Source organism: Zootoca vivipara, chromosome 12, assembly GCF_965207765.1.
Source record: "Zootoca vivipara chromosome 12, rZooViv2.hap1.1, whole genome shotgun sequence".
Taxonomy (NCBI): Eukaryota; Metazoa; Chordata; class Lepidosauria; order Squamata; family Lacertidae; genus Zootoca; species Zootoca vivipara.
The window spans coordinates 17,470,457-17,589,586 of NC_142595.1; the positions used below are offsets into that span (position 1 = coordinate 17,470,457).

The 119,130-nt window shown below is 46.9% G+C and overlaps 2 protein-coding genes across 2 annotated transcripts; one reads left to right on the top strand and one right to left on the bottom strand.

Moving 5' to 3' along the window:
* The first annotated feature begins 6,565 nt into the window (after nt 1-6,565).
* MPP3 (MAGUK p55 scaffold protein 3) lies at nt 6,566-85,987 on the top strand. Its single transcript, XM_088655079.1, has 18 exons — nt 6,566-6,680; nt 8,393-8,511; nt 10,556-10,633; nt 15,117-15,197; nt 26,833-26,970; nt 29,698-29,779; nt 31,557-31,642; nt 40,482-40,556; nt 41,754-41,950; nt 48,741-48,805; nt 53,868-53,888; nt 55,966-56,010; nt 57,547-57,711; nt 59,515-59,595; nt 80,095-80,188; nt 81,599-81,707; nt 82,970-83,092; nt 84,463-85,987. The coding sequence occupies exons 1-18, from the start codon at nt 6,656-6,658 to the stop codon at nt 84,640-84,642; spliced, it is 1,764 nt and encodes a 587-aa protein (XP_088511205.1). The 5' UTR covers nt 6,566-6,655; the 3' UTR covers nt 84,643-85,987.
* Nucleotides 85,988-90,317: 4,330 nt separating this feature from the next.
* Nucleotides 90,318-116,337, bottom strand: CFAP97D1 (CFAP97 domain containing 1). The gene is made up of 7 exons (XM_088654582.1): nt 116,102-116,337; nt 111,985-112,055; nt 109,000-109,074; nt 101,152-101,270; nt 97,483-97,606; nt 91,906-91,958; nt 90,318-90,502 (listed from the first exon to the last, which is right to left on the bottom strand). The coding sequence occupies exons 1-7, from the start codon at nt 116,223-116,225 to the stop codon at nt 90,439-90,441; spliced, it is 630 nt and encodes a 209-aa protein (XP_088510708.1). The 5' UTR covers nt 116,226-116,337; the 3' UTR covers nt 90,318-90,438.
* Between the last annotated feature and the right edge of the window lie 2,793 nt (nt 116,338-119,130).

Sequence of the window (119,130 nt, forward strand, 5' to 3'; positions counted from 1 at the left end):
GGTTATTAATGTATGTCCTTATGAGTCCCACAATTTCCCTCTTCCCCCAGCTTAGGAAAAGACCACACGTTTGGTAGGCTAAAATAAAAATAAAAATCCTTACAACCTCTTCAAAGGTCAGATTCATGTGCTTTCCCATACATCAGTCAGAAAAGTTGCATAGGCAGTAAAACTTGGCTTAGTTGCAAAGTGGTGAAGTTCCTAAACTGTTGGTAAAGAAACTCAAGAATGGCTTGTGAGAACCATGTGGTCTGAGCTTGGGGCAACCAACTTAGACCTCTTCACACATTGAGCTTCTCTGGTAGAGCAGGGAGGGAGAACAATAGAATTGATTACCTGTAGTCCCTGCTTAGGTGAGTTAAGCCTGGCAGGACAGCTTTACTGCATGGTCTTAACCCTTTCATGCATAGAATCATAGACTGCAGTGCAGTCTCTCAACCAATTTGAAACCATGCCACTTTCCGCTGCTCAAATAATTCTGGGTTTAGCAGTTTGCTAAGAGCTGTTGGGAATTGTGATTGTGAGGGGGAAACTACAGTGCCCAGAATTCATTGAGGGGAAGAAAGGTTGTAATGTGTACCCAGCCTGTATGCCAGTGGAGGTCCAAAGTGGGGAAATGTCTGTCTGGCTTTTGATTGTGTCAAGCCTGGAAACAAAGGAAGGTCCCCTAGGGTGAAAAGTGCCTGATGCAAGGATGGCCCCACAGTGGAGAATCCAAGCCCCAAATCTCAAAGGGCTTCCCTGTGTATTGTGCTTTGCTTGTCAACAGCCTTGCAAAGTTCAGCAAGAGACGTCTTGTACAGAGTGCCTGTATGCCGCTGCAGTGTGCATGGCAGAACATTTAGTACTTGTGTGTGGGAAGATATTAGGACCAGAGCAGATGGGCAAAAGGTCTAGGCAGTCTTTCCCAACTTGGTCCTAGAATCATAGAATTGTAGAGTTGGAAGGGAACCCAAGGGTCATCTAGTCCAGCCCCGTGCAATGCAGGAATCTCAGCTAAAGAATCCCTGCTGGTCGCTTCCAGCATTTTTGGATTCCAAAGTCACATGGCCCTAGTCACATGGCCAATGACAGGGGATTATGAGGTTTGTGGTCCAAAACACTTAGCGGGTACCAGGTTAGGGAAGTCTGGGCTAGTGGTTAGTGGGCTTGGGGTATAGCCGTACTGGCCTTAATGTGATGGATCACATCACTTCCTACCTTCTGCTGCCTGAAGGTAGGAAGATGAAAAAGTGCTGAACTGCCTGAAAGGTGTGGCTCTATATACAACAGGTATCCCCAAACTGCGGCCCTCCAGATGTTTTGGTCTACAACTCCCAAGATCCCTAGCTAACAGGACTAGTGGGCAGGGGTGATGGGAATTGTAGTCCAAAACATCTGGAGGGCCGAAGTTTGGGGATGCCGGATATACAATGTCTACTTAGAAGAAAGTCCCACTGAGTTCAATGGAGCTTCCTCTCAGGCAAGCAGGTTTAAGACTGAACTCGAAAGCTCCCATTGGAAGATCACCTGCTAGATAATAAGCCCCGTTGAATCCAGCTGGACTTGGGTAAACAATATTTAGGATTGTGGGGACCTGTTTCTGAGTGAAGGTGTGTAGTACAGCCTACCTTGGAAGCTGAACGGCTCCAGAACAAATCGGATCCTGAACGATCGAAACCCGGAAGTGAGCGTTCTGGTTTTCGAACGATTTTCGGGAGCCGAAGGTCCAACACGGCTTTCACAGCTTCCGATTGGCTGCAGGATGCTGCGCTTTGGTTTTTGAACGGTTCCGGGAGTTGGACAGACTGCTGGAATGCATTCTGTTTGAAAACCAAGGTACCACTGTAGTAGTAACAACAACAACAACAACAACAACAACAACAACAACAACAACAACAACAACAACAATTTATTATTTATACCCCGCTCATCTGGCTGGGTTTCCTCAGCCACTCTGGGTGGCTCCCAACAGAATATGAAAAACATGATAAAACATTCAACATTAAAATCTTCCCTAAACAGGGTTGCCTTCTGATGTCTTCTAAAAGTCAAATAGTTGGATAGAGTGTAGAATTTGGTTTCTGGCTTACGGTATATACCTGAGTTTCTAACACCGCTGTCCCCTTATGTGGTTGTGTGGCAATGCCCTCCCTCCCCAGAAATAATGCACAAGACACAGAGAAATAAGTTTAAGTGGGTGAAAAGGCCACAACTTTATTGGTTAAGGATGTTGAGCGGTATTGGCTTAGGCATTGGACCCTAACCGACTATATCCGACTGTAACCCGTGTGTTACAGTCTGGGAGAAATTAACCACCAGAAAGGAGCCCAGTGATATGTATCTACTGAGACACCTTCTGTGGCCACCGTTGGGGGGTGCTCTAAGGCCCTGACCTCCGTAGGCCCAGGACAAAGCTACCGCCCCCGGAACCCCTTTAACGGGATTAAATCTCCAATTTGGGCAGAGGATGACGTAATCTGCCCCCCCATTCTTTATCTATGCAAATTTCCAATGCCTAACCACCAAACCAAGTTGTGACGAAATGCTATGAGGTAGGCGAAAAAACCAGATTGGCTAATCCAAGTGGAAAAAATCCTACCCGGCCCCACGGCCAACCGAGGCGACCGACTAATTCCATAGCAGCGTCGGCCTACCTGCCTAACTGCCTAACCAAGAGGGCGGGTGGGTGGGTGATCCGATCGCTTGCGGTGCCAGGTGAAGAGAGGCAGCGTTCCCGCCTCCGTCCAGATTTAAAGCCGGGGGAGGCCCCGGCTCCCGGCCGGCCCTATTGGTTGGCCGGGGCATGACGAAGGCGGGAACACCACTCTCGCGAGAGGGCTGAGCTACAGCCCCCTCGCGAGGGTCGAGATGGGCCACGCCCACAACACCACCTCCGAGAAATGCGGAAGTGGTTTTTCCAGCAACTGGTAGTCAGAGACATACTGCCTCCAACCATTGCTTATTTATCAATCTGTCCCAGTACAGTCGTACCTTGGAAATCAAACAGCTTAGTTCCCGAATGTTTTGGCTCCCGAATGCCGCAAACCTGGAAGTGACTGTTCCAGTTTGCGAACTATTTTTGGAAGCTGAACGTCCGATGGGACTTCTGTGGCTTCCGATTGGCTTCCTGCAGCCAATCAGAAGCCGTGCTTTGGTTTCCGAATGTTTTGGAAGTCGAACGGACTTCTGGAACGGATTCCGTTCGACCTCCAAGGTACAACTGTATTGTCTGCTATGACCGGCAGTGGCTCTCAGAGGCTTCAGGAAGAGAAGCCTCTTTGGCTGTCACCCTGCTGTCTGTTCTCTTAAGCGGCCAGGCACCCGCGCTGGAAGTGGTGGTGCTCTGCATGCGCGTCACGTGCGCAGCCGTTGAGCGGAGGTCTCTCTCTCCCTGGTAGTCCTTGCTGCTTGTGAACATATGTAAGCAACATCTGACATGGGCCTGATGCCACGGGGCTGCCTGACATCCGTAACAAAGTGAGGAAATGGAAGTGGACAGGATTATGTAACAGCGGCAGGCTCAAGGCCTTTTAAAATTAGGACTTTCCATCATGGCAGGGGAGGATGAGGCGAGGAAATTCCTGGGTGACTGGCTATGTTTGCCACAAGATGCAGAGCTTAGGGAGCTGGCTTATGCTAGCAGGTCCCACCACTAGCTCAGGTAAATGGTAGTGGTTCTTCCAAGGTTTCAGGTAGGGGAGTTTTGCGGTCTTATCCAGGGAATGAACCTGGAAGCTCCAGTTTGCTAAGCAGGTGCTCTCCCTCAAACCTGTGGTCTGCCATTACCTTGGTGCTTAACAATTTGCTCTTCCTGAGCCTGGTGTGTTAGAAATCTTACATATTACAGCAGACTTGGTTGATCTGTCATCTCTCGAGTTTTCCTTAGCGGTTGGTGAAGCTGCCCATGATAACTCAGGCTTCTGATGTGGGGTGGCAATGCTGTTAGGAAGACATTCCCAGGTGATGAACCATTTCCAGGTTTGGTTAAAACAAAGTTTTGGCTGGTAGTGGGGGGTAAGGACAACTGGAAATAATGCCAATACAGTGGTACCTTGGTTTGCAACCATAATCTGTTCCGGAGGTCCATTTGTAAACCAAAACAGGTTGTAACCCAAGGAGCACTTTCGCCAATGGGGCCTCCCAAAAATAATTGTTCGTAATTTAAAAAAAAGAAAAAAAAGGGGGGGGGTTGTAATCCAAAGAAAGGTTGCAAACCGGGACATGCACTTCTGGGTTGGGCGTGTTGGTAATCCAAAACGTATGCAAACCAAGACGTATGCAAACCAAAGTACCACTGTATATTCATTTCTGTGTACACGCTGACCAAACTAAGCCTTCTAGAGCAAAATATACACCAGGAGACTTAGTTTGGTCAGAATTGAGCATACACTTCCAGAGTTGATGCCAAATATGTTACTTCCGGTAAATGAGCCACTGTTGCTGTGAAAAATTTGTGTCCCGGGCCTGCTGTGTACAGGAGAGACATGTTATGTTGCAGGTGGGGCTGATGATGGCGTCCAGTTGTGCTGCTGCAAATGCACAGTGGCGTTTCTTCTCTCTGCGATCCTCCCAGCCGTCATTCCTTCTCTGGTCACTGCAGCGGATATGTGACCTGTCTGTCTGTCTACAGGCGTAAGGGATACCCACAATGTTAATGTTGCCAGCCTTCATATTATGAGTGCAGACATCTTTGTAGCACAGAACTGGTCTGCCAATGGGCCTGGTGCCTGGTGCCAGCTCCTTGGGGATCCTGCCATCTTCCATTCTGTGGACATGACCAAGGCCAGCGTAGATGTCGCTGAGGCAGGAGTGCAGACATGCTGGGAACGACGGCTTGGGGAGAGTACATCTTTGCTTGAGACTCTGTCCTGCCATGTGATGCCCAAAATTTTCCTGGCACATCGCGTGAGGAAGGCATTGAGGCATCGCTCCTAGCAGGTGTAAATTGCCCACGACTCACGTCCATAAAGCAGTGTGCTCAACACGCAAGCTTGGTAGACCTAGTACAAAGTTTTACTGAAGAAAAAGGGGCGCGGGTGGCGCTGCGGTCTAAACCACTGAGCCTCTTGGGATTGCTGTTCGGAAGGTCGGCAGTTTGAATCCCTGCAGTGAAGTGAGCTCCCATTGCTCTGTCCCAGCTCCTGCCAAGCTAGCTGTTCGAAAGCACGCCACTGCAAGTAGATAAATAGATACCGCTGGGACAGGAAGGTAAACGGCGTTTCCGTGCGCTCTGGTTTCCGTTATGGTGTCCCATTGCGCCAGAAGTGGTTTAGTCATGCTGGCCACATGACCTGGAAAGCTGTCTGTGGACAAACGCCGGCTCCCTTGGCCTGAAAGCAAGATGAGTGCCGAAACCTCATAGTCATCTTTGACTGGGCTTAACCGTCCAGGGGTCCTTTACTTTTTTTTAACCTTTTACTGAAGCTTTTTTTTGCTGAAAGCCAGTGCTCTAGAAAATGGTTCCTGGATGAACCTTGCTGCAGGATGAATTTTTTGGGCTATAAGTGGGATCTCCTGTTTGCAGCTATTTTACCTTTTTTTAAAAAAGAAGAGGAGGAGGAAGAAGAGGAAGAAGAGGAGGAAGAAGAAGAAGAAGAAGAAGAGAAGAATTGTGCAACCCAATGCCAGAGAAAGGGAGTGCACAGCCTAGAAACGATTATTTGAAACGAGAGAGAAAGGTTCAGTAAGCAGGAAAGTGGAGGGTTGAGCTTTGTTGGAATTTATTAGGTTTTCCCTCCAGTAAAAATGAAAAGACTGCAGAAATGTTTTTGCTGGTGTGCTGCAGACTAGAGAGCCAAGGCACAAAGTCAAGTGGGAAATGACTAAATGTGAAGTCATATGCATATTTACTTGGCACGCAGTAGGCATGCACAGGTTTGCATTATGAGGCTGCAACCCCAAGCACCAGTTCCTTCTCCTTTGTGGCTGTATCCTCCTTGAGTCCACGTCTTTAGGTTTTTGGTCTCTTGGAATGTGTTGGTTGGGCTGTGAGGCCAGCCTGACTGACTGCTCCCTGAGCAATTGTCTCTTTCCAAATACAGTTAGACCTCGGCTCCCGAACAACTCCATTACCGTACGTTTCGGCTCCTGAACGCTGAAAACTCAGAAGTAAGTGTTCTGGTTTTCGAACGTTTTTCGGAAGCCGAACTTCCGACGTGGCTTCCGCTTGAGTGCAGGAAGCTCCTGTAGCCAATTGGAAGCTGTGCCTCGGTTGTCGAACATTCCAGAAGCCGAATGGGCTTCTGGAACGGATTAAGTTTGACAACTGAGGTTTGACTGTAGCACGGTTGGAATTCTGAGGAAACAAAGATGGCCAGCAATATCTGAATAAGGCAGGGATGGGGAAAACCTGTGACCCTCTAGAGGCTGATGAACTACAACTCCCATGGGCCATGCTGGCTGGTGCTGAATGGAGTCTAACAACATTGGGAGGGTCAAAGTCTCACCAGCCCTGGAATAAGGCACAACTCCACCTCTTGTTGAATACTACTACTACTACTAATAATAATAATAACAACCTTTCCAGCCTTTCCTGGTCAAATATGCAAAAACAATTCATATCTGTTTGTTTCTGTGACTCTAGACATTCTGCGCCCATAACCCCTGGAGGTGAGTCCATCGATCAGGCTGAAAAGTCATCATCCACTCTAGGTAGCTGAGTGAGGAATAAGCCATGCCTGTCCTGTCAGAAGATTCAGGTAAGGAACCTTCTGCTGTTTTAGTACATTCTCAAACTGTTTTAATAGGGTGCTATATTAGAGCCATGTTTGATTGAAAACCTGGCTCAGAGCACTGTAAAGGCTTAACAAACTAACAGTAACATGTTGTTGTTTAGTCGTTTAGTCGTGTCCGACTCTTCGTGACCCCATGGACCAGAGCACGCCAGGCACTCCTGTCTTGCACTGTCTCCCGCAGTTTGGTCAAACTCATGTTCGTAGCTTCGAGAACACTGTCCAACCATCTCGTCCTCTGCCGTCCCCTTCTCCTAGTGCCCTCCATCTTTCCCAACATCAGGGTCTTTTCCAGGGAGTCTTCTCTTCTCATGAGGTGGCCAAAGTATTGGAGCCTCAGCTTCACGATCTGTCCTTCCAGTGAGCACTCAGGGCTGATTTCCCTCAGAATGGATAGGTTTGATCTTCTAGCAGTCCATTGGACTCTCAAGAGTCTCATCCAGCACCAGTAACATACCATTAATATATTTGAAATATTTTTATATATTTATTGCATTTGTGCCTCTCCATTCCTCAAGGAGCTCAAGGTGGCACACATAGTTCTTCCCCTGCATTTTATCCTCACAACAACCCTGTGAGGTAGGTTAGGCTGAGAGGCAGGGACTGGCCCAAGGCCACCCTGCTAGCTTTATGGTTGAGTGGGGATTTGAACCCTTAACCTCCCAGGTCCTAACCATCACACAACACTGGTTCTCTTTTGCTGTGCTCCAGTAGAAATCCCTAGGGTGGTTTACAGGTAGTTATGGGTGAATCTGTCAATTTCTTTTATTTTCTATTTTTTATCATACAGTACAACCTCCACAGAGAAAAGAACATAGCATTGAGTTTATGTCATCATTTTACATGGTCTTAAAACATTGTTTTAACATATAGTTTCTCCACAGACAGGTTTGTGAGGCTGGTGGAAGAGCTGTCCATTTCAATTTCCGTCTGTCAATTTCAATTTCAATCTGTCAATTTCAGTTTTTCACAGTTTCTCATTTTTTCCCAATCCGTTTCCCACATTTTTACCTCAGGTTTTACATCAGGAGGGGGGTTCAGGTATTGCCGTTGTTGTTGTTGTTGTTGTTGTTGTTGTTGTTGTTGTTGTTGTTGTTGTTGTTGTTATGACAATTCATATGCTGCTTAATTGCAGTCCTCTCAGAAATACAATAATGATGAAAATAAGACCGAGCTAAAACTATAAAATCAGGATTCAGTTAAAATGGCTGGTGGAATAAAAAAACACACACACACCAAAGTCTTCCATGCTGAGTTCTGTAAGGGGAACACTGAGATTCACATCATAAATTTCCAGCACATCCAGTGCACATTTAAAGCATTTGCCTTTCCCCAAAGAATCCTGGGAACTGTAGTAAGTTAAGGGTGCTAGCCGTTGTAGCCCTATGAGGAGGGAACTGCAGTTCCCAGGAGTCTTTGGGAGTCTTGTGCTTTAGGTGTACGGCATCAATCTGCCCTTAGGAGGATGATAGACAGATCCTTCCTCTGGACCTTGTTGTGAGGGCTGGTTGTGTTTGGTGGGGCAGAGCTCCATTTACCCTAATAGACCGGGGTCCCCTGCTCTCCACCACAGCCCTGGTTGCTCATTTTCTGCCTTACCTGTGTGTAGGAGTTGGCCTACAGCTCTGGATAACCGGTAACCCCCCCCCCAGTGATTTCCTTCCGCGTTTCTCTGGCAGGTTTGCACGAGACCCTCGCCCTCCTGACGTCCCAGCTGAGACCGGACTCCAACCACAAGGAGGAAATGGTGTTCCTGAGAGACATATTCAGCGAGAGGAGTCTCGGCTATTTAATGAAGGTAAGTACTACGAACTGCCCGGTTCCCAGTTGGCCTTTCATTCAGCCAAGGGAGCTGCTTTCCAGACCCCTGAACTCAAAAAGCTGGACATTGCTATGTAACCAAGAGAGTGTTTGTGGAATGCCCTCCCAGCAATGCCAAGGAAAGAAATAACTACTTGACTTTTACAAGACATCTGAAGGCAGCCCTGTATAGGGAAGTTTTTAATGTTTGATACTGTGTTGTGTTTTAATTTGTTGGATGCCGCCCAGTCTGATGGACAGATTATTATTATTACTATCTGAGCATTTCCAAGAGCTTTCCATGCTCCCTGCCAGGCATTGGTGGACTTCCCAGCCTGGCCAGGCCTGCTTAGCTGCCAAGGCAAGACTACATCAGCCGTTACCCGGCCATTCTTGCGGCTCCTCTGCCCTGACATACTTCCCCACATAGCAGGGAGACATTCCACTAAACATTCAGAGAGAAAACTCCCTCAGAACTTCACAGCCAATCAGAGCACATGCTGCCTCACTAGCGATCATGCTGCTCTGCCTGGTTGCTAAGCAACCCCGCCAGCTGTCCCCACCCTCTTTTCCAGAAACTACAACTAATCCAGAATGTGGCAGCTATACTGGTGACCGGGAGTGGCCGCCAAGACCACATAACAGTGGTCTTGAAAGATCTACATTGGCTCTCAGTAACATTTCTGAGCACAATTCAAACTGTTGGTGCTGACCTTTAAAGCCCTAAAAGGCCTCGGCCCAGTATACCTGAAGGAGCATCTCCACCTCCATTGTTCAGCCCGGACACTGAGGTACAGCTCCGAGGGCCTTCTGGCGGTTCCCTCACTGCGAGAAGCCAAGTTGCAGGGAACTAGGCAGAGGGCCTTTTCGGTGGTGGCGCCTGCCTTGTGGAACGCCCTCCCAACAGATGTCAAAGAGGAAAACAACTACCAGACTTTTAGACGACATCTGAAGGCAGCCCTGTTCAGGGAAGCTTTTAATGTTTGATGGACTACTGTGTTTTAATATTTTGTTGGAAGCAGCCCAGAGTGGCTGGGGATACCCAGCCAGATGGGCGGGGCATAAATAATAAATTATTATTATTATTATTATTATTATTATTATTATTATTATTAGCCAGCCTACTAACAGAATTAACCCTGAAGTTACAAACCGAATCATCCCTGCTGTTGCTCTTCCAACACCCCTCCAGGTTTTTCTGCCATCTGAGATGTGGCAGGTGGCTACAGGGAAGTAGGCCTTTTCGCTTTGATTCTCCCAGTTCCACCAGGTTTCTTCTATGGCCACTATATCTATGTTTCCCCTAAGACCAAGTGTTTCTGCTTGCCTGTTTTGGCTCAGAGGCTTGTGGCTTTAGCATATCAACAGGTGTCAATATGGTACCTCAGTCGGTAGAGCACGAGAATCAGGGTTGTGGGTTCGAGCCCCGCATTGGGCAAAAGATTCCTTCGTTGCAGGGGGTCAGACAAGATTACCCTAATAATAATAATAATAATAATAATAATAATAATAATAATAATAATAATTTATTTATACCCCGCCCATCTGGCTGGGTTTCCCCAGCCACTCTGGGCGGCTTACAACAGAAAAATGAAATAAAACAATTAAACATTAAAAGCCTCCCTAAACAGGGCTGCCTTCAGATGTCTTCTAAAAATCTGCTAGCTGTTTTTCTCTTTGACATCTGATGGGAGGGCGTTCCACAGGACAGGCGCCACCACCGAGAAGGCCCTCTGCCTGGTTCCCTGCAACTTGGTTTCTCGCAACGAGGGAACCGCCAGAAGGCCCTCGGTACTGGACCTCAGTGTCCGGGCAGAGCAATGGGGGTGGGGACGCTCCTTCAGGTATACTGGACCCTTGTGGTCCCTTCTACCTTTATGATTCTATGAGATAAGTGCCTGTCTCCAAATGTCTCTGGCACTGGTGTTTCGGCCTACAGTGCTTTGCACACCTCGGTGCCTGGTTCTGCCCCTGCCCCCATTTAAATGACCGCCGCTTGAACATTATATTTTGTATGTGTTTGTGTCTGCCTTCTGTTTCAGATTCACGAAAAGCTGTGCCATTATGAAAGGCAGAGCCCGGTCCCAGTTCTGCACAGCGCCTCGGCTCTAGCTGAAGACGTAAGTGTCTAGCTGAAGATGCAAGCGTTGCCTCCTTCTGAGCATGTGTGTTCAGGGCTGGCGTTGGAGTTTGGCGCCACTGCACATCTGCCAAGGCTCCCACCCCACTCCTGAACCCTGAAGACTTTTGCATTAGCCAGAAACTCTGTCAGGGCAGAGGAGCCACAAGAAAGGCCAGGTAGTGGCTGATAAAGTCTCGCTTCAAACACAAATAGCATAAGTTCTCCCCCACACCCCACCACATGAAAAGTCTATAAGGGGTTTCTAGTCTTAAGTAAATATTGCCAGTGCCTTATTCTCTGATTAAACCCTTAGTGTTCTGTCACAGTTTTTAAGCTGAAATCCTATACACAGTTAACTTTGGAGTTGGCTCCATTGAAAACAATGACACTTACTTCCATCCAACTCAGTGGGTACAGAATACTAATGGGTGTTTGGTAGGGTGGCAACTGAGTGTTGGGGGAAGGAGAATCCAATGGAGCATCTTGGAAAGGGGCTTCGTGGTTGGCTGGCTGGCTGGTAGCCTGAATAGGCAAAGTGAGGTAACTGTGCAACATTTTGTTGCAGGACCTATACTTAGCATACATATGTGCTTCTAACCATATACTTGGACCCCCACTCCCATCAACGTCAGCAGCATGGGCAATATTGGGGTGGGGTGGGGGTGCGCGAATGGGAGTTGTAGTTGTAAATAACTCACCAGCTGAATATTGCAATAACTCACCAGCTAAACATTGCAATGTTATCAGCAGCTAAATTTCACAATATCACCAGCTAATCCTCCCAATATCACCAGCTAAGCACTGCAGTGTTATCAGCAGCTAAACCTCACAATATCACCAACTAAACGTTGCAGTGTTATCACCAGCTAAGCATTGCAATCTACCACAATGTCTGAATAAGGATGGAAGTATACAGAGGCGAACAGGACAATGTCCTGGCAACTGCTACTACTTAGGGGTCTAAAACGGATAAACGGCAATATTGTCAATCATCACACACTCAGTTTCATCAGCAGGCAAGCCAAAATGCATTCCAACAGGACTTTTGGTTTGGGGCTTGGTGATATATCGCAATATTGAAAACCAGTTCTCTCCCAGCCTTACTTGTGATGATAAAACACATCCACCTCCCTCCTGACTCGACTGGAATCTGTTGCTATGCACAAGCTGCAACTTTTATTTGGTATTGTGGTGTTAACTCAGCGGTCGGCAAACCATGGCCCGCAAGCCAGATTTGGCCTGAGGGGATCGTTATACCGGCCCCTGGCCCTTGCCACCCGCTCAGTCAGTCCCCGCGTGGAGCTAAACCGGCGCGGCATGCTGGTTTAGCTCCGCGTGGGGACTGACTTCCCGGCACAGTTGAGAGCCAGTGTGGTGTAGTGGTTAAGAGTGGTAGACTCCTAATCTGGGGAACCGGGTTCGCGTCTCCGCTCCTCCACATGCAGCTGCTGGGTGACCTTGGGCTAGTCACACTTCTCTGAAGTCTCTCAGCCCCACTCACCTCACAGAGTGTTTGTTGTGGGGGAGGAAGGGAAAGGAGAATGTTAGCCGCTTTGAGACTCCTTTCGGTAGTGATAAAGCGGGATATCAAATCCAAACTCTTTTATTGGCTGCAGGAAGCTCTTGCAGCCAATAGGAAGCTGCAGACGCCGCCTCCTCCCCCGCCATGGCTCCGAAAGCCAGCGAGAAAAAAGTGGCAGTCAGGTGCGCATGTGCACGGGTGTGCGCGCTCCTGCGAGCAGGCGATTCAGCCCACTGGCGGAAAAGCTTGCTGACCCCTGTGTTAACTGATCCCTGCCACTTTTTTCCCCCTAGTGATTTGATGGTGGTGCAGAGAGTAACTTTGCATTGTTTCCATCTGAGATCTCTCTCTTTCTCTCTGCAGAACATTGTGCAATTTATAATTTATTAGACTCTCTGGTGCCTTTGCCATAACCGAGCAACACCGCCTCCTGACAGGCCTACGCATTTTTCTTTCTATAGTCTTATATCCAGGAGTAAATGAACCTCATGTATTATAGTTGTTCTACTCAGCTTCTAATATGCCCTCTTGTGCTGCATATGTTGGGATGGATTTGGAAGGTAGGATAGGATATATTACTTATTTGTTATCTTTCCTCTTAGCATCTAGTTTAGCAGAGTAAAAAATATACAGTGGTACCTCTACTTATGAATAACTCTACTTACGAATGTTTCTACTTACGAATGAGGCTCCGTCCGCCATCTTGGATGTGGTTTAGATAGGATTTTTTCTACTTACGAATTTTTAGATAGGGTTGCTTCTACTTACAATTTTTTTCTCCCAATGCATTCCTATGGCATTCGGAACGCATTAAATTCGTAAGTAGAGGTACCACTGTAGTTGTACCGGTTGACGAACGCCTTACGACTCTTTGGCTCCTGAACGCCGCGAACCCGAAAGTGAGTGTTTTCAAATGTTCTTTGGAATCCGAGAGTCCGACATGGCTTCCGCGGCTTCCAATTGGCTGCAGGAGCTTCCTGCAGCCAATCAGAAGCCGTTTCTTGGTTTCTGAACGTTTTGGAAGTCAAACGGACTTCCGGAACGGATTCTGTTCGACCTCCGAGGTACGGCTGTACCATGCTTTGCAGCATCAATATGGAAAGCCGGGACGAAGCTGTGTAGCTTTCTGTAATTATCCAGGGTGCCTTTTGGCAGACAGGCTCTTCCCCTTTATTTGTCCCTCCAAACGAAATAACAACACAGAAGTCTGCAATGTAAAAATATAAAAATATTGTTTACTTACATAAAGTTGCAGACAGAAAATATCAGTGAATTAAGTCAGGTAGAAGAATATCTTTTCAGATTACAAAATAAATGGTTTAGACCAGGGTTTCCTAGACTTGAATCTCCAACTGTTTTTGGACTACAATTCCCATCACCCCTGACCCATGGTCCTGCTAGCTATGGATGGTGGGAATTGTAGTCCAAAAGCACCTGGAGACCCAGGTTTAGGAAACCCTGGTTTAGACCAAAGATGGTGCCTGTGCTTGGGAGAGCACAGACCCTGCATTCTCTCCGTACATCTGAATGATGAGAAAGGAGAGTGTTCCTCAGGTGGGAGGAAGTGATAAGGATTAGCTTCCTCCCACCTGTTACCCTTCCCGCCTGGGCAAGCAGAGGATATGACCTCACAGAGTGCCCTTTCTAGGAATTCTCAGACAACTCCACATGTCTTAACCCAGGCATCCCCAAACTTTGGCCCTCCAGATGTTTTGGACTACAATTCCCATCTTCCCTGACCACTGGTCCTGTTAGGTAGGGATCATGGGAGTTGTAGGCCAAAAAATCTGTAGGGCCGCAGTTTGGGGGTGCCTGTCTTAACCCTTTGCTCACTTAGCAAAAATGGGATTTTATATTTTGACTGGAGCATCATTTCCCCACAACACACACACAGTCTCCACCCCTCATCTTTCATCCCAGACACTGAGGTCCAGCTACAGGAGAGGTAGCAAAACATCGTCCTCTAGCGCAGTGTTTCCCAACCTTGGGGCTCCAGCTGTTTTTGGACTACAACTCCCATAATCCCTAGCTAGCAGGACCTGTGGTCAGGGATGATGGGAATTGTAGTCCGAGAACAGCTGGAGACTCAAGGTTGGGAAACACTGCTCTAGCGGCATCTATACTGTTACTGCAGCTTAAAAAAGCTGCCTTGTGTGTTTGATGACCCTAATGTTGTATATATGTGACTCTAAAGCTTGGGTTCAATTTTACATCTGCTTACAGTGACTTCAAAAATGGTCAAAAAACTGATAAATAAATTTTTTAAAATCATTTTGTGCGTGAGGTTTTTTTTAAATCAAATCTCTTTGAAAGTAAGATTTTATCTAATCTTTAATGAAAGCTCATCAAATTATGATACAGGGAAATGAGGTTGTAAAAAAGTCACCACCCTAGTATGTACATAACCTTAGTCTCTGTTCTCATCTCAACACATGGGCCCGGGTAGGCACATCACGCTAAACCAAACAATTGCTTAGCGGGGCTATGCAAGCGTGCAAATTCCCAGAGGGGCGTTTGCAGCTACTTTGCTCCTCTTGGTCTGATTCAGCAGGGTGCATATGTTCTTACCTCCAGGCAGGGCTAGGAAAAGACTCCTGCCTAAAACTCTGGAAAGCCACGGACAGTCAGGGGATATGAGGGATGGCTAATCCTTTGCCCTCCAGAGGCTCCTGAAGTCCCTGACCATTGGCTGGTAGGTCTGATGGGAGTTGGACTCCCACAAAATCTGGAGAACCGCAGGTCTAGTGTATATGAGCTATTGGAACATCGGAGCTTTCTGTGCTCCTGGATCACTTCCCAGCCCTGTGTACCTTTGCAGGGAGTTTTATATGTGCCGCAGAGGTAGACGTCGACATGGGCTTGCACTGAGATTAGCAAAACATTGACCTGAAAAGGCAAGGAAAAAAAAAAGACGCTGCCTTGTCCGTGGATGATCTCTCTCTCTCTCTCTCTCTTTAAGGTTATAGAGGAATTGCAGACTACACCAATGAATAATGACGAAAAAGAACTGCTGCAATTGCTGTCCACTCCTCATCTCAGGGTAAAAAAGGTTCTGTAGCTTGAGAAAGGGGTGGTGTTGCAGGGGGAGAGCAACTGTGCTTTGGGCCATTTCCTTGTCCATTCTAGTCATTTGCCGCTGCTTAATTTACGTGTAAGAGACTTAAAACGTTATAAGGAGATCATTTCCTGGTAGGTGTTTGCTGAGTTATTGCTATGGGCTCAAGAGTGAATGTCTAAAATCACATCCGTACATTGAAAGCATCCTTGTTCTCTCTCTCTCCTCCCCCCCCCCCAGTATTGGGAACTGTAGTCTGTTAAGGATGCTGAGAGTCATTAGACACAGAGCTACAGTCGTCGCCATAATGGTCAAAGAGAGTGTTTTGAATGTAGGGTGTGGATGTGAACTCAGCAGTAGAAAGGTGACCAAAGAGAGCCTCTCTGAGATCACTTTCATACCATCCATTTGCAACACTATGATACCACTCTAAACTGTCATGGCTTCCCTCAAAGTATTCTGGGTACTGTAGTTTGTTAATGGTACTGAGAGTTGTTAGGGGACTCCCTCTCAGCCCTATTTAAAGGTAAAGGTAAAGGGGCCCCTGACCATCAGGTCCAGTCGTGTCCGACTCTGGGGTTGCGGCGCTCATCTCGCTCTATAGGCCGAGGGAGCCAGCGTTTGTCAGCAGACAGCTTCCGGGTCATGTGGCCAGCATGACAAAGCTGCTTCTGGCGAACCAGAGCAGCGCACGGAAACGCCGTTTACCTTCCCGCCGGAGCGGTCCCTATTTATCTACTTGCACTTTGATGTGCTTTCGAACTGCTAAGTGGGCAGGAGCTGGGACCGAGCAACGGGAGCTCACCCCGTTGCAGGGATTCGAACCGCCAACCTTCTGATCAGCAAGCCCTAGACTCTGTGGTTTAACCCACAGCACCACCTGGGTCCCTCCTCAGCCCTATTTAGGGAAGTTTTTAATGTTTGATATTTTACCGTGTTTTTAATATTCTGTTGGGAGCTGCCCAGAGTGGTTTGAGAAACCCACAGCCAGATGGGCAGGGTAATAATAATAATAATAATAATAATAATAATAATAATAATAATAATAATTTATATAAGTTGTTGTTGTTTTGTTGTTGTTGTTGTTGTTATTTCAAAGCCACACTTCCCATAGCTCCCTGTGAAGGATGACTGTCAGACCATTCTTGAGAATTGTAGCTCTGTGAGACGAGTGGTTTGTTTGTTTTTTGGCAACATGTCACGGTGTGTGAGTCCGCACATCATTCTGCTTAATCAGTTGTTCTGCAGTGCTTCCCCAATTTTACCACGTGGTTGTTATCTAGAGGAGCGCTCTTGTGCTATAGCACAACGCAAGTAGTGCACTCACACACACCCCGACTCCCCGGAGCAGTTGTGGTGTGAAAGGTTGCAGGATTTTAGCAGGGAAGCTACAGGACAGATTGCAGAGAAAGCCGTCTCCCTGCTCGGAGGCTGCTGCAGGTGCAAACAGTATGGACCCGCACATAACCTCCCCATACCATCATGAGCACAAATCATTGCGAATGCACGACAAAAAGGACATCTGAAGGGAGCCCTCTTACTAGTCCCCAAAAGCATTTGGGAAGGTGGTCATTTTGTTGCCTGCTTCTTGCTTCCCGCTGCTGCATATACAGTCGATTTACTCATAGTTTTAATACCATTTTGCTTGTTCCTGTTTGTTTCTGTTTTCGGTTTGCTTTTAAAGCTTGGTTGTTTATTGCCAATGCTACAATGTATGCAGCGACATGTTTTACTGTTTGCTTGGTCTGTTACCTATCCTGGGTGTTCTCTGTGATAGAAACGTGTTGGAAAATGTATCCTTAATTCTGGATGTGCCTCTGTGCGGCGGAGAGAGAGGAGAGAGTAGCTGTGGGTGCTTGGAGAACATGGAAGGGTGCTCTGCGCATGTTCAGAGGATGTGCCCTGTGCATAATTACTATGTGGCGTTTGTGGCACCGAGAAACTGCCAGGCCTCAGTTTAGTCCTGTGCTGCTGAACCGCACTTTCTCATCCCACCCCGATGTTTAACCAAACCTGCCCATGCCCTGGAACCTGCTGCTCCTTGCCCCGCAGCACCGAATGCATAATATCAATGGCCGCTTCCTGCTTGTCAGCACGAGATCTTTATTCTCCCACCGCAGGAGGAAGGTCTTTTGCTCTCCTTGCCCTTTAGGTATAAAAAACAGCTATGTAACGAGCAGGGTTTTTAGAGCAGGGTTTTAATCACGTTCGCCGGGGTGCCATAAGTTATGAAGAAAAATCGTTTTCAAATGATTTCCAGGTGCAGCAGTCTGTAATGGATTTAGCAATGAGAGAGGAATCCAGGCAGTGCAGAGAAATAAGATTGTTTTTATGCACTGGTTTTCCCCTCCACATCACACTCCCCCCCACATAAAATCACCTGTAAAATAAATATAATTCTGGATAGATTATACCCAATAAAATCAACAAGGTCTTTCCCAGTTGGTGAGGAGTGGGAGGGATGGTGTGTGTGTGTGTGTAAATTGTAGGGAACCTTTGGCCCTTCTGATGATGTTGGACTACAATTCCCATCAGCCCCAGCAAGTCTTGCATTTGGATGGTGAGAGCTGTGGCTTACTTATGTCACTAAAATGGTGCCAACGCCATACAAGAGGGTGGTCATTTAGCGGGCTTGGGGGGAACCTTGACTTCAGGGAACTACAGGTTGCTTTGGCTGCTAGGATTTATGAGGAACGGGTGGCGGTTTGAATCCCCGTGACGGAGTGAGCTCCCGTTGCTCTGTCCCAGCTCCTGCCAACCCAGCAGTTTGAAAACATGCCAGTGCAAGTAGATAAATAGGTACCACTGTGATGGGAAGGAAAACAGTGGTAGGTACCGTTGTGGTGGGAAGGTAAATGGCATTTCTGTGCGCTCTGGTTTTCGTCACAGTGTCCCGTTGCACCAGAAGTGGTTTAGTCCTGCTGGCCACATGACCTGGAAAGCTGCCTGTGGACAAATGCTGGCTCGCTCGGCCTGAAAGCGAGAAGAGCACCGCAACACCATAGTCACCTTTGACTGGACCTAACTGTCCAGGGGTCCTTTACCTTTACCTTTTACCTTTATTAGGACACCTATTCCTCTCACAGAGCTACAATTCCAATAGTTCCTTAAGAAGGGCTGCTGGGTAAACCACCTTGAAAAATGGTAGCTCCAGGAGAGGAATAGGGGTCTCCTAACAACCCTCAGCAGGGATGCGGGTGGCGCTGTGGGTTAAACCACAGAGCCTAGGGCTTGCCGATCAGAAGGTCGGTGGTTCTAATCCCCGCGACGGGGTGAGCTCCCGTTGCTTGGTCCCAGCTCCTGCCAACCTAGCAGTTCGAAAGCACGTCAAAGTGCAAGTAGATAAATAGGTACCGCTCCAGCGGGAAGGTAAACGGCGTTTCCGTGCGCTGTTCCAGTTCGCCAGAAGCGGCTTTGTCATGCTGGCCACATGACCCGGAAGCTGTTCGCTGGCTCCCTCGGCCAATAAAGCAAGATGAGCACCGCAACCCCAGAGTCGGTCACGACTGGACCTAATGGTCAGGGGTCCCTTTACCCTTTAACAACCCTCAGCACCCATGACAAGCTATCCTTCCCAGAATTCTTTTTTTGGGGGAAGCCATGATTGCTTTAAAGTGGTGAGAGACTACTTGAAATTTATAGTGCAGATGGGGTCTGAGATTCAGTTTCTTAGGCCGTGTACGCATCATATATTTAATGAACATTGCTTGCCCTTGCAAAGAATCCTGGGAACTGTAGTTTAAGGGTGCTGGGAACTGTAACTCTATGAGGGGTAAACTGCAGTTCTTTGGGGATGTGTGTGGGTGTGTGGGTGCTTTAAATGTACTTTAAATATATGGTGTATACGCAGCCTTATTGACTTCTAACACCACCGTTCAGGGTTCCTAATAACTCTGTGTGTATTGCTGCCGCCTAGTTGGTTGTGTTCCCTCCTTCCCCACCATCAGTATGCATTTAGTTTTTCGGAAGCCAGCTTATCCCTTGAAGTGTGGAAAAATACTTCTTCCATAAGTCTCTGCTGCATCTTTATGGCTGGCTGCCAGTTCAGATCCATTGTATGAAATATTTAATGATACCAGGCAAGCGCAGAAATTATGTTCTCTTTAGATTTATCGCCGATCTAATAAAACATGCGGGAAAAGCTGGGGGAAGATAATTTAAAGGGGAAATGAAGAGAGAAAGCCAAGGAAGCAGGGTGTTCTTTTTCACACTCGCTCGCACGCATGGATCTTATGCGCCAGGAAGATTATCTCTCCAAGGGTGCTGTGCAAAAGCAATTGTTCATATACCACCGACAGTATCTGTTGTGGATGCTTATGTGGGCGGCGGTAGTGAGACTGAACTAAAGATGGCCTGGGGTTCAGCAATCCCATTGTAGAAACAGGTGTCCATGTGGGGGTGCGCTGCACTAACAGACCCTCCAAGTGTCTCTATTTTCAAGGGACGGTCCCAGATTTACAGAAGCCATCCCAGTTTCTGAGTTGACCCTGGAATGTCCCGCTTTTCCTTAGTACGTCCCTATTTTCATTGGAGAATTGATGGAGGGTATGGAGTTGTGCGACCCCCTGAGCCAAGGAGCCTTGGAAGCTGAATGGAATCTGTTCTGGAAGTCTGTTCGACTTCCAAAACGTTCAACTTCCAAGGAGCTTCTTGCAGCCAATCGGAAGCCGCAGAAGCCTCGCTGGATGTTCGGCTTCCAAAAGAAAGTTCGCCAACTGGAACACTCACTTCCGGGGTTGCGGCATTCGGGAACTGAAACATTCGACTGCTAAGGTGTTTGTCAGCCTTTAGAAGACACCTGAAGGCAGCACTGTATAGGGAAGTTTTAAACGTTTCGTGTTTTATTATGTTTTTATATATGTTGGCGCTGTGGGTTAAACCACAGAGTCTAGGGCTTGCTGATCAGAAGGTCGGCGGTTCGAATCCCTGCAATGGGGTGAGCTCCCATTGCTCGGTCCCAGCTCCTGCCCACCTAGCAGTTCGAAAGCACATAAAAAGTGCAAGTAGATAAATAGGGACCGCTCCGGCGGGAAGGTAAACGGCGTTTCGGTGCGTTGCTCTGGTTCGCCAGAAAGCAGCTTTGTCATGCTGGCCACATGACCCGGAAGCTGTCTGCGGACAAACGCCAACTCCCTCGGCCTATAGAGCGAGATGAGCGCCGCAACCCCAGAGTCGGACACGACTGGATCTGATGGTCAGGGGCCCCTTTACCTTTACCTATATATGTTGGAAGCTGCTCAGAGTGGCTGGGGCAACCTAGTCTGATGGGCAGAGTACACATAAGAAAATTATTATTGAATAGGACATCCACATTTTCATCGGAGAAATGTCGGAGGGTGCGCACCAAGTGTGCCATATCTTAGTCAGAAAGGGACATGGTGTGTGTGTGTGTGTGTGTGTGTGTTTGTATGCAGACATATTTCCTTGGATCGCCTCTGCGGACAACTGTAATGGTGTGAGTCATCATTTATCGCTAGGCAGAGTCAAGTTTTGTTGGTTTCAGACATAATGCGAAGCGATGGCTGCCCTAGGAACATGACACATCTAATCCAGAGTCCCGTTCTCACAGTGGCCAACCAGATGCATGTAGGAAACCAGCAAGCAGGACCTCAGCACAGGAGCCCTCTCCCTGCTTGCAGTTTCCAGCAAGTGCTATTCAGAAGCACTTCTGCCTCCAACCGTGGAGGCAGAGCATAGCCATTGCGGCTGGTAGCCACTGTCACAGCCCTTATCCTCCATGAATTGGTCGAATCCTCTTTTAAAGCCATCTAAATTGGCAGCCTGGCGCTGCCTCCTGGAGGAGTCAGCTCCATAGTTTAAATCTGGTGCTGAGTGAGAAGGTCCTTTCAGAGATAGCTCAGTTGGTTGGAGCGTGGTGCTGATAATGCCAAGGTTGTGGGTTTGATTCCCATATGGGATAGCGGAAAATTCCTGCATTGCAGGGATCATTGGACTTGATCAGTGTTACCAAAAGTTGGATCTCCAGTTCCCATCATCCCTGACCACTGGTCCTGTTAGCTACGGTAGGGATCATGGGAGTTGTAGGCCAAAACATCTGGAGGGCCGCAGTTTGGGGATGCCTGGACTAGACGATCCTCAAGGTCCCTTCCAACTCTATGATTCGATGATGATTCTTCTATCCTGAATTTTTCAACATTCAGCTTTTATCAAATGCCCAGTAGTTCTAGTGCAGGGGTCAGCAAACTTTTTCAGCAGGGGGCCAGTCCACTGTCCCTCAAACCTTGTGGGGGACAGGACTATATTTTTTTGGGGGGGGGAATTATGAACGAATTCCTATGCCCCACAAATAACCCAGAGAAGCATTTTAAATAAAAGGACACATTCTACACATGTAAAAACACCCCTTCTATGACCTACACTACTGAGGATGGCCCACTAGGGCGGCGCTCTTGCTCATAGTTATTAAAAAAAGAAAGCTGGCAACACAATATTTGTTTCCCTTTGATTTTATCTGACCTGCGAGGGAGCTTTTTCAAAGTCATGTACCAATGGTATCGAATTCCACATAGGTATTTTTGTATCTGTTACAAAAAGATACGCAGATTGATGTTTGCAGAAGATGATCTGATGTAAAAGCTGTTTGTCGACATGTATTCTGAACGTGAACAGTAAAACAAAGATATTAGACTAACATCCTGACCTTAAATGTGCGAAAACAGAATCGAAAAAGGTACCGGGTGATTGACAGTGTTAGTCAAACTCAATAGTAGATCCATTAAAATCAATGGACTTAAGTAACTTGTGTGTTGATTTCAGTGGATCTACTCTGAGTAGGACTTCATTTGCTGTCACTGTTACGCTCCTTAAATGAATGTATTGAAGCAGTTTGCTTAGAGCTAATTGTTAATATCCTTACAGCAGAAAAAAATGTTCTGCAGCTGCATTTTGGAGGTTTAGTTTTAAACTTCTGAAGATTTTTAAATAACAGTTTGTCAAAAATTGGATTCCCTTTCTGGAATGATAAGTTACACAATAAGGCCCGGCCTCATGTCCCCCCCCCCAATGTCTTTTTAATATTGCTCCCTGTTTCTTTCTTACATAGAAACGATTTCTCTTTTAGGCTTTGCAAATAAAGAAGAATAAAAAGGAATCCAGGCTGGGTTGATTGGCTCACAAGCTCGTTTGAATTGTTTTGACTTTGGTGTTGCTGCTTGAGTGTTTGAGATAGTTTGGGAATGTGGTGCTGGTATTTTTGAGGCCGAGTGATGTGGCTGACCTGTTCTAAATTGTGTCACTGGTTTATTTTTTGGTTGTGAAAGCAGCGCTGGAAGCTAACTATTTTAATTGCGGCAATAGAAATGTTCAAGAACAACGGACCCTCCATTTTTTGTTGCTGGAACTGGCCTTGGTGACGGGAGAAGCTTTTAAAGCAGGGGGCGGGTTGTGTGCTCAGTGCCACGGTTAATATTCCAAGCGGAATGCCCTCCTCCAAAAACCATAGCTAGTACTACCAGACCAATATTTATACAAATGCAGAGTATTCAATGGAAAAGAAGGACCAGGCTGTGCCCCTTTCCCCTTGGCAGCAATCAGTCAAATACTTATTTGACGTCTTGTTTATTATTACGTTTATTTTCCAGTAGGGTGGTGTAGTGTTTAAGAGCAGTAGACTCGTAATCTGGGGAACCGGGTTTGCGTCTCCGCTCCTCCACATGCAGCTGCTGGGTGACCTTGGGCTAGTCACACTTCTCTGAAGTCTCTCAGCCCCACTCACCTCACAGAGTGTTTGTTGTGGGAGAGGAAGGGAAAGGAGAATGTTAGCCGCTTTGAGACTCCTTCGGGTAGTGATAAAGCGGGATATCAAATCCAAACTACTCCTCCTCCTCCTCCTCCTCCTCCTCCTCCTTCTTCTTCTTCTTCTTCTTCTTCTTCTTCTTCTTCTTCTTCATGGAGCCCAAGGTGACATATGGGGTTCTTCCTTTCCCCATTTTCTTCTGCATTTCAGGGTAGATAAAAATCAATTAAAAATAAATAAATAAATTGGACTTTTTAATTTAAATCAGATTTTTAATAAAAAAAATTAATCGGATTTTTAAAATAAAATGCTTTTGGAGGAAAAATCTTTCTAAAGATAGTTTTCTATTTAAGAAACATAATGGCTGCTGAGCGATACTGATGACTTTGTAACTTATAAAGTAGCATTATATACGTCGGCACCTAAGAAGTTCAAGAGAAAAGAGCTAGATAAAATAGCGGTCAACTGCAAAGGGGATTCGGACATTTAAACTGGCATATTTTACCTGAGATTTCCCTGCTATTCTAGCTTCTGCAACAAATAATCTCTATGAGACTTGCACCGGTAGTGCTAAATGTTTTTTAAAAAATTGTTTTATGGTTATTGCTGTTTTTCCTTTTGTTCCCCGTGTGAACGATGACATGACCTTTGGCTAGCGCAATAAAGTTTATGAAATGAAATTTAAGTAACATTATAGTCCAAAGCCTATTCATCAGGAAATAAGGATTTGTTTTAAGTTTTTCATGTGTGTTGAAACTCAGTCTAAGTGTTTGTTTGTTTTTTAAAAAAATGTTTAACCACATCAGTTAACAAACATGGATACATATGGTTATAATGTTATTGTTTTAGTTAAATAAATTGTTTAAATTGTTGTTAATGAAATGATTATTTTTCTCCTTCCAATGAAGTACAGCAGAAAAGTTGTCCCAAATATAAACAGTTAATTTACTAAGCCTCACAATAATTTCATAATGATCTGTCTATGTGTTTCTAATAGTATAACCAAATCAGTAATTTCTGATATAATTGTAAAAACACCTCTGAAAATTTATGACTGCATTCCAAAAATGAAACCTTCACCTGGTTGTAAATATTAAGATTATACCAGCAAAAACGAGTCTTTCGGGGGGGGGGATGATTTAAATCAAGTCCTGCTGATTTTATTTAAATCAAACCCACCCTGCTGCATTTTATTCCTGCATTGCAGGGGGTTGGACTAGATGACTCTTGGGGGTCCCTTCCAACTCTGCAATTCTATGATTGTGTGATCCTCACAACGATCCTGCAAGGTTAGCTCAAAAGTCACACAATGTGGATGGCTGAGTGGGGATTAGAACCCAGGTCTCTCTGGTCCTTGTTCAGTGCTCTAGCTGCTATGCTTGCACAAACACTCCCAGAAGGGGGCTGTCCCGTGATTCCATGTGGGTCATGGGGCAAGGAATGCTCAAAGAACTGGACCCTTTTTGAATTCCTCACGCATCCCTGATGAGAATGTCGTTATCCTTCGGATCTCACATTTCCCAGAGTTTTGCAAGACTGTTTTGAGCGGAAATACATTTGGAAACACATTCTTTGTGAGAGAATACATTGTGCAATACTGTTTAAATCATGCAGATTTGCGTGCAAATTTTCTTTATTTTCACTTTTTTGAAATTTTTTTTTAATCGATTTTACAAATATAAAGTTGTAACAGTCCAAATCCATATACATAAATAGAGATTATGTACTCTGAATCTCACGACTCCTCCCCCCCCACATCCCCTCGATGTGTCTTGATATCAACATTCAAATCTGTGTATTATTGCCTAATCTATATTTTGTATCAATCCAAATTATCCAGAATATTTGTTACATTACAAGTGAGATTAAAATCCTGCTAATGTTTCCATCTGCTCACAGTGGTCTCCTAAATAAACTATACATTTTCCCCATTCTTTTTTAAAGTGTGCAAATTTTCTTTAAAATTGCAGATTAAATGTGGAAGTGGGATGGAATGGACTTGTGAATGAGTACGTGTGAATAATAATAATAATATTTGTATCCCACCCATCTGACTGGGTTGTCCCAGCCACTCTGGAAGGCTCCCAACATATATAAAAACATAAAACAATACACATTAAAAGGCTTCCCTATACAGGGCTGCCTTCAGATGTCTTCTAAAGGTTCTATAGTTACTCTTGAAAGATCTACTGGTACATTGGCTCCCAGTACGTTTCCGAGCACAATTCAAAGTGTTGGTGCTGACCTTTAAAGCCCTAAATGGCCTCGGTCCAGTATACCTGAAGGAGTGTCTCCACCTCCATCGTTCTGCCCGGACACTGAGGTCCAGCACCGAGGGCCTTCTGGCGGATCCTTCATTGCGAGAAGCCAAGTTGCAGGGAACTAGACATAGAGGGCCTTCTCGGTAGTGGCGCCCGCCCTGTTGAACGCCCTCCCATCAGATGTCAAAGAGAAAAACAACTGCCAGACTTTTAGAAGACATCTGAAGGCAGCCCTGTTTAGGGAGGCTTTTAATTTTTAATAGATCACCGTGTTTTATTTTTCTGTTGGAAGCCGCCCAGAGTGGCTGGGGAAACCCAGCCAGATGGGCGGGGTATAAATAAGAAATTATTATTATTATTATTATTATTATTATTATTATTACTCATCTCCTTGACATTTGATGGGAGGGCATTCCACAGGGCGGGTGCCACTACCGAGAAGGCCCTCTGCCTGGTTCCCTGAAGCTTCACTTGTGTAGCAATGCCCTCCGATCAGTGTAATAATGACACGCGACACAGAATTTAAGGGTTAAATTGGGTGGTTCAGGCCACAACTTTATTAAATATGCATGTTGAGTGGAATTGGCTTAGGCGTTGGAACCTATCAGACTAAATCCGACTCCAACCCGTGTGTTGAAGTCCGTGAGAAGTTAACCACCAGTAAGGAACCCGGCGATGCAGATCAACCGGAACTCCTTCTGTGGCCACCGTACGGGGCGTGCCTTACGGCCCTGGCGACTCCCGGCTCTGGACCAAGCCTCGCCCCCGGAATCCTTTAACGGAATTACTTCTCCAAATTTGGGCAGGTGATGACGCAATCTGCCCCTCCTCCATCTTATTGTTATGCAAATTTCCAACGCCTAACCGCCTAACCTAAGTTGTGACGACATGCTACGAGGTAGGCGAAAAACCCATCATGGCTAGCCCAGTATGGGAAAAGTCCTACCCGGTCCACTGACTAACCAGGCAACCGACCAGGTCCGCAGCAGCGCCCCCTATTCTCTTTTTAAGGGGCGGGTGGGCGGGTGCTTCTGTTTGCTCCGGCGAACTGGGATAAAGAGAGCGAGCTCCGGCAGCGCGGTGGGATTTAAACGCTGCGGCCCCGCCCCCTCATCCCTATTGGACGGGGGCGTGGGTGACGCAGGCGGGAGCTTCCATTGCGTAGGGGCTGACACTGCAGCCCCCACGCAATGGGCTCGTCGGGCTGCCCACAACTCCACCTCCGGCAAAGGCACGGAAGTGGTTTTCTCGCAGGGAGGGAACCATCAGAAGACCCTTGGAGCTGAATCCCAGAGCCTGGGCTGAATGATGGGGGTGGAGATGCTGAAATTGAGAGAGGCTGGAAACGGGGTGATACAGTCAACTCTCAACATGGCTTACGGGCCTCAGTTTAGCTACGTCCCTGTGTGTAAACGGAAAGTGCTCTGGTTACTTGTCCTTCTGGTCTCTCATCACATTCAAGTGCTCTTATCCCATCCCATCCCAGCCTCAAGCCTTAGTTGATTGACGTGTCCTGCTTGGAAACCTGCAAGAATCCGTTCCTGTTTCCTTACGCCCTTCTGCCTCTTTCCTCTCTCTCTCCCCATTCCCTTGCAACCCCAAGGCCATGCTTGCTGTACACGACACGGTTGCCCAGAAGAATTTTGACCCTGTCCTCCCTCCTCTGCCGGACAACATTGATGAAGATTTCGACGAGGAGTCTGTGAAAATAGTTCGCCTGGTGAAGAATAAAGAGCCTCTGGTGCGTATGTATTCTTGTGGCCTGTGCCACAGGCAGCGAAAGGGCTTGCAAGAACAATTGTCCACCCAGGCCAGCATCTAGCTTCCCACAGTGGCCAACCAGCTGTCTCTAGGAAAGCCCCACAAGCAGGGCATAGAGCAGGCATCCCCAAACTGCGGCCCTCCAGATGTTTTGGCCTACAACTCCCATGATCCCTAGGTAACAGGACCAGTGGTCGGGGAAGATGGGAACTGGAGGGCCGAAGTTTGGGGATGCCTGGCATAGAGGCATGGGTATTGCTTCTGGACTGGAAGGTTCCATTTCACTCTCTCTTTTTTTAAAAAATATTTTAAGAGCTTTATTTCTCATTGAAACATTCCAAATCATAACAAACAAACACATAACAAATCATATGAAATCATATAAAATCATATCAAAACATATCAAATCATATCCAACTCCAGATACAAAGGAACAAAAAGAAGTAACAAAAATCAAGAAATCAAGAGAAACAAAAAGAAAAAGAAAAAAACAAGGGGGGAAAAAGATGTTCATACCTTTTAGCAAAATATCATCCAATCACAATTGCTGGTACAAAAAAGGAAATAAATGGAGAAAAAGGAAAGAAAAATTAAAAAATCCCCACCCACCTATTCACCCTACACCCTTTGTGACTTCCAGCCTGTTCTCTATTTCGGTTTCGGTTTCCAAATTCTTTTGTATACCCTTTTCTATCTTTTATTCCTTAATTTTTTATCTTTTTGAGTCCTTCACCTGTCTGCTAAGAGGTCGGCGTTTCCCACAATTTATTTCTTATATTCATTAAATTTTCCCCAATCCTTATCAATTTTCTGCACTGGAATCCCCTTGGTTTCTCCTATTTTGTTCGCCCAATTTTGATAATTTAATAATTTGATTTGCCAATCCTCTCATTTTGGAATTTCATCACTTTTCCATCTTTTTGCGATAAGAAGCCTAGTGGATGTAGTCGCATACATTATTAAGCATTTATCTTTTTCCTTGATTTCCTTATCTAACATACTCAGCAGAAACAACTGGGTTTTTTTGAAAGAGTATTTCAACATGTTTTTCAATTCTATATAGATCTTCTCCCAATACGTTTTAATCTTTTTACATTGCCACCAAATATGGATATATGAGCCTGCCTCTTCATGACACCTCCAATAAGTATTGTCACTCCCTTTATATATTTTCGCCAATTTCGCTGGGGTCAGATGCCATCTGTATTGCATTTTCAAGATGTTTTCTATTAGATCATAATTTCAATTTCACTCTCATGGCTATGCACAATCTCATTTCAAAGCCTTTGCCATTGGCTGGCATTGCCACATTGACTGCATTTAGCTAGGACAGGTAGTCGTACCTTGGAAGTTGAATGGAATCCGTTCCAGAAGTTCGTTCCACTTCCAAAACCTTTGGAAACCAAAGTGCTGCTTCTGATTGGCTGCAGGAAGCTCCTGCAGCCAATCGGAAGCCCCGTCGTATGCTCGACTTCCAAAAATAGTTCGCAAACCGGAACAGTCACTTCCAGGTTTGCGGTATTTGGGAGCCAAAACGTTTGAGAACTAAGCTGTTCGAAAACCAAGGTATGACTGTATATAAATTTATTCATGTATGCAACTACAGCAGCAAGAATGTTACTTGCCCAAAAATGGATAGAAGCAGAAGTCCCAGCAAATGGATACAAAAAATGATGGAATATGCAGAAATGGCGAAACTTACCAGAAGAATAAGAAATCAAGATAACTTTTTATAAAGGAATGGAAATGGTTTATTTACTGATAAATTCTAAACAGATAAAAACACTGGCAGGATTATTGTAATAACCTGCAGCTACATAAGAGTATATGTTTAAAGAAGATAAATTAATAAGTTAAGTTAATTTGGATATGCAGAAGATATTAAAAATAAATGTAAGGAACCACAGAAAGAGGGGGAAGGAAGTCAAGTTCTAACATGTCAAAATGATTGTAAAATCAGTGAAATGTATATACAGTGGTGCCTGGCTAGACGAAATTAATTCGTTCCACGGGTCTTTTCTTATAGCGAAAAATTCGTCTAGCGAATCCCATAGGAATGCATTGAATTTTTTTTTGAATTTTTTTTTGCCCATAGGAACGCATTAATTGAATTTCAATGCATTCCTATGGGAAACTGCGATTCGCTAGACGAATTTTTCGTAAAACGCATTCGTCTGGCGAGGCAACCTCCGCTCGAAAAATCCTTTCGTTAAGCGGAAATTTCGTTAAGCAGGGCATTCGTTAAGCGAGGCACCACTGTATTTGAAAAGTATAAATATATATATATATTTAAAGGACAGGTAAATGAAAAATTCACAGGCCAGTAGTATAGTGGTCTGGAGTCAAAGGCCCGTTCTGATTTTTGCAGCAGAGTCTCTGCAAGGCCGCCTGCACCCAGCATCCTAGAGCCATCTAACCAGCATAAAATGGGGAGCTTTTTTGGCCAGTGTACGCTCCAAAGACAAGCATTAAGGAACACTGAGAGTATCCAGCAGCGCTGCTCTTATGGGCCAGCCAAGAGCTGCACGTCAATGGTTGACAACTGGGATAGCTCAGTTGTCCGAGCATGAGACTCTGAATCTCAGGGTCGTGGGTTCGAGCCCCACATCGGGCAAAATATTCCTGCATTGCGGGGGTTGGGCTAGATGACCCCCGTGGTCCCTTCCAGCTCTGTGGTTCTATTGGTCTGTCTCTCTTTGCATTCTAGGGTGCGACGATCAGGCGGGATGAGCACACCGGAGCTGTGATTGTGGCGCGGATCATGAGGGGAGGGGCCGCTGACCGTAGCGGTAGGTCTCTTCAGCAGCTAGATTTCCGTTTCCCTGTGTTGAAGTTAGAGAGTGCAAGCCGTGCTCTGATTGGCTCAGGGTTCCACCCCACCCCCACCCATTCAGCCAATCTGGAAGCTTCGAACAGCCTTTCTCAACCTTGGGGCGCCTGATGTTCTTGAACTACAACTCCCATCATCCCGCACCACTGGCCATGCTGGCTAGAAAAGATGAGAGTTGTAGTGCAACAATATCTAGAGACCCAAGGTTAAGAAAGGCAAGTTTGGAAAGATACCCTCTCCCCACAGCCCCCAAATATGCTCTTCCCTGGAGCTTGCTAACGGTGTGAATTGAATTTGAATGACAACTTTATTTGTGTCAGCCATTGGGCATAGCAACAAAAGAGCATTGTGATATACACAGAACAAAATAAAAAAAATATTTATGTAAAACACATTTTAGGGTCCTGACTCAGCAGTCAAAGAGCGGACCTTATTCTGATTGCCCCAGCTAAAAACCTTGCAACCTTTGCTGTCATCTGCATCGTTGGCTAATGGTGTGATGAGGTTGCAGTGGATTATGTGAGATGTTATTCTCCAAAGGGCATCCCACATTCCTTTGCACGGTCTTCTCCTTGCCTGGTGGAAATTGCTGGGCTCACATACTTGTTCTGAAAGGTCACAATATGATGCCGTAATGCTAACATCTGCATTTGAGGAGGCTTTTTTTGCTTCGTTTCATTGGGGCTGCGGTTTATTTACATTTCCTACCCTGCAATCATCTGGGCTGGAAGACTGTATCAGCCCTATACAACAAGCCCTCCAGATCTGTAGCGCCTTTGAAAGGTCAACATGGCCAATGGGAGCAATGGGGGCTGTAGCCCAACATTGCGTCACAACGTGAAGGGCCTGGAAGGTATTAAGTCAGAGGTTCTCCATCATGTCTGAGCTGGGGAGGGTTAACAAAGCAGAAAAAGAAGCTAGGAGATGGGGCAGGGCAGAGAGGAGTACTCTGCCCCACTGCTCATTCTTGGCTTCAGGGCAGATTTGAGGGTAAACCATATAGAGCACGGGTCTGCCCTTGTGGCTCTATGGAAGTAGAAACTGCATCACATGTACTTTTATGTTGTCGTTTGTATGAAGATATACGTTTGACTTTTATTACACCTGTCTTGCAAAAGTCAATGAAAGAATCCGAACATCATAGTTTAAAACTACTGCTAGAGGACAAGAATCCCAAGACTACATTAAATGTAGCCAAATTTTGTGTGTCTGCAATCAATCGCAGGAAGCAAGTGGTATCCCATAATGATCCAACCCCTAAATGTTAACTACAGGGGGTTCGTTAATAAGTAGTTTTAATTTTATATTTGAATCCTTGTTATGTTCACACTGCCCTTTGTATTTTTGTTGTGTTTTATGATTTGTGATGTGCGTGCTGATGCTGGTCTGCGACCATATTAATAAATTCATTCATTCCTTCATTCTTGGCTTCATAAACCACGGTTTATTTTCCAATCCGGTCTAGAGTTTGGCCTGAAGTCTCCGAATGAGTTTCACTATCTGAGCGGGAAACACATAAAGTTGTGCTTTGAATTGAATTTGATGGAAAATGGAAGATTTCATTGCTGTTTTCTGTTCTGCTCATTCTGCGCACAGGCTTTGGAAATAGGCAGGCATGTCCAGGGACCACTTTGTCCTCCATGTGAACTGTTGGATATTTTTGCAAAGAATGAATGGGATTTTTCCTATCCTAGAGAGGAAGCTCCTCTTAATATTTCTCCCCCTCTGCCTTTTAGGTCTTGTTCATGTTGGAGATGAGCTGCGGGAAGTCAACGGGGTTGCTGTGCTTCACAAACGACCGGAAGAAATTAGTCAGATTTTGGTTTGTTTTCCATGCTTAATTTTCTATTTTATCAGGGCTCCAATGTTTACAGCTCAATCTTATGCATGCAAGTCCCACATACAGTGGAACCTCTACTTAAGAATTTAATCCGTTCCGAATGCACATTTGAAAGTCGAAACGATGTTTCCCATAGGAATACATTGGGAATGGATTAATTCATTCCGGGGCCTAAAAAAAATGCACTTTAAAGGCCGGCGGGAGGCCGGCGGCTGCGGCCGCAAGGGCCCGATCCGGCCCTATGGCCGGATCGGCAGCTGGGGGGGGCAGCGGGAGGCCGGGGCCGGGGGCGGCGAGAAGGGCCCTATGGCCAGATTGGCAGCTGGGGGGGGGGGGAGGCAGGAGCCCGGTGGCTGCGGCGGCGAGGGCCCGATCCAGCCTTCGCATGTCAAAAAAATCTGTAGGCGCGTGCCATTTTTTTTATTTGTAAGTTGAATTTTTCGTAAGTAGAGTTATTTGTAAGTTGAGGTACCACTGTAGTTCAATGCAACTTATACAGGGCTTATACAGTAGTTCAATGCAACTTATACGGGACAAGTGTGTATCCTGTACACATGCAGGATAGCAGCCTAAGGGAGGAAGGCTGCAATCCTCACCCCACATTTACCTGGGAGTAAGCCCTGTTCAATTCAGTAGGGTGATCTTCTCTGTAGATACGGTCCAGCCTGTACTGTAGGCCCTCAGTGGGACATGATTCTGAATAGACACAAATTGGACTGTGCAATTAGTCACTGAATTGGTTTAACTGACTTTGAAAGGTACTGATATTTGGGGCTGTGGAATTTTTAAAAAGATAACAATAGTTGCTAATCAAACAGAATGATTTAATTTGGGGGGAGTGTATGTTTGTGTGTGTGCGATGATTCAATTATTAAAAATACATGATCATCTAATTATTAGCAATACAAGAACTTGTAAAAACTGCAGGGGGCAAGACCCATATTAAGAGTCGTTTTCTCCCAGCCGCCGTCTCTCTTTCTCTTTCTCATAGACAGGGGTGGGGGACTTCTGGGCCAAATATGGCTTTCAAGACTTTTTGGGGGAAAGCCACACCCCCTTGCCCTACACCTGACATTGTACCTTGCATTAAGTGTGGGGCAGGTAAGGGCACAGCTTCAAACTTAGTTGTAAACTTAAAGAGGGCTCCCAGTGTTTCATTTGCTAGAGCTCGGCACGCTTTGCTCTCCTCTCCAGAAGAGGAGTCTGTTCGTCGGGAACGTGACTCTCCTGTCATTCTGGCGGTGCACAGAGCCACTTAATTTGCCAGCGTTGGCACAGCATTAATTATGCCGTCACAAGGCACACTTCTTCTGTGCCAAGGGGGAAGATGACGTGCCCGGCGACTCCTACGCAGGGGAACCGAAAAAGCAACCCGGCACCCCAAATGCGATCCTTGATGCCGCTGCTGTAATTACCACTGAAATCATAAACGCCTCTTTTCGAAACCAAGCAAGAACTACAAAAGTTGGCCTTGGGAGACGGCAGAGTAGCCAAGGACACCTGAATCATCAGTGTTGTCTTCTTCTCCCTCATCTTAAATTGGAGAACTAGGGGAAAAAAGCAGGAAGTACTCTGTAAAGGGGAGAAAAAAGTGGCAGGGATTTGATTTCTTCTGTGAGTCTCTCCCCCCCCCCCCCCGCGCTTCAAATTGGGGCCAGGGAAGCATTGTGGTGCAATCTGCGAAAAATAAGGGGGGCTCTTCAGATGGGTCATGATTTGCAGGCAGAAGTGTTCGAGGTTCAGCCTGTAGCATCTCTGGCTAAGAGGACTTGAAACCTTCTATAACAGGACTGGAAAGGAGTGCTATGTATGAGAGATCTTCTGCTATTCAGAGCAGAATAGGGAAGAGAAACCTTGGGCTCTTCCCGTGTCAGATTCTAACTGCCATCAGCCACCACAGTTGGCAGTCAGGGATGATGGGAGCTGTAGTTCAGCTACATCAGAAGTGGCAAAGTTTCCCCATTCTTGGAAAACAATTGTGGAAATGTTGAGTTGGAAGGGACCCTGAGGATCATCTAGTCCAGCCCCTTACAATGCAGGAATACGCAGCTGTCCTATACAGGGATCGAACTTGTAGCCTTGGCATTATCAGCACCACGTTCTCACCAGCTGAACTATCCAGGATGCGATCAAAGTTATTCCACGACAGGCTTGGAAAATCCCACCTGAAAGCTTTTAGAGCAGGCATAGGCAAACTCGGCCCTCCAGATGTTTTGGGACTACAACTCCCACCATCTCTAGCTAACAGGACCAGTGGTCCGGGATGATGGGAATTGTAGTCTCAAAACCTCTGGAGGGCCGAGTTTGCTTATGCCTGTTTTAGGGCCACCCAATTAATTCTTCTCCACCTCAGTTTAGAATTCTTCTCTGTCTCAGACAGGCTTGGAAAATAAGCAGAATTATTTCCACATCCCTCCCTGCCCCTCCAGGAATTCTTTGATTCACTTCTAAATCAGACTAGGTAGATTGGGGGGGGGAATTGCCCATCTGTAGTTTGGAATGAGAGGCTCCCTGTGAGTTTAGGGAGGGGCCCTACCCAGCCCTACCCATTCGCTGTATCACATAGAGCCGTTGTCCTTCGTTCCCCTTAATCGTTCCTTCACCCAGGCGATCACTTCACCAGGAACTTAGCCTGGCTTATATTGTAACACGTGCTGGATCCAGGGGTTAGAAGGGTCTTGATGTACAACCTGCTCTGTTCCCCCAGCAAACTCCTAACAGCACTTTCTGTTGGGAGCAAAGGACCTAAACCATTTGCTATGGCGCACGTAAAAATCACGTTCTACCTCTACTTTTATTACAATCTATTTATGTACCTCTTCTTGGCTCAAAGATGCCGCCTCAGTGCTGAAGAGCGTATTAAAACAACAAAGCTATCCAGTAGCGTATGAGAACATCAGGGAAAAAAACTTTCTGGCAGTAAGAGCTGTTAGACAGTGGAACGGTCTCCTTTTGGAGGTGGCGGGCTCTCCTTCCTTGGAGGTTTTTAAGCAGAGGTTGGATGGCCATCTGTCATGGATGCTTTAGCTGAGATTCCTGCATTGCAGGGGGTTGGACTAGATGACCCTCGGAGTCCCTTCCAATTCTGCAATTCTACGATTCTATGATATTGTAGAACAATCAGCAAGCAAGATATATTTTAAGTCAATCGGCAGTGGTAAAATCACAGCAGGTAGAGCAGAAAAAGCCTTCCTTCCCCCAAGAAAGGGCTTGCCATCTCCAGGGTTTTGTAAAAATACAGTGGTACCTTGGTCGAACATTTTGGTTTTCGAATGCTGAAATCCCGGAAGTAAATGCTTCCGTTTTCGAATGCGTCTCGGAAGTCGAACGTTTTGGAAGTTGCACGGTCTTCCGGAACGGATTATGTTTGACAACCGAGGTACCACTGTATTATGGTTACTGTGTTTGTCATATTTTAAGACACCGTCTTATATTTATTTTACTCAAGAAAATAAGCATATGGCTTATTTTCAAGGGGTGTCTTATTTTTTTAAATTACCTTAAGTACCACATGGTTCTGGGCGCCTGCCTCATCCTGCTGCACAGACGGCAGCAGAAGAAAGAAAGAAAAAGTTTCAGGAAGATCCAGCCTTTTCCTGTCCCTATAAAGTTGTCTCATCATCTGCCCAATAAAGACCTAAGTGCCATAACAGGATCAGGGGCCAACCTGGCAGGACCATAGCTGCCAAGTTTTCCCTTTTCTCGCGAGGAAGCCTATTCAGCATAAGGGAAAATCCCTTAAAATAAGGGATAACTTGGCAGCTATGGGCAGGACACTGGGGGAAGAAGGCGAAAGGCTGTAGCAAGTAAACAGGGCTGGTGAAGAAATCTCAGCCTTTTACCAGGGGACACTGTGGCTTTAAACCACTCCAAGAAGTGATCGGTGGGTTTCCTCCCCGCCCCGCTTCAACAAATGTCCCCTCCCTGCTCCGTTGCCTCGCTCACCCGTGCTCCGGTGTCTGATTAAATGAGAAGGAAGTGTGGGAGAGAAGCTCTCCCTTTAAGAGGCAGCCTGCAATGGCAATTTCAACAATTTGTCATTGCAGGCTGCCTCTTAAAGGGAGAGCTTTGCAGCCTCCACTCCCAAACTTCCTTCTCGTTTAATCAGACACTGGAGTGCAGGTGGGGGGGCAGAGAGGAAAAGAGGATCACTGAAAAGGGGAGGGGGAGGAAGAAAGAAGGACGGTGCGGGGGAGGTTCACGGAGGTGAGAAAGTGAGCGTGGCAACGGAGAAGGGAGTGGAAATTACAATGGCAATTTCAACATTGCAGGATGGCATTTCACAGCTCTCGCTCTTCCCCTCTTGTTCACATCGGCAGACTAGGGATGCCGCCGCCGCAGCCAAACACCCATTAAACTCGGAGAGGGAGGAGGGGGAACCTTGAGAATCTGGGACCTTTCTCCCACCCGGGACCTTTCTCCCACCCCCTGACCAGCAAGGGAGGGCTTGTTTTCTCCTCTCTCTCTCTCTCTCTCTCTCTCTCTCTCTCTCTCTCTCTCTCTCTCACACACACACACACACACACATTCACTCACTCACTCTGCCGTCCGCCTCTCCAAACCAACTCATCAATGCAGAAATCAAGGGGACGGAGGAAGCCAGCAAGATCCTTGGACTCGCTGCTGCTTCTGGCTCCCGGAGGCAGCCTGCCGGATTGGCGCCCAGCAGCGCCACGCAGACCTCCCCAAGCCTCCAGGAGCCAGCAGCAGCAACAGGGCAGGAGGCTTGGGGCGCTCTGTGCGGCGCTGCTGGGCACCGACTTGGCAGGCCGCCTCCTCCTCCTGCCGCAGTCGTCGTGCTTGGTCCCGCTGGCTGGCTGGCTGGGGCGCTTGGCGGTCTCGTTCCGCGCAGCTCATGGGGATGGCTTATTTTTTGGGGTATGTCGTATATTTCGCAAATGCTTTTAAATCCTGCTACGGCTTATTTTATGAATACGTCTTAAAATATGAGAAACACAGTATCATTATTTTTAAAGAAAACTATGCTGCGAAATTAATTTTAATTTGTTAACTTTAATCATTCAGTTGATTCCCCCCCCCCAAATTGATTAGTCCAAGCGATTGATGGCCAATCAAAGCTGCAATCCTATGCTCAATAGAATTTACTTCTGCATTCACAATGATGTGGTTAGTTTCCCAGCTCACATTTATTATCATTCTGTGATGCGGCGTGGCCTAAAAAAATTGTGCTGTTAATAATCTAGGCGATGCTTTGCAGTGTGACATAAAGAGGTTGTCTGAACACTTGCTACTTGAAGGAGCTTGGGAATGAGCTAAGTGCCACAACGGGAAGCAGAGCATCCTTTCATCTTTTGCCACCTAGCTTGGAAACGAGACAGCAAAGTGGAATGATCCCTTTGAATGGGTCAATTAATGTTCTCAGACTGTTGCGAGGAAAGGGAGACAAACTGTTCAGAACTCTCTTTCAGTCCAAGAGGGGAGAGTGCCTTTTCCTCTCCCTTCCCTAGGTTCCGCAACAAAGGGAACCTGTAACTTTCAGGAACTTTATTCAAGCACTTAAGAATCGTTTAAGCTCTGCTGAAGAGCTTCGGGTTACAAAGAGGCCTTTCCTGTGGTTTTCTCTCTTTTCAAGGCCTCGCGGCAGTTGTCTGCTTTTAGCAGGCTCTGGGAATATGGTGCATGCAAGATGCGATTTTAATACTTCAAGATTAAACAGGCAAACACACACACAACCAAAACCCCACAGATAAAAACGAAAAAACCTGTCCATCTCTTCCACCCCACCCCGGGACAAAAAGAACCCAGGAAAAATACCTGTCGCCGTTCAGAATGTAACAGCCGAACCCGAAAACGCCAACACCGTTTGACAAGGGGATGTGTTATCTGTTCTAAAAAAACGCCACGTTCTCTGTCGAGATGAGCTGGTTTTTGTAACCTGTGGAAATGGTGCAGTTGAGCATACGCTGGGTTGTTCGGTGCAGTGGTTTCCCCCGCTGCGTCTGCTAGTTGCGAAAGGTCATAAGAAAAGCCTTGCTGGATCAGGCCAAACCCCCTTTTAGCCCCACATCTTATTCCCACAAGATGCCTAAGGGAAGCCTGCAAGCTGGACCTTAGTGTATCAGCAGACTCCCCTCTTGTGATTCCTGGCAACTGACCATATGCCTCCGACAGTGGAAGGAGAACATAGTTATTGTGGGTAGTAGATAGGGCCGGCCCACCCGTTCGGCAAGGTGAGGCGACTGCCTCAGGTGGCAGGATCAACAGGGGCAGCAAATCCCAATCTTTGTCGATCTTTCTTCTTCCCTTGTTCCTGATGCAGATTTTTCCCTGGCAGGGAGATGGGCACCATTTTGAGGTCTGCTTCGGGTTCCTAAACGTCTTGGTCTGACTCTGGTAGTAGCCACGGATAGCTCTATCCTCCATAATGAGCTGACCACGATCATACAAAAACAACAACAACGTTTGGTCTCTGTCCCCCTCTTCTCGGTCTTCATTGCAATTTAGTCATCTTGAAAATAGCTTGAAGTACCATACAAAAACCAGAAAGAAAGAAAGAAAAAGAATTGAGATCGTGCCATGGCTTATACAAAAACCAGAAAGAAAGAAAGAAAAAGAATTGAGATTGTCAAGTTGCTTTTTCCTGCAGCCGGTACTAAATTCTGAGCTTGTGGAGAATTAAGAAGCTGTTAATACCGTGTTTCTCCTAAAACTGCTGCTGCCGGCTCCTGCTGGCTGTTGCGGCTTCGCGCGCCGCCCGCTGAGCCCACTGCTGGGTCCCTGGGCTTGATGCGGTGCGGCGCGGCGCAGCTGGGGCTGCTGCCAGCTCCTGCCGGCTGCTGTGGCTTCGCGCGCTGCCCGCTGAGCCCACTGCTGGGTCCCTGGGCTTGACGCGGTGCGGCGCGGCGCGGCGCGGCGCGGCTGGGGCTGCTGCCAGCTCCTGCCGGCTGCTGTGGCTTCGCGCGCCGCCCGCTGAGCCCACTGCTGGGTCCCTGGGCTTGACGTGGTGCGGCGCGGCGCGGCTGGGTCTGCTGCCGGCTCCTGCCGGCTGCTGCGGCTTCGCGCACCGCCCACTGCCGGGTCCTGAGGCCCGTTCAGCCGGAGCTCGGTGCGTCGCTGTGCTGGGGCTCCCGCTGGGCTGGGGCGCGGTGCGGCGCGCGCTGCTGCATTTGCCGGCTCCCGCTGGGTCTGGTAGGTACCCCCAAGACGTCTTATTTTTGGGGGATGTCTTATATTTTTTTGCTTGTAAAAGATCGTGCCATGGCTTATTTTAGAAGCACGTCTTATTTTAGGAGAAACACGGTATCATCGGTCTATCTAGTTCAGTATTGTCCACACGTAACTGGCAGTACCTCTTCCAAGGTTTCAGGTGGGAGTTTTTTCTTGCCTTACCGAGAGATGCTGAGGACTGAACCATGGAACCTTTTGCAAGCAAAAGCATATCTTTTGCCCAGTTTACCTGAAGGAGCGTCTCCACCCCGTTAATTCAGTCCGGACACTGAGGTCCAGCTCCAAGGGCCTTCTGGCGGTTCCCTCCCTGCGAGAAGTGAAGCTACAGGGAACCAGGCAGAGGGCCTTCTCCGTAGTGGCACCCGCCCTGTAGAACAGCCCTCCCATCAGATGTTAAGGAAATAAACAACTATCTGACTTTTAGAAGACATCTGAAGGCAGCCCTGTTTCGGAAAGTTTTTACTGTTTGATGTTTTATTGTGTTTTTAATATTCTGTTGGGAGCCGCCCAGAGTGGCTGGGGGAACCCAGCCAGATGAGCGGGGTATGATTGAATGAATGAATGAATGAATGAATGAATAAAGTTGGGGTGCAAATCACAGAACCAAATTGCAGGTTGCACGCAGGCCACCATTTGAGTCTCACGGTAGGCAGAGGGCAGCTTAAGCAACCCCAACCAAATGTAATAATAAGCACCATTTTGGCAAAGGCGGAGATTGAAAGCAGGCCAGGCAGAGAATTCATTGAAATAAAATCAGATAGTGGTCAAAGACTTGCTGGCGTGGTTTTTAATCCAAAGCATCCTCACTCCAAGCTGTGGAATGACAGAGAAAATGCCTTCTAACCTGTTTTATCAGATTACTTTTCCTCCAAGGAATTCAGGATGTCATCCAAGGGCACACCCCATTTTGTTTTCCAACCCCTAAGAGGTAGGCTAGCTGGATTAAGAGTCACTAGCCCAAGGCTTCCAGAGAAAACATCATGGCAAAGTAGGGAATTCGAACCCAAGACTCCCTGATACCGTTCACCACCTTACCCAGTATGCCTCACTGATTTGTAATTTCCCTCTTTCTCCCTCCGTTAAAAACGATGGCCATGGGTTGCGTCCAGTGGTCGACTTACTCAGAGTAGACCCAATGCAGTAAATTGGCCTGGGTGACTTGGATCCACTAATTGCAGTGGGTCTTCTCTGAATAGGGCCTGAGCTGGTGACAACACTATACTTTGACACCTCAGCATTCAGCTCTTGCACAAATCCTTTGCCTTTTGCTGATGAGTCATATATGCCCCGACTCATTTACCGAGATCTAGAAATCTAGGAATGCAGGAATGCTTTGCTTTCAGGGAAGGGCTGTCACAAAACGGCAGAATGCACACTTTGCAGGTTGAAGGTCTTGACGTCAGCCACTGATGTCTTCGGGAAGAATTGGGAATGGTTCGTGGCCGAAACCTTTGAGAGACAATGCTGGTCCATGTTGATAAGACTTCACAAGGTGGGCCAACAGCCCGCCTCTGTACTGTATATGCCAATTTCCGATGTCCCTGAGTATTGAGCGTCAAAGTGACCCAAGCAGTGTTTGCAGACGTCGTCTGGTTTTCCACAGAAATGACAACGCAGACTTATTTTCTCTTAGGCGCAGTCCCAGGGGTCGATAACGCTGAAAATAATCCCGGCTGTCAAAGAAGAAGATCGCCTGAAGGAAAGCAAGGTAAGGGAGTTTGCCAACATATGAGGGCACTCTGGGCCTGTTCAGACATTCTCCTAAACATAGGTGTTGGGGGACAGAGTTGTTGCTGTGGCTTGTGTGAACCTGCCCCCTAGCAGTAGCAGATACCTTTTTTTCCCTTTGGCTGTTTTAAAAATATTCCTTCAACTTATTCTTGACAGCTCCCTGTCCACCCAGTGTCCACCCCTAGAATATTCCTAGAATGGCACTAGCATTACATTATCTGGTTGTTCTAGATTGCAAGGTTTTTTTGGGGGGGGGCAGGGGGCGGGAAACAATGTAAGAAAAACTGTCGCCACCATAACAAACTTTTTTTTAAAAAAACTGCCAAACAGGAATAAGGAGCCTTCTGGTGTTGGTGGACTCCAGGTCCCATCAGCCCCCAGCCAGCATGGCCAAAGGTCAGGGGATGTTGGGAATTGTAGTTCAGCGTGGCGAGGCCTATACACCCACCATTCTTGATGGGAAAGAGAGGTAGGGAATGAAAGTGAAAGAGCGTCTCCACCCCCATCGTTCAGCCCGGACACTGAGGTCCAGCTCCGAGGGCCTTCTAGCGGTACCGTCACTGCGAGAAGTGAGGTTACAGGGAACCAGGCAGAGGACCTTCTCGGTGGTGGCGCCCATCCTGTGGAACACCCTCCCATCAAATGTCTTCTTTTAGAAGACATCTGAGGGCAGCCCTGTTTAGGGGATTTTTTGATGTTTGATGTTTGATTGTGCTAATAATAATAATAATAATAATAATAATAATAATAATAATAATAATAATAATAATAATACAAGTCACCATCCCTCCACCATGGTAAGTGCTTCCTTTTGTCTAAAACCACTTTAACTGCTTTAGGCCCACCCCAAAGGCAACATTATTCATGTAAAATATTTTTAATAACTGAAATGGCCCCACAAATTCACATGTTGTGAATGGGTGTTGTGAATTGGGGGGGGGGTAGCTAATATATGTTCTCCCTTTCTGGCCCTGCTCAGCCATTTTGAGAACCAATGATGTTTCTTTCATTTTATTTGTTTATAATTGGAGAGGGCTAAATCCTGTGGATGATATAAAAATTTTCAGCTTTTCTCATGTAGCACTGGATGTAATGTCCCTTCCTTCCTTCCTTCCTTCCTTCCTTCCTTCCTTCCTTCCTTCCTTCCTTCCTTCCTTCCTTCCTTCCTTCCCAGGTGTTCATGAGAGCCCTCTTCTCCTACAACCCGAAAGAGGATAAAGCGATCCCATGCCAGGAGGCCGGGTTGCCATTTCAGAAAAGGCATGTCTTGGAGGTGGTGAGCCAGGACGACCAAACGTGGTGGCAGGCCAAACGTGTGGGCGACACAAATCTCCGGGCAGGGCTGATCCCCTCAAAGCAGTTCCAAGAAAGGTTGGTCAGTTGTGTGTGGCTGTGGGCCTGGGTTAGTAACAGAAAGCACACGCAAAACCATGGGCTTGGTGCAGGCGTGGCAACAAACCATAGTGACCTGTTATGAGAACAAATCTGTGATGAATCTCAAGCTCCCATGTTTCTTCCTCCCCTTCCCTTGAGTGAGAGGGGAAGTGGTGGCGAGGAGCTTCTGCTTCTGGTCTGTGGCAAACTATAATTGGCCATTTCATCAAAATGGGACAAACTATGGTTTGTACAAACCATTGTTTCTCTTCCAGGCAGGATTAAACTGTGGTTGTGGCATCCTGGTTTGAGGACCAACCACGCTTTGCCACACTGGGGCAAAACCACAAACTGAAGGGGATCAGGTTGGTGAAGGCTGTTCCAAGATCTTTTAACCAAGGGATCTTTTTTAGGCGTCCCCATCTACTGATGGTTCGATCCTAGGTGAAAATGTTCTTAGCAGTGTCTCCCTAGGGAGATTTGCCTTTATGTAAAGAGCTTTTGAACTTCTTGGGCTTTAAAAGTCCCCCCTACTCTCCTGCTTGGCTTTTATGCTGCTTCATGCTTGTTTCAATTCCACTGATTGTTTTATGAATTACTCCTTTTAATATTGTGGTGGTTTAATATTCTTTTTAAATATTTGTTTAGCGTAATCTCAGCTGTTTGTAAGAGAGGTAACACACACATTGCTATATCCTATACAACAGCGACCAGGGACCCGTGGCTCTTACGATGTTGCTGAACTACAACTCCCATCATTCCTGACCATTGGCTATGCTGGCTGGGGCTGATGGGAGTTAGAGTCCAATGACATCAGGAGGGCCACAATTTCCCCAGCCGTTCTTTGCAAGGCAGCAAATTCTGCATCTGAGTCTCAGGGGCCCTGTATGAGCAAATTGGTTTATGAGCGACGTGTTCAGCCACTTCAGATGAGCTTGATCCTCTCAGCTACCCGTCCAAATCTTAACACTGTTACCGCCAGCACCAAATTCCTCTTCTCTCTTAAGCCTCTCTGCAGCTGCAGCAGCTCCGAGGGGCTTAGAACGAAAACAGGATCCATCTCCTCCCAAAGGCAAGATGCGGCTTGCCACTATGAATTTTTCTCTTCTTAAAAATTGATTTTTAGTGCAAAGGAGGGAACAGCAAATCAATGGTAATAGAAACAAACGCTGTGTGTGCGGCAGAGCAGCTGCCTTCTGCCTTAAATCACACCGTTTCCTTTGTGTGCTAAGCCCTTGCCCAGCTCTTCCTTCCCTCCGCCTGCAGCAGCGTAAACAGCCAGAACTAACTCACAAGCATCAGGAGCAAAGCATCAGGCTGCAGACAACTTTGGAAACCAAGGAAGAGGAACCAATGCAGCCCGCTCCCAGAGCTGTCCTGGCTGGGGATATGGTGGGGCAGAACTGGGGCATGCTAGTCCTGGCCCCCACAAAGCAAGCTCTCCACCCCACTATCACTGCCGTGCATTCTGCAGGTCCTTGCCATGGCCCTGCCACATGGCTCGCAGCATATACTCACGTGGTTCCTTGCATTGTGGCAGGGCTCCAACCTCACACCTGCCCCTGGCTCCACATACCCTCTGGGAGTCCCTGGACCTTCCCCTCTGCAAATAAGAAGCCAGCTGCTTGTGTTGTCTTATCTTGGACTCTTGTCCCTTGAACAAACCCGCTGATGCGCAGGCTGTGCACATGACTCAAGCCATGCCAGTTTTGGGTCTTGGGTCTGAATTCCTGCACCTGCCTACATATTAGGCACGAAAGCAGGACCACGGAGAGCTCCAACCTGTGCCTCTTTCTAGCTACATACAGCTGGTTAGGATGTTGCTTCAGCATGTATTAGGAGAGCCCCCCCCCCCCGCAGTTTTTAAAAATTAAGTTTTCCAAAATTTCACACAATACACAATAAAAACCTTTTTCTCTTTTTTTCCGACTTCCCACCCCCTTTTCCATGGTGTTTCTGTTTCTCTCGCTCTGCTGCACAGTCTTCTATCTCTTAAACCGTAACCAAACTTCTGTCACCTTTAAACCCTTCCGTTGCTCATATTTCAGATTTTGCTTGCGTGTTCATCATGCAATAGTCATTCTTTAAATAATCCGAAAAGGGCTTACATTCTTCCACAAAACCTTCGTCATTAAGTTCTCTTATTTTAGCTGTTAACTTTGCCAGTTCTGCATCAGCTTGCTTATCCATTCTTCTTGGGTGGGTATTTCTGTTTCTTTCCATTTTTGTGCACAGAGAATCCTACATACCGGTAGCTGCAGTTGTAACCCACAGGGCGGTTAAATTAATGAACTCTTGGCCCTGTGGTTCGTCTCTGGGCTGCAGTTCACATCAACTCTGAGCATTAGCCGTGCTGGTGTGGGCTGATGGGAGTTGGAGTCCAACAACCTCCAAGGGTTTCGCCCTCCCTGGTTGAAATGGACTGCATGCAGCTCGGGGTTTCGAGCTGTGTCCCACTGTGCTTTAATAATAATATAATATATATAATATATAATAATAATAATAATATAATAATAATATAATATATATAATATATAATAATAATAATAATATAATATATAATAATAATAATATAATAATAATAATAATAATAATAATAATAAATAATTTATACCTCGCCCATCTGGGTTTCCCCAGCCACTCTGGGCGGCTTCCAACAGAATATAAAAAATGCAATAAAACATCAAACATTAAAAACTTCCCTAAACAGGGCTGCCTTCAGGTGTCTTCTCTAAGTCAGAGAGTTGTTTATTTCCTTGACATCTGATGGGAGGGCGTTCCACTACCAAGAAGGCCCTCTGCTTGGTTCCCTGCAGTGAGGGAACCTCCAGAAGGCCCCCAGAGTCGGACCTCAGTGTCTGGGCTGAACGATGGGGGTGGAGACGCTACTTCAGGTATACAGTGGTACCTCGGGTTACAAACACTTCAGGTTACAAATGCTTCAGGTTACAGACTCTGCTAACCCAGAAATAGTATCTCGGGTTAAGAACTTTACCTCAGGATGAGAACAGAAATCGTGATCCGGCGGCGTGGCAGCAGCAGGAGGCCCCATTAGCTAAAGTGGTGCTTCAGGTTAAGAACAGGTTCAGGTTAAGAATGGACCTCTGGAATGAATTAAGTTCTTAACCAGAGGTGCCACTGTACTGGGCCGAGGCTTTAAAGGAGCTGCACTTGGCTCTTAGGCACTGACTCGGGCAGAGCTAGGGGGTTTCCTGCTCCACAGAGAGTGAAGAAATACGAGTCCAAAGAGAAGGGCAGAATGACTTTTTCAGGTGCTGTAGATGGCGTCCCCCTTTCATGGCAGAGCAGCATCTTCTGGGGATAATTCCTGCACCCTGTGCTCTTCTTCTTCCTTATCCTCAGACCCTTCTGATTGGGGGCAGGGTTTCCCAGCCCGTACATCATAACAACTTACAGAAGAGATCCAGGGATGGGATCTGCATCCAACTCCAGCTATTGGTAACCCATGTCCCTTTCATGCCTGTTCCTGAAGAGAGGCTGTTTTAATGTACAAGGGATGTGGGATGTGGAATCAATTGGGGGGCGGGCTTCAAGGAATGAGGGGTTTTGAGAAGCATGAAGGAGATGGGTGGAGGTGAGGCACAGTGGTGCAGGACTGGATTGTGTGCAGTAGTGGGAGTAGAGCTGTTGTAAGCTTGGACAGAGAATGGTGCGTGAAACAGTGAGTCACGCTTGCACCTGGAGCCCAAAACTCAAGAGACTCCATCCGGAATCAGCATCCTTCCTTGCTTTGCATCCCTGATGCACACCTCTTTTAGACAGCAAGGACCTTGGGGGCAGACGTGCCTTGTTAAAAACCCATGCACACTACTGATGCTAGGGTTTTGGCCCGGTTTTTGCACAGAAACAGCTTTGGTCGCCCTGTATGATGACCTCTGTCGAGAGAGAGACAAGGGAACCACATGTCCCTGTTAATTCTTCTCGACCTCTCAGCGGCTTTCGATACCATCCACTATGGTAGCTGTCAGAGGTTGTTACGGCTACTCTTGAGCAACGACTTTCCACATCCTTGTCTGTAAAAGAGTCTTTATTGGTGCACGTTATTTACAGTGTAGCGAGCTGTCGGTTTCATGTCCGCTCATTCCGTCTCAGAATCCGGCACTGCCCCTTTTCGCGACTTTGACCAACATAACAGCCTCGGGACAGTGAATCTCCTCCCCTTTCTCCTCCTCCTTAATTCCGGTGCCGGGGGAAAGGGTCTACGCTCCATCTTTTCCCTCTCCCCCCTTTCCGTCTCTCTCTCTCTCTCTTCCCGCCTGTGGAGCAGGGTCTCTCCCATGCTGTCGGAGACCTGGCTCTCTCTCTCCGCTTCCTGACTAGCCCCTTCAGACCCCGCGCTTTCATGGCTGCTTGGGGACGAACTGCTCCTGATGAGAGGGGGAGGTTCTCTGCAATCTCTCCCCCTTACAGTAGCCTTCTGGAGTGACTGTCCGAACTAGGGGTGGGTGGTGGCAGGATTAAGACATCGTCTCATCTTATCAAGATAATTTTATTGGAACAAGATATAAAGCTATTGATTACGTGGCCAGCGTATTCCCTTTCCTACGTGACCCATCTCTTGCGAAGGCACATCATGGAAAGGAACGACCAGAAGATTTTGCTTGTACCTGCTCTTTCTTTTTTCTTTTTAAGAGGAAAGTGAGAGATGCGTTGAAGGGTACATTACAATTGAGAAGGAGGAATGGTTCTGTGAACAGGCAGCAGAATTATTTATTATAGCACGGCGGGGAACCCTTTTTTCAGCTCAAGGGCCACATTTCCCACCTGGGTAACCTTCCGAGGGCCACCTGCAAGTGGTGGGCAGAGCCAGAGGCAAAAACAGGTGGAGCAACAAATGTAATTTTTTAAACCCTTGTTCCATAAGCTAGATCCGGCTGCCTACAAGCGCACATGCACACAAACACTATCCTCTGTTCAGGCAAGCAAGATACATTATCAGAGTTCAAGGTCACATTTGAGCCTGGAGAAAATACTTGGGGTTGCAATCGGTGCAGCGCTAATGTGAATCTTCTCTCAGTGCAAGGATTTCTCCTTGCACAACAGAACATTCTCCCCCTCTCCTTCTCCTGCATGCCCCCTAAATCTGCTCTGCGTTTCCCCCCAACCTTCCAGAACAGATCTGGGAATGGTGTGGGTCGCACACTATGGGGGGGGGAGGAAACCCCATTCCTCCCGTGCGAATCCTCACACTCATGCAAGGATTTAGTTCGGTGTTTCCCAAACTTGGCTTCCCAGCTGTTTTTGGACTACAACTCCCATTATCCCTAGCTAGCGGGACCAGTGGCCAGGGATGATGGGAACGGTAGTCCAAAAACAGTTGGGGACCCAAGTTTGGGAAACATGGATTTAGCTGAGTTCCTGGAGTGTTGGAGCAGGGCTAGAGAGGGTTGCGGCCTGGGAAAGGGGGAGCCAGGAGGCAGTTCTAAGGGCCAGACAGAGGTTCTAGGAGAGCTGCATTTGTCCCCCAGTTCCCGAGGTTTCTGTACATTGCACTGGAAGAAAAGTGAACAGGGGAAGTAACTGAGCCAGTGCAATGCTGACGTTAGAGAGCCAGACCAGGACTGTTAGATCTAAAAACTAGGATAGGCTGATGGCCACACCAGCACCCAGATGCCGCTTTGAATCTCTACTTTTCCCCACTGCAGCAGAAGCCATGAAATAGACGAGGGAGAACCTGGCAGTTTCTGGTTACTCAGAACTGCTTCTCAATAGAAAGCTCGGAGACCCGTTTTCGGGGAATGGGGCAAATGCACAATGTGTATCTTAATTCAGGAAACCGATATGGATCAGGAACCTGTTCTGGATCAGGACTCCCACAGCTGCTTCCCTCTCCTTTGGGAGTTTCGAATGGCGGTGGTGATTATGATTACAGTGATACCTCGCTAGACGAACGCCTCGCACAAAGAAAAGCTCGCAAGACGAAAGCGTTTTGCGAGTTTTTTGGAGACTCGTAAGACGAAGTTTCTTATGGCCGTGCTTCGCAAGATGAAGCAGGGCAGGCGTGCGCGGCTGCCTGGTTGGGAGTGCGAACGGAGTGTGAATGGCTGCTGGGGAAGGAGGGAGGGAGCGGGCAGAAGTTTCCATTGTCGTCCCGCCCGCGCCCCTCCCTTACTCACTTACTCGGCAGTGCCCGCGAACCACTGGCTGCCCGTCGCCACTGTCACTGAGTAGGAAGGCATGGCTGCTCGGAGGTGCGCGAACGGGAGAGCGGCCGTCATTGAGCAGAGCACGGGCTGCCGAAGAAGCGCTCCATCCGCCCCCATCCCATCCAGTCCCACTGGCTGCCTGGTTGGGTGCGAACGGCTGGGTGCGAATGGCCGTCTGGTTGGGTGCGAGCGGCTCTGGGGAAGGAGGGAGGGAGCCTCTCCCTGGCCCTCCTCCTGCTTCCCCCTCCCCAGAGCCTTAAAAACGTCTGGAGCGGCCATGGCGAATGAGTTGGCGCCCTTTTTTGCGCTTTCTTTTGCCCATAGGAACACATTAATTAAATTTCAATGCATTCCTATGGGAAACCGTGCTTCGCAAGACGAAATTATCGCAACACGAAACGACTCGTGGAACGAGTACCTCCTCTTGCGAGGTACCACTGTATTAAAGTCTGAACAAAGTATTGTGTGGTTTGGACCTTGATCTTGTTTGATTTCAGCAGGAACTGAGCGCAACAAGCACATTCCGGCTCTCTGGTTTGAGGCTTTCTCCCCGAGTTCTTATCCGCCCCCTTTCTGAATCTAAACGATAAACTATTGTGTCTTTACTTTTTTCCATGTAGGCGTCTGATGTACAGAAGGACCATTGGAGCGCTGCACAACGCCAGAAGCGTCACAAAACCGCTCTGTGAGTCACCGTGAAACCTTTCCCTCGTTTGTTTAGAGTGGCTTGTGTTTCCGCTACATCTGGCTTTTCCTTTCTCTTTCCCAAACCGGGCTTCTTTTGTGAGGCTTTGCAATGCCGTCCCTTGAAAGGTACAGAGCCACCGGGAGCCTGAAGCATGGCTGTGTCTTGCCATTCAGGTACAAGAGCCGCAGTGTGTCGCTGTGGGGGAGGTAAGAGGAATATGGGGAAGGTAGCTCTTTGCGAAAGAAAGCCTACTGTGCTTTGGCCTCCACACACTTCTGTGAGTTAATGACAACTGTTTATTCTTTGCGCACACAGTCAGGGCCCATGCAGGCCTGGTATGTTTTGCAGGGCAGCCCAATGATGCCATAAGTCCAAGGCACTACAGTCATACCTCTGCTTCAGGTTGCATCTTTTCAGCTTGCAAATGTGGCAAACCTGGAAGTGTTTACTTCTGGGTTTCGCCGCGTCCGCAGAAGCATCCTGCACACTTTGCGCATGCGCAGAAGTGCTCTATCGCGCTTCGCGCATGCGCAGAAGCGCCGCTCTGGTTGCGGACTTTTCAGGGCGCGAACGGCACCCCGGAACGGATTGTATCCACAACCAGAGGTACCACTGTATCTGTCTTGTGGAGATCTGGTGGGCTGTGAGGAAGGCCCTGTTGTGCACGATGCCTTGCTCAGTGTCAAGACCAGGGGTCAGCAAACTTTTTCAGCAGGGAGCCGGTCCCTTGTCCCTCAGACCTTGTGGGGGGGCGGACTATATTTTTGGGGGATGGGGGGGAAATGAACGATTTTCACCCGCCCGCAAAGAGGCCTGAAGATGCTTCGCTTTACCTGTCCCAGTTGTCGTCCCAATAGCCGCGCCTGAACGCCATGGGAGAAATGAAGGAGGGAGGCAGGCAGGCAGGCGGTGACGAAGGAATTGCACGAGGAAGCGGCGTGGAAAAGGGGCGTGGAGAAGGAAGGAAGGGTGGACTGAGGGAGAGGGAGGAGGAGCAGGAGGAAAGCGCAGCAGCCGGCGTCACACGCTCCCTTCACAGCGCTGCCCTGCTGAGGCGGGTAGGCGGGCAAGTCGACTCCTGCCGCCAACGGCGCCCGGCGTGGGGCAAGATTGCTCCATCCCTGAGGAGAAAAGCGCCGCCATGTGAGGGAGAGGGAGGGAGAGGGAAAGAATGCATGCGCTAGCGATCCACGTGGTGATTCCTGGACCATCCGCGGGGCGGATCTAAAAGGCAGTTGGGCCTGATTCGGCCTGCAGGCCTTAGTTTGCTGACCCATGGTCAAGACGCTGCATGTGAGGTGTTTCTCCTTTTCCAGGCAACCTTCCGCTTCCCTTGCAGGAGCTGCACCGATTGCCCACATTCTGCGGCTGGTCCTTCCCTTTCAGCAGTTAGAATGTTTACACTGACATGCTGTGATATCACAGCAGCTCAGCCAATGACTAAGGAGGCTCAGACACAGTTGCCCAGGGGCGCCAGCTCAAGGGGTTCAAGCTTTTAATGGACCCCCTATATCTTTGGGGAGGGGGGCTGGGCCCCCCAAATGTTGAGGGTGTGGAGGAGGCCAAGCGCAGAGCCAAACATGGCATGGCTTCAGTGACTGGCTCTTCCTCCTCCTGCCATGGAAGGAGGCCGATCGTGACAGAGGAAGGGGACCTGCTGGTATTGAAGCTCTACCTCACTTGGCCTCTCGGCGATGCAATGTTGTTGTGTGTGACATCACACACATGTGATGTGTGATGTCACACGTGTGACAGTGGGCCCCCTCAATCTTTGGCGAAGTTGCCACCTCTGCACATGCCAGTTGTGTGTGAGTGTGGGTGTGTATACAAGTTATATGTGTAAGATTCTGGACAATTAAAAATTATTTTGTAAGGGAGGCTACCCCTACACCTAGGGTCCTCAGAGGTTTAGAGTATCTGCTGTTTTAATCCCGCCTGATCCTTTGGATTAAGCTAGCCACACTGTATTGTTTTTTGTTTCAAATCTATTTACTGATTTTATAAAACTGAGAAAAAAACATATAAAACACAAAAATGCAAAAAAACAACAACACAAAATTACAAGATACAAAAAGAAAAACAACAACCATATTTATCATTCATGTATCCTAACATTATTGACTTCCTCAAGTCCCTCCTTTCTGCTTTTCATTGTATATCATCCTTAGTAATTTCTATATTATTATTATTTATTTATTTATTAAAGGTAAAGGGACCCCTGACCATAAGGTCCAGTCGTAACCGACTTTGGGGTTGCGCGCTCATCTCCCATTATTGGCCGAGGGAGCCGGCGTATAGCTTCCAGGTCATGTGGCCAGCATGACAAAGCCGCTTCTGGCAAACCAGAGCAGCACATGCAAACGCCGCTTACCTTCCCGCTGTAGCAGTTCCTATTTATCTACTTGCACTTTGAGGTGCTTTCGAACTGCTAGGTTGGCAGGAGCTGGGACCAAGCAACGGGAGCTCACCCCGTCGCAGGGATTCGAACCGCTGACCTTCTGATCAGCAAGTCCTAGGCTCAATGGTTTAACCCACAGCGCCACCTGGATCCACAGATTAAAAACTTCCCTAAACAGGGCTGCCTTTAGGTGCTTTCTAAATGTCAGGTAGTTGTTTATCTCCTTGACGTCCGATGGGAGGACGTTCCACAGGGCGGGCGCCACTACTTCATCTTCTTATTACCTTAATTGACTAATTTCTATATCCTATTTCAATCACCTTATTTTTACCTTAACTAACAAAAAATTCACCTCATATTAATTCTTTAACAACATTTAATTCTTATCTTAACCTTATATCTAACTCTTAATATACTACAATACCTCTACAAATCCTCCTCTACAGCCTCCCTGTACTTCCAAATCTTATCTTAAACATTTCCAGTATTGCAATTATTTCTTAAATAAACTTTACATTTCTTCCAATCTTCTTCCACCGACAGCCACGCTGTATTGTGTCTCAATAGTGATTTGGTGAAATGGCTCTGAATTAAGTTGGAGCAGTGTTTTTTGGTCCTGTGTGGTGTGATGACTGCTTTTGTGGATGCTTTGAGACCCATGAGGGACTCACAAGCTTCTGGAGAACTTTTGGAGTGTGGACTGAGACAAGGCATTCCTGAGCCCAGACTTTGCTTTATGCCCAGATGTAGCCCCATGTTCTCAGCCCTGCAGCCAGCCTGCAACAGACACAGGCAGCATCGCTGCAGATGTACAGCTGGTCTTTCCTTGATCATCTCCACGCACCCCCTGCACACCTGGATTTCAGGTAGCCCCCGAGTCCCAGCGCTTCCTCCCGTTTAAAAACAAAGCATTGCACAACCCAGGAAGTGGAATCTTTTTAGCACATTCTGAAATGCATTGTTTCATACAATTAATTTTTTACACGGTGAATATAATGCAGGGCAGACTGAGCGACTTGAATGGATATAACACCAGTTATAATTATAATTGACTTTTTTTCATGCGGCTATAATAAGTACATATATTTATGCACACAAAAGCTCGCCAGCCATGCCAATATAAGTATGTTAACAGCTTTCGGTACCTTTATGCCCTCCTCAGTTTAAAATCTCAATAATGGGAGGGAAGTGTTTGCTGTTGAATGTGTTTCGACAATCCTATTTTTGTATACAGTGGTACCTCTACTTACGAATAACTCTACTTATGAATGTTTCTACTTACGCACGGAGCTCCGTCCACCATCTTGGATGCGGTTTAGATAGGATTTTTTCGACTTACGAATTTTTAGATAGGGTTGCTTCGACTTACGAATTTTTTCTCCCAATGCATTCCTATGGGATTCGACTTACAATTTTTTTCGACTTACGAATGTGCGTTCGGAATGCATTAAATTCGTAAGTAGAGGTACCACTGTAATAAGCCAAGGAAAGCAAAGTTGGTTACCAACTTTGGAAGAAGCCGGGATCTTAAGTTGTGCTTTGAAGTTGGTTTAACATCCTAAGTTGTTTTGAATCAGAGTAACAATAGTTCCCCAGTTTTCTGGAAAACGGTGGTTAGTAAAGAGACTTCCTGACTCAGTTGTGGCTCATGTGAAAGGGTTGCATGCATGGAGAAAAGTCTTAATTCATATATTGCCTTCTTAAGCCATGATATGATCATCTGAACAAAAACATCTAGAATTCACTTGACTTATTTGAAAGACAATTGCATTAATGTAACATTGCTTGTAGGTTTACAAGAAGTTTTGTAAGGGGGACTATATAAATTATTGTAAAATGATTTAGGAAGGAAATAATTAGGAAATGGAGTTTAAAAGCATTAATTATAACAATAAAATGCAAGATTATATAGCAAATTTTAAAATCACTAGACAGGATTGATAGAAGTCTCAGGCTATAATAGCCAAAATGAGGATGATGTAATTTGTTTGGAAGTTTTCTTTGGAAAACAAATGCAAAAATTAATAAAAATGATTTATTAAAAAAAGAATTCATTTGAATTGCACTTGAACAGTGCAGTCCTAAGTGTGTCTACTTAGAGGTTATACAGTCGTACCTCAGAAGTCGAACGGAATCTGTTCCGGAAGTCCATTTGACTTATTTTATTTTATTTTATTTTATTTGTATGCCACCTTTCCACAGTCTTCCTTGTACACTAGGAGCATCGTAAGCTGCCTTATATCGAGTCAAAATTATTGGTCCATCTAGCGCAGCTTTGTCTACACCAGGCATCCCCAAACTGCGGCCCTCCAGATGTTTTGGCCTACAAATCCCATGATCCCTAGCTAAGAGGACCAGTGGTCAGGGATGATGGGAATTGTAGTCCAAAACATCTGGAGGGCCAAAGTTTGGGGATGCCTGGTCTACACTGACTGGGTTCCAGGCAGGGCGGGAGTCTCTCCTCGCCCGACCTCGGAGATGCTGGCGATTCAGCCTGGGACCTTTTTACATGCAGAGCAGTTTTGTCTTACTGCAAAACCATGGCTCTTCCCCACTGAGAGCCAGAATCTGAGCACGTGCCCCATATGCTTTGAAATACTTTCCCCCCCCCTTGGCCTCCTTTTAACTCTGCTGCCTCTTGTCTTTTCATGCTGACCTCAGACGATCAATCTTCTGAGAAAGGTAGGTTCACTGCCTGTTCCTGGAGTGAGCAAGCTGTGACTTTCCCTGCACATAAGGAGCTTGTAGAACAAAAACAGCCCTTTCCAACCAAGGCCAACCGTGAAGCAGGTCTAGATTCCAAGACAGGTAGCTCAGAATAGCTTGTGTGCCATATCTATATTTATTGGCACAGGGGTTTTTTTTTATAATGGGTTTTGCTTCCAATTCCTCCCCACCCCACCCCCAAATAAATCAACTGGACACATTGCAACAAAGGAGGTGATAGAATAGTTTTGAAAGGGTGGGCATGGGGAGGTTTTCAGAATTTCCTGTGCAAGCATAGGGACTAGGAACATGATTTTTTTTTAATGAAAAGAAAACTGGAGAAGACTGCTTCACACATGACTTCCTATGGTGCATTATAGCCTAATCCCACACAAGCTTGGTCAGCGATAAGCTCTGCCTTGTCCCCTGGGCTTAGGATTGTACCCTTCCATGTCAGAGAAAGAAAGTGTGCATGCGAACAACCTCGAGATTCTGCAAAATATTTAAACGCAAGAACATTAGCAGCCTGTTGGATCCGGCAAGTGTTCCAGCATTCTGTTCTCACAGCCGCCAACCAGATTGGCTGTAGGAAACCGGCTCTGTCGTAGCCCCAGTCGGAGTCCCGTTGCTGAGCTAGCAGGGGCTACGAGGAACACTTGCCTGGGATCAGAATCCACATACAGAGTCAGGCAGTCCAGAGGTAAGGGAATCCAGAAGATCACAGAGCCAAAGGTCCAGCTGGATAGCAGGAAGCAACAAGGAAGAACCCAGAACCACAGGCGTTGTTTCCAGCAACAACTGACTGCTGAGAGCTCTGTTTAAGAAGCTCGGAGCCAGCTGGTTATCAGCAGTGCATTCTCTGTGTCCTGATCAGCTGCAGGTGGAGTCATTCCACCTTCTCCCTCTTCAGGCTGCTGTTCAGCAGGCGAAGCTGACTCCTGGCCCATGACACGCTTTCAGGCTTTGTTTGGTCAGCCGCTGTGAGAACAGGACGCTGGACTAGATGGGCCATTGGCCTGATCCTGCTGGACTCTTCCTATGTTCTTTGGGAGGCTGGCAAAGAGGCAATTTCTGCACAACAGAGCAAACCTGCAAATGCTGGTCTCGCCCACAGCCCTGTCTAAGGCAGGTGGTGGGCTTGATTCAGAAAGGCTCTGGGGCGTAATGCCATTGCAGTGCCAAAAGGGCCGGTCGATTTGCTCCTGAATCTAATTTCCCCAGCTTCCCACGCCAGCCCAGGTCCAGGTCCGTTTGTATCCCTGTCCAGCTTGTTAATTAGTAGATTTGAACAGGGTTTGCTGCACAAAGAGACCTTTAGCGTGACAAAGCGGAGAGTTTCCTCTTAATATGCCCCTGGGGACTCTTAATGTCAATCTTGTTTAATTTTCCTTAGCTATTATTTGCTGAGCGTTTTTTTTTAACTGTGTAATTTTTGTACTAATCACATGGATTAAGCCCCTGCCGTTTCTGAAAAGTGATTGTGTTTCTCCTCGGTGCTTTTTGTTAACGCAGTAGGTAATTTCCTGCTGAACAAGGGAGTGCCCCTTTCTCCCTCTCCCTCTTTCTGACTTTTTTGGACTTTCTCCCTCCAAGAAAAGAGCAACTCCTTAAGGTTATAAGCCTGCCAGGCAGAGTGTTGGTTCTTTTCTGACTTAATGGCTGCGCAGCATCGAGTGTTCCAGGCGATTTATAAATAAATGTTGTTATTTTTAAAAGGCTCGGGGGCTAGCCGTTCATTCCAGCGTTTTAGCTCCTGGTGCCGTTTGCTTTCAGTTTCTCTGTGGACCCGGGCATGGTTGTTCCTTAAGTGACAAAAGTCAGAAATCCAGTTGGGAGAGGAGGAGGAGGAAATAGTTTTGATTGGGGCTGCAAATGATATGATGCAGGATAGCTCAGGCAAAGCATGAGACCCACATGCAATACAGCAGTTCAGTACCCCCCCCCCGGGTTTCATGCAAAAACAGCAAAGATACAGCATACAAAACGAATTGTCTTTTGGTATGTAGCACTGTTGTCTTCATTCATCTGCCTCTCTTGTCTCTTTCTTTCTAAGCAGAAGACTGTGATTGCGAAGGATACTTCAATGGGCAATATATAGGTGAGGAGCTGGTGGTCTGCAAACCTACTCTGGCCTTGGTTGTGGCTATCATATGTGCATTTGCTACTTATATAATAAAAATCATTTATTCCCATCTGACCGGGTTGCCCCAGCCACTCTTGGTAGCTTCCAGGATAATCTACAAACACAGCAAAACACCAGGCACTAAAAGCTTCCCGATATGTACAAGGCTGCCTACGGATGTCTTCAGAAAGTTGTGTAATTGTTTATCCCTTTGACATCAGACAGGAGGGTGTTCCACAGGGTGGGCGCCACTACCAAGAAGGCCCTCTGTCTGCTTCCTTGTAACTTCACTTCTCACAGTGAGGGAACCCCCCAGAAGACCCTCGGAGCTGCACCTCAGTGTCCAGGCTGAATGATGGGAGTGGAGATGCTCCTTCGGGTATATAGGACCGAGGCCATTTAGGGCTCTAAAGGTCAACACCAATACTTTGAAACAGGGTAGTGTGTGTGTGTGTGTGTGTGTGTGTGTGTGTGTGTGTGTGTTCTGCTCTGGGAATGCTGAATTCTGAATCCTGCTCTGAGCTGTCTGAAGCAAGAAGCAGAACTGACCCTCTTAGCTGTGCATCGAAGAATTCAATGGGACTCATGAATAACTGACCCAGCCTCTTTTTCTACAGTCTTGCTCCTAGCCCAGTTTCTTAGCCATGTTAGTCTGTGACTGAATATTGGAAAGCAGGTGCAGACTTCCTTCTTTAGGAAGGCTTTTCGGCAGCTAGACTGGTGACTGGGAGCAGCCGCAGAGACCATATAACACCTACATTGGCTCACAGTACGTTTCCAAGCACAATTCAAGGTGTTGGTGCTGACCTTTAAAGCCCTAAACGGTCTCAGTCCATTGTTCAGCCCGGACACTGAGGTCCAGCTCTGAGGGCCTTCTGGCGGTTCCTTCACTGCGAGAAGTGAGGTTACAGGGAACCAGGCAGAGGGCCTTCTTGGTAGTGGCACCCACCCCGTGGAACGCCCTCCCACCAGATGTCCAGTAAGTAAACAACTATCTGACTTTTAGAAGACATCTGAAGGGAAGTTTTTAATGTTTGATGTTTTATCGTGTTTTTAGTATTCTGTTGGGAACTGCCAAGAGTGGCTGGGGTATATATATATAAATAAACAAACAAACAAATAAATAAATAAATAAAGTTCACTTGTTGTTGTTGTTTTATTATTATTATTATTATTATAAGTTGTTTTTGTTTTATATGCTTGCTTTTGTATTGCAATTTATTGTATTTGTGTTAATGCATTTTACAAATGAGGCAAGCCACAAAATGTTGCAGTGTTGACGTGCTCCTGGACAGGATCCGGCTTTCTCAGGCACGCCGTCTTCCAAGATATGGCATTCAATTTCCCTTTCACCTGCTCCCCCCTGCATTCTGTGGCCACTGAGAGTAGCTATTTGGGCTGGTTCTGGGGCTTTCCCCTTCCTTAAGAAGTGGGGTTATTTTTTTTCCCTTTGTAGTTCAGAAGAACCTTGAGCCTGTTTGGGTGACCATGATGTTCTTTTTGGCTTTGCAGCTGGCTTGAGACGGAGTTTCCGGCTGAGTCGAAAGGAGAAGCAGAATGGCCAGAGTGAAGCCAAGCAGGTTGAACAGCCTCACCCCTCAGAGCTCCTCACCTATGAGGAAGTGGTCAAATACCAGCAGCAGCCAGGAGAAAGAAAGAGGCTGGTGGTTTTGATTGGTGAGTTAACTCTGTGAGGAAAAAGGCTATCGCTGCTTTGCCCAGCGGCCAGTTTCTGAAATAAAGAGATTCTGCAGCTCAAGTCCAGCCTTTTCCCAAACCTCTGAGAAGTGGAGGATAAATCCTGGGGAGGGTTGTGCCATCTTAGCAAAGCCTGAGGTGGTGTATATATACTGTATCTGTATCCGTATACAGTGGAAACTCAGTTGTCGAACGTAATCTGTTCCGGAAGACCGTTTGGCTTTCAAGACGTTCGACGACCGAGGTGCAATGGGTGGTCGGCAAAATCAATTGAGAAAAATGAGAAACACGCCTCGGAAGCTGTTTGACTTCTGAGGCGCGTTCAAAAACGGAAGCATTTACTTCCGGGTTTTTGGCGTTTGGCTTCCAAAACGTTCGGCAGCCGAGACGTTCGAAAACTGAGGTTCCACTGTATATACAGAGATTCATTAAAAAATAAGCTTGGTTTCACAATCCAAAGAGGACTGGATTTTGGATCAACCTTATTTGGAGTCCAGGTAGTCTCAAAGAAGCAGTGCTTTTACATCAGGCTTTGCTAACCAGGAGTTTTGGACTACAATTCCCATCAGCCCCTGACGCACCCCAGGCATGTTGGGCCTACAGTTCCCAAGCAGCTTCCAGGCTTGTCAAGGCTGGCAGATTAATTTTTTTGCAGATTTTTTCAGTGATGGGTCTTAAAAATATGGGGGTTTTTTGGGTGTGAGGAATCCAAATCTGCTAGCATTTTTGTGACTGGACAACATTTAGCTTGGTAAATCTATGTTTGATTAAAGAGCAACTAAATTGTTCTCGGAAAACCTTTTTTTAAAATTTCACCTTCTCAAAACAGCAAGTAATGCTAAATAATAGTTAATGTTTAGGGAGGCTTTTAATGTTTAATAAATTATTGTATTTTATTTTTCTGTTGGAAGCTGCCCAGAGTGGCTGGGGAAACCCAGCCAGATGGATGGGGGTATAAATAATAAATTATTATTATTATTATTATTATTATTATTATTATTATTATCATCTAATAATAATAATAATAATAATAATAATAATATAACGGCAGGTACTTGGCAATCATTTTTAATGATTTCTATGCAATTTTACACACATTTTACTTACTAAGCAAAACTAAGTTAGATTAATTTAACCAGTGCTATTTTTCTAGAAAAGGAGGTGTCAAAACTCACCACGAACGCCTCCTTTGTTCTTTTATAATAGCAATGGCACCCACCTGAGAGGTGCCTGAGTTCTAGTGAGTTCCTGCTGGGGGAAAAGCCCTGAATTTAACCAAAATATGTTTTATTAATTCCCAAGGCATGTTACAACTTTTTTAGCACCCCTCATTTGGGGAATAGGAAAGTTGAAAAATTCAACATGCCCCAACACGGCAAGCTGTGTGTGGTGTGCTCACATGCAGGCCTGTCCACTTAGTTCCTCACTGCCACCCTTCAATATCTGCTGCCTGAGGCGGTTATCTCACTCGGCCTAACAGTAGGGCCGGTCCTGCCAGACTTGGAGCTGAATCAGTGCAGGGTTTCTGCAGTTTCTAGGACACCCCTCACTTCAAGCTCAGGAGGAAGGGCTGTTGCGGGTGGCGAGCGAAAATGTGGCAGCCCGGCGATGTCCAGAACATTGTCTCAGCCACTGATGGAGACGTACCTTAGACTAGAATGAGGAGGGTCCTGGGTGCGGACCTGTTTCTGACCCGTTCCTTTCGGCTCCGTCTTCTTTAAGGTACCCCTGTGCTTTGTGTTCAGTCGCAGTGATACACCTTCTCTCTCTCTGACCTCTCAGGTTCTTTGGGGTCCCGTTTGAATGAGCTCAAGCAGAAGGTGGTGGCAGAGAACCCGCAGGAGTACGGCGTTGCCGTGCCACGTGAGTAACCCCCGCTTTTGCTTTGCTTTTCCATGGCAAAAGGCACCTCCCGCCTCGCCCCAGCACCTCCACCGCATATGCCAAGCCGTTGATTACAGTCTTGTCAGGTGAAATGTGCATTTGGCAGACCTGAGAGGGAAGGCTTCCATTGCAATCTGTAGCTGTAGAAAGAGCCGGGAGCAGTGAGCAGGAAACTGGAATGAGGGGGGAGGGGGGGAGAGAAAGGGAGGGAGGGAGGGAGGGAGAGGGAGAGAAGAGGGAGGGAAAAGAAAGAGGAAGGAAGGAAGGAAGGAAAGGAAAGAGAGGGGGAATGAGAGAAAGAAAGAGAGAGAGAGAGAAAGAAAGAAAAGAGGGAGGGAAAAGAAAGAAAGAGAGAAAGGGGGGAATGAGGGGGAAAGGGAGAGAGAGAGGAGGGGGGAAAGAAAGAGGAAGGAAGGAAGGAAGGAAGAAAAGGAAAGAGAGAGGGGAATGAGAGAAAGAAAGGGAGAGAGAGAGAGAAAGAGAGAAAAGAGGGAGGGAAAAGAAAGAGAGAGAGAGAGAGAGAGAGAGAGAGAGAGAGAAAGAAAGAAAGAAAGAAAGAAAGAAAGAAAGAAAGAAAGAAAGAAAGAAAGAAAGAAAGGGGGAATGAGAGAAAAAGAGAGAGAGAAAGAGAGAAGAGGGAGGTAAAATAAAGAGGAAGGAAGGAAGGAAGGAAGGAAGGAAGGAAGGAAGGAAGGAAAGGAAAGGAAAGAGAGAGGGGGAATGAGAGAAGGAAAGAGGGAGAGAGAGAGAGAGAAAGAGAGAAAAGAGGGAGGGAAAAGAAAGAGAGAGAGAGAAAGAGGGGATAATGAGGGTAAAAGAGAGGGAAGGAGAGAGAATGAGAGAGAAAGGGAGAGAGAAAGATTGAATGAGAGAGAGCAAGAAAGAGGGAAGGGGAGAGAGAAAGAGAGAGAAAGAAAGAGGGAGGGAGGGAAAAGACAGAAAGAGAGAGAGAAGGAAGGAAGGAAGAGAGAGAAAGAGGGAGAGGGAGAATCAAAGGCAGATGAAACAGGGCCAGGAGGGATTCTGGACTGCAGGTATTCCTGATTTATAAATGTGTGTGTGTATATGTGTGTGAATAAATAAATAAATTAGAGCCATGGGCCACCACAATTAAAAAATATTTATATATTTGTCTTCCAGGATTTTCAAAACAGTTTACATTTACATTGTGGTGTACTGTTTATTGTCAGGGTAGGACTGAGGAGTCTTTGGATCAGCACACACAAACCTCTCTCTGCCTAGCCTACCTTTCAGGGCTGTTGTGGGGAGAGGGGGAAGAACCATGTATGCTTCTTTGGCCTCCTTAGAGGATAGGCAGGATTTAAATGTAATATATGATAACCCGGTCAGATGGGCGGCATGCACATAATAAATAATTATTACTATACGTTTTTTTAAAATCAGCAATGTAATAACATCTCTTTTTTTGCGGTTCAATTGTTAATTCTTTTCATGTTTTTAATGGATTTTTTTAAAAAATATTGTTGTGCCCTGTCCTGATATTTTATAATAGGGAAATATAGATATGCTTTTGTAAGTAAATATATAAATAGTAAACATCTCCATAGGAAAAGCAATAGGAAAACCTGTTTCAGGCCCCTTCTGGAAAAAAACACAACCAAGGTGGTTCGCTTCCCTCACCTCTGCAGGAAGGAGGTTCCACAGAAATAGGGCAGTTGCTGCAAAGGCTTGGCTGTCTGACACTCCCCCCCTACTTAAAAAAAATTATTTATTTGGTATTTCATATTAAAGTTTTACAATCACATAGCCAACATATAACATAAAAACAAGTTGGAACCTGCAAGAGTACGTTGCAGCATGGGGTGCTGCCTTTCAAGATTCAAGTCCGCCAGCTGGCTAGTGGTGCCCTTTTCCAGGACACTTCATTCCAGAAGACACTTCTCACCCACCCACCCAGTCATTAAGGAGAGATATGGATGCGGGTGGCGCTGTGGTCTAAACCAGTGGTCCTCAACCTTGGGCCTCCAGATGTTTTGAGACTACAATTCACATCATCCCTGACCACTGGTCCCACTAGCTAGGGATCATGGTAGTTGTAGGCCAAAAACATCTGGAGGCCCAAGGTTGAGGACCACTAGTCTAAACGACTGAGCCTCTTGGGCTTTCCAATTGGAAGATCGATGGTCCGAATCCCCACGATGGAGTGAGCTCCTGTTGCTCTGTCCCAGCTCCTGCCAGCCTAGCAGTTCAAAAGCACGCCAGTGCAAGTAGATAAATGGGTATCGCTGCGGCAGGAAGGTAAACGCCGTTTCCATGCGCTCTGGTTTCCATCACGGTGTCCTGTTGTGCCAGGAGCAGTTTAGTCCTGCTGGCCACATGACCTGGAAAGCTGTCTGTGGACAAATGCCAGCTCCCTTGGCCTGAAAGCGAGATGAGCGCCGCAACCCCATAGTCACCTTTGACTGGACTTAACCGACCAGGGGTCCTTTACCTTTTAAGGAGAGATGTCTTAAAATTGCTCCATTTAGAGGTCTGAAAAACAAACAAACAAGAGAATGATTCTCAAATTCAGTGGCAGAGGAAGGGGTGGGGGGGGGGCTGCGGTCCACCCCGGGTGTCATCACTGACAAAATGAGTTTAAAAAATAAATAAAAATTGGGCTCACAAAACTTTTTAGGAGTGATGTGGTTGCTTAGGCGCCTGCAGGTTCTGAGCTGCCTGAAACGGCAGCGTGGGACTTGCGCCTGCCTACCCAGGTAGGGACCCAGGTGGTGCTGTGGGTTAAACCACTGAGCCTAGGGCTTGCTGATCAGAAGGTCGGCGGTTCGAATCCCTGTGACGGGGTGAGCTCCCGTTGCTTGGTCCCAGCTCCTGCCAACCTAGCAGTTCGAAAGCACGTCAAAATGCAAGTAGATAAATAGGAACCGCTACAGCGGGAAGGTAAACGGCGTTTCCATGTGCTGCTCTGGTTTGCCAGAAGTGGCTTTGTCATGCTGGCCACATGACCTGGAAGCCATACGCCAGCTCCCTCGGCCAATAAAGCGAGATGAGCGCGCAACCCCAGAGTCGGTCACGACTGGACCTAATGGTCAGGGGTCCCTTTACCTTTACCTTACTATCTCTCCCTCAGCCGCCCTACAGCTGAGGGGGAGGTGGCGAAGAGGCCAAGCGTCGGTGAGGCTGGCCCCGCCCCCATGGGTGAATCTCCCCGCCCCCAGCTGCAGGACACGCCCCCACACCAGGCACCCAAGTGTCTAGCTACCCCACTGCTCAAATGCAAACCTTAATATTTTGAAGCCTCTGTTTCCCCGTTAATTACATTCGCACGCAACTTGCCACACTGGGAGTAAGTGGCGGCGAGAGCGTGAAACTGCTCCAAAAGGCCGCTGAATTGGGATGATGGATGACCTGCTATGAAGCCATCCATCCGTGGCAGATGACAGAAATAATTATCCCAGAATGTCTTAAGTAAGTGCTGTGTACGCACGCATCCCTCATAACTCAGCAGCACCCCCCCTCCCCGCCCCGGCCATTGTGGATGATTTGAAGGCTGCCCAGATGGGTCCTCCGTCTCTTGGGATCCCAAATGCAGAAACTGCCTTCTACCTTAGAAGGGTTGTAGGCACACCTGAGTGGAGACACCGTTCGTGCCAAGCGTGTGTATGTTTTGTGTGCACGCATGTGGGGCACTTCTTGCCCCCAGGGATTCTCCTTGGCTTGTTTGCTGCGATTTTCGCTGCGCTCATCAGAGTGTGCCTGGTCCCGAGAGTTTTTTTAAAACAGTTGGCATGGAGGTGGCATTTCAGCTGCCAAGCATATGTCTCGGTTGGCCTTGCTGCTCCCACGGAGATTGTAAGAGGGGAAGGGGAGCAGAGGGTCACCCCGCCTCTCCCCACAAGCACCTCACAGACCCATGTCCGCGCCAGTATTCTTCAACCTTGGGTCGCCAGATGTCATTGGACGACTTCTTCTTCTTTGGCGAGTTAGATTGTCTTCCATAAACACTGTTTTAAGACGTAAGTGACTGTTTTCCCAAGCGATGTGTAGTAACATTTTTTGGAGACACAGTTGCCAACGATGCGATTGGACCACTGCTCCCAACATCCTTTACCTTTGGCTAAGCTGTTTGGGGATGATAGGGGTTGTAATCCAATTTTGGGCACATCAGTTTAAGAGGGATGAGCTGGAACGTGCGAGGAGGAGGGTGACCAGGATGGTCAAGGGTCTGGAAACAAAGCCTTATGAGGAACGGTTGAAGGAGCTGGGTATGCTTAGCCTTGAAAAGAGGAGACTGAGAGGAGATACGATAGCCATCTTCAAATATCTCAAAGGATGTCACATGGAAGAGGAACAAGCTTGTTTTTCTCCTGCTCTGGAGGGGAGGACTGGAACCAACTGCTCCCAGTAACAAGAAAGGAGATTCCGACTCAACTTCAGAAAGAACTTTCTGACAGTAAGAGCTGTTTAAGCAGAGGTTGGATGGCCATCTATCTTGGCTGCTTTAGCTGATCTTCCTGCATTTGCAGGGGGTAGGACTAGATGACCCTCGGTGTCCCTTCCAGCTGTACAATTCTACGATCATATGAATACCTGCAGACAAAAGATTGGAGAACTCTGACTTACAGAGCCCACGTTGCTGTGGGGCAGGCATGATGCAGAGGGCAGGTGCCTACAGGGCAAAATAAGTCTGAATGGCTTGAGCTGATGGAATCTAAACACCATTTGGAAATTCCACATCACTGGGTTAAACTATGGAAAGCCACCTCTTGCATTCCACCCAGGGCAAAACTCAAGCAGTGGATTTTTTGTTGTTGCTGGGACTGTAAACAAAACAAAACCCCATGCCCAACGCTCTGCAGTTCCCTGATCCTAATTCCACCACTCCTGCCTATAATTTTAAAAATATGTTTATTTATTTTTTTTAAAGAACATTAAATGCACCCACTCACTTAACATCACATGCTCAGCCTATAAAAGGATTTGGATATAAATACAGCAGCTCCTCTTTCCAACTTTTCTTTTCTTTTTTGCCCTTTAAAATGAGCTGCCCCCCTTCTTTCAATTTTGAAGCCTTCCTCTGTTTTGCACCAGCATTTTGTGCTTTTCAAAACATCGATGGCAGAGGGCTGCTGCTGCTATTTTATTCAACACAAAATTCTACAGTGAGCAGGGAGGGAGATTGCTTTGGTCCTAAATGCATTAGGATGGGTTTGGGTTTGAGGGTGGTGCGATAATCTGGCTTTCAGCTGCTGCCCATGAACAAGGCGATGGTGGGGGCGGAGGCAGCGGGAACTTCCTGATACGATTCTGAAACTGCTGGAATTAAATCAGAGCAGCAACGTTGGGAGAAACTTGCCGCCGCTGATGGAGGTGTTGAATAATTGAAACATTTGTAAGGCACCGAACTCGGCTATAAAATGTGAAAACCATTTTGGGAGCCAACAAGGAGATTATATAAATGTCTGCGGTGCGAGGCCAGATGCAGAATTATCATTTCTGGCATCAGTAAAGTCCATGGGGAAATAGTTCATGGTTGCTGAGTACAAGGCTGGAATATAACCAGGGGGGAGTGGGGAGGTGGTAACCTACAACCCATGGCCTGATTTATTCTTTTGGCCTAATTTCATGGGGGTGTCAAGGAGGAGGAGGAAAGACGGTGCCACTTAGCCCCTGACCGATTAATTTTGATACAACATGACCGCCCACTGAAAAAAAATGCTTCCCGTTCCCAAGGTGCAGTGTGCTCTGTGCTATGAAAAAATAAAATTTATCCACCAAGAGGAGCTAGATCAGTGGTTCCCAACCTTTTTTTGACCCCACCTAAGCATCTCAGGTGGCGCTGTGGTTAAACCACTGAGCCTAGGGCTTGCCGATCAGAAGGTCGGCGGTTCGAATCCCTGTGACAGGGTGAGCTCCCGTTGCTTGGTCCCAGCTCCTGCCAACCTAGCTGTTCGAAAGCACGTCAAAATGCAAGTAGATAAATAGGAACCGCTACAGCGGGAAGGTAAACGGCGTTTCCATGTGCTGCTCTGGTTTGCCAGAAGTGGCTTTGTCATGCTGGCCACATGACCTGGAAGCTATACGCCGGCTCCCTCGGCCAATAATGCGAGATGAGCGCGCAACCCCAGAGTTGGTCACGACTGGACCTGATGGCCAGGGGGTCCCTTTACCTTTACCTTTAAGCATCTCTAAAATCCTGATCTCTCCCCCCCCGCTGTGACATATAATTTTTATTATTCAAAAAGTGAACTATTCACGTGGAGGAGGCCATTAACTTGTTCTAAACAAGCTTCCAAATTACCCCCCTTAAAAACCACATTGCTCTCACAGAGCTAGAGTCTGCAACATTCCACCCAGGCCAGGGCTTTTTTCAGCCGGAACTCAGTTCCAGCACCTCTCAGGTGGGCGCCATTGCCATCGTAAGAGAACAAGGCGTTCATGGTGAATTCCAGCATCTCTTTTTTTCTAGAAAAATAGCACTGCATAGAACCATAGAATTGTAGAGGTGGCAGCGACCCCGAGCGTCACCTAATCCAAACCCCTGCAATGTGGGACTCTCCAAGTAAGGCATCCACGACACATGGCCATCCAACCTCTGCTTGAACATCTCCCAGGAAGGAGAGCCCACCACCTCCCGAGGGAGACCGTTCCACTGTCAAACAGCTCTTACTGTCAGTAAGTTCTTCCTGGTGTTTCGTTGGAATCTCCCTTCTTGTAACTTGAAGCCCTTGGTTCGAGTCCTACCCTCCAGAGCAGGAGAAAACAAGGTTGCTCCATCTTCTATGTGGCAGCCCTTTGAAGATGACTGTCATCTCTCTTCTCAGTCTCTTCATTACCAGGCAAATCAAGGGAAACTGTTGCCAGTTGCTTTCTATTCCAGATCAGATGGCGGCAGCGAGAAGCAGCTAGCAGAACTGACTAGGCCAGGCAGCCTTTGGCTTACCTGGTGCCCTCCAGGTGCTTGGAACTACAACTCCCATCAGCCCACGCCAGCACTGATGGGAGTTGTCGTATGAAACATCTGGAGGGTGATAGGTTGGCAAAGAGTGGGCCTGGGTCAGGGGTCAGCAGACTTTTTCAGCAGGGGGCCTGTCCATAAGCTTTAATTAGCTTGTGTTTAAGTAAACAAATTTACTGGTCCAGTCGCGCTTCCGGGTGTAAATCTTCCTTTTCAGCAGAGCTTTTTTTTTTTTTTTTTTTTTGCGCCACAGCAAAGAGTAAGAATGAGTCAGCTAGAGTCATAAATTCAGGAACTCTGGAGCACATTGCAAACCCAAAAAGACTTTATTTACAGAAAATATAGCCTGGAGATAAGGCAGACATCCTTCACCTCTTGCCAAGTAGAAACTTAAACCAAACTTTGCCTCAGCGCACAAGCTTGAGGCATGATTACCTCAACCAAGAGAAAAACCACTCCTAAGAGAAAAACGCTACTAAGAGAGAGAGAGCACATGTAAGGAACTGACTATTTATACAGGCTGTCTTACATTCCCGGATGTTTCATGATGCTCAGCTGCTCAGTGTTCAGAGCGATGAGTATAACTTAACCCTTTAATACCAACAGGGCCGGTCCACTGTCCCTCAGACCTTGTGGGGGGGCCAGACTATATTTTGGGGGAAAATATGAACGAATTGCTATGCCCCACAAATAACCTAGAGATGCATTTTAAATAAAAGGACACATTCTACTCATGTAAAGAAAACCAGGCAGGCCCCACAAATAACCCAGAGATGCATTGTAAATAAAAGGACACATTCTACTCATGTAAAAACACCAGGCAGGCCCCACAAAAAACCCAGAGATGCATTTTAAATAAAAGGACACATTCTACTCATGTAAAAAACACCAGGCAGGCCCCACAAATAACCCAGAGATGCATTGTAAATAAAAGGACACATTCTACTCATGTAAAAAACACCAGGCAGGCCCCACAAATAACCCAGAGATGCATTTTAAATAAAAGCACACATTCTACTCATGGAAAAACATGCTGATTCCCGGACCATCCGCGGGCCAGATTGAGAAGGCGATTGGGCCGCATCCGGCCCCTGGGCCTTAGTTTGGGGATCCCTGGCCTGGGTGCTACCAGATCAGGGAAAGCTTCTGGGGTTAACAATAATTCATCTGACATGACCCTACAAGGTGGGCCTGATGACATTAGCTAGAGCAAGCTTGGAGGGGTTGGGAACTTGAAGCCGCAGCCTGTAACGCTGTCTAATGGCAGCTGAAATCTTGCACCTTCTCCAGTGGGGGCCTTTATCAGGACAAACCGCTCTGGGTTTTTGCTGGGTCACCCCAACTCCTTGCTGCCATCTGGCAACTAGTCCGCCTAGCAGGGATCTGTGGAAAACGGGCAGCTGAAAGGAATCTGTCAATTTTGTTTCCTCTCGTTCCCCCCCAATCTCAGGTCTCCCATCTTTTTAGAGTCATATGAGCCGCAGGCTTGCTGGCTTCGAGCTCAGTGTTGCCGGCACTGACTCGCAGCAGCGGCTCTCCAGGATTTAAGGCAGAGCATTTCTCCCAGTCCTACCTGGAGAGGATTGAACCCAGGAACAAGGGGAGGGAAAAAGAAAAAGAAAAAGCAACATTGGGATCTGCTGCCCCGGTAATAATCATAATCATAATCTATTTATACCCCACCCATCTGGCTGGGTTTCGCCAGCCGCTCTGGGGGGCTCCCAACAGAATATTAAAAACACAATAAAACATCAAACATTAAAAACGTCCCTAAACAGGGCTGCCTTCGGATGTCTTCTAAAAGTCAGATAGTTGCTTATTTCCTTGACATCTGATGGGAGGGTGTTCCACAGGGCGGGCGCCACTGCCAAGAAGGCCCTCTGCCTGGTTTCCTGTAACCTCACTTCTCACAGGGAGGGAACTGCCAGAAGGCCCTCAGAACTAGACCTCAGTGTCGGGGCTGAATGATGGGGGTGGAGACGCTCCTTTAGGTATACTGGGCTGAGGCCGTTGAGGGCCGCACCAATACTTTGAATTGTGCTTGGAATTGTACTGGGAGCCAATGTAGGTCTTTCAGGACCGGTGTTATATGGTCTCGCCGGCCACTCCCAGTCACCAGTCTAGCTGCCGCATTCTGGATTAGTTGTAGTTTCCTGGTCACCTTCAAAGGTAGCCCCACGGCCCATGTAGAGCGCATTGCAGTAGTCCAAGCGGGAGATAACCAGAGCATGCACCACTCTGGCAAGACAGTCCGCGGGCAGGTAGGGTCTCAGCCTGTGTACCAGATGGAGCTGCCCTGGACACAGAATTGAGCTGCGCCTCCATGGGCAGCTGTGAGTCCAAAATGCCCCCTGAGGCAGTTGCCTCAGCTTGCTTCATTTGTGGGCCGGCCCTGCCTGCCCACTTAATAATAAAAGCAGAAAGAAGACCAAGCAGACATAACTAAACCTTTCCATCAATTCAGAGTACAGTTAAATGCATGGGGCGGAGGATGGCGTTGCAAAAAGAAAGAAAAACATTTTAAGATACTTTCTCTTGCCAAGTTCCAAAGCTGCATCGTAAGCTCAAATTTAGTTAGTGTTGTCTTCATTAACTTAGAAATGAGGAGCGGGGCGGGGAGAGTTGTGTTGGCCGTCAAGGAGTTTTGCTTCCATCCAGCAAGCTCAACCGAATTTCTGGGGCAGCTCACTTAATTGAAAAGAGCACGGCTTAGGAAACCGTGACCAAGGTGAAAGCAGCAGAACGCAGCCCAAGTTAGGGAAACCAATTTTCCTGCCCACCCATAAGAGAGTTGGCAACTACGTGACTTCGACTGGAGCCCTGCCCAGAGACGCAGAGTTAATGAAGGGCATGCCTTTGCTTCACCTCCCCGAGTGATTGAAACCCCTCAAACATTGCATGTGGATAGAAACAAGCCTTTTAAAACAACAACCCCGAACCCAGTGTACTTTGCAAACAGCAAACTCATTCTCAAGTGCCAAACTTTGTGTAGTCGGAACTAACCATTCATGCAAAATGAGGTTGTAGAGGGCTTTTTTGGGGGGGGGGAACCCAAGTGTTTCCAGATATACCATGGAGGGTGGGGATAATCACTTTAGATAACAGCCTAATAGGCCCTAAAGGTTAGGAACTCAAAAACAGACCAAAGATCACAGGACGGTTCACAACATAGCACAAGCACGTAGCTGCAGTTGAGGATTGATAATATTGCACATGATATAGCAGTAAAAACAGCAGGAAAATCCAAGGTGAACACCCAAAGACTTCGCTGCAGCAGTAGCAGGTTCTGGGATGAAAATAATAATAATAATAATAATTATTATTATTATTATTATTATTATTATTATTTATTTATACCCCAGCCACTCTGGGCGGCTTCCAACAAAATATTAAAATACAATGGTCTGTTAAACATTAAAAGATTCCCTAAACTGGGCTGCCTTCACATATCTTCTAAAAGTCTGGTAGATGTTTTTCTCTTTGACATCTGGTGGGAGGGCGTTCCACAGGGCGGGTGCCACTACAGAGAAGGCCCTCTGCCTGGTTCCCAGTAACTTGGCTTCTTGCAGCGAGGGAACCACCGGAAGGCCCTTGGCTCTGGTCCTCGGTATCCGGGTAGAACGATGCGGGTGGAGACGCTCCTTCAGGTATCGTAACATAACATTTGTTAAAATATGAAATTTACTGGAACTGCCATTTTATTAGCCCAAATCTGTCTTCATTTTGGCATTTCCATGCTGCTTTTATTTTTTTTAAAATAAATTTATTTATTTGCTTTTTCAAATTAAAGTTTTACAATCACATATCCAACATACAACTTAAAAACAAGATTCCAAAGAATTTCCTGGGCTTCCTCCCTCCCCTTTGTGGGTCCTGTTGTTAATAATTTCCTCCTGCATCTTTTATAATAATCCAAATCTTTTACATCTCCATTATGTCCAAAATTCACCATTAAACTACAAGTGTTATTCCAATCCTACTAATGATGTTAACTGTTTACAACGATTTTTAAGATAAATTATAAATTTTCCCCATTCCTTGTTAAAAATTTGGCCTTCCTGATTTATGATTCTTTCGGTCGTTTTCGCCATTTCGGCAGAATCCGTCAACTTAATCTGCCATTCTTCTCTGGTCGGGACTTTATCTTCTTTCCATCTCTGGGCCAATAACATCCGTGCAGCCGTAGTTGCATATATAAATAGTATTTTCTGCTCCCTTGGGATTTCAGCACCTAGAATTAATAAATGAAAGGCTTCAGGTTTTTTCTTTCTATGCTGCTTTTTGGCCTTAAACCCCACTCCCCCCCCAAAAAAAAACACCAGTTAAACTAAAACAAAGATGCCTGGGGGAAATGTACACACACACACACACAGAGAGAGAGAGAGAGAGAGAGAGAGATACCTCTCCTCTCTTGCACTACCAGGGACCCTATGCTATGATGTTGTCACATACCATATTTTCCTGTCTATAAGACGCCCCCATGTATAAGACGCCCCCCTATTTTGGGGGACTCAGATTTAAGAAAATGGAAGGAGATGGCCCAGAGTTGTTGAGCTTTTTGGGGAGGGAATTGTTTTTGAACTTGGGTGGGAGGGGGTTTGTCGAAAATCGCTGACCCGCCTTACTGATCGCCGCCACCAACCACTATTCAACAGACCGCTCACCATTCGGTTGCCCGCCAGCCTGTCAACAGCATTTTTAAAGGGAAAAAACCCTAGTCTTATTCACGGAAAAATACGCTATGTATTTGTTATGTACTGAGCTGAATCCTAGAACAATAGGATTCAGAATCAGCGGGAGCTACCCAATCCAACTCCAGGTGGAAGTGAATCCGCAACCTGATTGGCCTGCTGGAGCAGCCAATCAGGCGGCTGGCAGAAGTGAATCTGCTACCTGATTGGCCTGTAGGAGCAGCCAATCAGGCTGCAGGCAAAAGTCAATCCACAATATAATTGGCCCACAGGTGTAGCCCTGAAGTAGCCAATCACGCAAGGCCCATTGTGTAAATAATGTATATAAGCAGATGGTTTTGGGAAAAGAGCCATTCGTCTTCTCTTCTCCTCCTTGATGACTATGAGCTGAATAAAGAGCATGAAATTCACTCTTGACTCCCAGTATATTTCACTGGCGACGAAGGTGGGATCCTGCTGAGCTGACCGCCACCACGCACTGCACCGCAGCACTGCCACCTGCTGCACCGCTGCATCGCACCGTGCATCCAGGCTTCAGCTCCAGGACCCAAGGAACCCAGAATGGCAACCGACAGCAGCTTCTTGCCATTCAAACCAGCATCAGGAGACTGGGAAGGGTACGCCGCCCGTTTCAACTTCCTCCTGCAAGCGAAAGAAGTCACCAACGATGCCATGAAGAGGGCGACATTCTTCAGCGTCTGTGGAGAGGAGACGTTTGAAATCGCCCGGGCTCTCCTTGCACCTAGAGATGTCGCTACCGTCTCTTACAAAACAATAATGGAACGGCTGAAGGAGCACTTCTCACCACAGCCCTCGGTGGTAGCTTGCCGAAATGCCTTCTACGCAAAACGGCAAGCCCCGGGGGAAACCATAACTGGGTTTGTGACCTCCCTCCGCCAAGCCGCCCGGTTATGCAACTTCTCAGAATTGGAGAACATGCTTCGTGACCGCCTCGTCGGTGGCCTGAGGGACGAGATGTTGCAACGACGCCTCTACGCCAAAAAAGACCTCACGTTCCAGATTGCTCTGGAGGAAGCCCTGGCAACCGAAGCCGCCGAGAGGTCAACGCAAGAGGCACGACCGGCCCCGCCATCCCAACCGAGGGTCTACCACGAAGACCTCACCGACGAATCCGAATCTGACAGGGAGGAAGTACACCGAGTACAGCGGCGCACTCAAGCAGCACACACACCACAGCAGCCTCGACGAGAAGGAGGGAACTGTGCAAGCTGCGGGGAGAACCACGAGAGGAGGACCTGTCGTTTCCGCAACGCAGAGTGCAGGCAGTGCAGAAAATTGGGACACATCGCCCGGGTGTGTCGGGCTCGACTCACCCGTCGACAAGCATCAGATGACCGACCCAGGAGCCCCAGGTCACACGGCACCATGCACCAAGGCAACTCGACGGAGATCACGGACTACCAGGTATTCCAGTTGCCCCATCCCAGCACAGAGAAAATTTATATAGAGGTACAGATAGAGGGAGCCCCATGCCGCATGGAGCTGGACACGGGTTCAACTCTATCCATAATCTCGGCCCGAACATTAAGGGAACTGTGCCCTAATGGGGGTCCCAAACTAAGGCCGGCCCCATTCACCCTCCGGGACTTCCAGAAACGTAAGGTCCCTACTATGGGGGTGGGGACCTTCAGGGTGCAATATCGAGGGCGAAAGCAACAATTGGACTTGCTGGTAGTTAAGGGCCCCTACGTTAGCTTACTGGGACTGGCATGGTTTGGACCTCTGGGGCTAGCCGTTACCGGGGTGAACCGCACTAGCTTACAAGTGGACGTGGACGCCATATGCAAAGAGTTTCCAGGGGTTTTCGATGGGGCATTGGGACGATATACAGGACCCCCCATTGCCCTACAGCTAGACCCCGCTGTACGACCCATCAGGCACAAGGCCCGCCGGGTCCCGTTTGCCCTGAAACCCCGCATAGACGAGGAATTGGACCGGCTCGTGGAGCAAGGAGTGCTGGAGCCGGTGCCCAACGCCCCCTGGGAAACTCCAATTGTCACACCCGTCAAGCCTAACGGTTCGGTCCGCATCTGTGCAGACTACAAATGCACCATAAACAAGGCTCTCACGGCCCATGCATACCCAGTGCCAGTGGTCAGCCATGTCCTCGCCACCCTGGCTGGGTCAAAAATCTTTGGCAAACTGGACTTGGCCCAAGCGTATCAACAGTTGCCTGTGGACGAAGCCACAGCAGAGGCTCAGACGATTGTGACGCACAGAGGGGCATTCAGAGTAAAGCGGCTGCAATTTGGCGTTAGCGTGGCACCAGGCATATTCCAGAATCTAATGGACTCTCTCCTTAAAGGGATTCCTGGTGTCACCCCCTTCTTCGATGATGTACTGATCGCCGGGCCCACACCAGAGGAATTTGAGGACCGCCTCCGCTCCGTCCTGCACCGTTTCCAGACGGCGGGCCTCAAGGTGAAGCGGGAAAAGTGTTTACTGGGAGTGCCGCAGGTGGACTTTCTGGGATTTAAGGTGGACGCAGAAGGGGTCCATCCAACCGGTGACAAGGTACGGGCCATTTGTGAGGCCCCAGCGCCCAAGAGCAAGCCCGAACTTCAGTCATTCTTGGGACTATTGAACTTTTACCATGCCTTCCTTCCCCATAAGGCAGCGGTAGCGGAGCCCCTACACAGACTCCTAGATAAAAGGGCCCCTTGGGTGTGGGGCCAGCGACAAAGGGCCGCATTCCAGGCAGTCAAGGACTTGCTCGTCTCGAACTCGGTCTTGGCACACTTCGACGAGAGGCTGCCAGTGGTGCTGGCATGCGACGCCTCTCCCTATGGCATCGGCGCTGTCCTGGGACACCAACTCCCGGATGGAAGAGAGGTGCCGGTGGCATACTTCTCCCAGACGCTTGCTGCAGCCGAACGAAACTACTCACAGATTGACAAGGAGGGTCTGGCAATCGTGAAGGGCGTAAAAAAATTCCATGATTTCTTGTACGGGCGGCCCTTTACCATAGTGACTGACCACAAGCCGTTGCTTGGCCTGTTTGCCCCTGAGAAGCAGACCCCCCAAGTGTTGTCTCCACGTGTCCTCAGGTGGTCAATTTTCCTTGCCGGCTACCAGTATGCACTAATCCACCGCCCTGGGAAGGCGATGGGCCACGCAGACGCCCTCAGCAGGCTACCACTACCAGAAACAGGCCCCGACCCAGCGCCTGCGCAAGAGGTTATGACCCTGGAGCTGCTTCCCGACCGACCCATTCAGGCACAAGAAGTTGCGCACCATTCCACAAAAGATAGGGTCATCTCCCGGGTCCTGGACTGGGTGTGGCGAGGATGGCCCAGCAGCAGCCCCGGGCCAGAATTCGCTGGCTACACAAACCGCAAACATGAACTGTCGGCCCACAAGGGGTGCCTGTTATGGGGAAGCAGGGTTGTTGTTCCCCAGCCCCTCCGCAAAAGGGTCCTCACAGCCCTACACGAGACACACCCAGGGGTAGTGAGGATGAAGGCCCTTGCCAGGAGTTATGTGTGGTGGCCGGGGATTGACAGAGAGATAGAGGCCTGGGTCCAACACTGCAAGACCTGCCAAGAATCCCGCCCGGATCCCCCAAGGGCCCCAGTCCAGCCCTGGGAGTCCGCCCGACATCCATGGTCACGCTTGCACGTGGACTTCGCTGGCCCCTTCCAGGGAAAAACATTCTTCATAGTGGTGGATTCCTACACCAAATGGCTGGAGGTCGCACTGGTACCATCCACTTCTACGGCGGCAGCCATCCGGGTACTACGTAAGCTGTTTGCGACCCACGGGCTCCCTGACACCCTCGTCTCGGACAATGGAACCGCATTCACGTCAGAGGAGTTCCAGACCTTCACAGCGCAGAACGCCATCCGCCACATCCGCTCAGCACCATTCCACCCTGCCACCAATGGCCAAGCGGAGCGCATGGTGCGGACCACCAAGGACAGCCTCCGCCGCATGACACAAGGGGACTGGGAATACCGCCTTGCCGCATTTCTTCTAGCACAGCACAGCACCCCAAGCACAACGACGGGCCGGAGCCCAGCTGAATTACTAATGGGCCGGCGCCTTGCAACTAGACTGGACCGACTTCACCCCGACAGAGCTCAGGATGAGGTAGTGGTGGGGAAAGGCAGGAACCCCCGGACATTTGTGGCCCAGGACCCAGTGTATGCAAAGAATTTTGGGGCAGGCCCAGCATGGGTACCCGCCACAGTCACCAAGGTGACCGGTCCCGTGTCGTACGAGGTACTAACGGAAGGGGGGCAATGTTGGCGCCGCCACTGCGACCAGATACGGCGACGATTCCCAGGAGGAACCCGGGAGGAGAGCGGGACAGAGGGGTCCCAAGGGGACAGCAGGGCAGTGAGGCCTGTAGAGCGAGAGGGGTGGGCAGAGGAAGCAGAAGCAGTAGGCACAGAGGGGCGCCCCGAGGCTGGAAGGACACCGGAACCAGAGCTACAACCTAGTGGTTCAGTGGCGCCAGACCAGACAGCCCCGGCACAGCCAGCAGCCTCGGAACACGAGCCAGAACCAGAACCCCTGACCAAGGAACACCCCAGGCCACAACGCACACGGAGGCGGCCAGCAGACCTTGGGGACTACGAATGCAACTTCCCGGGCAGGACTGGAACTTAGAGGGGAGGGGTGTTATGTACTGAGCTGAATCCTAGAACAATAGGATTCAGAATCAGCGGGAGCTACCCAATCCAACTCCAGGTGGAAGTGAATCCGCAACCTGATTGGCCTGCTGGAGCAGCCAATCAGGCGGCTGGCAGAAGTGAATCTGCTACCTGATTGGCCTGTAGGAGCAGCCAATCAGGCTGCAGGCAAAAGTCAATCCACAATATAATTGGCCCACAGGTGTAGCCCTGAAGTAGCCAATCACGCAAGGCCCATTGTGTAAATAATGTATATAAGCAGATGGTTTTGGGAAAAGAGCCATTCGTCTTCTCTTCTCCTCCTTGATGACTATGAGCTGAATAAAGAGCATGAAATTCACTCTTGACTCCGAGTATATTTCAGTATTCATCTCTCGAGGATGAAGATTGGGAAGGAACAAATTCTACTAGTTTGGAGCAGAAGGAGCTATTCAAGGCACAAACACCCTCCCTTTTTCTCCTGAGCATTTATTTTTTTTGGTTAAAAACAAAATGACTGAGTTTTTAAAATAGCAATTATCAGCGGGCAGGCGGTGGGTGGGGGGTGGCGAGTCTTGATGATTTCAAATGCATGATGGCACAAATGGTACTTTAAACCAGGGTTGGGGGACCTGGCGCCTGAATTTAGAACACGGCATGTCAACTCTGGGGATGGTGCAGCGGTGATTGTTTTTGAGGGACGTGTAGGGTGGGTGGGAGCTGGGTTGAGGGCTTCAGTTTTGGGTGGAAGGACATTGCCTGATATGGCCTCCATTGGCCGCGATGGCCAGGTTTGATAGAAGCTGTAGACTGAAACCTGTGGCATGCATCATGTTGGCTGCTAGTGCCATAAATGGACAACATGCCTACCCATTGCGGAGAAAAACAGACAAGTATTCAATTCAATTCAATTTTATCTACGGTCACAGACCAGCTCACATACAGAATAAAAAATCATAAAACTCAATGGTGTAGCATTAAAATTTACACGGCAGGGATGGTACACGTGTATATATTACAGCATTTTGCTGTTGTTGTTTAGTCGTTTAGTCGTGTCCGACTCTTCGTGACCCCATGGACCATAGCACGCCAGGCACTCCTGTCTTGCACTGCCTCCCGCAGTTTGGTCAAACTCATGTTCGTAGCTTCGAGAACACTGTCCAACCATCTCGTCCTCTGTCGTCCCCTTCTCCTTGTGCCCTCCATCTTTCCCAACATCAGGGTCTTTTCCAAGGATTCTTCTCTTCTCATGAGGTGGCCAAAGTATTGGAGCCTCAGCTTCACGATCTGTCCTTCCAGTGAGCATTCAGGGCTGATTTCCTTCAGAATGGATAGGTTTGATCTTCTTGCAGTCCATGGGACTCTCAAGAGTCTCCTCCAGCACCATAATTCAAAAGCATCAATTCTTCGGCGACCAGCCTTCTCTATGGTCCAGCTCTCACTTCCATACATCACTACTGGGAAAACCATAGCTTTAACTATACGGACCTTTGTAGGCAAAGTGATGTCTCTGCTTTTTAAGATGCTGTCTAGGTTTGTCATTGCTTTTCTCCCAAGAAGCAGGCGTCTTTTAATTTCGTGACTGCTGTCACCATCTGCAGTGATCAAGGAGCCCAAGAAAGTAAAATCTCTCACTGCCTCCATTTCTTCCCCTTCTATTTGCCAGGAGGTGATGGGACCAGTGGCCATGATCTTGTTTTTTTTGATGTTGAGCATTTAGAATATGTAAATTAAAACTGGGTCGCTAAAATAGAGCCTAAAATTGCCGTTGGGGGGCCTTGATCATTGTGGTGACACTGCTTGTTCCCTGAGTTTTATGGCAGTTGCACAAAATTTGGCTACTTTTATCGTAATCTCAGGGTCCTTATCTTCTACAAGGAATTTTAGGCATTGGGATTCGGATTCATTTGAGAAATTTTGTATAACAGGAGAAATGAAAACCCGGCGTATGTCACTGTAGAAAGGGCAGCGTAATAAAACGTGGGAGGCAGTTTCTACCTCCGACATACCGCAGGGACAGACTCGTTCCACATATGGTTTACCTGCGAATCTTCCCTGCAGTAAAGCAGATGGCAGCACATTAAGTCTAACAAGGGTAAATGCCCGTCTGTATTTAGGTATTTGTGATTTTGACAAATACTTTGCTGGGGAAAATCCTCTCCCATTATCTTTTATGGTTGGATGTTTATTCATCTCGCTCACATGGCATTGCAGTTCCACATCCCAAACTTGTTGGCGGATTATTGCTCTTGCTTTCTCGTAGCCAACAGACGAGTAGAACATAGGTTTCTCAGAGGCTGGGTCTATGGAGGCTCCACCACTGCTCTGTCACAAGTCACTCGGGGCCAAAGATTTTTTTAATTATTATAATATTTTTTATTAATTTTCAATTACAATCCAATAATAGCCTCACTATAACAATACCAAATTATAATACAATTACTAATACCGATCATTCAAATACCGAATTATATCATTTAGGTGGCCCCCCACATGCTAGAATAGATGGCCCGATGGTTTTCTTTATTTCTGCGTTCCAGCATCTTAATAATTTCACTTACATTCCGGTCAAAATAATAATCTCTTATCCAACAACTGCAATATTCATAACTTCGATTCGTGTTGATGTTTTGGACTACAATTCCCATCTTCCCCAACCACTGGTCCTGCTAGCTAGGGATCATGGGAGTTGTAGGCCAAAACATCTGGAGGGCCGCAGGTTTGACATGCCTGCATTAAATGATTTATAGAACTACAAGCGAGGCACTCAGGCTATGTCCTTGTCCTTCCTGTGTGTCAGGGCCAAAGTTTTAACTTGTCTCTTTCAGTGCCACCTTAGCAAGCTGAACATTGGACAGTCCAGGACAGACGAAAGATAAAAAAGTACAGCTTCATGCAGCTTCCCTAAACGGCCTCGGTCCAGTATACCTGAAGGAGCGTCTCCACCCCCATCGTTCTGCCCGGACACTGAGGTCCAGCACCGAGGGCCTTCTGGCGGTTCCCTCATTGCGAGAAGCCAAGTTGCAGGGAACCAGGCAGAGGGCCTTCTCGGTAGTGGCACCCACCCTGTGGAATGCCCTCCCACTAGAGGTCAAAGAGAACAACAATTACCAGACCCTTAGAAGGCATCTCAAGGCAGCCCTGTTTAGGGAAGCTTTTAATGTTTGATGGATTTCTGTATTTTAGTGTTTTGTTGGAAGCCGCCCAGAGTGGCTGGGGGAACCCTGCCAGATGGGCGGGGTATAAATAATAAATTATTATTATTATTATTATTATTATTATTATTATTATTCTGTGGGACCTGCTCCCTCAGGAGGCAGTGATGGTCACCAGCTTGTATGGCTATACCTGTAAAAGAGGACTGGACAAATTCCAGGAGGAGAAAGCTATTGATGGGTACTAGCCATGAGGGCTCTGCCCTGCCTCCCCAGTAATGCTTCTGAATCTTCTTCTTTGGCAATCACTCGTAGCCGAGTAAGATTGTCTTCCATAAACACGGTTTTAACAGTGGGTCCATAAGTGACTGTGGAGGCCAATTCTGGATCCACACGTCCTTCCACAGTGGGGACATCAGTTTCCAGGTGGGAGTCAATCACGGTGTGGATTTGCCAAGCGTGCCTTCCTCTTAGCACATTTCTCCCTTGCGTCCTAAGTTCAAGCATCTTTAAAGCCTATGACACCTTTGGTAAAGGCTGTTCTCCAACTGGAGAGCTCGCAGGCCAGTGTTTCCCAGTTGTTGTTGTTTATACTACATTTTTTTAGATTTGCCTTTGAGACAGTCTTTAAACCTCTTTTGTTGACCACAAGCATTATGCTTTCCGTTTTTAAGTTTGGAATAGAGTAGTTGCTTTGGAAGACGATCATCAGGCATCCGCACAACATGACCAGTCCAACATAGTTGATGTTGAAGAATCATTGGTTCGACACTGGTGATCTTTGCTTCTTCCAGTACACTGGCATTAGTTCACCTGTCTTCAGTTGCTGGCAACCCACAGAAGGCAACAGAGCTCCTGAGCTTGGGCCCTCCTTTCAGGCTTCCCACAAGCAACTGGTTGACCACTGCAATAACAGGAAGTTGGACTGGATGGGCCATTGGCTTATGTTCTTAACCCTTGAGGATTGGTCCTTCCTTTGCCACCCAGAACAAATTCTCCTTTGCAAATAGCGATGCCACATTTGTCATGTTGATATGGTCTGATTCTTGGCTTCTTCTCTCTCTCTCTCCCCACCCCAGATACCACAAGGTCGAAGAAGAGCCACGAAAAGGAAGGTGTGGAGTACAATTTTGTTTCCAAGCAGTCGTTTGAGACGGATGTGCAGCATAACAAGTAGGCCTTGATGTCTTGTGCTTTTGTTGGGGGGGAAATGAAAGCATGTCTCTTCCGGGGAAGACTCCAGAATCGGTTTTATATGCAGAGAGGCTCCCATCCTCTTTGCTAATAGAAGCTTCTTGGTTCCTTTAAAAAAAAACTGCCCAGGGAATTTTTTTTTGTTGAGCTGCACACATTTTCTTAATATGGGACTTTAGTGAATGAGAAAACTACAACAGCTTTTTTTTTTAAAAAAATATTATTATATGGTCACAGACCCAGCAAAAACAGAACAAAATTATACAATTTCTAACTTTGCACAGAGTTAAAATATATGGTACGCATATAAACTATAGACCAGAAGCAAGCCAAAAATACAATTAAATTAAGAAAGCCCCTTCATGGCTCTTTGAAAGGAGAAACCTAGCAACTCTTTCCACTATTATTTTGTTTAAGTCAAGCAGTAAGTAGGCCACATACCATTCAAAAGTCCTTCCTGACTATTTTAGTAGGATGACATTAAGAGGTTATTTAATTCCTCCTCACTTTCTGCCATAAAAGTTGTGTCATCTGCATATCTGAGGTTGTTGATATTTCTTCCGGCAATCTTAATTCCGGTTTGGGATTCATCTAGTCCAGCCTTTCGCATGATGATTTCTGCATATAAGTTAAATAAGCAGGGAGACAATATACAGCCTTGCCGTACTCCTTTCCCAATTTTGAACCAATCAGTTGTTCCATATCCAGTCCTAACTGTAGCTTCTTGTCCCACATAGAGATTCATACACAAATATGCCCTTGATACAGGATTTGTGAGCAAAGAGACAATGGGGAGGCATTCCCATTTCCTTCCTCACTGCAGAGGAATATTTGAGGTCACTGGGGGAGTCAAAATGGCTTCAGGATTGCTCTCCTGTACTACCTCAGACACCTGGTTTATATGCTTATGTATGTGTTTGCCTTGTACATTCATGAACATTTAATTTATATATTTGAGACCTTAGAATTCCTATAACAACACAAAAGGTTGATGCTTCCTTCCCATGTCAAATAAAATACTAAATATTAAACTTCCCCTCTGACATGGTAGGATTTCGTTCTTCATGCTGGTAGCCACAGCTTTGAGGACTTTCCCGCCCCAGAAATAAGTGTCTAGATAGGATTATCCCTGTTTTGTGAAGCTGGTTGAATGCCTCTCTCTGGAAGGGATTCAGATTTCTAGCCTTTTATTCTCCTGGTGGTGACACCAGAATGATCAAAAGCAGTAATCCCTTTTAATCACGTTGTCTGTAGCCAACTTTTTATTATTTTTTATTGGAGGAAACAGTGTTGTACTGTAATAAGCATATGGTACAGTTCTGCTACTTTGACATCTGAGGTGAATACTTTGAATTCTGCTCCACAATTTAATTCTCTAAACGTTTTCAGGTTTGTAGAGCATGGGGAGTATAAAGAGAATCTCTACGGGACAAGCCTGGAGGCAATTCAGTCGGTCATGTCCAGAAATAAAATTTGCCTTGTGGATGTCGTGCCTGAGGTAAACTGTCACGATTATTGTTATTTTATTTTTTTAGAAAAATTGTATCTTCCAGAATTGTGTTTCAGTTCCACCTTAGCTTTAGGAACATGGGTTTCACACCAGCTTTTCATTCACTGCTAGGGTGTCGATGGATCGGTTTCGGTTATAGTCACTCCATTATATGAAAAAGATTTTTTGAGACCAAATACCCACTTGGTGGACTGTTTCCCTGACTGGCTAGCAAAATATGTTTGTCCAAATCGAGGCCTCTAGCTGTTGCCATAGAAGCTCCTTATTATTGGCTGGGGGTGTGATCCTTTCTCATTTAAGAGAGTCTGTAACCCAGGGTGAGCCGTTATGATGCTATTCAGATGTTTTGGACTACAGCTTCCATCATCCTTGTCCATTGGCCACACTGGCTGGGGCTGATGGGAGTTGTAGTCCCTAACATTGGGAGGGTCCCTTGTCAGCTAACCCTGCTGTAAGACGCTCTCCTTGGGATGAGTGCAGACAAATTGGTTTACTGCAGACAAGACAGAGCTGTTGGTGGAGGATAGAAACAGTGGATTTGTCTGCCCCAGATAGGATCATACTGTCTTTCCAGGGGCAGATAGGCAGTCTGATGCTACACCTAAACCCCTAAAACTGCTGACAGAGCCAGTGGCTTCAAAAGAGTGTTTAACTGCACAGTGAAAAGGATAAGGCTTCCAGGACCATTGCAAAGCATGGGGATGTGGGTGGCGCTGTGGTCTAAACAACTCGGCCTCTTGGGCTTGCCAATTGGAAGGTCGGTGGTTCGAATCCCCACGACAGGGTGAGCTCCCATTGCTGTGTCCCAGCTCCTGCCAACCTAGCAGTTTGAAAGCACGCCAGTGCAAGTAGATAAATAGGTACCGCTGCAGTGGGAAGGTAAATGGCGTTTCCTTGCGCTCTGGTGTCCCGTCATGCTGGCCACATGACCTGGAAAGCTGTCTGTGAACAAACGCCGGCTCCCTCGGCCTGAAAGCGAGATGAGCGCCGTAACCCCATAGTCACCTTTGACTGGACTTAACCGCCCAGGGGTCCTTTACCTTTACCTCCTTAAGCAGACAAAGTGATTCATGCTGCCCCTATTTGGGGGTTAGCTTGAGGGGCCCATCCCAAATTGGGTGAATTGCCAAATGTGTTGGGGGGGGGAGGCGGGAAATACCAGCTCTAGTTTTGATTTCTCGCTTTAAGTTACTGTGCAGCATTTACAGATTAGTGAATGGGATTCTCCCTTTGTATTCCTGCCTGCCTAGGCTGTGACGCACTTGAGGACGGCGGAGTTCAAGCCGTATGTGGTGTTTGTGAAGCCTCTCATCTCAGAAAAGAAAAAGAACGCCCCAGCGTCTCTCCTGACGGATGAAATCTTCGTCCCACTTGTAAGTATTTTGCGTGAAAGGCTAGTTCGCAGAAATGAGTCACATCAGCAAGGCGACTCCAGATTCTGCCCCGCTGAAAATGATCGCAAAGCAAACTCTACTCCCACCCGCCCCAAGTGTGGTACTTTGCAATCTGTTACCAGCAGGGATCCCTTTTGCAAGACCATGTAAGAGATCAACTACACCATGGGTAGACAAACTAAGGCCCAGGGGCTGGATCCGGCCCAATCACCTTCTAAATCCGGCCCACGGATGGTCCGGGAATCAACATGTTTTTACATTAGTAGAATGTGTCCTTTTATTTTAAAATGCATCTCTGGGTTATTTGTGGGGCCTGCCTGGTGTTTTTACATGTGCAGAATGTGCGCTTTTATGTAAAATGTATCTCTGGGTTATTTCTGGGTCATAGGAATTCGTTCTTTTTCCCCCCTTCCAAAATATAGTCCAGCCCCCCACAAGGTCTTAGGGACAGTGGACCTGCTGAAAAAGTTTGCTGACTCCTGAACTACACACTTCATTTCCATTTCAGTTGGGGGTTCAGGCCTGGCTTGGGCACTCGAGATGGATTTGCTTGCTCCGTGTGATGTCCTATGTCAGGAGAGGGGTCAGTGGAAGTGTGTCCCTGCTGATTTCCCTTTACATCTCAGCGCTTTCGACACCCTCGACGGGGGCATCCTTCCAGGGAGGCTGTCTCAGTCGGGAGAAGTGGGGACTTTTTTTGCAGCGACTATGCTGCTACTTGGATGGCGATTTGATGGTGATGTTTGGGCCCATGGATCTGCCAGCGTGAATTACAGCAGGGACTGAATTTAGCGCCCATGCGGTTAACATCTCCGTGAAATCGCTGAGTGTGGCCATTGTGCATTTTGGAGCACAGCATCATCAAAATGCTGATGACACACAGCACTGCCTTCTCCTTTGCAGCTCAAGCAGGTATGGCACTGTTTGTGTGCTGGATTGGCGCCCGCCATTTTGCCTCGCCGGAAGTCCCCATACGATGTGCCTTGTGCCGTTGAACCAATCACGCGACATTCATTCCCTACTAACAAATCGACAACACTTAAAATATAAATCTGGGGACATTAAAAGAAATCCGGGGACGGATTATGTCCGGGGGCAGATTTGTAAATCCGGGGACTGTCCCCGGGAGAGGGGGACATCTGGTAACCATAGCATAGCATGCCGTAGGGTTTCTTTAGGGTGCTACAAGGAGTCTGTAGTGCAGCATGGTGGCCGCTTTGAGTTGGGGGTTGGGATTCTGGATGACAGGGGACCTTGTGGCTTCTGGTCGTTTGGGGCGCAGGGGGGATGGCGGAGCTGGTGGGGGCTGCTACGTCGCCTCATGTTGTCCCTTTTGTTTTGATTTGCAGGATGAGGAGCAGCAAGAAATGCTGAGCTCGGCTGCCTTCATCGAAGAGCAGTACGGCCACCTGATTGACACTGTCCTGGTGAAGGAGGATCTGCAGGGTGCTTGCAGTCAGCTGAAAACCATACTGGAGAAACTGAATACAGACTCTTTCTGGGTGCCAGTCTCTTGGGTCAGGTTGTAGTCTGCTATGCTGTGCCAAAGAACGAACGGACGAAAGAGAACGAGATATACCTGTTTGATAATGCGCTGTAAATAATGCGGATGATCAAAAGGGGTAGGAGAAAATTAACTCTGCTGGAGCAGCCAGTTTGCTTGGGATGCAAGCAAAGAGAAACCTTCCTCTGTGTGGGAGCAGATTCTGATGCAACAGGAAAAAAACATTGCAATGGAATGGGAAAGCGCCACAGGATACAACCCAGAGGGGTTTTTTTTTTGTACGCCACTGGACAATAGTCATGTCAGATTCCAGGTGTCTGGACAGAAGCCTTTAGCTTTTGGGAAACTTGCAATTGTATTTGTTTGTTTGTTTGCAGTATTTCTAGGCTGTGCTGTAACGAAGATCGCGGGGCTGCTCAGGACAAGAATAACAATAACAGGGTGAACAAAGAAGTATAAATGCAGTGTAAAGGGAAAAGGGGAAAAGGCTCAGTATGTGGTGGTTCCAGGGAAAGACTGCAAAAAATGTTAGAACACACAAGCTCGTTTTTCTGTTGATCACTGCAATCTTGGAAAGATAAATTCAGTGACAGAGTTAAGTTCATGTAAGAAAATAAGGTACTTTTATTCGTTCATTTATTTACTTCTTAACCAGGCTAGAACTGGGAGAGCTCTTATTCAGATGGCAAAAGTTGGTGCTTTTTTTGTGAAAGGCGAAATCTCCCAGGGCAAATCAGCAAGGCTCTTAACTTTCTGCCTGAAAAATGAACCACGTTACGTAACCTAAATATAGCTAACTATATTTTGAGCAGTCAAAGACCATCGGGGATTGCTTTTCTCCCTCCTATTGTATTTGCAAGTTGCCCTAAATAATGGACTAAGAAGTGTGTTTGGAGCACTGGAAACCTTCCATCTTTCCAACCGGAAAAAGCAACTATTTAGAAGTAAAATCCCAAATAAACAAATGGCTAGGGAGGTTTATATGCGGGGATGTCCCCAGAATATGGGTTTTCATGGCAGCTTTGTGGATTGTATGTGTTTGCTGGCGTTGTTTGTTGGAAGAGGGAGTTTTAGGAGTCGTTTTTAAGTGTGAGGAGTCAGAAGACTGCCCAGTATGTTTCTTGCTTGTTTTCGTTTCTCCCCTGACCCCTCCAAAAAAATCCATGCAGATTTTATGTTCCAGTGTAATAATATTTCCATGTGTATTTATTTGTAATAATAATTCCTATAGAGGAAGACTTTCCACTAGCTCTTCCTGGGGCTGTTAATGTGTGTCACCCAAAATGTGTGTCACCCAAAACCTTTATCATGAACTTTCCATTTAAAACTCAAGTTCTCAGTAAACTTATTATTTAGACCAGTGGTCTTCAACATTTTCAGATCCAAGGCATTGGGGGGGGGCTATTTCTTCATTATTATTTTTAACCATATTTTTTATGGTGGTAGTGCCGCGTGACCTAGTACAGTCGTACCTTGGATCCTGAACGCCTTGCGAGTCGAAACGTTTTGGCTCCCGAAGGCCACAAACCCTAAAGTGACTGTTCCGGTTTGCAAACGTTCTTTGGAACCCAAGTGTCTGACGTCTTTGTCACATGACACTTCCGTGGCTCCTGATTGGCTGCAGGAGCTTCCTGCAGCAAATCGGAAGCCGTGCCTCAGTTTCCGAACGTTTTGGAAGTCGAACGGACTTCCGGAACGGATTCCGTTCGACTTCCAAGGTGCCACTGTAGTGGCTTCTGACCCACAAGTTGAAGGCCAATGATTTAGCCCATCCATTTCAAAATTGCATTTGGAGGGTGTTTTTTTTGGAAACTTACCAGTGGTTCATTCCTCAACGAACCAGTTAACTGTAGCAGAGATATGTGTCCTTGAAAGGGACTTTATCCACCGTTGCCAGTCTTCAGCAGGGGATATCGTGGCATGCTCTACAGTACCCATCTCAGTTGATATGAGCAGATGGTAAAGACACTGACATGCATAAACAGAGTGTCGACCTAGTAACATGGCCCATGGTCATGGGAAGGAAGCATGCGGTAGTTCCATGGCAGATGCTCAGATGATCCTTGCGACAGATCCCTTCTGCCTAATGCTAAAACGGTGCGACAGTTGCCCCTCTTACTCTATTATTAGAAGAGCACCTAGGGAACCCGTCTTCTCTCTCACTTACTAAAGGAACTCCTAGGGAATCCTGAGGCAAAATCCACCTCCCTATTTCCCTTCGAATCCTATATAATAAAGTCCCTGTGTCTCTGCATCCACATTCCGTCTGTCCCGTTTTCCGCGCTACTGAGCATGTGCCCCACGGACACAGGGATTGGACGCAGAGACTGGACGCAGAGACTGGTTCTCTCTCCCTCAACGGCTTCCCCTCCAAACTGCCGTTCCGCGCCTCGCCTCCCGATTAATGGCGCGAGGGGAAGAGGGGAAGGGACCGTGAGGGATTGAGACGCGAGCACGCGTTCCCCCCCCCCCGCCGGGACATTCGTGTCCCCGCCGCCGCCGCCGTTCCCCACCCCCACCCCATCGCCGCATCCCAACCCCTCCCCCACTCGGCGTGTGGCGGGCTCAGCTATAGGTGGGTTGGGAAAGACGAGGAGAAGGAGGCTGCTTTCCCCCCCTTTTTTCTCTCCTACGCTTCCCCCCCCGACGACCAGCAGCAAGCGGGCGTCACGCACACACACGCTCGCTCTCTCTCTCTCCCCCCACCCCTCTGCCTACCGTTTCCCTCGCGGTGCAGGGTCAGAGGCAGACAGAAGCGGGGACAGCGCATGGGGGGGGGGAGGAAGAGCAGCCGGGGGGGGGAGATGTTTGACAGGGAGCAGGGAAGGAGGGGCGGGTGGCAGCCGCCCGCCGCCCGCCCCTCTTTCCCTGCTCCGTGAAGCATCTCCTCTGCTACCCCGTGCCTCCGCTGCGTTCAGCAAGAAGCCGGTGGCAGCGGAGGAATGCTGCTCATTCTTCCCCGCTAACCCTTCGCAAAAGCAGGCTCGAGCCCAGGGGGAGGGCAGGAAGGAAAGAGGGCCCTGGCCGCCCCTATCTTCCCCCCTCCCATGCCTAGGCATGGACCGCAGCAGCGGAGGAGGAGGAGGCGGAGTAGCGACAGAGGAGCAGAGCCGGTGGCAGCCCAGGAGAGTCCCGGCACGTGTGGGTGGAGAAAAGAAGGGAGGGGGAGAGGGGGGAATGGGCAGGGGGAATTGCATGTTCTAGCACCCGTTAATTTAACGGGCTTCAAGATACTAGTCATTTATAAACCCCTCTTCAGTCTTGGGTTTATTAGTAAGTGGAGTTTGCTTCCAACACACGTGGCCAGGTATCTTATGAAACTCAAGGCTGTTTGTGCGACCAACCCCCTTTGTCTCCAGTGAGGAGATTCCCTCAGCTTGAAATCCCTCACTCTAAAAGCTTGCCTATCCGCTTAGGCAACTTAGTGACACACCGGGTCGTCCACCTTCAGCCTATATACCGTGTTACTCCAGGACACAAACTATCGACGCCACTCTTGAGGGAAGTTTTGTCCTTTAGAGAGCCTCCACCTATACTGTTTCGATACCGTGCTGGAAATAAGAAAGACGATTTCTCCTTGGCACATAAAAGATGAAAGTTTATTAACTCAAATTCATAACGGTTGCTTTAAAGATTCATGCGTGTATAGGTTATTGCTGTCAAACACGTGACATGGAACTTGCTTATTCCTCATCTAAACCCTACGCTACCCTGACCCTGCAACCACCCACGCTCCCACTCCCTTGCGCTCTCCAACGGACAAAACGGCTCCTCCCTCCTTTTAAACTCCAAGCAGACCCGCCTCCATTAGAATGTCCAGTCAATCAGGCGGGATGTGGGCTTAACCCTTGCAAAGCCAGGCTGGGGAAAAAATAATTCGCTTTGTGGTTAAAAGTGGAACAATCCATCGTCTCAGCTTCGGTTTGCACACTCGGTAGATGTGGTTATTTTTCACTGTCTGGATGAGAGCTGTGGAGTTTTGTTTACTTGTGCTATCTCTCGGATGTACTCCCCTAATGTTTGCTCTGAATTTCAATCCCGGTTTCTAGTTTGAAGAATGTCCGAAGTATATTATTCTCCCCACCCCACCCCTTCTTCCTCCTTTGATTGGCGTTTGATGTAAATGCTCCTATTCCACCACTAGGTAGATGCTGCTACGTAGCGGATGTTGCCTTATCAACTTCCTCCTGCATCTCGGCTGCATTCCGCGAAAGCCATCATTTATTCCCCCCCCCCACGGCGGCTTATTCTGTGAGACCGGGCTGTGCATGTCTTGCGCAAGGAAGCAAAAGCCAGAGAACAAAAACCGCATGTGAGGAACCTCTTAATGAGAAAGGCCTACTCCTGTGTGTGGCATGAGGCGTTTCCAGCCCTGCGTGCTTAAACACAAATGATTATTACAGCTACCTGGTGACAGATGATCAAGTAATATCCGCAAACGCTCCTTGCTTTCAGTTCTTATCCATGGTGCAATGGGGTGGAAAGGAGAAAGATTGGGTACATTTTCTCTCAGAGCTATTGGTAGAATGGGGAATAACACATTGCCGCAGTTCATACTGACCTAAGGCAGCCTGTGGGCACCTAGGAATAAACTTTACTTATCCACTTGCAAACAGCTTTAATAGGTGCATATATATTTTTTCTAGGGACCCAGGTGGCGCTGTGGTTAAACCACTGAGCCTAGGGCTTGCTGATCAGAAGGTCGGCGGTTCGAATCCCTGTGATGGGGTGAGCTCCCGTTGATTGGTCCCAGCTCCTGCCAACCTAGCAGTTTGAAAGTATGTCAAAATGCAAGTAGATAAATAGGAACCGCTACAGCGGGAAGGTAAACGGCGGTTCCATGTGCTGCTCTGGTTTGCCAGAAGTGGCTTTGTCATGCTGGCCACATGACCTGGAAGCTATACGCCGGCTCCCTCGGCCAATAATGCGAGATGTGCGCGCAACCCCAGAGTCGGTCACGACTGGACCGAATGGTCAGGGGTCCCTTTACCTTTACCTTTATATTTTTTCTATTCGGAAGCAAGTCTGTTGAGTTAAGTTTGGCTTACTCCCAGGTAAATGTGCTTAGGATTGCAGCCATGGGCAGTTTTCCTGGCTGCTGGCAAGGTTTGGATATTTTCCTTTCAGGTGTGCCACTTCTCTGAAATAAGCACAGTAAGCCATGTTGGCATTGAGCCATCCCTGCTTGCCTCACCTTAATACCTTCGCCAGCCCCCCAATCTGTACAGTGGGATGCGATCCCATCTCTACTCTTGTTTCATTATTTCAATAAGTTTAGTGATATTCAGCATTTGAATGAAATCTTCGGCAAAGAAATACTTTCAAATGAGCACCGGTGCCCTGCTGTTCTTAATTTAATAAATATATTTATCATGGGAGTGCATTATTCTGTATATTACAGGGGCCGGACTTGCCCATCTCCAGATGATCGGATGCAGTGAAGAAGAAGTATTGTCAGCTCTGGCCGGTGGGGCCGGTGGGAGTTCCTAAGGGAGAGCTGAGTACCCAGTGCTTATCTGCTACTAAACTTCAATCCAAAAGCAAAGAAGGAAGTATGGTATCTCCAAACCACAACATATGGGCAATATTTTCAGCAGCAGGTATTCTGTTGACTGTCTGGCTGCTAGGATTTGCCTTCACAGCAAATACTGACCTGGCTCCAATATTCTTTTTTCATGAATTTGAACAGAATCCTGAGAAGGTGTGTGCCTTGGCGCTGGCAAACTTGGCATAAGGGAAGCAAGGGAGAGACGTTATTTCCATGCATCATGTTTAATTCTGAAACCCTAACAAAGAAACCAGCCAGTTGTTGGCGGTGCCATCAACTAGCTGCTGAACTTCGAACAGGCCCAAATGGTTTGCTATTCCTCACAGCGCCTAGCTTCCTGCAACAAATCAGAAGGGGAAATGTTAGACAGGGAAGCATAGCTGTTTCATCAGAGAAAGGTGGGCTCCTTTAATGCTTTGTTGGACTTACGCGGGGCCACTAGTCACCCTGCCAGGGCTCAGCTCCAGAGCCTATTTTTGTGCCAGGGTTTAACCCTGGATCCAACAACAAAGGAATACAGAGAATAGAATCTAATCAAAACAAAACAAACACAACTGTGTACAACAGAAGTATAGTACTGTATGCACTGAATGCCCCAATGCAATTGGTATGACTCAAAATAATATCCACACAAGGTATTTATGTAGTCACAAAGAACTTGTGTGTGTGTGTGTGTGTAGTTTTGCAAATTGCCATTCAATATAACAGAGAACAAGAGTTCAAGAGTTCAATCTTCCACATAAGACTGTGTACACGAAGGACTCCGGTCAATGAGACACCCGGGTATGGTCTTCATTTTGAATGTCTTCTTCAGGGCAGTTGAGATATAAAGCCATACCTCGGTTTAAGTACGCTTCGGTTTGAGTACTTTCGGTTTAAGTACTCCGCGGACCTTTCTGGAACGGATTAATCCACTTTCCATTACTTTCAATGGGAAAGTTCACTTCAGGTTAAGTACGCTTCAGGTTAAGTACAGACTTCCGGAACCAATTACACCCATGCTTTGGGTTAAGTACGCTTCAGGTTGAGTACTCCACAGACCCATCTGGAACGGATTAATCCACTTTCCATTACTTTCAATGGGAAATGTTCGCTTCAGGTTAAGTACGCTTCAGTTTAAGTACTCCACGGACCGTCTGGAACGGATTAATCCCCTTTCTATTACTTTCAATGGGAAAGTTCGCTTCAGGTTAAGTACACTTCAGGTTAAGTACAGACGTTCGGAACCAATTGTGTACTTAAACTGAGGTGCCACTGTATTGCTAAATGACATGTGTGTCATGCTGTCATTGCATTGTACGTACAAAAAGGCATAATTCAAAAACATCGTAAATATTACAGTGTTACATTTACATAAACGTCAAGTTCATGCTCATTGTTGGGCCAGCTTTTGATCTGCATGGGCGCTGAGCTCCTAGTGCAATGCTGACTCAGAGGCTAGTCTAGTAATACATGAAGTAGCCCCCAGAGGGTGGAGATTTAAAGGGATCATAGCATTCAATCATACTCTGAGCTGTGTACAGGGTTTAACCCTGGAGCAAGTTAAGTAAGGGCCCCTCCAGACTGGTGTCTGATGCGTTCGGCAACATTGTAACACAATAGTAGTGCATTTGTGGTAGATTTATTCTGCTGTAGCTGTGTGTGTGTGTGTGTGCGCGCGCATGCTTATGTGTGTACACACATACACACTCACCCACCCACACCACCAATAACATGGTCTGGACTGTGCTTCATACTTACTCGTGGTTTGAGATTAGGAAGCGAGTGCTGGTCCTCAGATATTTCCTTGAATTCTGCAGGGATGAAGACAACCAAGGTCACAAACTAGTCAATGATGCTATTTTGTTTGTTTGAAAAGGTTTCTATTTAATTTTACAAGTATAAATTCATAACAATACCAAATACATATCCATATATGTATCCATCTGCGATTCCCTGGAACTGATACTCAGAGCAGCAGAGTATCAGGGACTGGGAAGAGGAGGAATGGTGGAGACCACCTCCCCAGCCTGACCCTTCCAGAAAAGAATACATTTCAGAATTACAGCTGGGATTAGGGGGAGGTCACAGCTCAGAGGCAGATGAGGGGGAAAGCTGGGAAATAATGGGAGAGGAGGAAGAAGAAGCACCAGAGGGGTGGACAGCTGACGGACACAGTGTCTTTAGAAAGCATCCCAGAGCCCCTCTCTCCCAGAACCCGGTGAGCATTGAAAGTAGGAGAGTAGAGAGCTCGGAGGTAGAGCACATCTCAACACCCATCGTGATGATGCATGAGAGGGAGGAGGTGGAGATTCACTCGGGGCAACGCCATTATTCCAAGAGGCAGCATTTCCAAGCCCCTCTCTGTGAATATTGAATAAAAAGCAGTTGGTAAGAACTTTTCCTTGTCTTATCCGTTCCTGGCAGCCTGCTCATAGGGGTTGGATCCACTGCCGCCTCACACAGAGGCATGATGCATCTGTGACTGGAGGTATAAAATCCAACAGGATTTCGTCAGGAAGTTGCTGGGCACGCGCTGATTGGAAACGAATCCGTATGCCTGCCTTGGAACATTTGCAGGCACAAACAGTATCGAGAACAGCACTGGTCACCTGTAACATGCACACCACATGCCATCATCAGTGCACAATGGGGTGGGGGAAGTTGGTTGGTGTGTGTGTGTGCAACAAAGGAAAGCAACGAAGGAAAGTGTTTAGGCCCAGGTACAGGCGAACGAGAGCAAAACTCCCTTCTCTCGATCTGTGACGGTAAAGCATCATCGCCTAGTCCCCAGTTTCAGAAGGGGAACAAAGAGGCAGAAACTTTTGTGCTAAGACAAAAGGTTGCAGCTGTGCCATCTGCTTCCTCCTCTGCCTGTGGGAGGATTGCTGACATCGAGGAGACGACTTTTCGGGAGAGATTTTAATTCCACCGACAAAAGAAATCAGGGCAGGCGGCTTTGCACAATAATGAGACCAGGGAGGAGGGGGAGAACGCTAAAACGTGACGGCGAGCGACACAAACTCTGCACCCTCTCCCTTCTTGCTAATAGCAAGGTTGGAACAGTTCTTTCCCACGCATGAGCTTCGGGAAATGCGCCTCCCTGCTCCCACCCTGTTCCCCCCCCCTCCCAAGATGATCATAATCGGTTATCATATTCTACAAATGCTGGCGGGGGCTGGGAGAGTCGCAAAATTGATTGAGCTACGGTACTACATTTTCTTGAAAATGTAGATATTAAGCAGCCACTGATCAAAGCAGGAAACGCATCAAAGTTCTAGGCTCACCCTCTAGGCTGACTATTTCTTTCTTTGCTTCAAAGGAGATCTCTCTCTCACACACAGAGAGAGAATCTGGATATAAGTCACAGTGTTTTTTTATATATAATTTTTATTAAAGATTTTCTTGATTTACAAAAATATGTGCAATGTTTCTCGTAACAGTTTTACAAATCAGTTCCATTTGTTGAGACATTAGGAAGAAAAGGGGGAAAGAGGTAAATGGGGGAAAGATGGGTGGGGGTGGGGTCGGGTGACGATGGTTCTATATTACTTAATATATGTGGGGGGTTTTTGTCAGCGTCGCTTGTGCAGGTTCTCTGTTCGCTTTTGGGTGAGAGATGTTGGGGTTGGCCTAGGGTATGGTTGTTCATTTGTGGTTGGCTGTGGTGGTCTTTGTTTCGTGTGTGAGTGGGGTGGGTGGGTGTTTTGGATCAGGTTAGCCATATTGATCATATTGACCATAAAGAAGGCTGATCGCCGAAGAATTGATGCTTTTGAATTATGGTGCTGGAGGAGACTCTTGAGAGTCCCATGGACTGCAAGAAGATCAAACCTATCCATTCTTAAGGAAATCAGCCCTGAGTGCTCCCTGGAAGGACAGATCATGAAGCTGAGGCTCCAATACTTTGGCCACCTCATGAGAAGAGAAGAATCCTTGGAAAAGACCCTGATGTTGGGAAAGATTGAGGGCACTAAGAGAAGGGGACAACAGAGGACAAGATGGTTGGACAGTGTTCTCGAAGCTACGAACATGACTTTGACCAAACTGCGGGAGGCAGTGGAAGACAGGAGTGCCTGGCGTGCTATGGTCCATGGGGTCACGAAGAGTCGGACACGACTAAACAACAACAACAACAGCCATATTGATATGTATGCTGTTGGTGGATTTTTTTCATTTTCTGGTTGGGCTGTGTATGTGATAAAGGGGAGCCATACTGGGGTGAAGCCGTCTTCTTCTATTTGTCCCCATGTCAGTTTCAGCTTATTGGTTAATTTTTCTAGTAAGGAGACCTGTCAGGCGTAAGCATGGACCAATGGTACCAAATAATATAAGTCGCAGTGTTGAGGCAAAGGGGATTAACCTCTTCCACTTGCACCAATTCTCTGACTTCTAAGCTTCCTCCTCTCTGAAGTCTTTTTCTCCCTCGGTTGCGGCTGCTTTCCGGATAAGAGCACCATGTTTATGATGTATAGTTCTCTACAAGATTGGTGTGTTTATTGCTGCCTGATGCTATTAGGCAGGCATCCCCAAACTGTGGCCCTCCAGATGTTTTCGCCTACAACTCCCATGATCCCTAGCTAACAGGACCAGTGATCGGGGAAGATGGGAATTGTAGTCCAAAACATCTGGAGGGCCAAAGTTTGGGGGTGCCTGCTATTAGGCGTGCTCACTTGGAATGTGGTGGTGGCCCAAAAGGCCACAATAAATGTGATAATGTGTACCCCTGTAAATCTTTGTGTGTGCTTCTAATAGAGAAGTTATGGTAGCCTGTTACTTTATGAAACTGATAATTTTGCAAGCCCCCCGCAATGGGACAGAAATACAGCTCATAAGTGAATCGCAAAGATACAGCTCAAAGCTAGAACATAAGTTGCTACATGGTGCAAATGGCTACACGTAACACAGGTTCCCAACATGCACACTAACGCAATGTAACAGAACACGGTGGGAATCAGAAATTAATCAGCAGAAACTGCCAGTGCTTAAGAACCTCTTAATGAGGGTGAAAGAGGAGAGCGCAAAATATGGTCTGAAGTTCAACATCAAGAAAACTAAGATCATGGCCACTGGTCCCATCACTTCCTGGCAAATAGAAGGGGAAGAAATGGAGGCAGTGAGAGATTTTACTTTCTTGGGTTCCGTGATCACTGCAGATGGTGACAGCAGTCACGAAATTAAAATACGCCTGCTTCTTGGGAGAAAAGCAATAACAAACCTAGACAGCATCTTAAAAAGCAGAGACATCACCTTGCCGACAAAGGTCTGTATAGTTCAGGCTATTGTTTTCCCAGTAGTGATCTATGGAAGTGAGAGCTGGACCATAAAGAAGGTTGATCGCCAAAGAATTGATTCTTTTGAATTATGGTGCTGGAGGAGACTCTTGAGAGTCCCATGGACTGCAAGAAGATCAAACTTATCAATTCTTAAGGAAATCAGCCCTGAGTGCTCCCTGGAAGGACAGATCCTGAAGCTGAATCTCCAATACTTTGGCCACCTCATGAGAAGAGAAGACTCCCTGGAAAAGACCCTGATGTTGGGAAAGATGGAGGGCACAAGGAGAAGGGGATGACAGAGGACGAGGTTGTTGGACAGTGTTCTCAAAGCTACGAACATGAGTTTGACCAAACTGCGGGAGGCAGTGGAAGACAGGAGTGCCTGGCATGCTCTGGTCCATGGGGTCATGAAGAGTTGGACACAACTAAACAACTAAGCAACAACAATTGCGCATGTGTAAAACATGAAATGAGGTAATGATGTATATGATTGGTGGAAACTGAAATGCTTTGTTTGAAAGTTTATCAATTCCACTACCTGGACCAAAGGGCGGGTTTGAAGTTTTGCAGAACGATCCAACTGTAACCTATTGCTTTGCAGTAAACAACGTTGGACTCCTAACTCCTCGTGTTTCTGAATTTTATTGGCGTAAACTCAGGAGATAAGCGATTTTTGGCTTACAACAGGGAGAGTCCCACTAATATGCTACAGGCCTCACCCACAGGCCCAATCCTTGAAAACAGGCCCCCGCCTCCATTCCAAAAAACACTAGTGGTACACATCAGTGCAATTGGTCACCCACTATCTGCAGAGAGGGAATGGGGTTGTTTTGATACAGCTTGACATCTTCAAACTGGATTGAAGTCGGTTTGGGGAGAAAGGCACCAAAACACAGTATTTCTCAAGAGACTACAGGATAGATGGGGATTCTGGCGAATGCTGTGTGTCCTCAGCTTTGCAAAACAACTGTGGGAGACAGGAATGTGCACACAGCCTCCTGATTTCAGTAGGGCTTACTTTCAAGTCAGTGTGCATAGGACAGCTGCCTTAACATGGTATATTTAATTACAACCCCCCCACATTTTTCTACTCTCGGTGTCCTGGTGCTGGACACAAGCTCACATTTGACTTTTTTACACGTAGTTGCACTTGTTTTGTTCACAACTATTATACCTTGCCCACTGTAACGGATTAGCCCTAGTATGGAAGATTCATTACACCCTGGATTAGAAAGAGTCGATCCATCTCCAACTTAACAGACAGCGCATCTTTTGGAGGCGGTTCCCGGTTAAAAAGAGGAGGGGATAGCCGTTTGGGAGGAGAGAGTGGAGGGTGTGGGGACAAAAGGAGGGAAGGAGGAGGGTGTGAAGTGAGGTTAGTGGTGGTTTAGGGTGGGCTTAGGTTATCTTGGAGTTAGAGTTTGACAGAGTTTGCGTACAACTGTAACTAAGTTTGTAACCTTATGAATCATTAAGAAAACCAACAACTATGTTCTCAAGAAAATAACATTCATCTTTGTTGTGCCAAGGAGAATCGTCTCAGTTGTTCCAGCAGCGTATAAAAACTCACAGGGGTGGAGACCCAGAAGAGGGCAAAACTTACCTCAGGGAAAAGGGGAATAGAGCTACACAAAAGGGGCAATAGGGTGAAAACCTAGAGTGCCACAAATTTGCCAAGGTGAAAAGGCAAACTGATACAGTGGGGATCCTGGCTGAGGGGGGACCCTTTACCTGTAGGCAAGAAGTTGTTCATTTTAGTAGCCCTGAGTTTTTATGAGATCAGGCCACGAAAGCTGGAATTAGACTCTCATGACTAAGAAGCCCAGAAGTAGTGAGGGGTTTATTTTAAGGCGAAAGGCGTGGAGTGGGGGATTGCTCCATCCCCTGGACCTCTTCGTCTCATAATTTATTGACAGCGTCGGAGTTTCGTTGCACCCACCTCTTCAAAGTACGGCCAAGTTGGCCTCATATCAGCTGAACCTTAAAGGCTTGAACATTTACAACAAACGAAATGGAGGTGGGTTGCATTTTTTTATATAGATATGGAGAAGGGTGCACTTGCCTCCCAGTCTATCTCTGACTGCTTCCGGTCATAGGTTGGCTTTCTCTCTCTGATCCTCTTAAGGATACCCTGATTCTCCACGGTAATCCTCACGAGTTCTATGTTCTGCTTCTGCCGCTGCGAACTGCAAAACCCAAACAGGTTAAGGCCAGGGTGTGGAGAAACACTCCGCATTCCCAGGGGATGCCCCAGAAAAGTAAGGAAAGGGGGTTGGTTTCGGCACCAAAGTGTTGGTTCTGGCCTTTAAAGCCCTAAGCGGCCTCAGCCCAGTATACCTGAAGGAGCGTCTCCACCCCCGTCGTTCAGCCCGGACATGGAGGTCCAGCTCCGAGGGCCTTCTGGCGGTTCCCTCATTGCGAGAAGTGAGGTTACAGGGAAGCAAGCAGAGGGCCTTCTCGGTAGTGGCACCCGCCCTGTGGAATGCCCTCCCATCAGATGTCAAGGAAGTAAACAACTATCTGAAGGCAGCCCTGTTTAGGGAAGTTCTTAATGTTTGATTTCTGTTGATATTGTTGTTTGATTTCTGTTGATATTGATATTCTGTTGGGAACTGCCCAGAGTGGCTGGGGAAGCCCAGCCAGATGCACGGGTATAAATGAAGAAGAAGAAGAAGAAGAAGAAGAAGAAGAAGAAGAAGAAGAAGAAGAAGAAGAAGAAGAAGAAGAAGAAGAAGAAGAAGAAGAAGAAGAAGAAGAAGAAGAAGAAGAAGAAGAAGAAGAAGAAGAAGAAGAAGAAGAAGAAGAAGAAGAAGAAGAAGAAGAAGAAGAGCAGCAGCATAGGAGACATACATATTTCTATTCTGCTACCACAAGACTTCTGCACAAAGAATAAAAGAGCCCCCTTCAATCCCCTACAGCGTCCTCACTCTGCACCCTCAAAATCAGTTCTGAAGGGTTCAGGGGACCTTCCAGAGCAGATCCGGGGGTGAATGGAGAAGGAGAGGAAGGATCTCACTGTGCGAGTGGAATTCTGCTGGTGGAACATTGGAAAGAGCCCATCATGTTTAAGGTTCCTTTCCAACTCTACAAGTCTATGATTCTAAGATGAGTAGCTCATGGAGATGCTGGTTTCTGGCTGGAGAGTTGCTGCCCCAAAATCTACTCTGCAGGCAGCATCTTTGACTCCCTGCAAATACTATTTTATTAGGTAAAGGACCCCTGGACAGCGAAGTCCAGTCAAAGGCGGCTATGGGGTTGCAGCACTCATTTCACTTTCAAGCCAATGGGGCTGGTGTTTGTTCACAGACAGCTTTCCCGGTCATGTGGCCAGCAGGACTAAACCACTTCCTGCTGCAACGGGACACCGTTACGGATACTAGAGTGGACAGAAATGCCCTTTACCTGGAGTGAACCGGCCCAGGCAAGGTAAACCTTGCTGTCCCCTGTTAATAATAATAATAATAATAATAATAATAATAATAATAATAATAATAAAGCCCATCCATCTGACTGGGTTGCCCCAGACACTCTGGGAGGCTTCCAACACATACTGTATAAAAACATAGTAAACATTAAAAAAACTTCCCTATACAGGGTTGCCTTCATATGTCTCCTAACGGTTAAATAGTTACTTATCTCCTTGGCTTGTGGGGTGGGTCGAAGAACTCCATACCCTCCAACATTTCTCTGATGAAAATAAGGACCTCCTAAGGAAAAGCGGGACGTTCCAGGATCAAATCAGAAACCGGGGTGGCTTCTGTAAATCCGGGACTGTCCCTGGAAAATGGGGGCACTTGGAGAGTCCGGTATGCACACCAAGCCTTTGAAACCCTCACTTCCCAGTCTTGTTTAATGGCCACATCATGATGTTGTTGCTGTTTTTACCTCACCTTTCTACCTGACAGGGATTCGAGGTGGCTTGGAGTTGAAAATAAAAACTGCTAAACACACACACAAACACAATTGTTGTTGTTGTTGTTGTTGTTGTTGTTGTTGTTGTTGTTGTTGTTATTATTATTATTATTTTCTATCAATGTTTAATTGTTTTATTTTTAAAATGATTTCCCCCTGTTTTTTCCTGTATTCTATACTAGCTGTACCCAGCCACGCATTGCTGTGGCCCATCCCTGTGACTGCCCCCACCCTGTCCCGACCCATGACCCTTCCCGTTCCCTCCTTCCCCACCCCCACCCAGGCGAGTCCCCACCTCCACTCAGGCCAGTCTGTAAGTGTGGCATCTGTATACGCTAGGTAAAGGTAAAGGGACCCCTGACCATTAGGTCTAGTCGTGACCGACTCTGGGGTTGCGTGCTCATCTCGCATTATTGGCTGAGGGAGCCGGCGTATAGCTTCCAGGTCATGTGGCCAGCATGACAAAGCCGCTTCTGGCAAACCAGAGCAGCACATGGAAACGCCGTTTACCTTACCGCTGTAGCGGTTCCTATTCATCTACTTGCATTTTGACGTGCTTTCGAACTGCTAGGTTGGCAGGAGCTGGGACGAGCAACGGGAGCTCACCCCGTCAGGGCCAGCTCTACATAGACCCCCGGTGGCGCAGTGCACCACGGCGGGGGGCTGGTAAGCTGGGCGCCGGCTTGGCAAGGAGGGCGCCGCACAGCTTTGCCGCGCGGAAACCAATTGCGCCCTGCGAGGGCAGGGCGGGCGGCGGAGCGATCTCCACCCCTCAGCACCAGGGCGCGCGATCTGCTCAAGACGGCCCTGCACCCCGTCACAGGGATTCGAACCACCAACCTTCTGATCAGCAAGCCCTAGGCTCAGTGGTTTAACCACAGCGCCACCTGGGTCCCTTCTGTATACGCTACATATATGCAAACACTCACACATACACAAGAAATGTTGTGTCCAAATTTGAACGCAATCGGTCAAGCGGTTTCGGAGTTAGCTTCAGCCGTACGAGCGGGGACCTTTTTACATTTTTATTTACATATAGATATCTATTCAAACCATACAAATAGTTACAATAAAAATAGCAAGGCATCAGCCCTTTCTTTAAAAGCAATCAGTTCCCCCGAAACCTCCTGGAACAAAGGAAGTCTTCACAGGAAGGGCAACAAGGAGGGAGCCAGTCTAACTTCTCGAGGGAGGGAATTCCAAAGTCTGGGAGCCCCCTCCTGCGTCCCTACCTAGCGTGGCCTGGGGGGGGGTATCGGGATCGGAAGAAGAACCTCCCTGGAAGATCCCACAACCCAGGAAGGTTCGTATGAGGGAATACGGTTTTTCGGGTAGCTTGGACCTAAGCCGTCTGTGTGGGGCTTTACAGGTCATAACCAGCACTTTGAATTGTGCCTGGAAACAGACAGGTAGCCAGTGGAGTTGTTGCAGCAAGCGAGTGCCTTGCTTTGGGAATCCAAACGCCAACCTCCAAGCACAGCAATTGCCTCTGGTCTTGTGGGTCCTTGTTGGACTGGAACAAAACCATTGCAGCCCCAACTGCAGCCTGCCCCAGTGCCTGGGGGAGGAGGCCTACCAATCTATTTATTACCTGCTTCAAGGGAGAGCGGAGAAGGAACCCTAGGTGCTGGCTCCTTGGGGCCCAGGGTGCCCGAGCTCCCACAAAATTCCCCATGAGGGGGCCGGGCACCCACAAATTTCAGCCCCAGGGCCATGCACACAGTATGGCACCCACAGCCCCGAGCAACCACGGCTGCGGGGCCAAGCTGGCACTCCCAGAAGGATAGCATAGAGGCATTAAAGACTCACAACTGCCCACCTCTTTTTTTGGTACGGGTTCCAGCAGTCTACCATGCCCGTGCCGTGATATATATGAGCTAGGCGTGTCGACAGGGTCTTGTTTTCCCGTTCAATCAGCCCAATTTTCTTTTGGGCGTCCTATGGAAAGAGAGAGCGAGAGACAGAAACTCGTGAGTTTTTTGTAAAAAAGTTTTGTTTATCCTATAATAAGCAGGAGCTCTCAACCCCCTCCCCAATTCCCCCTCCCACATTTGTTTTTTTAAAACAACATTTTTACACATAGTCATGTCCCCCGTCCCCAGGGATGTAAATTGATTTTTATTTTTTATTTTTTACATTTGGCACATAAAAGCAAAAAACCCCACAACCCACCTCCCCGGCCCCTTTTCCCATGCCTATGTGCGTGACTAAAACTTAAAGCAGAATGTGAACGTTTTATAAAACGGTGAATTGCGGATTTTCCCCCGGTTATTTTTTCTCCTGTTCGGACAGTGCTGCACACCGCAGGAAGAAAAATATATACAGGGTCTCAGGGGGCCTGCATATTCCTACTGCGGGGGAAATGGAAGGAAAGAAGGCAGTTTCAATTGGAAAAAAGAGAATGATCCGTAGTGTAATGTTGTTTTTTTAAAAAAAATATTTATAACTTTCACTTCTACAAATTTCCACATTTTTATTCATCAAAAAGAATAAACAATACATTTATCCATCAACTTCCCTCCCCTCCTTCCATGGTTCATTCTAATTATCCTCTGCCGCTGCATATTCTAATTACTTCATATTAGTTTTTTTTCCCTCCCAGCTTAATTATATAGTGCTGAATTCACTCTAATCCTGCTAGCATTTTAATTTGAATCTTCAGATACAGTATTTTGCAAATATTTCCCACTCTGCTCCCTGATCTCTTATTCTATTGGTTAAACTTGACATTTCTGCATATTCCATCCATTTTTTCCTGCCATTCCTCCTTCATGGTGTCGTGGTTTTGATCCAATTTCCCTAGCAACTTTATTTGCATTTGAAAATATGTATGTGGCAGAATAAATGTTGATGCGGCGACACTGAAATTGTTTCATTTTCTTAAAATGAGAATGCTAGCTGTGCCCATACGTTTTTGTTGCTGTTTGATTTGGTAAATGATATATTCGGGCGGGTGGTGATGCTGTAATGATAATTTATAAGTGAGAAACATTCCCTTATTTGGGAGACTTGACAACCTTTTATTAAAAATTAGGGGGTTGTATCCAACTAACTAACTAACTAACTAACTAACTAACTAACTAACTAACTCAGAGTAGACCTACTGAAATGAATGGAGAAGATGAACTTAGGCCGTCAGGTGGTGCGGATGCCTGATGATCGTCTTCCAAAGCAACTACTCTATTCCAAACTTAAAAACGGAAATAGTGATGCTGGTGGTCGACAACTCTACAATTCTGCAAATCCTCCAACTCTACAATTCTGTGATTCTCTTCATTTCAGTGGGTCTGCTCTGGGTAAAAGTTAGTTGGATACAACTCAAGTGATTTGTGGATCTGCCCTAAGCATATCTCCATAACGGGAGGCCTGGCACAGAGGAAGATCTGAGACTGCAGAACAGATGGTTTTGATAGTGTCTATGGATTCTATATTATGCCAGTGTTCATTCTCTCTCGCCTCATGGATTCCAGGGCATCTGGAGAAGAGTTCACACATTACTTCTTTCTATACTTTTAATGTATTTTAATCTTTGTTGGAAGCCGCCCAGTGTGGCTGGGGAAACCCAGTTGGATGGGCAGGGTACAAATATTATTATTATTATTATTATTATTATTATTATTATTATTATTATGAATAACCACAGCCCCAATATGGATCAGATCCCAGCTGCTTTTCCTACTTTTCCGAGCACAGTTCAAAGTGTTGGTGCTGACCTTTAAAGCCCTAAACGGCCTTGACTCTCTATACCTGAAGGAGCGTCTCCACTCCCATCACTCAGCCCGGACACTGAGGTCCAGCACCAAGGGCCTTCTGGCAGTCCCCTCATTGCGAGAAGCCAAGTGGCAGGGAACCAGGCAGAGGGCCTTCTCGGTGGTGGCGCCCGCCCTGTGGAACGCCCTCCCACCAGATGTCAAAGAGAAAAACAGCTACCAGATTTTTAGAAGGCATCTGAAGGCAGCCCTGTTTAGGGAGGCTTTTAATGTTTAATCGATCGTTTTGTTTTGTTTTTCTGTTGGAAGCCGCACAGAGTCGCTGGGGAAACCCAGCCAGATGGGCGGGGTATAAATAATAAATTATTATTATTATTATTATTTGATCCAATTGAGGCTGCAGGTTATTTATGTATGGCGCCACTGCGGCCCGTGTTTTGTGAGTCCCCAGATGGAAAGTGAGCAAGATAAATTCAACAGTGGAAACAAGTTTCGAATGGATGTAATAATGGAATAGTGAATGGTTTATGTAAAATATGCAGGGATTAATGTTATGCAAAATGAACCATGGAACGAGGAGGAGGGAAGTCATTGACATTTTAAGGTTGTTTACATGAATATTTTAAATTGCAAAACAAAAAAAATTAATAAAAATTATACACACACGGGGGAAAAAGAGACTGCAAGAGAAAATGTAGGTGAATATATGGCGCCTGTATATTTCAACTGCAGGAGGAAAATGGCCCCTCAGGGAATGGGTGGAATACTTTTAATTGGAAAAAATGGCATATGGAGGAAGAGTTAAAACCCGTTTCTTCCCTAGTGTTATGAACCCAATCCACCACCCATCTTGTCCCTTGCAAATGGCCATGACCTCTCTTTTAAAGAGTGAAATTGAAATGATTATTTATTGAAAAGCATGTCTGCACTGCGGGTGAAAAAACAACTCACAGCAGCTTACACAAAAAGAACCAAAGTAACAATGAAATGATCTATCTAGGCATTATTAAGGCTGCAAGCATACACACATTTAATTGGAGTAAGGTCTATTGGATTCAAGAGGGTCAGTTTTGGTCTGTTTTCAAAAACCTATGCAAAATACAATCACTCATAAATAAACAGATCAATACCACAATAGTACTGTACATTGCTTAGCATTCCAAAAGCCCTGCTCATTCTTCCCCAAATGTTTTTGTTCTGATGTTTTTTATGTTTAGTATGAACAGATCACACAATTATAACTAGATCCAGGACAATTCCCTTAATCACGGGGTGTGTTTTGAGTGATTACCACTGTTTTTGCATAAAAAAGCTTGGCAACAGAAATAATAGGAATGATAGTTTCTGTTTAGAAACTGTTTCATGTACTGTACAGTCGTTTGTACCTTGGAAGTCGAACAGAATTCGTTCCGGAAGTCCGTTTGACTTCCAAAACATTCGAAAACCAAAGCGTGGCTTCTGATTGGCTGCAGGAAGCTCCTGCAGCCAATCGGAAGCTGCGGAAACCCCGTCGGATGTTCGGCTTCCAAAAAGACTTCGCAAACCGGAAAATTCACTTCCAGGTTTGCGGCGTTCGGGAGCCAAAACGTTCAAGAACTAAGCTGCTCGAAAACCAAGGTACGACTGTAGATACAGTATATAAAAATTTTGGGGGGTCTACTGACACATCCAAATCTTATGTGGCACAATGACATCTAGTTTTGTCGAGCCAGCACTGCCAGAAATACCTTGTAGTCACAGCTAAGAAAACAAAAACTGGCTGATAAGAAGCTGTTGGGAATGTTTCCTTTTCTAGATTGGGGAGAACGATGACGTTTGGTTGCCCCTAAGAAGGAGAAATTCCTTTCTCCCCTCCCTGTCACTTTGGTTAGTGGTTGAATTAACATTAGGGGAAACGCTTTGTAAAACTGAAAAGGGAAAACATCTATTTATTCCTTTCTAATTTCACATTTTTAATTGCAATCTCTTGCTGCAATGTTCTCTGCTTAATGAGGAGCAAGTTAGAGGACTTGAAGAAGTAGTAGTAGTTTAATTAAGGTACAGCAAAGGTAAAGGCACCCCTGAACATTAGGTCCAGTCGCGGTCGACTCTGGGGTTGCAGCGCTCATCTCGCTTTACTGGCCGAGGGAGCCGGTGTACAGCTTCTGGGTCATGTGGCTAGCATGACCCTCTGGCGAACCAGAGCAGCCACATGGAAACGCTGTTTACCTTCTCGCCGGAGCGGTACCTATTTATCTACCGGTACTTGCACTTTGACGTGCTTTCGAACTGCTAGGTTGGCAGAAGCTGGGACCGAGCGACGGGAGCTCACCCCGATGCGGGGATTCGAACCGCCGACCTTCTGATCGGCAAGCCCTAGGCTCTGTGGTTTAACCCACAGCGCCACCCGCATCCCTAGTTTAATTAAAGAACTACGTAAAGAGGTCTTCTCTCCTTTAGTCATCCTAAACTAGATATGGGAGGTGCCCCATTTATCCTTACATCTCCCTTTTTCTAAACAATCTCTCTCTCTCTCTCTCTCTCTCTCTCTCTCTCTCTCTCTCTCTCTCTCTCTCGAACTATAAGTCTCTCTGGGGCCTTCTGGTTTTGAGTGGACCCTCTCAGACTCATTTCTGAAGATGCTTCATTCCCCCCACTCTCCCCCGAAGGTATGACTACGGTGCTTTCCTCCTGCTTCTTTTTACCCCTGCTGTGTTACTCCTCCTTTCTTCTCTCCTTCCTCTCTTTCTGGTGTATGGAGGAGATACCATTGGCTACGTTGCAATATTTCTCCAACGGAAGTCGGCATGTTGTCTGATCTGGGGGCTACTTCTTCGTTTGACAACAACCCTCTGTGTTCCTGGGGTACCATACCGCACTTGAACTTCATTTTTGGGTTGTAGAGGGATCAGTGCTCATGAATTTGTGCCATAATATTGCTTCTCTCTCGGGTTTTTTACTGAACACTTCAAGCTGAGTCAGAGTTAAGGTGTTCCAGCCATAACAGTGTGGTCCTGAGTTTTCTAATAAACAAGAGCTCAGCAGGGAATTTTCCCATTTCCACCCCTGTAATCCAGCTATGCCAAGTAAGGATCTGTTTTGGTATCCGAGGCCTTTTTCAGCAAATGCTTCACAATTTCCACTGTGCTTTCTATGGGAGGCAGATTTAATATCAAATGGCTATCCGTGGAAGTAACAATAACTGTATTGAACATTCACGAGCACTTCTAGTCGAATGGTATTTGCCAGAATCCCGTAGAGGCATCTGAATTTGAAAAAATATTTTGCCCTTGTCATGACCCCAAAACTGAACTTCTTTCAATGGAGCCAGGCACAATCTGAGCGACGTCCAATATGTTTCTTCTTTATGAGTATTGAAAAATGGACCCGTTTCATGGGCTCTTCTACACTTTTAGCGATCTCCAGATATTTGAGGGCTGAAGGAACTTCTGCAAGGTGCATATATCACTGGTTTCTTTGGCTCTGTTAATTGGATTTTATACAGTAGCACCTTGGCTTTTGAACGTCTCTGTAGACGAACGTTTCTGAACTTGAATGCCATAAACCCAGAAATAAATGCTTCGGTTTTCGAACATTTTTCAGAAGTTGAACATGTCACGCAGCTTCCATATTGAGTTTTCTGTATTGAGTTTTTGGTTTTTGAACATTTCGGAACTCGGTCTTCTTGAACAGATTATGTTTGAAAACCAAGGTACCACTGTATACACTTTCCACCTTGCCTGTTCCTTCAAAGACATCAGGATACAATGTGAATATCTTGGGTTTGCCTTACGATGTGCAGTCTTTTAACCAGAAAATGACAAGTTTTTTGTCCGAGGAAAGGTTCTGTGTTCCCACACACTATTGAGCTAGGATGACCGCCATTCGATCTTGGAACCTGTTCTGCAAATTCACAGACACCTCTGTGCGTCATTTCTTCCCCAGCAGAAGCCCTCAACCTCATATTTTGCTTTCTACCAGTTGTTTTTTTAAGAAGACTTTGAAAGGTTGTATCAGTGATGACATTAACCTGTAATCCCGTGTCCAACTTTTATTCCGCCACAATTCCACTTGTTCAAAAGGGAACGGTCCATCCCTCATGCGGAAATCTTCCTCTGCTTTGTCTTGTGGGGAGATATCCGCTTACACTTGTCTTTTCTTCTGAGCTTGCCTTGGTTGGTAAAGCCACTTCCACATTCAACGGAGGTGGGGTTGTGGGCGGCCCGACTGAACCAGCGCGTAGGGGCTGCGAGCTCAGCCCCTGCGCAATGGATGGTTCCCGCCTGCGTCATCCCCGGGCCGACCAATAAGGTTGACGGGGGCGGGGCTCGGCAGTTTAAAGCCCCCTGCAGGCGGGAACCCAGCCTCTTTCACCTCCCTGTTTGCCCACACACCCTTTAGGCCAGGGGCCGCTGCTATGGACGTCAGTTGGTTTCCTGGTTAGTCAGGGGCTGGGTAGGACTTTTCCCACTTGGGCTAGCCGAGATGGGTTTTTCGCCTACCTCATAGCAATTCGTCACAACTTTGGTTTGGCGGTTAGGTGTTGGAAATTTGCATAACAACAAGATGAAGGAGGGGGCAGGTTACGTCATCAACTGCCCAAATTGGAGAAGTAATCCGTTAAAGGATTCCGGGGGCGGGGCTTGGTCCAGAGCCTGGAGACGCCAGGGCCGTAAGGCACGCCCCTCCGGTGGTCACAGGAGGAATTCCGGTAGATGTATATCACTGGACTCCTTACTGGTGATTAACTTCTCATGGACTTCAACACACGGGTTGGAGTCGGATATAGTTTGATAGGTTCCAACGCCTAAGCCAATACCGCTCATCATCCGTAATCAATAAAGTTGTCGCCTTAACCACCCAATTATAACTTAAATCTTGTGTCTTGTGTCTTTATTTCTGGGAAGGAGGGACATTGCCACACAACACACTTTTTTTGCAAAGCGGTTTTATTTTTCGCAAGCGTCACAACACTTCCATATTGCAGGGCAGTGATTGTGCGCTTCCGGCTTCTTTCACACTGCATGCACTTCTCTTGACAAGGCATTAATTCAGATGTGTGCATGTTGCATCGCTGGAAATCTGTGATTCCCTTCTTCGCATTTCCCCCCCCTCAGGGGCTGTACCTTCTATGAAAACCTGCTCCCACTATATCTGGGATTCCTGTGGCTTCTGTCCTCAGAAATTGTAACAATGCAAAGACTTAATAAGGTTTCCCTTTAATACTTGCATTCTAGCCTCGCAACCTGAACTGCCCTTTCACGAGTCAGATTGTAGTCTTGCAGGAGATTTTTTTGTTTTAATAAAAAGTTCTCAGTCTCCAACCCTCAACACTATCTGATCTCTAATTAATGACGCTGTTAGGGTCCCACAGTTGCATTCCTGAATCATCTATTAAAAGTCCGTATCAATTCCCCTTCCTCTGAGGGAAAACTTAAATCTTTCATAAATCTCATTGCTCTTGGGCATGCGATACTCGTCCAATTTCTGCACACCTACTGATTAAAAAAAAATCCTCTTTCTCCTGGCTTGATTGCGTGGCCAGGAAAATGTCTACTGCCTCATGCCCTGCTACAGGGAAAAACATGGTTACCTTTTGAGGATCTCCTTTTCATCCATTCCTGTAGCTTGCATGTCGACGGTGAAATCGCATTTAGACCTCCTCCAGGAGTTTGCTGCATGTCCACTAAGTTTCAGCTCCCTCAGGAGCCTCAAACCATTCCATCTTTTCTCTCATTCCATTCTTGCATTTTCAGTTTTTCTGCCCCTTACTTTTCTCGCTGACCTTACTCCTGGTACCACGAAATGTTCTCTCATTCAATGACGAGCAGCTCCGAGGAGCTGAACAGCAAATAGTTTTATGCAAGAGCTATGCATAGCACATGATTTTCTCCCATAGCCACTGTCTTGCTTTTAGCCCTACCTCCTGCTCGGGCCTGAACTAAGGGGAGTGCCCTTCAAGATATGGTGACATTTACCCTCGCTTCTACTGCCACAGGTACATTTTGCGTCTCCGTATTATCTGGCTCCACAATCTTGGGGAGTGTTAGCTTCTGAAGAAAAAAAGAGTATGGAGACTTGATTAGATTTGCTAGTAGAAGAAAGCTCTAACTAATACGTTCTATGGCTTCTTCGTTAGCTCTTTTGAAGCCACGGTGGAATACCTTGGCTCTCAAACGTAACCCGTTCCGGAAGTCCGTTCCAAAACCAAAGCGTTCCAAAACCAGGGCGCGCTTTCCCATAGAAAGTAACGCAAAATGGACTGATCCATTCCAGACTTTCGAAAACAACCCCTAAAACAGCAATTTAACATGGGTTTTTACTAACTAACGAGACCATTGATCCATAAAATGAAAGCAATAAACAATGTGCCGCGGTCACACAGTCGATCAATCAGTAGCTGAACACTTTGCAGTGTTTGGGTTCCAAGTTGTTTGAGTACCAAGGCGTTTGAGAACCAAGGTACCACTGTACTTTTAAAAAACAAAAACAAACCGCAAAACTATTCAGATGGTATGCTAAAACACCTCACCTATTTGTCTCCTTTTTTTCAAAGGAACTTTGCTCATCAAATAGCCGAATGCAATGCGTTTCAGGTGTTCCCTTTAGAACTCACGTTTTTCCCGGTGTTGAGGGGAACTAGATCATTTGTGTTTCTGTTCCATCCTTTGGATTTCTTGTTTATTACCCTGGTTCTTTTTCTTCTGTGCTTAGTCACATGTATAATAATAATAATAATAATAATAATAATAATTTTTTATTTATACCCCGCCCTTCCCAGCCAAAGCCGGGCTCAGAGTGGCTAACACCAAATATAAAACAACTGATTAAAATACAACTCAAACAACAAGACTACATACATCAAAATTAAGTTAAAAATTAAAAATGAAGCCTCACATAAAAGGGAAAAAGAAAGGGAAAATGGGGGAGGGAATCAGATTGGCTCCAGGCCAAATGCCAGGTGGAACAACTCTATCTTACAGGCCGTGTGGAACGAAATCAGGTCCCGCAGGGCCCTGGTCTCAGGAGACAGAGCACTCCACCAGGTCGGGGCCAGTGTTGAGAAGGCCCTGGTTCTAGTTGAGGCTAATCTGATTTCCTTCGGGCCCAAGACCTTTAAGGTATTACTGTTTATGGACCTTAAGGTCCTCCGTGGGGTATACTGGGAAAGAAGGTCCCGTAAGTACGAGGGTCCTAGGCAATAAAGGGCTTTAAAGGTAAAAACCAGCACCTTAAATCTGACCCTGTACTCCACCGGGAGCCAGTGCAGCTGGAAAAGCACTGGGTGAATATGCTCCCATGGCAAGGACCCCGTGAGGAGCCTCGCTGCAGCATTCTGCACCCGCTGGAGTTTCTGGGACAGTTTCAAGGGCAGCCCCGCGTAGAGCGAGTTACAGTAGTCAAGCCTGGAGGTGACCGTCACATGGATCACTGTGGCCAGATCAGGGCGGGAAAGGTAAGGGACCAACTGCTTAATGCGGCGAAGGTGAAAAAATGTCGCCTTAGCTGTTGTAGTAACCTGTGCCTCCATAGAAAGGGAGGCGTCAAGGATTACACCCAAGCTCTTAACGGAAGGCAATGGCACTAATTGGGCCCCTGCAAGAAAAGGGACTTGGTCCTTCATCCCCATGCCATCCCAACCCAGCCAGAGGACCTCTGTCTTCGAAGGATTTAGTTTGGCTCCCACAAAACCATCCAGCCACAGCCTCCAAGCACCTGGTCAGTGTGTCCGGGGCCGAGTCGGTGTGGCCATCCACCAGCAGATAGAGCTGAGTGTCAACCCAGCCCAAAGCTCCGGACAATCCTGGCATTATGTTATGTTATTGATTTATATACCGCTTCCTTGCCAAAATGAGCTTCTAAGCGGTTTACAAATGTAAAACCAATTACCATATTTTTCCGTGTATAACAGCCCCCGTGTATAAGATGACCCTTATTTTTTGGGGACCCCAAATTAAGGAAATGAGGGGAGAATGCCCAGAGTTGTTAACCTTTTTTGGGGGGGGGGAATTGCCCACAGCTGTTGAGCTTTTTTTGGGGGGGTGAGATTGCCGCCAATCGCTCACACGCCTCACTGCCACTGCCAATCACATGCCTCGCCGAAGCCACCAATCGTCGCCAGCAGCTGCCAATCACCTGTCCAATTGCCGCCGCAGCAGCAGCCAATCGCTAGCAGACCTTGATGCAACCACCAAACACCCGCCCAATTGCCGCAGCAGTAGCCAATCGTCAGAAGGTCTTGCTGCAGCCACCAATCACCTGCCCAATCGCCGCAGACAATCTCCTGATCACTCTGCCACCAATCGCCCACTCCCCATTGCACTATCCACGTATAACACAACCACCATTTTTTTTAAAAAAAATTCATAATAAAAAAAAATCGTCTTGTACACAGAAAAATACGGTACATATAAAAAACAATTGCACATGATTTAAATACACAACGAAACAATTCCACTCATACTTTTAGAAACAGCCATAAACCTAGTGTAGTTTTATTACACATGCAACCGCAAAACAGCCTAACTCCATAGATAGTTCCCAGATAGAAGCTGGAGTCTGGAGGGGCCCTGACTATTTTTTTTTTTTAAATAAGCACATCCCATTCTCCCTAAATGTTCCCACCTCATTTTTTCAGTTTAAAAAAAGGCTTCAGGAGTGGAAGCGTGGAGAACAGAAGTTAACCTTTCCCAACGTGCTGATTCCCCACTCCAAATTGAACCTCTTTTCCTTCTTGCGGGGTTTTAGACATGTGTTTTGGGAGGCCAAGGAGATGTTTGGAACCAGATGGCATGAAAAGCTGCGTAGGGTTTGATCAGAAGCAGAAAAGTGATGGGCAAAGCGCAAGCTCTGTGCCCTGCCTTTTGAAAGGATCGGGTTTTTTTAGTTGCATTTGCTTACACCTAAACGGTCTAACTTTATGCCCAACATCAGCACCAATTGCAAAGGGAAAGCTCATGTACCTGTATCTTGGAAACCTTGAAGAAGAGGTGAGTCTTGGCCTCCGGAGCTTTACTATCCACATGACTTCTAGCTGCCGGGAGAAGAGAAAATGATTGTTTTCAAAAGGGTAGAAATAGATCTCTGCCTCCATACATACCGTATTACCTTCAAATATCCTGATCTAGTCTACACTGCTTTTCCAGGTACCGAGATACCGAAGGACCGGAAAAGAAACTGTTTATGAACGCGACAACAGCTATTAGCCCAGAGATGGAAGGAAGAAACAGCCCCGGCCAGAGAATTAACCTTACTAATCTTTGCCCACACAATAAATTTTTTAAACAAAACATGATTTTTAAAAAGTTAAGCAAGACTGGACCAAAGGGCATTCGTGGTGCCTAAAACTTTATAACTTCCTAGTTCTGAGCTGCATAAGAACATAGCAGAGGATAACTTTGTTTCCCCCTAACATCTTAGAGAAGATTTCGTGTTATTATACTGCTACATACCTGTCAGGGACTGGGCAGAGGGGGAATGTTGGAGACCACCTCCCTATTCTGACCCTTCCAGGGGGGAGGAAGAGGAAGACAGAAGAGATGTACAACAGGGGTTTGAGGGAGGTCGCAGCTCAGAGGCAGATGAGGGGAAAAGCTGGGGAAATCATGGGAGAGCCAGAACAACACCCAGCTGACATGTTGTTATTAGAAAGCATTCCAGACTCTCCATCTCCCAGAACCTGGCGAGCCTTAAAAGTAGGAGAGCAAAGAGCTCAAAGACAGAGGGTACTTAGCAGCCACCGTAGAGGAGACGATGAGAGAGAGACGGGGCGGGGGGTGGTGGAGATTCACTCGGGACACTGCCATTATCCAAGAGGCTGGGTTCTATAGCCTCTCTCTGTAAAGATTGAAATAAAGAAGGACAGCAAGAAACTGTTGAGTAAAGAACTGATGAGTAAAGAAAGGATTTCAGCCCTATTCTTCATCTGTACCTTCAACATACACTGCTATCGTTGTCACAGTTCTTCTGGAAAAAGAGAGTGCTCAGGATGGTACACCATTGCCTGCTTGTCTCCTGGGGTTTATGAGTTTTCTTTTCTTTTCTTTTTAACCTTTTGAAATTCCTTGTCTTTATACTTTCCTGGGCAACCAACTTTGTTGCTCCACAACCTTCACTTCTGCCTTGATGGTTAGAGCCTGATAGGGCTTTCGATAAGGCAGTTCAACAGCCTTTGGATTTGCTCTCCTTCCTCGGAACTGCAGCAGCCTATGCCTCCAGTCTCATTCAAATGGAAGCAAACCTAGGTGCCCTTAAAACTCACTTATCTGTAAAGCCCATAAATATGGGACAAAGCAGGCAAAATGACAACCCATTTGCCATCAGTAAGTATAATGAAAAGTAAAGAATAGAACAGAAAATTGAATTACACCAGCTCTAAAACTCCAGCCCCAATATTTTAATTGGGCTTCCTTTTGTTCCAGGGCTAAATAAATATAGAACATTGTTTCTGAAGCTGACAAACTGCATTGAGGTTCTCCTTCCACAGGCTTCCTATGTGTTGTTAATTTGCTCATAAGCATGGCATGCCGAGCTTTAGGCGACCATTTCTCAAGAATATGGATTTTGTTTCTGGTATTTGGCAATTAAAATCTGTTCAACAGATTTGCCATTAAGTATACAGTATGTATTTCTCTGGCAAATAGAAGGGGAAGAAATGGAGGCAGTGAGAGATTTTACTTTCTTGGGTTCCATGATCACTGCAGATGGTGACAGCAGTCACAAAATCAAAAGGCGCCTGCTTCTTGGGAGAAAAGCGATGACAAACCTAGACAGCATCTTAAAAAGCAGAGACATCACCTTGCCGACAAAAGTCCGTATAGTTAAAGCTATGGTTTCCCAGTAGTGATGTATGGAAGTGAGAGCTGGACCATAAGGAAGGCTGATCGCCAAAGAATTGATGCTTTTGAATTATGGTGCTGGAGGAGACTCTTGAGAGTCCCATGGACTGCAAGAAGATCAAACCTATCCATTCTGAAGGAAATCAGCCCCAAGTGCTCACTGGAAGGACAGATCCTGAAGCTGAGGCTCCAATACTTTGGCCACCTCATGAGAAGACTCCCTGGAAAAGACCCTGATGTTGGGAAAGATGGAGGGCACAAGGAGAAGGGGACGACAGAGGACGAGATGGTTGGACAGTGTTCTCGAAGCTACCAACATGAGATTGACCAAACTGTGGGAGGCAGTGGAAGACAGGAGTGCCTGGCGTGCTCTGGTCCATGGGGTCACGAAGAGTCGGACACAACTAAACAACAACATATGTATTTCTTAAGGATGCATCCTTCGGTACAACCCAGGAGTACCACTAACTGTTAGAGGTGTAAAAGGCTTCTTTTGAATCTAACCAATTCTTAACTTCTACAATATCCTTCTGAAACGTGTGGGAATTATCATCGCTTAGGGAATTTGGGAGTGTACAACAATAAATCAAACCATTTAAATAACACATGGTGCTGTTGCAGTAATTCAGTTCATGTCAGAAAGAATAAAATATTGCAAGGGACAATAGGATATGATGGGTGATTTGCCGTGTCTGCATTTCATTAAACTTGTGAGAGGTCAGAAATGAGAACTAAACACCCAAATTGTTGGATAACCAGCCTCATAAAGCCAACATACTTAATTCTAATTAATGCATGAAGGGGTTAATACCACAGAGTGAGCTGTCCTGCTAGGCTTAGCTATGTCACCTACTGGTGTCATTTGTTTCTATTACTCCATTCTGCTTTAAGTGTTTTCGACTGAGCTTCTTGAGTTTGTGTTTGACTTGCTGTGAGCTGCCCTGGAATCTTTAGTAAAGCAAGGGGCAGCATACAAACATGTAAATTAAAGCATCTACACATGGTCTGGCTCACTTACTCGAGTCATCTCGAGCTCTTTGTTATCAATCGCAGCGTAAGATACAACTCACTCTCTCTTTCTCTTTCAATCAGACTCAGTTGGAGATATAGGAAGAAGGGTTCATTTCATCAGCTTTGTTGGAGGCTCAGCTCCGTCAAGCACCTCCTACACCTGAACTGTGCCATCTGGTCATTATAGGAACAACTGTTCAAAAAACTGGTGTGCCTTTTTATTTTATTGTTTTCTCTGCCCTCCCTTTCCCTTTTACCGTGTGTGTTTTTTTTCTTTGTTTAGATTGTAAGCCTGCAGGGAGCGACTGTCTTGTTCCAATAGGATGAAGACCAGGGTGCAAATGCTCTAAATTATATATAGCATGAGTCACTTAATCTCAGGGAGAGGTTATGGGTTGGAGCCCAATGCTGGGCAAAAAAATCCTGCCTTTGCAGGGGGTTGGACTAGATGACTCTCGTGGTCCCTTCCAACTCTACGATTCATATATCACAGAATGAAACAAAGCAATCTGGAAAACCAAACCACCAGAATAAATCAAACTTCTATCACAGCTCTGTGAGATACAAATCTCCAGCAGGCTCCAGCCAGTAGGTTCTTTTCTGGAAAGCACATGCTTGCAACACTATGGTGTCTGGATAGTGCCCACCATACCTACCAAGTTCCAGCCTGAGAAATAAGGGACTGGGTCAGAAAGAGCAGACCGGAAGTAGCGCTGCCACCATTTTGGAACTGGGCGGAGCATGCTCAGAAACGACTTTTGATGCTGCTCTGCCCTGTTCCAAAATGGCCGCCGCACCAGAAGTCGCGCTGCAACCATTTTGGAACTGGGCAAAGCAGCATCAAAAGTCGCTTCTGAGCATGCTCCGCCCAGTTCCAAAATGGCCGCCACACCAGAATAAACCGGGGGGAAACAAAAAAATCCGTTTTTTCAGCTGGGGACAGCTGGAAAAACGGGGGTTTCCCGGGGAATACAGGAGACTTGGCAGCTATGGTGCCCACTGAGCTGTCAAGGGCTGGCTTTATATTGATGCTCCTGACTTTCAGCAGGTGGGCGGATCGGATTGCTTGAATCTTGCATCTCTTCCAACTTTTAAATCTACAATCCTATGCACACTGGAGAACCCCCGATTGAACTGAGTGGGGTTTACAACTTCTAAGTAAGCATTCATAAGATCACCCAGCATAGTTATTGTACTCAGCAGGTTTAGGATTGCAAGAAGTTAAGCCTACCTAGTTCTTTTTTGCCACGAAACACATATTCACCAGTACGGGACGGATTCCTTGCACAGGTGATTATTCTTTGCTTAGAATTGGCAACCACCACAGGGAATGTCAAGACATCGAAGCTGCTCATCTTGGCACAAGCCCACCACTGCCAGGTCCCAAGTCAAAAAGGCAAAGCTTGGGGGCTTAGCTTCTGAAAACCACCTCCCACTTGTTGTCATAGATGCCACAGCTGTGACATCATCGGCTGTGAAATGCCATAAGCGGGAAGGATGGCAACACAAACTCCCAAGAGCCTTTGGATGCTGCCAGATGAGATAGTGCCACCCAGGTGAGATACCTGGGGAAGGCTGGCTCAAGAGAATTGCAATGCTGGGTCAAAGAAATAGGTTGTCAGGAGGGCTGCTGAGGAGGAATGGTGGGAGCCTCCCCCTCCCCCTGATCCAGATCCGGAATCTTCCCAGGAGCAGGACAGTATAGATTTGGAACAGTGGTTTGCAGAGGGGCATAGTTCAGAAGGCAGAAACTGGGAAATACTGGGAAATACAGCTAGCAGAAGAAACACTGAGAGAGAGAAGGTTAACAGATTCGCTGTCTCTGGAAAGCATTCCTCAGCTCTCCTCAAGGTCAAGAAGAGCTCAGAAAGTGTCAGAACAGAAAGCACAGAGGGGACAAGCTCAGATTACAAGACATAGGAGTAACGTGGATTAACAGGGATGGAAGAGGGTGGAACCCTTAATTGGGAGCACCGCCAATTTCTAGGAGATGGGTTCTTTGTTCTCTGGCTGTGATTATTAAAGGTTCTAACTGGTAAGAAAACTCATTTTCCTTTGTTCTGCTTATCTACTGCCACGGGGGTGAGGGCGGGGGAGGAAGCTGATTCCCTGAATCCTGACATGGGTCCAGCTTGCTCAGCATTCTGCCCATGGAAGGAAAAGGCTTCAAAGGACAGAGAACAGACAAAGGGGGATAACTTGTCCATCATGAACAGAATTGGAAAAGAACAATAGCCTGGATTTAAAGCAGTGCTCCAAACACCCGAGGATAAATGTCAAAATAAATAAATAAATAAATAAATAAAAACCAAGCATCCGTTTGCCCCCTCGTGTTGCTTTATATTTGGTAACAAATAAAGAGCTTTATTGTTGTGCTAGCCAAAGGCCGTGACAAATCGAAAAGCAGAACACAAAACAGAGCTATATGCCTAGCATTTATTAGGAAAAATAACAGATTGGCTACATACAAACAAAATTCTGCGTGGAGAACAAGGGATTCAGCGCTATCGACCAATTCTTTATGCTAAATCGTATTAGCGGGAAGTATACCGGCAACAAGAACAAGCTGTTTCTGTTGCATTTATTGATTTATTTGCTGCTTTTGACTCCATAAATCATAGCAGATTGTGGGAGAAACATTTGAACACCAATATTGAACCCAGACTCCTCCTGCTGATTTGAGTTTTATCTGGAGAGCATCTAGCTAGCATCCAGTTGCATTTACTAACTGTAAATTAGTTAGTAATTTGGAGGTCTTTTGCCTACATTTTATGTTAGAAATAGATTGTTTTGGCAGAAAAATGGAATAATAAACATGGACTGGGGAAAATGTGTTTAGAGTATAAAAACAATTGTCTCTGAACATGTTCTGGAGATATTTATAATACTGCCTGTCAGAGTATTGCGTGGTCGTGGGTTCCCCACGTTAATTCTGTGCTAAGAAAATAATTTATTTTGCCTTCAGCCAGCTTTAGGGACAACTGAATTACGGTTTTTTTCTCCTCACTTGGTTCGATTGTTTTATTTTTTTTCAAGTTATAGCCCATTTTTCTGCATATAACACTTGAAGCGATTAACAACAACAATAATAATGAAGATACATTGTCACAAAGTTGGAGAACTTTTGTCCGTGCAACCTGCCCCCCGCTTTTAAAAAACAGTGAAATAAATAAATAACAGCAAGAGAAAAAGAGCAGATAAAAATCAATCAAGTGTCAGAACAGTCAACAGGCAGTGTTCACTAAAAACACGTTGAAATGAGCAATAACAAAAGAAACCAACTATTTGTACCAAGCATGATTTTATTCATATTCTGTAGCTGCTTTTCATATAAAATATGGCACTGGGGCTCAGTTACACATATTTGCATGTAAGGTAAAGGTAAAATGTAAAGGACCCCTGGACAGTTAAGTCCAGTCAAAAGTGACTATGGGGTTGCGCTGCTCATCTCGCTTTCAGGCCGAGGGAGCCGGCGTTTGTCCACAGACAGCTTTCCGGGTCATGTGGCCAGCATGACGAAACTGCTTCAGGCGCAATGGAACATCGTTTATCTTCCTGCCACAGCAGTACCTGTTTATCTCCTTGCACTGGCATGCTTTCCAACTACTATGTTGGCAGGAGCTGGGACAGAGCAATCGGAGCTCATCCTGCTGTAGGGATTCGAATCGCTGACCTTCTGATCGACAAGGTCAGTGGTTTAGACCACAGCCTTCCTCTTTACCATGTTCCTCCCTTTTGTCCTGAGTTCGAGCATGTTCAAAGCCCATGACACCTTTGGTAAAGGCTGTTCTCCAACTGGAGGGCTTGCAGGCCAGTGTTTCCCAGTTGTCAGTGTTTCTACTACTTATTTTAATATTTGCCCTGTCTTTAAACCTCTTTTGTTGACCACCCGCATTACACTTTCCATTTTTAAGTCTGGAATAGAGTACAGTCATACCTCGGTTTAAGTACACTTTGGTTTGAGTACTTTCAGTTTAAGTACTCCGCGGACCCGTCTGGAACAGATTAATCCACTTTCCATTACTTTCAATGGGGAAGTTCGCTTCAGGTTAAGTACGCTTCAGGTTAAGTACGGACTTCCAGAACCAATTACACTCATACCTCGGATTAAGTATGCTTCACGTTGAGTAATCAGTGGACCCGTCTGGAATGGATTAATCCACTTTCAATGGGAAAGTTCGCTTCAGGTTAAGCACGCTTCAGTTTAAGTACTCCACGGACTGTCTGGAACGGATTAATCCATTTCCCATTACTTTCCAT

Excerpts from the sequence above, each read along its gene's own strand:
- MPP3 (XM_088655079.1), top strand. The coding sequence starts at position 6,656 with ATGCCTGTCCTGTCAGAAGATTCAG. Across the intron at positions 31,643-40,481 it reads AAGAAATTAGTCAGATTTTG|GCGCAGTCCCAGGGGTCGAT; the intron begins GTTTGTTTTCCA and ends ATTTTCTCTTAG. Across the intron at positions 41,951-48,740 it reads TCAAAGCAGTTCCAAGAAAG|GCGTCTGATGTACAGAAGGA; the intron begins GTTGGTCAGTTG and ends TTTTCCATGTAG.
- CFAP97D1 (XM_088654582.1), bottom strand. The coding sequence starts at position 116,225 with ATGAGCAGCTTCGATGTCTTGACATTCCCTGTGGTGGTTGCCAATTCT. Across the intron at positions 97,607-101,151 it reads AACCCGTACCAAAAAAAGAG|TTCGCAGCGGCAGAAGCAGA; the intron begins GTGGGCAGTTGT and ends TGGGTTTTGCAG. Across the intron at positions 90,503-91,905 it reads TTCCTAATCTCAAACCACGA|GAAGCTAGGCGCTGTGAGGA; the intron begins GTAAGTATGAAG and ends GATTTGTTGCAG.